We start from the raw sequence: 144,179 nt of genomic DNA on the forward strand, positions 1-144,179 counted from the left end.
CAAGTTAATTGAATGACTTGCGTCATTGTTTGGGCGGGCTGGTGGGAGGGCAGCATCAAAGTCACCTTATGTATCAAATAATTTTAGTTAGGTTTGACATAAAGAGACCAAACTTGATATTATTACATCGTTATTGTTTTCTAAGTCAAAGCTCCGTAGTCGAGCGCGCTGTCTTACGACGGCTCTTGTTAAAATGTTGAAGTTTTTTGTTCATAACTGTCAATTGATGACACTAAAGTGATAACGATGAATAACATAAAATAGTCTAAATAACAACCTAACAACGATATAAAACCTGTATAGACTCCATTTAATATTCATTAACAAGCATATAATGTTTTCAAATGTTGTATTTTAATGAAATAGTCAAATTCTTACTAAACTTAACACCTGTAATACAATTTGTACGGTTTGTACAACTACTATTTCTTAAATATGGACATTTAAAACGACATCTGTAATGATTACTAATTTTGGCCAGAAAAGCCTTCCACATTGACTGGACAGTGAGAAGCAGATGAGTAGCATATTCGTTGGTCACTTCGCCACGTGTTTTGGCACCAGCCATATGTTTACGGCAAATTACACCAATTCGAAAGTAACTACTCAGTAAAACAGGTAAACACATAGGATATTTTTAAGTAACGCATGGTAGTGCACCAAAGAATGGTTAAACCATATCAGATAATGTGCTAGTTTAAATCTTGGTTGATTTCGAGTGTCTGACCTAACTAATGAAAGCTCTATTTGAATCTTGAAATCGAATATTGTGTGTCTTACTGCCTCTATAACGCTGTGTTGGTTTGACACAGTCATAAAAATTAATTACAACAGAACAGATTTAAACTGCTCAAAACCTCTGAAAAATGCAATTTTCTTAAAGCATTAATAACGCTTTTTGCCATAAAAGATTAATGTTTGATCATTAGTAAGTGAAACTCCGATCTTATCTTTACTTAGCCTTAATATATCTCTGGTTTCCACACTTTTACGCAAAAATTGGCGCATTGCAATTCAAATGAAGTTGTAAATAAGATCAATTTTGGATTGCCTTCTTATATCACTGGTTTCCACACATTTACGCAAAATTTGGCGTTAGCCAACATAAAAAGAAGTCAAAACGGTCAATCTGTGAGAGTGCAGCTGTAAAATATGCTAACTAAATTTCTCAAAGATGCTTCTTGTAAAGTGTATGGCGAAGAAACATTGATATTTCATATAACATTATTTTCAAAATGCAACCATACGCGAAATGGTTCGTTCCTTGGCTTAAATGATACAATACAAACTACAATGACAAGCCCAGAAGAAAAACATAATGTAAACCCTTCTTCTATGCATACGGCAAATCCACAAAAAACACTGAACATACAAACGACAAACAGACCACACACGCATCAAAATAGCTTGATCAGTGAAGCCAAACTTCATCAGTTACCGCTAATGCAAAGAAAGGCATGCTTATCTCTGAACATATCATGCACAACGAGTTAAACATCAATTAAAAGCGATACAGAGACTTTGAATATGCACATAAGAAATGAACATACAATAAAGATTTTCACTATGTCATCAAAAATAATCCAAACGTGTTGATGTGGTGCAATATACGCACTGGAAAATGTCTTCTGTTTTATATTACATTGTCCATTTGCTTAGATTGGCAATCAATGACACAAGGCAATAGATCACGTGTTGCTGTCTCTTTTAGCAACAACATTAATGATACATTCCTGTTTCATCACTATATGACTGACCCGACCACATCTATCACTTCATACTGCTTATGCAGTGTTTAATATCAGAACCACCCTGTCAGTGTTGAGTTATTACACTGCTCGCAATATAGCAGGTTTCAATAGCTAAATCTGTTTGATTGGTTGACGCCTCTGCCAAATTTACAATAAATCACTCGTTTACACTGGCTATTCAGAGCGTATGTTCTTCCGACCAAACTCTAGACGTTTCATCGATTAAACTTCGCATACGCATTTACCTGCATTTTCGTCAAATTCTACAGGCCAGGAAATAAAACATCATTTTAAAATATTGATATTTCTTTTCGGCCATTAGGTATGAATGTTTAATGATGCAGTTCTTTATACGGATAATTACACACCCTTAACTTAATAGACGATTATCGTTTTACTCTTTAACATTTTAATTGTCAATAAAAAAAACCTATGTCAAATGAATTAGCTTTATCTTATAATAACACTAATATTTTAACAACGTATGATATGTTAATAGATGAAATAGACAATTCCTATCTTTAGGTTTTTGATAACTATTTCAGAGGCGTAGCCAGGCTTTACTGAATGTTACGCATGAAAGGGGGCGGGTGTGGCTGGGGGAATATCCCCGTAGCAGGTTTGGGGTTCGGGGGGCCTCCCCCAGGGAAAAATGGACTTGAAATGGAACTTCCATGTTGAGCTCTGAGGTGTATTTGGAGGGATTTAAAGATTCGAGGCCTTCGATTTGTAGTAATCAAGTGATTGATTAAGCCTCAGTAAGCTATCTAGTACAGAGAAGCAATGCTTACTTTAGCTGATCTTCCTTTCATTCTGAAAAAAATGGTTAGTAAGAGCGAGGAACACGTAAACTATGCATTGGCAAAGTTTCGAACATCATTGCATCAACTGTCTGTTGAATCGGGAAGACATACCAGCACACCACAAAATGTATGAAATAGATTTATGTTTTTATATATTAAAAATGCACTCTTACTCCCAGATAAGATTTACCTCAATTATTAATAATGTGTTAATATTCCAAAATGGATGGATGAATGTCGAAAACAATGGTTCTTATGAAGGATACCGAGTTTAATTTGAAAGAAATAAGCATAAAACACGGTATTTCTACCTTATGAGACCATAGTAGATCACTGTAAATCTTTTAGCATTCACCAGTCATTTAACATTTTTGCGTTTTCAGCTATTAAATACACGGTTATAAACTTGTTATCAGTAATTCATATTTTCCATAAATGAATTATTTAGTAAGTAGTTAAAGGTTTATCAGTCGAAATTGATGTGTGTTATACATGTGTATGTATTGATTTTGAATAAGAGTGTCACTTTTAGCAAATTGTAACTCGAATATTATAAATGTGATATCTTCGAACCAACATTTTAATATCAATTCACCAATCGTATACCCTTGTTAATTCATGCCTTATCCAATTTGTATTGTATAAATTGGGTTTTTTTTTAGAAAAAACATATTGTATTGTTTTATGCAATAAAAGTATGGAATGGAATGTTGTATATTATTGTGTTATGTTTTCGTTGATTTAACAATGAATGAAAAAAAGGATAAGGCCACACCAAATTAATAACTTGTTCATCGGATTTCCCGCACCTATTTTTTCAGAAAAGCCAAAAAAAGTATTTTTATTTTTTTATCACTTGCGCCCGCCCAATCCAAAAAAAAAGTTATTTTTTTTACGAGCGCTAATTTGTTTAGTAGAATGTATCCTTTTCCCTTATAACCGCGTTTTTCGCTCGTAACAATTATCAAAGCACCGGTGCAATCATGCAACCGCTCTAATTAGAGTCAATGAACGATATAGACCCGGATACAAGCGTCTAGATGATCGAGACTAAATTGGCAACATACATTTATTTCACTTCCTGATTCTTGAAAATTACGTCAACAAATGACAATTCTACCACCATTTAAAGTTTGATTAGATTTTGGACAAATGTGTGTGTTTTAATTTGGCTCCCGCTAAAAGTGGACGTTTATATACTGGACAAGAATTGCTGAATTTTATCGTGAATAACAGTGATTATCCAAAGTTTGAATTTGGTTCGGAAATGTCTGACGGGAATTCGGATGACCGTTACAGTGAAAAGATAGTTTCCAATCGGTCATCTATACCTACTACACCTGTCCAGGTAAAAATTCAGGTGTGTATTTGAACTTATTTGTTGTTTTGCTGTTAATATAGCAAATATGATGTATTTTTTTGTATTATTTGTTTCCTTCAAAAATATACATTTTATGATTTATGTATGTTTGTTTTTATTTTGCTACAGATCAGAGTATAGTGTTTATTTAATTCATATGCAATGCATGTACAGTAATAGAAAAATAAAGTTTAGCCAAGAAACGAGCACCACCTTTCTTGCCTTTCTTGTGTTATCATCAAACTGTTTCAGTAATGCAAACTACATTATACTACAATGAACATTTATGTATAATATTGCTTATTAAAATTTCAGATTCCTCCGTCGCAGCGGATCATGAAATTCCTGTCCCCATGAGGCAACGAGGGCGTGCTTGTGGTGGAGGCCTTGGTAGCCGATGAGTCAATGTTCGTGGACAGTAGGATGACGCTAAAATTAACCTGACTGACATTCATATGTGCTTCATGCAATTCCATGAGTTTTACCATTCACACAAAAACATCAAGAAAGCCGTATTGTGTATATTTTGTAAATATTAGTCTAAAAGGATAAAAATGGTGTCAGACTGTGTGATTGGAAAAAGGTATTAATCACACTTTGTGTTGCGAACAAATGTTTGTAGATTTTTTAGATGTTCATGACGTGTATATTTAAACTATATATGAAAATCATTCAAGTGTTAAATATTTATGCTATTTGGTTTTTGTCTATGTAAACATATTGCATATTCTTGTATTTTCTTGAAATATTTTTTGCTATATATGAAAATTGACACAATCAGTATTTGCAGTACAACAGAAGTAAAAGTGTCTTTTGTATATATGTTTATGTTTTCTATTACTTGTCTAAATTTGAACAAGATATCTAAAAAAAAAATAGGGAAAATCTGCAAGTTTAAAAAAGATAGGCGTTAAATTCTGAGAAAGCCTAAAATCAATCTGGCGCTGGCTGGAATTTTCTGTGACATATTTTCAGCTAAAATGGTTTACAATACGGTGTAGGTTTTTTGTAAATTCTCTTCCAGAACTTAGATGGCTACCAAGGCCAATCGCGTAGTCAAATCAGGAGTGATAGCTGTAGTTTACATTTGATTGCAAATGCCATATTTATTTTGTGAGTTATTTATCAAGTCACCATGTCTAGTCATTTCCATGGCATTGGATGTGATATGACAATGTATTTTAATAGAGAACTATTTTTAACCAAGTTTTCCTAAGGAAAAGTGGAAAACCTAGTTAATGGATTTAGATATGCCATTGGGCAGGCAGGTAGCTGTGACCATTGGCACTTGTGTCGAGGCTTTAACTTAGCCATGCATAGGGTATTTTGAATAAGACTTTTCAAAAAGGTTTAAAAAACTGGAAAATTGTGGTTTTGAGTTCTCTCATTTATGAAATAGTTAAAAGAAATACATTTGCTTGATCACAAATAGCATTTGTTTGATCTCAAAACTAATATTTGTATAAAATTATCTTTCAGTGTTATCATTCTTTCACTGGATGTTATCCTTGTACTGTTTGCAATATCATTGTTTAGTTAATAAGTGATTAATATGTGAGCAAAAGTGAGTAAAATGACTATATATATTTGTTCGCTCTTCGCTCGCTCCTCTTTTTTGCTAAATGCAAAACAAAAATGTTTATTATTATTTCGCTCGCTCGCCCCATTATTTTTTGAAAAAAAATCCGATGAACAAGTTATCAATTTGATATGGCCTTATTCTCAATTTCCAACTTAACCGTGCCATTTTTTGATAGTTCAATAGTTATTGTGTTGCAAAATGTTACATTGTTCGTTAAATTCTTGATTTAATTTATCAACCAATTAAACACAACATCAAAGAAATCCGCTTTGTTAATGCAACACTAAATGTGATAACATGATATTCAAGAAAAAAAATGCAAATTATGATATTTATCTTTATAGCAAAATTCAATGAGGAAGAAAAAATGTCAGAAAGAATCTAATGATAACGCACAGGTTGAATATAGATGCAATTGCGTTTGAAGTTTAATTAACCATGAAAGGTGAAAAAATGGCAAATGATATCAATATTCATTTCTTGGTTACAACTAGTCCGTCGTCAGCAGTTTGATTCAAGATATTCCACCATTGGCAATGTTTAAGGTTTTGGTAAACCTCCGCAAATTTTCAAATAAATACCAAAATCCCTAAATTCATTTTGCTTCGCTTATTTAAAACCGCCGAGGGATAACAGTGCTTTTTACGGCTTAATTCAAGAAACATCATTATAAAATCTCCTTGGTTAAAATCATGCTTCATATTACTCTGACAGGCAGATTGCTTAGCTTACCGCTATCATAAATATTACTTATTCAGAAGACGTATTTGGCAAACATATGACAATTGCCCGCATTAGAAATTCTGAATGTTTTTTTTATCTCGTTGTTTGTTTCTTGTCTTTTCTCTAAACATACTTAAAATTCTACATAGTGACAGTGACTTGCCTTTTTTGTTGTGTTTTAATGTAATAAACCAATTTAATTAATACCTACAAAAATATTCTAGCTCAGACAAAAATATCCATTGTAATCGTTCAGTGTAGGTTATTTTTTCTAGTTAAATTGCTGTGAAGACAGTAAACTTCGTCTACAACCTGTTGCTTCTAAGATTCAAAGGTCGTTTGTATGTATACCAGATGATTTAATACGACGCAGTCACAAAACATGATTGTCAAGATTAAATTGAATATACTGACAAGCCTCTGTTTAGATATACCCATTCAGCTGATTAAAGTCAATAACGGCTGACTGCTGATTTGCGAAAATAAACGTAAGATTTGTCCTAAACACCAAATTCGGTCAAAATTGGCAAAAAGTTTAAATAATCAATTCGATTAAACAGAATGTCAATTTTTAAACTTTTTTAAATTTAACCTCATGTGTAAAAAAGATTTTTCATTTTAAGGGCAAAATTAAGAACATATTGGGGAGATTGGGATTGTCTTATTTTTTTTTAATTTGTCTTACTCAAGTCATAATATTAGACTATGATTACGACCCATCGTCATTTTCATGTTCCAGTTAGGACTCATTGTTGGACAATGACTGGTCAACTTTTAAATACTCTAAATTGCTGAAATAATGTAATTCTGTGAGAGAAGTTGTTGTCCTTTCTTCATTCATTTATTTATAGAAATAGTTTTCATCTACATTTTCTTCAAAGGGACTGTACACCAGATTGTCACCAATACGTTTTTTTCTAAAAACGAATCTCAGGACAATTATTTCATAAAATGTTTTACTATTTGATATCATAATAAAATTAACTAAAATGTAAATAAAATCGAGTCAGAGACCGGGTTCGAACCAGTGTCGCCAAAATTGACGTGAGGTTTCCACTGTGCCACGAAGGCTCTACCAAAACGGTTGAATATTTAAGCCATATACCTAACTTAGCAATATCACGTGATAACATCGATTAGCCAATCACGCATAAGGAATGAATTCTACTTGGTAGACTAACCTAGTAATATTTTAGGATTTAGGAAAAATACGAAAAAAATGCGAAAAAAATAATATTTGTAAAGTTGTACTTCAGTTAGTAAGTTGCAATGCATTGTACACATCGATATCAAGTTAATGTCAGTTTCGACAATTTTCTACTTTTTTCGCTATTTCATTATGAAATTGTAACTGCACTGTAAAACGACCAGCAGCTTGTCTCATATTATCAATGCTAGGACAACATAGGATTCCTTGGTAATCCCAAAGCCCCAAAGTCGTAAAACAAATAGGCCCGGATTGTCAAATAATTGGACTCGTACAGACGCTTCTCAGTAATTATATTAATTGTAGAAAGTAGATTTTTCACTCGGAATCTATCGAATGTGCTAATATTATGACAGTGGTAAATAAAATATGCCTATTCGAATTATGGGTCGTCATGTGTATATTTGATATCATATAACACACACCATGAGCATTCCCCATTTAGTGCTTTGTTTTGGGGTAAACAGTATTTATTCATATGTTGTTAATATATCAGCATGTTACAAGTATACAGGGTAAAGGATTGAATATATAGCTTATAGCTAAATATATATTAAAACTTTTCTCCTTATCTTTATCATTAATACATCGATATGGTATAAACAACTTATAGCTAAAATTAAGACTTCTCTCCTTATTTATATCATTAATACATCGATATAGTATAAACAACTTATAGCAATATAGAAAAATACATGTGGTAAGGTTGTCGGAAGTCACAAATGTATCGTTTTGTACAAAAAAAATAGCGTAGACAGTAAAGTATTTTTTTATTCATAAGTGAAAATAACTTAAATAGGAAAGAATCGGTAGAAAAGATAAAAGGGAGAATAAGAGTAGGTATAAAGATTCTTTATGCGGAGTTTTGATCGGTTGTGGCAGACAAAGGATATGTCAGGAGTGAAAGAGGTAGTAAGAAGTAGGGTATATGAACTGGTTTGGGCTCGTGTTTCGGGGACACTCCCGAGTAAGCCTTTATAATAGATTACGAAAACCTTTTCGAGGCTGAGATGAACTTATGAACATCGCGAAATAAGTTACGTTTTGTTGTGTCATCAGAATGAGGACTACCAAATAAGAGGGTTTGTAAATTAACAGGTTGAGGTGATTGGTAATTTTGAAAGAGAATCTGTCTCTGGTTGGGAGTGAATGAAGTAGTGTTCGGTCGTTTCTATCTGGCCACACTGACAGTAGGTGTCTGGAATTATGTTCTTCGAAAACAAGTGCTCCTTTAAAATACTACAATGGGTCCTTATCCTACAGTGCATTATGGAGTCGAAACGATTGCCTTCATAGTAATAGGTTGGAAGGTTTGATTTTTGATAAAGTGTGGATAGTCGTGATTTAAAAATCGACACAGTTTCAGACTCTCGGAGATAAGAAGGAAGAGAGTTCCATAAGGCAATAGTGGTTGGGTGAATGACTTTGCGAAAACCTGTGTATTACAAATGTAATTTCTTGTAGAAGCAGAATTCCGTAGATTATAGGACGTAACAATCTGTACTAAGTTCGGGCCGAGAGTTGAAAGGTAAGTTGGTGTCATTGAATTTATCATCTTATAGAACAGTGTGAATCTGTGTTGCTCTAGGCGTTTCCTAAGTGGTTTAAATCCAGCCTCTTTATAAAGCTTATCAGTATTAACAAGCTTAGTGGCACCAGTGATAATTCTGAGTGCTTCTAACTGAGCTTGTTCGAGTAGATTTTCATATCGAAGGGTGAGGTTTCCCCTACAGTGTCACCATATTCAAGAGTCGGCCTAATAAACGTCTTGTACATTATTTCAAGGGACTTCCTGTCTAGGGCGTGACATGAGCAGTCATTTGAGAAAGCGAGCCCAAGATGTTTGTGTGAGGTAACCTCTTGTTTGTGATTTCCATTCATTAAGACAGGATTCAGAGATACAGAAGCAGTAACAAGGTCATCAACAGCCAAGTATAAGCTTGTATCGTCGGCGAATTAACGTATCCCTGATTGAATTTGATCAACAATGTCATTCATAAAGACAATTAATAGTAATTGCCCAAGTATGGACCCTTGCAGAACACCAGTTTGAAGGGACTTCAGGAGTTTTGACTCCGATCCATTGATAACAACTCTCTGAGAGAGGTCTAAGATATAGTTCGAGAACCAGCGGAGAAGAGGGCCTGCAATTCCGTTTGATTCAAGTTTACGTAATAGTCCCTTATGCCAAAACCTATTGAAAGTTTTTGAAATATAACAAAAAAATACTCGAACTTCTTTGTCGGTATCTAGGGCCTGACAAAATGTATGATAGAGGGAGGCTAATTGATTAACTGTTGAGTCATTGGGTACAAAGCCAGACTGAAGAGATGATATTGCATTTGTTGAAAATTTAAACAAGTGTTTCTGAATTATTTTTATGATTAAATTGCACAGATAGAGAGTGGTTAAATAAATTACAGAGTGGACCGCTGATCTCAGTGGTGATTTCTTTCAGAATTCTGCTGTTAACTTTGTCAGGACATGTCGCCTTACCAGTGGCTAGAGTCTTAAGAACTGATGAAACTTCATCCGGTTAAAATATCGATTGAGGATAGCTGTTGAGGAATAGAAGGTTGGTCGATGGGAGGTTGATCTTTGTCGGCGTATTCAAGTTTTGCTTGGGGCTGAAAAAAGTTATTTAAGAGGTTGGCCTTATCTGTGTCGTCTGAGATGTAAGAATCATTGTGTCTGAGTGGTGATATTGATGTAGATGTCGAATTTGTGTTACTAAATTTGATCAGTATTTTCCAAAAGTATGTAATATTTGGTTCTCTGAGTTTGTTTTCTAATTTATCTGTGTGCTGTGATCGTGCTTTTCTTATTGTATGTAGAGTTAGATTTCTTAAGTGTTTGTAATAGACCCAGTCTGTTGAATGTTTGTAGTCTTTGCTTTGTCATATGCTTGTTTACGTCTACGAATGAGTGCTCTAAGGTTGTTATGCATCCAAGGACGCTGAGATTTCTTATAGTTACCATTTTAGTTGGTATCGTTTCCTTACAGAAGGACAGTATTTGGGATGCAAATTCGGTCGCGTAATTGTTAATGTCATCATGCTGTACTAAATTCCAGTCAAAATCTTTACTTTTTGACGGAGGAGATCATAGTTTCCTAATTCGAAGTTCCAAATAAGACGTTTGAAAGTAAGGTGGATTGGCTTAGATATGTAAAGTGAACAGAACACCGGGCAATGATAACGCATGGGTTGTTCCAGGATATACTCCCCCAAGCCACTTACTGTTAAAATATTTTTATTTGAGGTCATAAATAGGTCGATAGAAGGCGAGGATGCTTCCGTGAAATGAGTTGGGGACGAGATGAGTTGCTCTAGTCCGTACTGGGACGTGATATTCTCATTAACAATTTAATTGTCGTTAATTTGGAGATCACGATGGAATAACAAGGTCATGATTTCATTTGGTGACGTAATATTACACAATTTTTACCTGGCAGAGTTAACGCTGCATTACTTATACATGTATTAAGCAACTCGGAGTTCCAGCAGTTCATATATCAAAGTAAATATTTTCTTTGCAGTGAAAAAACAAAACGTTTTATGAAGTAACAGTAAAATGATATTTTACCAAAAAAGCATCAAAGAAATACCTTTCACTTATGTTTGAAAGTATTGCAGAAATTGTTCAATTTGACAAAAGAGGTAATTGTATGGACAATCGAATGTTTTAAGGCTAAATTAACAAAAGAATGTTCAAATGAGTATGTGGTCGTTATTATTTGGTGGTTGTCTTAAAAATGTAACATATAAATGGTAATTATATTTTAACAAATGTTTAAGAATGTTCACCAACATTACATTTTTAAGATATTCTCTTTAAAGAGACGGAAATACACACTATTTTTAATCAACCATTACGTATTTGACGGGATACGGAGACAGTCGCGAAACCAATACCAAACAATTGAACACAATATATGCCAAAACTCGGTCAACATCGACCAAACTCGGCCAATATCAACCTTACTCAGCCAATATAAGTTTTCTCCGTCTTATTTGGCTACAAAACTCAGCAAATATAGAATTTGAGAATTGGACCAAATTGGCTGTCGAAACCCTCCTAATCTGAGAAATATGCTGGAATTTCTTTCAAAAGGTAGCCATTTTGTTTTCTTTCTTTTTTTGTACGGTTTGATATTACAGTTGTATTTAACCTATTGGTGATTTTTACGACTATTATATTTTTGTATTCCGACAAAAAGAGGACGAAGGTGAAAACAATCGTTTTGACAAACGATTTCCGAAATAAGGACGTCAAGGCATGCTTCCTTAGACTACACAGTACTTTATTCATAAGTATGTGCTATGTCACTAAACCTATGCATTTCAAAACCAGCAAAATCAAGTCTAGAAAAGTAGACACCATAAATGAATAAGGGAATGTAAGTTATTTGAATTGTTTTAACCAAAATGTCGTACCATACGTAATCGTCTGACGTGTGACAATTATAAGGATCATAATTAGAATAAATATCATTCATGAATTGTATTTGATACTTTGAGGATTTGCTATGAAAGATTTGAATGAATGGTGTGTGTGTTGTGTTTTAAAATTCTCGAATCAACACGAAATTCGAAGTCTTTTGATAATTATGAATGGTATGAAAAAGAGATGTGAGACAATTGATAACAACTTGGCACAAATATGATCTGGTGTTTGTTAATGTTATTACTGAACTTGTAATTGCCTAATAAAGAAACGGTCATTAGTTTACAGCAATTAGCACTTAAAAATGCCAACTACTATGTTACACTCCCGGGATTATTTTTGAAATGTAAAATAAATCAGATCTCCGGACTGGCTTATAAAGGGGGTTCAGATTGCGACGTCAAGTATGTAATTGACGTTAATTTTTACAAAAATGGACTTTTATTTTTGTTCACTGCAAACGATTGCCTTACATTTTCATGATATATTTTACATTTCCACACAAAGTAAGATTTTTACTATATAAATTTTAAATAAACTAACTTAGATTTTACAAACAACGTCTTGTAAAGCAATGTTACTACTTGCCGTTTCCCGAAGGCCGATTTAAACGGTCACGAAATTCACGCGTCTGACGATAGGTGGCTCAACACCACAGTTATCTGCCCCCCGTTGACCGGGTGATCCGGATGTGAATACAGAAAAAACCGCACTTGTGTTCAAGTATCAATATTTTATGAAAGTTGAATGAAAGAGAAGACACAGGTGGCCTTTTTGCATAGAGTTTAGCACAATTTGACACTGTATTGCAAACACTGATAGTTTTCAGTGTAAAAATTGGAAAAATCATTCCCTGTGGAACTATGTAAATTGGTTGTTTGTAGCCTTATTCCGTCTTGACCTCAGGGTCATGTATTACTTCTCAATTTTGTGAGACACCGCATTGGTCAACCCTATGTTTTCCTGTGATTAAATTGTGTGTCTTTGATTGTTCTACAGCAGCCAGTTACTTATTTTTCAATTGGAACTGTTTTAAAGTGAAAAGCCAGGTTAGTGTCTATATGAAACATATAGTAAAAATAACTGTGGTCTCACGCCAGGTAGGGTACCTGCTCATCATTTCCGGATGTTTCCGATTTCCATCATTATTGATGTTTGCTGAAAACGAAAGTAATAAAACGAAAGTACAAATCCAGCCTTTAAAAGGGTGTTTGAACCGAAATACAATGTTCACGCATGTGCCTTACATAAAAAGAGTGTTTCATTTTACTGTATTTTTGTTTCTAGACAAACAGCAATGAGACCATTTATATGAATCGATCTTTGCAATATTGTGCCAGTTATCGCTCACCATGTCAAAAGCATTCAGACCTTCTTGAATATTAGCTAGATGGATATTCGACTGTTTAGATTAATGTACACTTTGTATGCGTCTTGTGTATCACCTTCGTTTTTTGGGAATCTGATAGTTTAGACACATTGGTGTCATACAACTGCACTTGTTTATGCTATATAAAGTATATGTCACGAGTCGTCATAATTTTATTATAATACACTACTTTATTCAATCTGATCTCCTTTATTCAAATAAACCTTTACAAACAGAATTAAAACTAAATGTAGAACTGTTGGAATATTACCAATTAAGCAATTATTGTTTCTAATTGACTTGTATACAAACATTCGGGATGATTTTGTTGTCTACGGACATGAAACGCAGTGGCTAGATGGGAATAATACGTAATACTATGTTTCCGGGTTCTGGCGAACATTGACGTCAATGTACAAGAAGAGCAAATTGCCCCAATAACGTTGTCGATGCTAGAATAAAACCTCTACTGTTTTCTTACGGGTTATGAAATAAAAACAAACAACATACGGAGTTGCTAGCTAGCTATTCAAGCTAGCATTAGTCGCTTCAGAAAAATCATTTTTATAAACATCAGAGTGTTCATATGCTAGTGAAGGTAGAAAATCACCCATCACTTATAATGTAGCTATAAACTTGTCAAACATAATTATGCAGAATCTGCTCTTGGAGATGGAAAATAATTTTCTGTGGCACGTTTGTAACCAAGATCTATATGGTTAGGTAACTACAAAATTGGCTACAAAATGCCATGTTTGTCATTGTACTCAATCAGGGCATTCGTCTCTGTAATAATCGATCATCTAAAACAACACAGACTGGGTAATCTAAGTGACAATTTGCCGGATGATGGATTAAATGAAGCAGTCAGCTTTACAAAATGTAGGAGCAGGATGCGATGCATTTTCAATGAATTACTTTAATATAAACGATCGATGTACTGACCGGATGTAATGCAAAGGCTGCTCGACATGTCACTTCCGATAGCATTGTTTGAGGAACAAAATCGTATCACTATGGACGGTTATGTATTCATAATTGTCATTAAATGGCACTAATACGGAACCTCGGCCTAGCAATAGCTTGTTTAAACAAAATATCAAACATAGTCCCGCTTCAGTTCTTCTAGTATAGTCACGCATGAGGATTTAAAATTGCCACGAAATAAGATCATGTCTTAGTAATCGTAAGATTTGTTTTCCCCGATACACCGTCTATATATCAGTGTTGTTCGGAGTCTGTAAAACTCAAACAAGGGACCAATATATGTCCTTGAAATAAAATACCGTTTGACTGCTGTGCAGGGGACGGTATGGGTGGACGGAGGGAACTCACCCATTCCTTTCAAGAAATTGGCTCAATTTAACAAAAACGTTTACGTATCTGAATACACGTGCATATGGTTGTACGTGTTTTGACAAAAGATATCTCCTCCAGTATTCATGTATTGAAGAGATGAGAAAAAAAGTATATTTTTAAGTTTTATTTATTTTGACCTTATCTGTCTTGATTGATGATTTTTTTAAAGATTCAATTTTATTCAAAGTAAAAAAAAAACAATCATCAAGTTCTAATTATAAATTAGTTTTACAAATCTCTTTACTCAAATAGAGATCGACCTAATGTAGCCGATTCTCCATTGAACAATGCCCCGTGCAAGAGAGTCGTTTTAAATGTGTATGCACGCACTTCCAGTTTTAATTTTGAACCGATCGATATTTTCGAGTCGTTGTGTACAACTCTTCAGCCACTGAGAACCTGTGTTATTAAGTTTATTAAAGATAATACTAGTAATCTTCTGACTTATCTCGGCAACAAATTTAAATTCATAAAAAAAATTCGAAGCTATATTTTGTGAACATTATGAATTGATTTTACAATCAAAAAAAGCTTAGTCTTTACACTGATAAATAGGTTTGAACAATTGTTATTACTAAGATGACATGAAATCTGAATGATAAAATATCAGCAGAGGTATTGTAGCAAATTCAAACATTTATTGCATGAAGGCCTCCAGCCCATATACACATATGCATACAGTCAATTATAAACAACGAGAGTGTTGACACATAAGGCAAATATGCCCTTCTTAGTAATTTAGGTTTTACTTCAGGTCAATTTACTGACATTAAATGCAACCTCATTGGCAGAAACATTGTCAAAGCAGAATCAAACACAGAGAGTGTACCTGATGACCGGCAGTAATCAGCCGTGTAAAAGCGAAAGTTGAAATTCTTAATGGTGAAACCTAGGACTTAATGAGTGTCTATTTACTATTTCACTGGATGAAAATGTAGATTGTATTCTAAGCTCAATTAAGAATTACATTCGTGCTTATAGAAACTTGGATGTAAGTTGATACCCTCAAAGTCAAAATCACTGCTATAGTGCCCTCAAAATCAAAATCACTGCTTGTTACCCTCAACGTCGAAATCACTGCTTTGGTTCCCTCAAAGTCGAGACCACTGCTGTGGTGCCCCCAAGTCGAAACCACTGCTTTGGTGCCCGCAAAGTCGAAACCACTGCTTTGGTTCCCTCAAAGTCGAGACCACTGCTGTGGTGCCCCAAAGTCGAAACCACTGCTTTGGTGCCCTCAAAGTAGAAACCACTGCTTTTGTACCATCAAAGTCGAAATCACTGCTTTGGTTCCCTCAAAGTCGAAACCACTGCTGTGGTGCCCCAAAGTCGAAACCACTGCTTTTGTACCATCAAAGTCAAAATCACTGCTTTGGTACCCTCAACGTCGAAACAACTGCTTTGGTGCCCTCAAAGTCAAAACCACTGCTTTCGCACCCTCAAAGTCAAACCATTTCTTTCGTACCCTCAAAGACGAAATCACTAATAGTGTACCCTCAAAGTCGAAACCACTGCTTTGTTACCCTCAAAGTCGAAACCACTGCTTTGTTACCCTCAAAGTCGAAAACACTGATTTGTTACCCTCAAAGTCGAAAACACTGATTTGGTACCCTCAAAGTCGAAACCACTGCTTTGTTACCCTCAAAGTCGAAAACACTGATTTGGTACCCTCAAAGTCGAAAACACTGATTTGTTACCCTCAAAGTCGAAAACACTGATTTGGTACCATCAAAGTCGGAACCACTGCTTTGGTTCCCTCAAAGACAAAACCACTGTTTTCTTACCCCCAAAGACGAAATCGCTAATATAAGTAATAGTGTACCCTCAAAGTCGAAAGCACTGCTTTGTTACCATCAAAGTCGAAACCACTGCTTCGGTACCCTCAAAGTCGAAACCACTGCTTTGGTACCCTCAAAGTCGAAACCACTGCTTTGGTACCATCAAAGTCGAAACCACTGCTTTGGTGCCCTCAAAGTCGAAACCACTGCTTTGGTACCCTCAAAGTCGAAACCACTACTTTGGTGCCCTCAAAGTCCAAACCACTGATTTGGTACCATCAAAGTCGAAACCAATGCTTAGGTTCCCTCAAAGACAAAACCACTGCTTTGGTACCATCAAAGTCAAAACCTCTGCTTTGGTACCATCAAAGTCAAAACCACTGCTTTGGTACCATCAAAGTCAAAACCACTGATTTGGTACCATCAAAGTCGAAACCAATGCTTTGGTTCCCTCAAAGACAAAACCACTGCTTTGGTACAATCAAAGTCAAAACCCCTGCTTTGGTACCATCAAAGTCAAAACCACTGCTTTGGTACCATCAAAGTCAAAACCACTGCTTTGGTACCATCAAAGACAAAACCACTGCTTTGGTTCCCTCAAAGACAAAACCACTGTTTTGGTACCATCAAAGTCAAAACCACTGCTTTGGTACCCTCAAAGACAAAACCACTGCTTTGGTACCATCAAAGTCGAAACCACTGCTTTGGTACCCTCAAAGTCGAAATCACTGCTTTGGTACCATCAAAGTCAAAATCACTGCTTTGGTACCATCAAAGTCGAAATCACTGCTTTGGTACCATCAAAGTCAAAATCACTGCTTTGGTACCATCAAAGTCGAAATCACTGCTTTGGTACCCTCAAAGTAGAAACCACTGCTTTGGTATCATCAAAGTCAAAACAACTGCTTTGGTACCATCAAAGTCGAAATCACTGCTTTGGTACCCTCAAAGCCAAAACCACTGCTTTGGTACCATCAAAGTCAAAACCACTGATTTGGTACCATCAAAGTCGAAACCAATGCTTTGGTGTCCTCAAAGACAAAACTACTACTTTGGTACCATCAAAGTCAAAATCACTGCTTTGGTACCATCAAAGTCGAAACCACTGCTTTGGTACCATCAAAGTCAAAACAACTGCTTTGGTACCATCAAAGTCGAAATCACTGCTTTGGTACCCTCAAAGTCAAAGCCACTGCTTTGGTACCATCAAAGTCAAAATCACTGCTTTGGTACCATCAAAGACAAAACAACTGCTTTGGTACCCTATAAGTCAAAATCGCGATCTATATCGAGCTTGTATTATATCTGACAAGCGTCTACGGGACGATAACCATGACCAATACATATTAGATTGTATGCCGTTATCAGTCCCTGACCCAGCCAAAAAGATGATGTTTATTGAAGACACGAGAATCTAATTCGTCTCTATATAAACGTCTGGAAAAACAACCTGTAGCCTGGAATGCCGTTTCTTCTTCAGAAATATCGATGTAGGGAAATAATGAATGTATGATTACACTGGCTTTTTTGCCAAAGTTTGTAGTTTGCAAAATATATGGCATTTCACCATTCAGACTGAACGTTCTCTGGCATAATAAATGGTTTATTCAACAACGAGACCCTTTGGCGGAACTGCAATTTTTGAAAGGTTTTGTTTCTTTGTATCCAGTTGTTTCGTCTTTTTTCATAATGTCATTCTTTAATTTCATCGGTAAAGATTGAGCAAACTTATCCAGAATTAATCGTTAAGTAAACATGTAGACGGGATCCTCGATCTATGTTTATACTAATACCGCTCTTTGATTCTTCTTATCAAATATATATTTAAGAAATATAACACACCACTGAGGGTCATATGACATTTTAAGGACCGGTCAGTCAGCCAACGAAGGTGTATATGGACCGAGGCGTTAGCCGAGGTCCATTCACCTTCGGAGGCTGACTGGCCGGTCCTTATAATGCCATATAGCCCGAAATGGTGTGTTATATTTCTTATATTATACCAAACACTTTTTTACCATTTAATAATTTTAAAGCGGCTTTGATGTGTTTTATTGAACAAATCTAATAATGTTTAATTGCAAAAAGAATGTCCTTGTGAAAACTGCAAGCAGCACTCACCGGTTTTATGACATCAGCGGTCCATATTATATGACGTCATCGGTCCATATTATATTTTTGGCGAGGTCCGGACCGGCCAAAAACATGATATGGACCGCTGACTTCATAAAAACTGGATTTTTATTAAAATACATTGATATACGGACCGATCAACTTTATATACGCAAAGAAGGGACACATTTATGTAAGGTATAATATTATACAAGTATTGCACTAGAGTGAAATCGATATGGTGATTTATCAACCTGAGAAAGGGATATCGACCGAGGGCGTAATTCAACTATCGTTTTATCATTTTATCTGTAGTCTAAGATTAATAGCATAAATCCAGAGTGAATCTTAAAATTTTGATGATGGATTTCACTTTTTCAGTATAAACTTAGAACTACAACAGATATATCACGATCAATCTTTGCTGATCAATGCATAAAACAATTATCACAAATATGCAAATTATTATAAAACTATTCACAGCATCATTGTTTATTAATATTTGCCATGTTTGTTTACACCGGAAGATCAGTTTATGACGTAACCGTTTCGTACCCAGGCGATTCGTACGGGAGATGATTCGCTCAGGTCAATACGTCTTTTAGGCTCCGCCTACGAGTCAACACAGCAATTTATCGTCAGTCATGTGACCACGTTCAAGTGTTGTCACTAGCGTGTCAATTTTACGTTATTAATCAACTATAAAGCTGTTAATTTTGTCATACGTTGTTATGACGTCATATGGCAAACTGTTTCCGGCTACGGTCGGTCGTTCTATTTGCAGAATGGATGAGAAAGAATTACTGAAAGATTTTCTTAAATGGAATTAAGTATTTTTTTAACAATTGTGGAAATAGATAAGAACTATTGGTGTAAATATAAGTAATAAAATGAGTGGTTGATGTTATTATCGGGGATAAAACGCAGTTGGGCTGGTTAAAGTTCGCGTTGAGTCCACACACTTTAACCTACTTTCATACCCTGATAGTGATATCAACCACGCAGTTCATTCCTTAAATGAATTAGTCCCATATACATTATATAAGCAGAAAAAGGTTTAATAATCGCCTGATGCTCATGCATTCTTCGACAATAGATGTGCCACAATATCCTCAGGAAATTAATAAAATCTAAACAAATGTAATTTTGCGTGATATGATTCATCATTTGCTTCATTCTTCACGGTAAAGTTATTCTCTTGTCGAATATAATCAAATATTTTTCAGGAAACTCGCCCAAGAGGCTCGTAGCAAAATGATTTATCCCATTTCCCATTTGCTTCTTTTACAATGTAATTGATGAATAAATGAAACTTGATATGTTCATATCCGTTTGAGATGCGTTTTGCCTCCAATTCAATTTAAATTTAATTGTTATTTTACATTTAATAGCGTGTATTTGTTGTTAAAGTAATTTGAATGGCATAATGGATTATTATTTTTCTGAAGTGATTTGCATTTATCAAACGTTTGTGTTAAATTAGAATCACTAAATGGATACAATTTTGGCCATGGAACATGTTTAAAAAACCCGTATAATATATATATATATATATATATATATATATATATATATATATATATATATATATATATATATATATATATATATATATATATATATATATATATAAACAGGTAGAAACAATTCGAAAGCAATACAGACCACTCGACCGAACAGTCACACCGGATGTACTACTACGTCATCGGCTTAAGATCGCTGAGCTTAGTGTAAACATGTTTGTGGCGACTGATATACGTGAGGCAATACGTAAAGACAATTGCGTTTTTGTGAAGGCTATATGGTAGCCTTATGTTTGACACCCAACGTTTTCATCAAAGCCAAAACCACTGCTTTGGTACCATCAAAGTCAAAATCACTGATATGGTACCCTCAAAGACAAAATCACTGCTTTGGTACCCTCAAAGTCAAACGTTTTTCTCCCAACCCAGATAAGTAGAAAAAAAAATATTAAGCCATGCTGACCACAGTTAAGATAAAAATAGTACCCATATGTAAAAAAATATATTAAAACACATTTTTATATATTTTTACATGAGATGGGAGAAAAAGCATATACCATGGCCGCTCGTGTAAGATAGGTTCATTCAAACCCTCGCGCAACGTATACTGCGGAAACACGGTAGATATCTAAGACTCCTTACGCTCGGGTTTTGATTAACCTATCTAACACTCTCGGCAATGTGAGATATTTAAAATCTTCAAAAGAAAGTTTACAAAGATAAGAATTAATAAATTTATATTTTAATTAATGGTATGTCTTATGTCAGACTTTTCTGTGTTGTATAAATTGGAATTTTAATTGTACTAAATCACATCATAATATAGTTTTGTTAAAGGGAAATCACTGTAATGAGCAAATACTCATTGCGGTTCCGCATTTGTCTATCGTAGCAGCGTAGCAAGATTGATAGTTTAACCTAAATACATTCGCACTAGTATTGACCCGAGATATGTCAAGTGTATTTACACAGTTAAAAAGGTTATCCCATCAAGTTTCAAGGTTCATGAAAGCAAGTTAAATAAAGTGAAATACATTCGCACCCCTCAAACTATTGCTTAAGCGTCTGAAGCTTTCCAAATCTTTAAAGCAGAATAGCACACATTTGAAGTGCTATAATAATGCTCGCGTTTGAATAAAAATGTATTAACTATCATTGAAATATAAATGTCCGATCAAAATCCCCAATTCTTAAGGTTAAACTAACTTCTTTTATTTAAGGTAAAAAAGGTATAAGATGGAGGGTTGTAATATATTGTTTCGCCAATGATCCAAATACCTTAGTTTACGCATATAGATGACAAAGCATTTGTTCTGCGTTATGCTAAGTACTCAACATTCCCAATATCTGTATTTAACAATCATATTGTTATTTAAAAAAAAACAGCAAACAAAAAATTAATATATGCATATTTGAGGCGACATTGTTATGCAAGTTCTCGAATTCTGCTGTTTATATTGAAGATTTAAGATCTCCTTATCACAAGATTTTCATGCTACTGTTCTAAGCATATCGATTTGGATCCTGTAAACATCGTAAACAGGTTTTTGTGCGATAATGTAATGTTTCTTAATGTATAAAGGTACATAGTTTGTTGTATTTTTGTGCCTTCCATGTAATTAATTGCCTCTAAAAACTGTCTAAAATCGTAAAGAATGGCCGCTTTTCATGAGGCATAATACATTTATTTACATTTCACTTCTTTCTCACATTTGTTCGATTTGATGTCGCCTTCACTTCAATCCGCTAGCGGATTCAGCTCGGAGCATCCGGCCCTCGCCCCTCCCCCCCCCCCCCCCCCCAACACACACCCGACACTCTCTAATCGTCCAGATTTACTTTTGATGTAAATATCGGAGAAAAAATGTGTAATAAAATGCGCTCAAAATGCAGGCTTGTTGAACACACAGACATTGTTAATATCAAGGCTGGGGTTTGATGTCTAAGTTTGTTGAATACCACCTGACGTTTATTTTGTCCATTTATGAAGTCTGGCCAGAGCGCATCTTCTGAAATGGTTCCAGGATTGTCGTCACAGGAGGCGTATCTTAGGGGAGTTAACCTTTTGACCTGCGCAAAATTTAATTGGTTGAAAGTGTTTGCAGGGAGGTTTGGGGGGTACTCCATCACGATTTATTTTACAATTTCTTGTCCAAAATGGTGCATTTTGGAGGTACATGTATTGAATTACTTCTTTTCTACTATATTGAAATTATAAGTAATAAACTTGGACGATTTTATGGGGTCTGGCGCGCGTTATGTTAATGTTTATTATTATACATATATTACGAAATTATCCTTACAATACAATCTTATAGCATAATACATAGAAGTTCTGTTTTTTTTAATTGTATATACATATTATGTTACAGAAATATATATATATATATATATATAATGTATACATGCATGCTATATCCGCATTTTTACATTTAAATTTATTTCATTTTATTGTATTTTAGTATGTAAAACAGTTTTTTTTCACAAAAGCAGCCATTGATAAGCGTTAAAACTTGGTGACTTGCAGATCCATGGGGCCAACTATATTTATATTGCGAGGCTAAAATTTTGTTGTGATAATATTTGAATAAAGTTCATATAACGTTAATAAATGTATACTTACTGATACCTGATAGCCCCGATAAAGGATAAACAATCTTGAAAATGTATTGATACATGTATAATATTCTCTTTCGTTTGTCTAGGCCCGTTTCAGTCAAGTTTTAAGTACTGTACTTAAAACTGTACTTTAAAATTATTTGCATATTTTCGTTTTTTGGGAGGAAAATTCTACTTAAGCCAGCATTAACGGAATTTAGAAAATGTCAATAAAAATCAAACTGCTGCCTACTGCGTCCATCATTTTATGGCAGTTTGCTTTTTATTTTAATTTATTGTAAAGCACCAGCTTGAAAATACAATGAAAGGAATCTTAACATGACAAAAGTATTGATATATTGACGGGGTAAATGAAATTACAGCGCGTGAATCGTAGTATTTTAATGTACTCTACATTTAGCTTTTCCTATCTTCGCTGTAACGAGCTATTCTATTTGTTAATACGGAGGTCAATGAACGGTTATCACGAACGGGTCGGGTTACATCGAGCGATATACAATTGTGAGCAAATAAACTTGAATGACTTAATAGTGCATAGGCTTTAGTGAAATACAGCGAGGTAAGCTGACTTAATGTACTTTAAATAACATTTAAATTGTGCAAACGAGGCACATTGAGTTTCGCATGCATGTTAGTAAATCTTAAGAAGAAGTTCATTTGCGCTTAAGTTGTTTTATTGTGAATATGATTATAATATGATTTTGAAGATTAAATTTTTTGGATGTTTTGAGGATTTTACTCCACTTTATGTTGTAATGTTTAAGCCTTTTTCTTTTGCATTATGAATCTCATTAAACACACTGTATTATGCATTTATGACGAAAGCATACATCTTAACGTTAAATTAAATGTAAATATTAACATGTCTGTGTATTAACGCTAGAGGCGATAAACGAAACCATGTATGAACTTTAAACGGTCGATCTTGACCTCCTTGACCACTTTTAACAAGTAGAACCTTGAATGTTTTCGCTATTAAACGCAAAGGGCATTATCTCTATGCATCTGCGCTATCTAATGGCAGAGCAATTCTACAAAGTAGACACAAATAATTACCTTAAGAGCATCATGTCAAGTTAAGAAAGAAAACACGTTAATTTACCTAATAGTATTTCAAATTATTATCCGTAATAAGTACATGTCATTCAAGGGTTGTCAGTGCAAGGTTTTTTTCATGCTATGACCCCCTTATGTCGACGTTTTTAAAGCAGCATTCCATCAATGGAATTTAATATTTCGCCTATGTTTACCTTGGCTTTATGGGAGTAAAAGGTTTAGCACGGTAACAGTTGCATTTATCTTTTCATTGTTAATACAATTTTAATTAACGAAAATGTTGAGTGAAGCGGGCCCTGACAGAAGAAATCAAATGTTTTCAGATATTCATAAATGTTCCCAGTTGATTAACACCAATTGTTGCTTTATATATGAACATTAAAACTGTATGAACTATTCTGAAATAAATACAATGACTATTTCGTATCTCGTAGTAACTTAAGGCTTATTACTGAAAGGAAAACAGGACACATTAATATCCCTATGTTTTATGAAATAAGCACTCATATATTTAAGGGCCGAAAATGGCGAATGCGCGATCAACAAACCGGATGCCAGGCTGGATGGTGGTGTGGTTCTACATTACGGCCATCATCTGTACAATCGACGCCAGCTTTGTAGTGTTCCGGCCACATACACTGCCCGGCGGCTGGCTGCACAAGTTCTTCTTCCCCTGTAAGAAGACTATTGGTATTTTTGAGTCATTCAGCATTGTATAAACTTTCTTGGTTCAAAATTCGATTCACAGTTAAAGGATCTTTGTGTTACATTCTCTTGAAGAAGAAAACGTTCGAAAACCCATAGAGTTGCTGCATTTCCATTTCATTTAAAAGAAAATAAACTAAGGCAATGATTCATTTTTATTCAATTCTGCTGGCCAGGTGATAAGTAGGCTCAAGTAAAGAATGAATACTTCTTTTCTAGGTTGTAAGACCATTATGGTCGTCATTTCAAACTATGATCAGCTTGATAATTTCTTAATGTGTATCATTTCCTTAATCCAAAAACAAAAGTTAACAAAAAATTACCGACAAATAACAATTTTATTTAATCTTAAAATGCTCTACCCCCATTTCAGAATTTTTCATTTAAACGAGAGACATTTTTTTCCAACATTTTGTTATAAAAGAAACAAAAAAAACTTGCTTATAGAAATAATACATCATTCATCATATCATCGACAAATACATTCAAACTGTTCTGCAATATCCATATGGTATTACACTTTTAACATTCTATTTTGACCGCGAATTAAATAATGGATTTTTTTAAGTCAAAATCAACAAGTTCTATAAATACTCACGAACTATTCTTTGCTGATAATAACTTTAACATTTTGGGAACATTATGCTGAAAAAGGCCGTGCCTGCAAGTATGGAAACTTCAAAGAAGTTAATATTAACGTGTATAAACGTTTTCAATTACTTTTTATTGAAAATACATCATAAACTTCTGCAAAAAAATGTAAGCTAATAAAACAAAGAAGAGAAAAATATGCTTCAGGATTGATTTGAACCCTCAAAATATGTATTGTACAAAGGCTAAAGCATTCAATTGAAGAGTTTCAATTTGAAATTTTTATTAGATGTATGTTATCTTTACCAGTTTTGACATTTATACACAAAATTGTTTACCAAACTCACCACATGGTAAAGTCCATTTGTTATGCCCCCGAAGGTGGGCATGTTAAAATCGTACTGTCCGACCGTCCGTCCGTCCGTGGGTCCGGCTCAATAACTCGTGTCCGGGCTGTAACTTTATCTTGTATGGACAAATTTTAAAATAACTTGTATTCGACATACCAAGACGACGTGTCGTGTGCAAGACTCGTGTCCCTACCCTTAAGGTCAAAGGTCAAACTTAGTGATCATTCACAACAAAATGCTGCATTTAAGGGAATAGAATATAGGTTGTCGTGTCCGGGCTGTAACTTTTCCTTGTACGAACAGATTTTAGAATAACTTGCCACATGTGGTCGACATACAAAGATGACATGTCGCGTGCAAGACCCGTGGGCCTACCTCTAAGGTCAAGGTCACACTTAGGTCTTTAGTCACAATTAAATGCTGCATATAAGGACATAGAGTATAGGTTATCGTGTCCGGGCTGCAACTCTCACTATTATGGACATATTTTAAAATTACTTGCCACATGCGTTCGACATACCAAGACGACCTGTCGCGTGCAAGACCCGTGTCCCTCCCTCTAAGGTCAAGGTCACACTTAGGTGTTTATTCTCAATGGAATGCTGCATATAAGGATATAGAGTATAGGTTGTCGTGTCCGGGCTGTAACTTTCTCTTGTATGGACATATTTTAAAATAACTTGCCACATGTGTTCGACATATCAAGAGGACGTGTCGCGTTCATGACCCGTGTCCCTCCCTCTAAGGTCAAGGTCACACATAGGTGTAATTCACAATGGAATATGTGTTTGGCATATAAAGATTTTGTTTCGTATGCAAGATCCGCATGCATACATCAAAGGTCATTGTTTGATCTTTAACTTTCCATGTACTGACCTTGTTCATAGTCCAATGTCACAGTCGGGGGCATTTGTCACGTACTGTGACAGATCTTGTTTGTACTGCTATGTATGCTATAGGCATGATTGCCTGAATGCATTAAAAGTTGTTGTTGTTGTTGTTGTTGTTGTTGTTAGTGTTGTTGTTGTTGTTGTAACGTTTTTTATGTTTTTCAGATAGATACTACATTTACACGGATCAGAGATACGGGGACGTGACTGATTCCTACGTCTTCACGCAAAGTTTGTACGAAGCACATGTGAATTTCTTAAATAATTATTGTATTAAAATGTATCAATTATAAAATAGGACATACTATAAATAATTTGTATATCTTTTTAAAAAAAATGTGGAAATTTAACAGCAAATTTTTGAAAACTTGAAGTTTACAAACTAATACTATTACTGATATACTGTATGCTTTTCGTTTCAGAATGAATTATGCAGAAGTTATATTGAACATCATTACTCTGTTTTACGTAAGTTTTATGATTGACAATGTAAGAACTATGGTACTAAATAATTTTCAAATTAGTTTGCGTATAAATGAAGCATCGAAACGAATACATGTCGCCTTTTAATACTAAGAACACAATGTACCTATCACAATTATACTGTCCCTTTTCAGCATTACCAACGTGCAAGAGCAACACAGTTGTTGGCTTTCACCGTGTCCGTTATGACCTTCTGGAAGACTGTCCTTTACATTGCTATGTTTTACGAACTGGCGGGTGGCAAAGATTACCGAGGTGGGAATACGCTACTTGAAGAAGTTTTGCTCGTACTCATTCCAAACGGCATTTGGATTATTATTCCTGGCATGTGTATGGCCGCGCTGTGGTCGGACCTCATGATTGGACAAAGTTCGAGTCATGTTAAAAGGCGCTAATCTTTTTGGGAAGAATTCTTGCTTCCTGAAGTTTAAAGACAAACTTGTTTTAGTCTATGTTGTAATAGACATTTAGTATTAAATGTACTCAGACGTCTAACCTTAACTTCAATAAGCCCATACGTAAATTGTTCAACCATAATATTCCATATGTGTTTACTTAGAATGTTCTTCATAGACATTAAACTATTGTCGATATGTACAGAAAAATATAATGGACTGATTGCATTTCGAAATCATTTTGTTCAATCAATCTGCAGAATATTCACATATGAGAATTGTAAGTCGTCGTTTTCAGTTGAGAACAGCATTGTGAACGACAAACGGATACTGTGAAACTCGGTTCACAGTTTTATGTTCAGGTGTTTAGGACACCGCATGAAGCTCGACCAGATGTGCGGAAGACTTGTTAGTTAATCAATAGCAGCTTCTCTTCAAACACAAACCTTGCTAACTTTACAATTTCCATGGGAAATCTGGAAATGAAATGACATGAAAATGCACAATAATTCATCAGACTATGAACATTTATACATGAAGAACACACGTTAAGGTTTGGAAACATTAAGATAATAACACGATATGAAGGAAATAAAAAGTGGAGTACATTCGGGTTATCGTTGCGAATGATTTTGACTTCATTTTACTTGTTTAAACTGTACAAATGCGATAACATTGATAAGTTCAAATCATTCTCATATTTTGATAAAGATATTATACTCAAGGTTGGATATCTAAATAAGGTAGACAAACGCAAATTCACAAGAAGTATTGGCTCTTGACAATGACTTCCCCTTTAAAGGCTAAGTATGGGGAATATACCTGTATAAAGAATTGACCGATTTGCCCGCTAAATAAAACGGATTTTAGTGTTTCACGACCCCAACCCTTTAGATGTGATTGAAATTCCACTTTTGAACTAAACATTAAAAAAACATTAGAAGAAAAACCGTTCCTTATAACAAAACATTGGTTGAATGTAACCATAACGTATTCGATAACATGACACAGCCCTGCACAAAAGTAAATTCGTGTTGTGAAAATGTTAATACAAATAAGTTGATCCGGTTTGTTCAGTAAGTTGTTTAAATCAGTTGTTGAAAAATACGTTTAGGAACACACATGTGGCGAAGGTTTGATTATTCGCCGTACGACTAAAAAGGGCTTATCGTGGTGCGGGAGGGACGTGAAATCGGAGTTCCGTGTGACAGTGCAATACTCTGTTGTTCGTTATAGAACCAGGGTAGCTCTAACCAACGTGAAATTATGTATGTGCACTATCCTACAAAAACCTTAATTGACTAACACTCTTAACAGAGCACTCGCCGGATGGGCCTTGCCCGAGTGCGAGAATAAACAAGCTAACAAACCCACTTACCACACAATACCGCACACAAGTACCAAATGACCGAATAATGACCGAGGCTATTATGTCTAACAAACATGTTATTATGTATAATAACTGTTATGCCATTATGTCTTACTTACATGTTATTATGTTGAAATGAAATGCTTACCTATCATATTGTCATATCTAGCCGACATGTTAAAAAGACGTCATGTTGTTGTTCTATCAAGTCAGATTACAATGTTGACTTGCTGATACGTAAATTTGTCTAATGGTTCTTATTGTCCAATTGACAAGGTATAATGTCCAACCGACATACTTAGCAATCAAGCTCTAAACATTGCTTAAAATAATACTTAGTAATACATGAATATAACATACAAACAATGCAGCTTGAACTATATATGCGAATAACATTTTTTAAAACATTTTTAAAATCTGAGTAGTTTATGTGCAGTATAGCTCAAAACAATCACATGCCGCAAAAAACATCTCAAATATAAAAGTTTTATATAAACTGTATAATTTGAACATTGAACTACTTTCGCTTTCATATATTTTTTGTACTTATGGGACAAAAACATTAATTCCAATCACAATAATTAGGATTACGGCTCCCCGTCACCTGTTAATAGCTGCATCATCTGTCTTTCACAAGTCAACAATAAGTTAGTTTAAACATTATATATATATTACAACGATTGTGAAGAAAGCTATGACAGCTTATACTAAGTCACTCTCGTTGGCACAATGTTGCGCGAGAGTGTGGTCATGTGTTGTGTGGGGAAACCGGGCCCCGGAGAAAACCCACTTGTCCGGCTTGGTGACCACTAACCAAACTCACATGCGCCCAGGCCAGGAATCGAACCGGGGTCGCCTTGGTGAGAAGCGAGTGCGCTAACCACTGCGCTAACCGGACAACAATAAGTTGAGTGCCACCTTCGCGTGACATACCGATCACGAAAAATTGATAACGTCACTAATGTTTCCTTTCTGAAATTCTCTCAAAGGGTTAAACATTGAATCCTCTTTTAATAATTCAAGCATCGAAACATTTTCAAAACCTGCGCAGTAGAGCTCAAAACCACTATGATATATTACAAATATAAGATCTATATCGAATATAAAGGCTTTAAGTAAATTGCAAAATTTGAACAATAAACTTTCTATATAGTTTTATAACGCTTTGATGAATCTATATCGTTTTAAATTAAGAGATAAAGCATTAACTTCAAGAAAATTAACAAATATTAAATCACATGTATCATACATGTACACTGTATAAAGAGTGTACAGTCGAACCTCGTTGGCTCGAACTCCACCGGCGAAAATAACTCGTGCCTCGGAAAATTCGAGCATGCGGGAATGCTTACCTTTATTATATAGAAATCGGCCCTTCACATCCAGTTCGAGCCAACGAGGAATTCGAGCTAAGCGAGTTCGAGCAAACGGGGTTCGACTGTATTGATATGGCCAAATTATATATTAAGCTTCTCGGGCACTGCCGCATCTACTCATTTTAATGATGATGGAACTAATAATTCATTTTCTTAGCCAACATAGGATATTCTGGGTTTGAAATTAATTCATGAACTTTTTGGAGATAAGTCGCAGCATTTATTAATATGGCATTATGTAAAGATGAGTTTTTTTAAAACTGAAATGTATGTGTCGTGATTGGTTTTAGTTTTAATTATTTTTTTTTTGTTAAAATCAAAACTTTAAGCGCTGCAGACCCTCCATCTTTGTTAAAAATCAGGTCTTGGAACCTAATTAGCCTAAAAAATGATCACACATAGGGGTCAACATTATATTTTGTCCACTGGGTAGGCAGCTTATCTCAAGTTTTCAGATACATTTATTTAATTAAATCAGCAGTCAGCCTTTATTGATTTTGATCAAGTAAAGCGGTCAATATAAAAAGTGACTGGTCCATCAAGTGGTTAGTTTACACAATGTAATGTAGTCTGCGGGAATTACAATCACTTGTAGATTAAGTGTTGCATATCAAGCAATAAGACTTAAGGGGGAGGAGATGACGAGCATTGACCAGACATGAGTCTGACGAGTATGATGAGTCTGTGTGGGTTTTGAATATTATCTTAGAACGGTGAACTGACTGCTCTGGGACCGACGGCTTAGGCGCGGCATGTAACATGCAAGATCTGTTTCAAATGAACAGCACAATGGGTCAAATTGGTAGATTTAAAGGATATGAGTTAGTTTTGTGTTAGTAGCTGTATACATTTAGGCCCCTAGTCTTTCCGCTTAAAGATGAGTATGTGGTATGAAAATTAGGGCCTAGTCGAAATACTTTTAACAAAGTTTGTGATTTCACGCAAGATATGACAGAAGTTCCGCCTGGCACCCCGAAGCGGACCAGATTACTGAGGTTTTACCGGCGGAATTCCTCACCCTTATGTACTCGCCGTAGCTGAAAGACTCTTTAAATCGGCTATAGCCCAAAACACCATGTCATCGTGTGGCAAAGGTATGTCCAAGTTTTCGGAGTTTCATTAGACTCACAACCTAGAATAATCATGACCCCCACCTGTTGATAACATAGTACTCATAATTTTTTTAGTCACTTCATTAATGCGCCCTGGCCACTGCATGATTATGCAATAAAGTAATTTTTGTAAGTATATACTTACAATCTTGAACCAGGGGCGGATCCAGGAACTGAAGTCAGGGTGGGGAGGGGGCTAACTTAGGGGCCAAATCATTTGAACCGAAAGTATATAGCACAAACTGTTTGCATGGGGATTTGGGGTTACTCCCTTAATAAAAAACTTAACAATTTGTAATCGGAAATGGTGCATTATGAGCATATTTTATAACTTTACTTCTCCCATATCGAAGAAGTAAAAGTAGACGAGTTTAAAGGGGGCGCGCGCCGGATGCGTCCCCTTCTACATCCGCTAGAGTGCACAATAACACGAAGATCGATTTGTTTTCAAAACTTTCTTTTTTATAGCTCAAGGGAGCAAGAGATATTAATACGGAGCGTTTAATTTATCGCTTCTCAAACAAAGATTTCTAAGTTTGATTTTTTAGCATTGTGCATGCCCTAAAGTTGAATGAAATGGAGATTTTATTCATTGAGCCATGAATAAAATACATGACCGTTTTGAAGTATAAACTTTCGTATGCGTTTGGGAGCGATTAAACCGGTGTAATGTAGAAAGTAATCTTTACGGTTCATAAAGTCTAAGCTAATATTTACATAAAACGACGAAATAAGTTCGCCTCTAGGTAGGTTTTAACGTCATTCACTGTGCGCGATTCATGGAATTAATTTACTTCCTTGTTGAGTATGGCCACACAGGTAAATATCTGTTCTTTTTTTGTATTAATACTGAACTTATCGGCTTCAACTTATTAAAACAATGATTGGTATTTGCTTGCAATTGTCGGAAATAAAATAAACATATGTATTAGTTTGCACAAGTGTTTGGTTGAACACGAATTATAATTTACTTTCGATTTGCATTCATTTTCATGATCATCTTACGAAAGGAATGCTGACATAGATCATGGGAAATCAGTGTTGTGGCAATGAACATAAAGAATATCAAAGTGGTGATGAAAAATCCCACAAGTCAAAAGGTGCTTCTACATCCACTAGCAGTAAAGCCGCAAGTTCGAATAATGAACAGGCTCGAGTAAATGTTCAAACAAGACAGCCAATGCCAATAAAACATAGTGATTGGCAGAATGAGGTTAATGAAAACCCCAGACAAGAAAGCTACCAGCGTCCTCAGTCACGAGATCAACATGCTCCGATGAAAACTGAAAAACCCAAACAGGAACAGACGAAAGGGCTGGAAAAATATAAGAAAAAGAGCAAAAAAGCACCTAAGCAACCCTTAACCGAGGGAGGTAATGGCATTATACATGAGAGGTAATATGATTCATACTACTTTATTTGAACATTTGGATCAATATTATATTTTGTGTATGGATTTCATAGTGTTGAACTTAAATCTAAACATCTAATATGAGGCTCAGTGGTAGGAATATACATATGTGTCTTGTTCCTGTTATTAATACATTCGGATTACATATACTGCAATAATACATTGTAATACATTGTTCGCAGTTGGTACTTATTGGCACTAATATGTTATCCTGTACACATGAACCAATTTCATGCTGATATGGTTCGCCCACCGGCAGATCTGACAGAAAGGGATGATACAATACAAAGGTAGAATACCTAAAGGTGGTCTAGTGCACGGTATAGGTGTCCTCCTTTCAATACCAAGAACACAATAAATAAGTATAAGCATAAATACAGTATAGGCCAATTCGGCGAAGGACGACGTGTGGTCATACGTGTTCTACTGACAACTGCAAAAAAAATAGTCAATAGGATGTCCAATACTGATTTTAATAAAACCGGTCAACAATATTATACATTTGCAAAACAGTGGCCTTTCAACTGAAAGATTACCATAATAACATAATTATTCAGATGCAGATAATGCCAAAAGTATACAGTGCCTTCTCGTTTCCTTCCCCACTTCCAAACTACAACACTAACTGTTGCCTTCTACTTTAAGTGTTGTATTGCATAGAAAAGCGACTGCTGATTCCTATTTGATGCATGGTATACTGCATTGTGTGCTTTCCTGTGCAGATTGCAAAGAGAAATAGATGATCTAAGGAAACACAATGAAGAAAGCAAACATGCGGCCGATGCTGAAAAGACAAACAGGTACACGTTTTCATCTTATTGTTTCTTAGACAATTTTCATTTACAGTTCCAAAACGCGTCTGGTTTTGTTATTTTCATTTATTTAGATAACCATTATTTAGGTTCAATCATTGCATTTTTACATTGAATACTAACGGCAACACTTTTTAGCAAACTTGAGCATGAAGCGATTACGCTGTGCCCATCGCCCGTAGTGCGTTATTAATCAAGACACATGTTAGTATTGGTACTGCTAATTTATTGTTCGAATACGGTTGCGCATTAGTGGCCACATAGCTGAAATACACTTGACAAAATGTTCTTATTATGAACCTATAACTGAGATCATTGGTATTTAGCACTGTTATGTGGGCCCCTACAAATCGTGTCTAAATGGTGACCCTCGGGTTAAAACTAACCCCACCATAGGGGACAGGTGTTTTATATTAACATAGGAAAGCACGTCTCATACACTTCAATGGCCAGAGGTAACATTTTTGGTTTACATCATTATTGTAAAGCGGTCCTTTATGAAGTTTGTTTAACTGTTGACATTGTGGTTAACACCAAGTCTGCCATTGGAGTTACTTTATATTAAAGCCTTATATTAAGGAAAAGCTTCTCATGAACTGCACTGGTTAAAGTTGACATATATTTGGTATATAAAATAGTGGTTATCTACGAATATTCTTTAACTGGTATTTTGTGTTCAAAATCGATTATCGTTAATGATTGTAATTAGCTATTTAGTGATATCATGGTAAGTTTTATATATGAGGAGTGCTTGAAACTACGTTTATTCCTGGCTGTAGCTGAAGTAATTAGAGGACACTGAATATTCAGTACAGATTGGAGTCTTAAAATCTTCAATTGTATTGACATTTGCGTAATACTCCTTTCAGGTTGTATATATTAATTCACTGTCATTTTTATAGATACATGTATGATACTGTCACTTGATACACAAGCTAATTCATGCTGTCGGCCCACCTCTGCATGGATGACGTAGGAATCAAAACCTTTAACTCATCAACAATATACAAGAAGTGTTGCAACATCCCACGTGCTACTATTCACATATGGCTATGCTTCGTTTAATAAATATTTCAATGACTGATCAGCAATTTTTACAGGATCAAAGTCGAAGAAGAACTCGATCAAAAGAAAAAGGAATTGGACAGTCAGACAAGGGAATTGCAAACGTAGGTTTCCTTTTCATTTATGTAAATGTTTTCTTTTGTCGCGATTAAGGATTATGTCCATCATGATGTAAATGTTTTTTTCACCTTTAGTTTTAATATTCTTGTACGTGATAATCTTTCTTTTTCAAGTCAAGTGCGATTTTTAATTTGTTTAATGAAACAGTTTATAACAGGAACCATAGCAATAAAGAAGCCATAAGATAAATGATACTGTTAAGAATAAAACCAACAGACAATAAAATAAGATTAATAACAACATACGGGACGGATAATTCAAAAAATGACCTCCAGTGTCTTCTATTATCCGTTTTACGAAACTACCACACTGTTTCAGTTGCCTACTATGTTAATTGTTATATCTGATATTTAACTGCGTGTGTTTCTGTACAGATTGCAAAAACAATCAGATGGATTAAAGAAAGAAATAGACGATTTAAAGAAAGAAAAGTCACATGAGGCCGATAAAGAAAAGGAAAACAAGTACACGTTTTCATCTTATTATTTCTTATTTCTTAGACAATTTTGATACACAGTTTTTAACATGTTTGTTTTTGTTTGTTTCATTGAATAACCATTACGAACATTATTATGTACATATTGGTACATTAATTGCACTTAAACAATTAATGCTAAAGGTGAGCTAAGGGGTTGACAATGTGTCCGTCGTCCGTAGTGCGTCGTCTATGCAGAAACATGGCGGCATTGATCCTTTTCATCATTGGTAACAAAGTTCCATTCCATTGCGCTAAAATAGCAAAATCACTTTGAAAATGTTATTTTGTATCAGACTTGAGAGCTGAGAGCGTTGGCATATAGCATTGTCTAGTTATTCTCTACCAATCTTTTCTAAAGAAAAATTATCGCACAAACTGCAATGGTTGGAAGAAATATATTTGATAGCAAGCATTGAGTAGCGGGCTTCTAGAAAGTTTGCTCAACCGTTGAACATTTGGTTAAAATCAACACCGCCATCGAGGTAACTTGTTTATTCTAAAGTTTAGGTCATCATATTATATTTTATGTATATGAAATGCTTGCAGCAACTTGAACCCCGTGCTGTGGGAGAAGTAAGAGAACATGAACATTCAGTACAGTTCGCTTAACATTCATTTCTAAATACGTTATATTATTTCAATGTCATTTGATATATATATATATATACTTGACACACGAGCCTTTTCATGCTGTCGGCTCTCCTCGGCATGGATGACGTAAAAATCGAAATATATCATTAAAATATACTAGAACTGAAGTTGTGTCGCATCATCGCATGTGTAATAATTTTAATGAAACTTATCTTATATGTTAATAGATATTCAGCAATCTTTACAGTAGCATTGTCAAAGACGAACTTAAACGAACGAAAGAGAAGTTGGATAGTACCACAAAACAATTACAAAGGTATGTTTCCTTTTTTATTTGTGTAAATTCAATTGTTTCTTTATACCGCAGTTAATGATGATGTCCAAAATGTTGAAATTCTACTTCCAACGTTAGTGAGAATATATTTGTACGTGATAATTGTTATTTTTTCAAATAATATGGGATTTTCATTTGTTTATTGAAACAGCTTACAACAGGAAGGACAAGACATGAGCACACACTATAAGGAAATACAAAGGTTGCTGATGCTTATTGTTAATGTTAATCCATTCAAATATCAGTAAATTAAAAACAGAAATAAATACCATTGAATGGAATATCCTTTTAAATGTTAAATTAACTAGTTCTCATCCTATTCAGGTAAAATGTCATTTCATACAACTTATAACATACAGTGTCCTATTTCAAGTCATCTATTTTTAAGAAAACTGAACGATGCAGAAAAGGTTAACACTACGTTCAAATCAAAACTGGAAGACCTTGAGAGAGAAAAACAAAACTTACTTACAAGGTACGAACACGAAGGTTTGATGTTTACCCTTACAACATTGAGTTACAATTACGTGTGGGATATTGTTAAACATCAGTGTACATGAGTCTCAGTATGTCAACTTAGAAGAAAAGACTCCTTACTACACATAATTTATTACGCTTCGAAATGGTAGCTTGTACAAAACGCAACATGTTTCAACCTTTCTTAGGCTGAGCGCTGCTATGTCGGCAAAGCTGACGGACAATAACCCCGACATCGCAGATTTGAGCGACTCCAATAGGCCGACGAAACTGGCTGAGTTTTACTCGGAGCTTTATGACAACGAGTGGACTAACGCATTTGAAGTGATTAAGAACAAGCACTCAGAAGACGAGACAATACGAATGTTACTGGATGTATTGGTTGTGAGTGTTTTGTTCTTTTTTACACTAGAGCAGCATATATCTGTTTAACAACCATGAACGCTTGAAATAAGTTAATCACTATTTATACCTATGTATAATATTATCAGAATGAGTATGTTTTAGCTTTGGTATATCCTACTTGAGTTAAGCCTGTAGTTTTCAACTTTATACCATTAATTGCAATATCAGTTTAAAGGCATTTAAAACTACAGAGACACGTGAATTAACAAATCTTGTTCAGTGTCTCGGGGGATCCAATCTAAAGGCCGACATTATAGCCTTGTCTTCGTTTCTGTCAATTCATCGTTTATATAAAGGTCCTAGCTACAGCGTTTGAACAGACAGATAAAACACAGTTTTGGAGTAAATCGGTTTATTGGACTTATTCGAAAAGTCACAAACGACGGCGTATGAGTTTAACGTTTACATGTATACTATTTCAGAATGTGTATACATTTTGCAAGAAAAAGGCGGAAAACGACTTGAAGGGTCTGAGAGTTTCAATTGAAAAGTTTAGCTTGGTACGTTACTTTAGATGTTAAGCTAAATGGTTATAAGCATATAGACATTTTAATTTCAGAGTATTATTGCAGTTTTAGAAAACTAAGAATATATATTATTTATATTGTTAACCTTCATTCTATTCCAATTTTTGATATTTAAGATAAAAAACACATTTTCATATCTCTTTGATCATAGAACAAGCAGTCTTCGTTACAAATCGTGAAAAAAATGAAAGATGAAAGAAAGAAAGAGTATTCAAGTCACCTGGAAGAAGTCTTAAAAGTAAGGAAACGTGAAGTGATTTTCAAATGTTGTGATCTACTATTTTCATTTCATTAGTTTTACCTGTTTATTATAAATTTAGTTCTTCATCATGTTTCCACAATTTATTATAGGAAGTACAACCCGTCATACAAAGAACCTTCAATAAAGAAGAACGGAATCATGCGAATATAGTACAATATGTGGAGCGATGTGTGAAAATATGCTGGCTCATGGTAGTGCAAGACCCGCCATTATATATTGATAGTAACGTAAACACAGGTGGTGAGAGGTTTCAGACGAACGTCTATAAAGCATACATGGTTAATGGACAGTACGTGGATTTTGTAGTATGGCCTGTGTTATACCTGCACGAAAAGGGAAACATTCTGTGTAAAGGCGTGGCACAAGGCAGAGCAACTTCAACGGATTCAGAACCGAAACCTACGAACATTGACAAGCATGTTGAAGCTAAACCTGATACACGAAAACAGCCTGAGAAACCCGGAGGTCTTGAGAAGAACAAGCCATCATTTAAAAAAGAGTCTAACAAGAGCTATGTTCCAGAACAATCTGGCACGCATACAACGAGAATGACATCGCAAACTCCAATACATACAGGACAGACTGGTGAAAAGGACACAATCCATAAGTCACACAAAACTGTAATTCTGACGAAATCAAACTCAATCACAGGCAAATCCAAGTCATCATCTGAACGCATGTCACGGGCTGTAAAATCTGGAACATCATCGAATGGTAACGCTTCCGAAGTATCTGCCAAACAACGTACTTCTCTCACATCTACGGGGACACTGTACAAATTATAGTTTTGTATATATATCATCATGCATTAAATACGGAGTTGAGTTGAGTTTTAAAGCAAATCTATTGCGTTGAAGCCCTTTTGATGACAATGAGCAAGCCCTTTTGATGACAATGAGCTATATACTTTTTCAATATTTAGTATATATCAGCGTTATAGAATATGACACTTATTTGGTTTTCATTTCAATGTAGACAAAAAGGGACAGTAGTACATGGCTTTTCATAAGCATCTTTAGTCATTTCCTAACTTGTATTTTTCCTTATTGCTTAATAGTTTCTGAAATACTTTATTTTGCTGTTCTTTATTGAAAAACCAAATTTATGTTGAAACTCTTTAAGTTGTAGAAATCGACTTCAGTAAGGAATATACTTAAAATTACTTATAAATACTAGCCTAAGCCTACTTGGTTGTACATAGACGTGCTTTTTGTATGTTTCACCACTCATTTCATATGATGTTATGTATCATACACGATTAAACTATATACTTTGAGAATACGTTACAAAGCGTAGACTAATAGGTGCGATCATGTAGGTGTCTGTTTTGCTTAGAGGACATATTTGCTTTGTTGTTATGTTTGATTTGTACTACCTCTATATTCAGAAGGATAAATAATATTTTGTATATGCTTATATAAAACATTATTACATATTATTTCAAATGTTTCAAAGGTTTATCATAATCAGAAAGTACTTCGTTTACCTACATAAAACATGTATTGTGTTCACGGTCCATACAAATCAAAGAGAAATTAAATGCAAGTCGATTGAAATACGTGTCTCAATCTTTAAGACCTATTCAGTAAATAACAATTGTAAAATGCCAACAATAAGTGGGTATGAAGTCTTAGAAATATAGTCATAAAAATACATTAAGAAACAGGAAGTGAAAGTTAGAGAATATCAATTAGTTATTAGTAATTGAATTTTAAACATAAATACAATAAATAGAAGTTTAGTAAGTCAAGTCACGTCGCATTGTACCTATATGATGTGTTTATATATTAAGGAATTTATACAGTTTATAAAGGTGATATTGTATATCTGTTTCAAATAAATTCTTGCCTTGTGTAAGCCTTTTTAAATAATTTTCCCTCCCTAATTTGGATTAATGAACGTCAAATCATCGTACAGGAGTCATATGTGCTATATGTTGCCTACAACTGATTTGAAACAACGGATTTTTGTAGAACGAAGCAATGCTGAATTTTTGGCCAAGGATTGCATAATTAAAATACAAGCACATCTCAAATATTTCACAAGTGCAGAAACAGAAAATAGGATAGTCTAAGATTTTTTTCATATGCTTTCTGTCAAAGATGTTTTTTAGAAATTCACGTCACTTAATGTGTTTGTTTACATTTCATTAAGACCCGTGGACCCATGTGGGAACCCCCTAAAGTCACGTGATTCCTCACCCTAAAATACATTATAATGAACAGTTTGATTATGTTACAGGGATGAAAATCAACGTATTTGACGGTTTCCCGCGTTAGCGGCCATGTTTAACCATTGTTTGAAATCCAAGACAAAGGGTCATTGTTTAACTGGGTCTCCATTGATTAACAGTATTCATTTCAATAGAAGGGATATAAACAATAGCATTGTCACACTAATCACATCAGTGTATTGTATGTCAAAGGACAACTCATCCAACGTTTCTAACATAGGGTCATCGACCTAGGATCTATTTAATGGTCTTGTTTTCCCTCATCAGACGATGGACTTATCATAACCTCCACCATCTTTTTATGTGATCAAACGGATTCTTTTATATGTAAGATAACAGGTCATTGACAAACAAAAGTTCATCAGAACCCAGCCATCGCGTGATCGAAAGTGATTTCAAGAAATTGACTAAAGCCTGACCGTTTAGTGTCAATTCGTACAACAACACCATATCTAATAGCCACCCAATTACTCTCCAACGTACCCATTGTAATAACTTAAAAGTGAAGACAGTTAAATGAGCTGCTGATGGCTCAAAAGACGAGATTGTCGTTATCATATATCTAGTTTATCATTCAGGGTGACTAAAGCTCTTCCATTGTGGTGAGCTATCACAATAAATCACTTATTAAACCATTGTCAAATGCCAGCGCTCGATTCACTGGACTCTGTTTATCATTATGGACACCTCCGTTGAACCTTACAATGACATGAAAGTTTTTCAAACAACTTGCTAAATAATCTTTTATTTTGACCACCAAAAGTAGGTTTTGAAGATATAACAGTTTTGTCCTCTCTTAGCTTCTTTTGAGTTTCACTATTTTTATGAAATCGGTAAAGGATTCACACAATTTCTTTATCAAATAACCTCATACCTTAAAGGTATGATGTATCGTTAACATTTCATTAAATCAACCCTACAGAAATGTTAAGATGTGTTCGATCTTATTGTAATGAAAACGTGAATGTTTTTTATTATTTATTTTTGTGTATAACTATTTCATTCCATTAATACAATACTTTAAAATTTAAAAAGACCAAATTGAGAATTATAAGTTGAGGACATGTCTGACGAGCTATTTTATACCATTCCGGTATGTTGTATCAATAAATAAAATATCAGACAAGATTTTAATATTTATTTTCTTATAAGTACAATACAATGCAAATACAAATAAAGTTGATTATAATTGAATTCAAACAATTTGTTTAACAAAGATCATACATTTTTATTTATTTTTTTATTTATTTTAGGTTACATTTCAACAGTAGAGCAGTAGATAACATCACATGAAATTAGATGTAATTTGGTATAAAACATAGAAATTATATGTCTTGTATCTTATAATGTCCATAAGCATATGATTTAATTCCATCTTCTAATAAAAATCTTTTGTCATCAAAACTAGATAATCCTACTTTGCTGATTGTTTCCAGATAAATTTTATGGTTATGACTTCTTAATGAATGCATTGTTGAGTGCATTTGAGAATTATTAAATAATACATGTTTATAATCATTAAGAGTCAATGATTTTTTAACAACCGCTTTTGATATCCCTTTGGCTCTTTTCTCATCTATATCATCACACTTAAATGCATACATTTTCGATCGCAAACCGCAATATTCACTAATACATTTCTCATTTGTTTCACTTTTCATTTTTCCCATTACTTTTTTGTTGAAGTCACTATATAATGATCTTTAGGGAAATCTGAAGTGTCAAACAAATGTGAATAGGCCAACATATCTTGGAAAATGTCCGGTGTTGTACATGATACTAAAAATGAATCTGTGTCCGTTAATTCTAGCTCAACGTTGCTACCATACACATTTTTCAAATGATTATAATAAAAATCGTACATGGTATATTTTGACAAATCAAGGATACTCATTCCAACAAAAATTGGTTTATTTAATTTAATTTTTTTGCGACTTAGTTCAACACCAACAAGGTCTTCAGAAAAAATCCGGTGCATCTTATAAGTGGGTTTGGATGACACCTTCTGTAGTCGTTTTTCTGTATGAACAAGTTCTACGGACCGATGCTTCCGAAGATTTTCCATGGTTTTTCCTGAAAGTAAACAAAATTTTTGGTAAGTAACTTTTCATCATGTTAATCTTTACTCTGAACTCCTCAATATATGTTTTTATGATGGTATCCGTCGTTATCTTAGATACCTGTGTTTTGGATGAGGGATATGAAAATGGGACCGAAAAATACACTTTTTACTTGCCGGTAGTTAGTTTTGGCCAGTTTTACTTTAGGTTCCTAATTGTACATGAGCACTTGTAAGCGTCTGATTGAAGATGAAGGAAATACCAAAAAGTGAAACTACGCCTGACAATTATTGAACAGTTGTTTTTGTAGATAAGTATTAGTGGTATGGAAGTGACAATAAATCTATTGTATAAATTACATACGGGCAGATCATACAAAAATGATAACAACGCAATAATTAACATGAACCCAAAAAAAAACAACCTTACCGAAGACCGAGTTGTTCATGAGTTTGAAGAAGTTCTTCTCGAAAGCAGTCTTGGCTTGTTGTCGCATTTTGGTGTTGAACTCAACGTAGGGTTTCATGAAAGCCTCTTGTTGGAACTCTAATACTTTATGTATTTTTTTCAACTTTAGACCGAGTTGGAGATGCAGTTGCAGGTTGCGATAGTGCCTTTGATTTTACAAATGCCACGACTACTTTGTTTGGTTTTTGTCCTTGAAACAAATTATCCCATGTAAACATTGTACTTCCAGCAGCAAGACTTTGCGATCGACACTCTGTCAAATGGATATTTAGCTGTGCTGTTTTTCAACAACTCTGCATGAGCTACAATAAGAGCTGGATTGACTCTTAACTTCTTTGCTAGTAAGTAAATGTCTATAATCTTTATTTTATAGTTGGGAGATGCATCCCCTGCTGATAAACAAAATGCTGGAGAGCTTCGGTATATTTTCAATTTGACATCAACTTGATTTAGTAAATAGCGTTTAATAGTAAATAAACTGTGGTATATTGGTCCTTGAAGCTCCAGAATCTTGGAGCCTTTAATGTATTCTGATCTTAAAAAGAGACCATTATTACCAGCGCTGGCATCCGTAATAACTGCTCCAGTACTGTCATTATCATCTTTAATATATAATTGAGATAATAATTGCGAATGGCTGGCATCATGACCGCTCTGTAACAAAGTCTGAATCATTGCATTATATGGATTGTAATTTGAAGAAATTACAGCTTTGTTTTGTAATGAGACTTCAGTGGCTGAAAATAATGCTTGTAAGAATAAATTTACAGGTCCCACTTTAACACTTGTAATATCACTACCATCTGGATTAGTAACTTTTAATTTCACACATATTTGTGTTCCTCGAGGATCGAGATAGTCCATTGAATTTTGTCCACTTATTTGGAACTCGATAGGAGTATCATCTGACACTTGTGATAAAGGTCGAATTTCTTGGTAAAGCACATCACTGACAGCAACTTGTGTAGGTGGTAAATCAAATAATAATAATTCATTTGGAACACCCTCAGAAAATCCATCTTGTAAAAAGTATGACATTTTTAATAAGTGGATATGTCCTGGACTGGTCTTGAAGTTTTTCTGTTCACTTTTGTAGCACCGTTTTTAAAGTTTTTTTCTGTAGTTTTTGATGTCTTTTTCACGGATTTTGATGCTTTTTTCAATCCTTTTTTAACGTTTATTTTGGTGGTATTTTGATCTATTTTCGCTGTCTTTCCGTGTTGTTTTACCTTTTTGATTGAACCCTTAACGTTTGGATGATTTGATGATGTATGCGAAAAAGATGATACTTCAGGTGTTTTTATACCTTCTCGTTTCAGTTCGCTTTTCGCTTGATTTACAATTTGCTGTGTGGGGGAAGTTCAATGTCAAGTCACTGCTCTCTGCGGAAGCCTTATGAGGTATGGCAAATCCTTTTCCAACCTGTGATTTATTTTGTTTAAAGTAATTAATCCATTTTTCTGGGTTTGGTACATACAACATAGAGCGATTCATAATTAGGGTAAAATGAGTAACGTTTGAAGTGAAGTGTGAGGTAGACCGGTGAATCAACAAATGTTGCAAAATTGTTGTCTACTGTCTTTATATCAAATTCCATTTCCCGAAACTCTGTTTTATTTAATGGTAAATAAAATGGAGTATCAAACACATAACTCCATTTTTTATCGTAATTTTTTTCCACTCTTCTCAGTAATGCGTGTTCACTGCCATTTACAATGCTTTCTTTAGATATATTCGAATAAATAAATATGGTGTCAGTTAAATCCTTCTTTTTAACTTTATAGTCTGTTTGTAAACAGATTTCTTTTAAAGCTACTTTCCAATATCCATCAAAATGAAGTGGTAACTTCAACTGCACTTTAAAGCTATACGGTTTATTATCAATAAAAATATCATTGCTCTCATTGTCTCTCACAAACACATAACGTTCCATTATTATTGTTCTTGAACTTGATCTGCATCAATCCAGCTATCAAATGATTTTGGAAATCATTCCCATCGAACAAAATACTCTAATTTCCCTTTGACTTTTCTCTTTTTTAAAACTTTATCAACATACCAAAGACTGTCTGCATCTTTATCAACAGGAATTATTTCATTATTTCATTGATTCACATAACCTGATATTGGTTCTTTATTCAAGTCTATGATCTTATACACTGGAAAACCTTGTTTGAAAATCTTGCTCTTTATTTTAAAAACTTCTGTAGTATATTGTTGTTGATAAGCTCTTCTAAAGGGATGTTTCGTGTAACTTAATCTAACCAAATCACCAATTTTATATTTAAAGCGAGGAGGCGTTTTGGGGAATTTTTTAGGTTTTAGATACATTTTACTCCAAAGTTGTGTCTCTAATCCATCCAAACTCCGATGAGGGGAATTATTGTAACTATTTACAATATCTTAAAGGTGATCTATATATCTATAATTTCGCTGATATCTTAACATTCTAAATATCATACCACGAAGGGTACGAATGACTCGCTCTGCATAGTTTGCTTTAGCGGTGCTTTGTGTATTAAACAAGTAAACTCTCTTCTTTTGCATAAACGCTTTTAATTCACGATTGATAAATTCAGAACCTCGGTCCGTTCTTAACTTTTTAAACTTATGAACTCTAAGAATATCCTTGATTGCTAACAATACCGTGTTAGATTTTTTATTAACTAAGGGTCGAACGGATAGAAAACGTGAAAATATATCTATAACAATGAGTAGGTATTTTACTCCATCATTGTATTTAGCAATGTTATCAACTGCCATTAAATCCATATCACTCTGATCGTTCATACCCGCCACTTCAACACGTGGTCTTTTATATGTATGTCTCGCCTGACGTTGAATGGCATACGAATCTTGATTGTTGAGCCATTTCTGTATGAAATAAGTAGTAAATATCTTTGATAGTTTGGGTTTAATATCCTGTGTAACTTTTTTGCACCCAAAAAGCTGCCTGCGTTTTTAGAATCGAAATAATATTGTGATAGGATATGTTCCTTCTGCGTTTTATCCATGATTAAACATGATCATCGTTGTAAGTAGTTTATATTATGGGACACATGGGTTGTTAATTAAACTAAAGCAAGGAAATGAAAACATATATAGATATAAATACATTTATTTGAAACTAAACATGTATAAAATAAGTCAGCATATGATCATACAAGCATATACATACAATGACATACATGTACATAAAGTGAATTAAATATTTATTTGAAACATGCAAAAAGGAAATTCGTGAAGTAATAAATATAACAAATCATTTTACGCCACACAATGCCAGAGTTCTTAATTTCTCATGAATTCTTTTTTTGAAGAAAAAATCAGTAAAACACATACAACATTGCATAATATGTCCATTTTGTTGTGTTGTAAATATTCTTTTGCTCAACGTGATGGACAAAACAGTCGATCTTCAATGCGATTGATTGTCAACACCATTCTTTTCATTTTTTCACACCACCGCTCGGTTTTCATTATCTGCAGATAGTCATTGTTCTCTAGCAAATGTTTGTGTAAATCAATCATTTCAGAGGAAATGTTTGAAATGCGCACAATTTCTTCCCAACTTTGTAGTATATTTTTTTCATTAACTGCGTTTAGCATGTCACTAAAGTAACGTTCTATTTTATACTCATCATCATCAGGGTCTGTATCCATGATACAATCGTGATCTTTTTGAGATGGGAGATCCATCTGGCAACCATAGCAAAGTTGTCTAGTCACCATACCCATAACCTCACACAGTGCCTTCGCATATACAAAGTCAAAGTACGAATTCATTAGCGCGACACTTGTAGAAACTGGAGTATAAATCTCTGTAGTGTCCATAACATTCGTTTTGGAGTCACAATGTTCATTTTCATAAATATCTTGAGATAGTTCACTGCAATCCATGTTAAGTTTTTCTGCTGCGATATGATCACATCAAATGTCGATGAAAACTGAATGTTTGTACTGTGTTGTATGTCTTTTATAGTTACATATGGTAACGGATAAATTCAAATTTGAATTTTCAGATCATCCGGGGATATCGCCATATTGAAAACCCGCCAGAGGTTCGGTCCACGTCCATGGTGCTCGGGATGAGTCATTGGAGGACGAAGATCGGGTGTCCTTATGCTGCCATGAAATGTCGTTTTTATGATGTCCAATTATGTTCAAAAATAAACAACTTGGAGAATGTGTTTTATGTTCTAACAACGACTCGTCTCCTTTCTGCCACTGATGTAATCGCAAACCGCAAGAAAAACACTCTACTGTGTCATTTCTGCCAGTATAATAAAATCCTGCTGAAGATAATTGGAACTTGTTTGGTTCTATTTGAGGTGCCACATGTCGAACGTTTTAAGTCTGTCTTGATAGAATAGCATGCTTGGAGAACTATATTCAAACTCTAATAGTTTTGAAGTTGTCATTTCGACTGTCCGTGTAAGAATGAAGCCAATAACTGAACACTTTTCTTCATATCACAGAGAGTTTCAAAAATATCAAATGGTAACTGAAGTCTTTGGTGACCCTTTTTAAATATTATTTTAATGCGTTGCTGTCTCTCTTTCACAACTATGACAAATTTATCACCAAGTGTGCATGTAATTTCCCTTCTTATTGGTGACCAAGAGACATTTTCAAAACCAAAACCTCTCAAATATGTCTGCAACTGGTTAGAAAAACGTATCTGAGCTTGAGCCATTTTTTTGTATTTTTTAAACACTTTAGACAACTGTTTAAGCACAGACTTACAATATCCAATTTGTTCGGTTTACTATATACCACTATTGACAATAAAAAAAAAATGTCTTGGACGTTGATTATTCTCGTACTATGGGCTCGTCTTTAAGTCCTTTATAAGCGGTTAAAAAGGGAATGAATTTACATCTATTCGGATATTCTTCAATCTCTTGATGGCTATTGTACTGATCAACTATGGTTTGAAAATTGTTAGTTTGTCTTAAAAGTGTTACCATTTTCTGATGACTCTCCTTAACCCACAAATATATACAACGAGCTTCACTATCTCTTGTCCAGGGTAACATATTACCATTCTCATCCCAAAAGGAATCAAACATTCTCCTGTTTGAGTCATATGGTATCAAATTATAACTCATATTAGCCGGTAAAACAATGGCTGCCAACTTCAATCGCAAAAAGATTAATACTGATAATCAATGGAGATCCAGTCAAACAATGACCCTTTGTCTTGGATTTTAAACAATGGTTAAACATAACCGCTAAGAGCGGGAAATCGCCAAATATGACCGCTATCGCGCGAAATCGCTAAATATGGCCGCTAACGCGGGAAACCGTCAAAGATGGCCGCGAGAGTCCCCTGATCGTTAACGCGGGAAATCGCCAAAGATGGCCGCTAACGCGGGAAACCGCCAAAGATGGCCGCGAGAGTCCCCTTTTTACCCTACTGTTAGGATGTAATTAGGTCACCGGTGTTAGGCGTTCCCGCCTTACGTTATGCGTACGTAACTGTAATTTCCCGTTGCGATATCCATTAATAAGAAGTATCGGACTGGTCCTTTCGCAAAATTGATCGAGTATTAAGGACAGGTAAATGCTTTTGAACAAAATCAGTAAGATCCCTTCTCGGGCGCATGCCCGGAAAACGGTCATCAAACCGCCAGTGTTTAGACATACAGAAAGGCACGGACACTGAAACCGGTGACCAAATTGTGTTTCGGTCTCATCAACGGTTGCCTACCCTTTGCAATGGAACAACTCGCAAATGAAACCTCTCTTGGCCCTACCAGATGCTCGAACACGAAGAAAATTGCGCACCGAAATGATTTTATAAACACAAATGGGAAGAAGTCGATGCTTAAAATCGATGACATTATTACTTCCAAAGTCAATCAAAAGTTGCCTTCACCCAGACCGAAAAGGAACCTGTTCGGGTCCTCCTTGGTGCACGCCCGCTCAGAAAGATGTTTATACACATGAAGACGCGGACACTGAAAACAGACAACCTTATAATTGAAATATCCGAAACTAAGCTTGTCTGGGCTTGTCTAACTAGATCAGATAAGGAACCTATCCAGGCCCCAATTTCTCGAAACTTCTTAAGCTTAACAGACTTAAGTCACTTATTTCAATTAACCAAAATACATACTGAAAATGGATTTTAATAAATGAAAAATGGTTTATTCTGATAATCATACAGATTATTCCTACATTATTTTTAAAATTCTTGAAGAAGTAAATATAACACATTTTATAGAACAACAAAAATAGTGAGATTAACTTAATCCTGTTATAAGGGACTTAAGAAGTTTCGAGAAATTGGGGCCTGGCAAGAGTTGCGCAGAAATACGCTAATTAAATTGGCAACATGTACACAAAAAGGAAGGCAAACTGTTGGCCTTATAACGTTTCAGTCCAATGTTAGCATTACCTTAAAACGCGATATTGCTTGCAAAACGGAACAAGTCCCATGGTCACCTACATGCATTCACTGGACGCTGACACTGCATATCGGATATATAATTACGTTCTTGGCATTAGATCAATTCCAACATCGAAACCAGTCTGGGCGCGCCTGAATGCACTCCTAAGCCACCATATACGCAATAATATCCCTTTATTTATGTATTTATGGAGGACAAAGCGAACGCAAAACGAATGTAAACTATTTACGGTCCAGGTTAAACAAAGATGGCCTAACCTTGACACGCAAGATATTTTGCAAACGGAACAAGTACGGACTTTCCCGACTGAGTGCCTTCGCAGAAATGTGTGCACCAATATTACTTAATGTACAAAAAAGCAAGGCGTGGACACGAAACCGGTTGCATATTAACGTCACAGGTCAAATTTAGGTTAAAAGAATTTGAAATGGAATCAATTAGGATATTTCTGACTGCACCTTTACGCAGAATAAGCCAATAGAAATACCCTTTTTACTACTTTTCATGTCAGGGCTTCTTTTTACGTTTTTGAAACTAGATAATTTAAATATAAAAAGAACGTCGACCGCTCTATCATTTGTAAGTCCAATAGAAGTTTTTAAAAGTCGCCCTTTTCTCATAAAAAAACAACACTTGTTTTGTTCTCGCAACATTTGCATGTAGTTTGTCATCTGTCACAGTATCGCGATAACTCGTTGATGTGGGTTTTGAGCCCTTGCAGAGTCTAACTTCGTTGACCGATACACCAGATTCTTAAAAAGAAAGTTCATAATCATGAAATTGCATGAAGGTATTTCCCCACGGTTCAGGCCAATATTATATGCGAATAGTTCGTAGACATGCATGCTTACAGCAATCCACAGACACAACGTCATTATACATATCATGGACCGCATGGTCCTTCTAGCAACGAGCCATGGGTTTTTCGAAAGTCAACAAAAGCAATATAGAACGGTTTCGTGTCATTCATAGACATGTAAAACAAAAACTGCGTCGGATGTCACACGTTTTGATTTAAATCTAAATTGAACGTCTGAATGTTTAACCTTAGCATTAGCATTTTCTGTACAACGCTCGTTCAAAACTGAGGTGAATTACATCCGCAGAAAGCATATCAGCGATTTACGGTGTAATTTGTAAGGTTTACTGCAGGTCCTTTCATTGGTAGTTGAATTATGACTCCGATTGGCCAGTTTTCTGGATAAACATATTTATGACTATTGTCCAAACGGATTATCAATCCATGTTGCTTTATTGCATTTTCGCTCCGAACTTTCCGAAGTGTTTTTCGGGATTTTAGTTCATTTTAGAGGTGCAATGATTTCACTTTCATTAAATTCGTCTAAAAATCCTTTTATATCAGCTTCATCATTAATTAATCCTGTAAAGTTGTTTAGAATGTTGTAAATTTATTTTTATTACCGCATTTCATTCGTCAACTTTTCTATTCCTGCTTTTTTTGCTTTTCTTGACTAGAAATTTATATTGACTTTTGTATTGTTGAAATTCACATTTAGAATTGCCATTTATCTTGAATTATATCTTTCCACTGTCTGCTTATATACGGTTCGTGTACTCCGAAAACCCCGACAGTCCGCCTCAAAACAGTGTTTGTGCTCGGTTCCTCATCACTAAAGACTTGCAGTAGGTTATATTTCGTTTAAAGCACTCGTATTATTGTTCTTGATGCGATTATAACACTCAAGCTGTATAATTTGTCGTCGAAACTGATGTTATCATCGCTCAATAATTATTATTTTGTTTAGCTCACCTGCGACGTCACCGCGGAAACAAACGAGTTCCATTTTCCTAATTACCATCTAGTAACTACACTACTAACAGGTCTATTTCACTTTGCGCATTATGCGTTCTATGTAAATTTGTTCGTTATCGTCTTGGGCACTTGATATACCATTCGTAATGTAAACTATGATGAATCGAAGTTCAGAAGTGTCATGCGATAACTCAGGTTTCAAATAAATCACATGTATCAACCTGCGTTCTTTATGATATTGGTTTCGGCTTCACGGCGTGACAGTGATATGCAGAACTCACGTGGTTTTGAATCAGGAAGTAAATTCTACAAACTATCATACAACTAATATTATTGTTAAAATGTATTATTATCAGTATTACTCATCCTCATGCGATATATCACGTGTCTTTTAGAAGATAAATTTAGAGATGATAATGTGTTTTATTAAGTGAGTGTGTTTGAAACTACGGGCCTCGACGACTAATAGTAAGTAGAAATTAAAGCACATTAATTTTAATAACAATAAGTGTACCTTCTGTTTTAATAAGCCTTTTGTGTCTTAATATTTGTGGTCAACATATTTTGGTCGATGTTGATATATATTATAGATCCCAGTTGTAGGGTATTTTAGACACTTGTATCAATGTTTATAATCTTTTACTTGTTGTGTTTAATCTTTTACCAACTCCATGTGGAAATATGAGCACTAAATGATAACCTGACGCGAAAAAAAAGAACATTTTATTACGTGTTTTGTCCTTTTTTGCAGACCTAAGTACTTCATTGAATACGCCACGGACTGCTCCTAAATACTTTGAGTAAAATTAATCAATCTCGGCGACACATTGTGAATTTCAATCCACTTTAATTCGCAGTTGTAATCTCTTAAAATTCCTTAATACTATCTTACATAGATTTGAGTTCAGATCTCAAAATAAAACGAACACAATTCAGTCATATCATTTTACTCCGAACAACAGACTGCTCAATCATGAGGAAATATTTGACAAGACATACTCTCCGACTGGTTTTAAGTTTAAACAATGACACACTTGAAAATAAAATTGAACAGTTGGCAGAAGAATTGAAAGCTATGAAAGGGCAGTTTCAGGGACACGATGAAAGAAATTCCCGATGTCCGTGTAATGATAGGATAGTGTTGCTTGAGACATATCCGGCAGCTTACAAAACTAGGGGTGAAAAGGATCCAACTGAATTGGATATTTTGGATGTGGAATGTGGTCTTGAAAACCAAAACGGGTTTGAGGTACACCATGTGAAACAAACCAATAGTGAAAATTCAAACATTGAAAAATTAATGCTTGAACTCAGTCAACTAAAAACAGTACTAAAATGTTTGATGGAACAAAATGATACCTATAAACAAGAGATAAAAGAACTGAAAACTCATGTCGAACAAGAAGGGCTTAAAAAGCGTACCCGAACTGAAATGCAGGAGCGGAAAATAGAACAATCGGAAAGAAGACAACCCTTCCATATATCAGATGGAATCTTTCAGAAAAAGCTACAAGATGCAAACCTTGAGTTACTAGATTTGAAACAGGAGTTGGAGGACACGAAAACGAGGTAATGAATAGGGTTAAAATGTGTATACCTGTTAACATAAACGTTTAACGTTAAAACAGTAAAAGTGTTTACGGGGGGGGGGGGGGGGGGTCAGAATATAAAAAAGGATAGTTTATGTCATTTGTATTCCACCCTAATGAATTTGTATTACATTTCATAATAATACACATAGGAAATTACGGGGACAAGCCCATTTATCAAATTGTTAAGGCAACAACCCTGTTTAGAGGTACCCTGACAGATTTGAAGAAACTCGGAACGAGAGACACACGCGTACAAACAACGAAAACAACACTCACTACATGCATTAAATTGGTGGGGTTAACGCTTTTAAACGGTCATTGAAAGAAATCAAGTGCGAGGTTATAGCCATACAAACTAGATCATGCCCCTATAGACTCGTGATCCAGTGATCTGACAGAACCAAGGTGGTAATCCAATCATTTAACAGTATAGCAATTTTGATGCGTCATGTGAAGTATGATTTTGGTGTTTGTGTTTGTGTATGTGATATTTATACGTTTGTGTCTCTAGTTCATTGCCGTTTGGATCTTTGTCATGTGCCTATAAACAGGGTATCTTTTTGAATTTTCGACTAATGGGCGTTCCCTGTTTTTCATTGTATTATATAAAAATGTCAGGTATTGCAGATATTGGAGACATGGGACCATCACTCTTATATTATGTTTTAGACTAAGTAAGCTGATGGGAGAAAAACTGACAGACAAAAATCCAAACATTGCTGATCTTAGTGACAAAAACCGTCCAACAAAACTTGCTGAGAGATATTCGGAACTTTATGACAGTCAGTGGACAGATGCATTTGATTGTCTCAACAACTGGCATGATGAGGCAACGACCATTAAACACCTCTCTGATATTCTGAAGGTAATCTGTAAATCTGCTTTATTTCAAACAAAAACATAAAAAAATGTATATTTAAAGAAAAATATATACATTGGTATTTATTTTTTAATATATAGTGTGTTGGCCTAAACTCAACATATTTTAAATGATTATTTTCAGAATGCAATGAGGTTTTGCTCGTTAGAGGCTCAGAATCAGATGAAAACGCTACAAAAACAGCTCATGTTTTCAGCAAGTGTTGTATGTAAATGTATAGTTCAAAGGAATTTAAATTTGTCGAGATGTTGTTTGTAGAAAAAGATGAAATGTGCTGTTTGTACCGTTGACAAATTAAAGATGTGTTTAACAATTTTAAAACATGTCATATAAAATCATTTTATCTGTTTGTAGCCAGACTGCAAGATGCCCAGGACAATTATCAAAAGTCTCCAGGACTGTCGCAAGTCACTTGGAGAACAAACTGGACGTGCCGTGTTTCAGGTAGGGAAGACGAGAATATGACACTAAGCTCTATTTTGTAAAACGCATTCAGAATCAGAAAAAATACACAAACTGAGATGGGGGGTTTTCACCATGAGTTATGTTCTTTTCAACGATGGATATGTAATAATGACTGTCTGAGTTGCCTTGCGGGTCTCTGTTGCCGATGTGGCATTTAAGAAGATCACAATATTCATTTTGTCCGTTTCCTTGTCTTTTTAGTTCCCATTGTATTTTGAAATTCGACTCGATAACTTGACATAAATTGTAGTCCGGACAAATGCTCATACTCAAATATATTTTCCATACGCATGTGATTTACCTCCAGAAATACGTGGAAAGTTTACAAAACGGAGCACCAACTTGCATGGAACTCAAAGTGCTGCCCTATCTGCAAGAGTGCATTCAATTGAGTTGGTTGATGTGTATCCAGGATCCTCCGGTCGTTTTAAGCCCTGATGTCACACATGGGGCAAATTTCGACACTGACTTCTACAAGGCATACACCAAGAGTGGTCCCCTCGTTGACTATGTGGTCTGGCCAGCCCTGTGTCTCCATGAGAAAGGTCCACTGCTCTGCAAGGGCATTGCACAGGGATCTGGCGGGAAGAAAGAGGTGTGATAAATGCATACTACAAATGTGGCATATTATGGTTACTGCAAACCGATAATTCCACGTGTAAAAACTGTGTGACGTGGAATGGAATTAGTTTCAATACAGTATTTGTTTTATCACAATAAATTGAATTATCCATTTTAAATGATAAATCTTTATGACGTCCAAAATGCATGTTACCATTCGCTGGGTAAAGATAATATCCGGTTAAGTTCATACTTGTAATAAATATGATAGCAGGGTTTGCTTTCATGACATAAAAAGATGATTACATGTCCTTGTCCAAGATTTTATATAAGCATTATGTCGTTAGTCAATGTGAAATGCAATAAATTAAATTTAAAAGAATAAGGACAAATTCCCCATTTTGGTTCTCGGTTTTCAGGGGCCTCTTAAGGAACATAAACTTCATTCTTAATGCCAACATTGGTGTATGTCACTTCATCCTTAATGCCAACAAGAGTGTATGTCACTTCATCCTTAATGCCGACAAGGGTGTATGTCACTTCATTCTTAATGCCAACAAGGGTGTATGTCACTTCATCCTTAATGCCAACAAGGGTGTACGTCACTTCATCCTTAAAGCCAACAAGGGTGTTTGTCACTTCAACCTTAATGCCAACAATGGAGTATCTTACTTCAGCCTTAATGCCAACAAGGGTGTTTTTCACTTCAACATTAATGCCAACAAGCGTGTTTTTCACTTCAACATTAATGCCAACAAGGGTGTTTGTCACTTCATCCTTAATGCCAACAAGTGTGTTTGTCACTTTAACCTTAATGCAAACAATGGAGTATCTTACTTCAGCCTTAATGCCAAAGAGGGTGTATGTGATTGTCACTTCAGCCTTAATGCCAACAAGAGTGTTTTTCACTTCAAGATTAATGCCAACAAGGGTGTATGTCAATTCAGCTTTAATGCCAATATGGGTGTTTGTTACTTCATCCTTAATACCATCAAGGGTGTATGTCACTTTAACCTGAATGCCAGCAAGGGTGTTTGTCACTCCAGCCTTAATGCCAAAAAGTGTGTATGTCACTTCAGCCTTAATGCCAACAAGGTAGAATGTCTAAAGTAAGCGAAAATGTCAAAAATAATACGGCGTTATTTTGCTTATGCAATTCATTGATCCAATAAGTAAGACAAATGGTGATTTTAGTATTCGTCGAACCGAATACAACTATGTAGCAGGATTTGGTCTGGTCACGATGCCGAAATATACACTGAAACAACAATCTCTAATAATGATTATGTTTTGATGTCTGTGTAGTGTTGTGTCTTGTAATGAAATGCGTCTTTTATAAAGAGGTTGTTGACATGGCTACTTGTGACCTAAAAACGTATATTGGTTTAAGTGTACGCTACTGGGCTTGTCTCTGGAGTTTTCATTGTTTAATTATTGTTCATATAAAGTCAAACCACGCTATATCGAAGTCGTTTGGACCTTCGGAAATACTTCGGGAAAACGAATATTCGATATAACTGAAATACAGAAAGTGTATAACTTAACCTAAAAAAAAATCAAAAATGTATAATGCGATATTAAACGAATGTATTCACATGGAGCGACAGAAGACATGGAATATAACGACTAAGTTTTTTGCTAGATCTCATTAATAAGATATCACAGTCCAATATATGTACCGATTTTGTCACTTAGGCTTATATAATAATTACAGTGCTTGGTCTCTTTTGTTCTAATTGGCGTGTTTGAAGCTATACATAATTTATCCGTACGCTACTTATCCCACGCTAACAGTCCTGCCTCCTCGTCACCGTTTGATATAAGAATGAATAGATAAGCAAAATCAAAGAAACTTCTTCATGTGATAGACAGGTATCTCTCTTATTAGGCGTTTCTTGTTGTTGTTTTTCCTTATGCGAAATATGTAAATGAAATTATGAAATTCATCAATTCAGAACGGAGTTATCTTAAAACCTGTATTATACAAAAGATAAAAACAAAACATAAATATAAGAATGCAACTACAAAATTGCCTACTGTTGTAATTATAACTGATAGAAGTGCGTTTCTTCACTCTTTAGAAATGTTGTAAAACACTTCTTATCTTGTATGTGTATGTTCCTGGTGTGTAGCAGCACGATTAAGCATATTGTCGTACCACAGGATCTCCTTTTTTATTTTTCAATCTTGTACATGAAAATATGAGCTTTCAGTCTTGACAGGTTAAACATCCGTCTTTGTATTCTGTATTACATGACGCCTGTGGTGGAGGGGGATTGTCGACGAGCCAAGTCGACTCCAGTCAAAACTCCAGTCTTCGCTCTGCCTCGATAATAATAAAAAGATGTACGCCGATGTCACTATATATTTACGAGAACTTCTCCTGAGCTTTACAGTTCAGCAGTTGCATTCATATCATTTTGTTCTAAATTATCAGACGAGTATTAAACAAGAGTTCGATGATTGTCCCTGAACGCTCACATAATTTTGACCCCCAGCGTCACCATTTTAACAAAAACAGAAAAGTTTTTGTGCAGTCACAACTATTTACAGATTGATTTAGTATTTCAGGGGTGGCGGCCGGGGGGGGTGGCGGCCGGGGGGGGTAAATCTTAATTGATTAAGGTGATCTGAACTTCCGGACTGTGCATAAACAAAAAAAATAGTTTTATGGAACTGCTTCCATTATTATTGACATTACAAAACAGGCATTTCTCCGAATGCCAAAGCTGCGCGTTTCTATCAGACGCTACTTCAAACTGGGTTAATTTTTTCTAGTGTTGGTATGATATAAAAAATAGTCATCGGTAAAATATTGCAATGTGAACGTTACTTGTTTAACTGATAAACAAGCAGGTACATCTTAGTTTATTTGCAAACATTAGAATTAATCAAATTATTATATAGTTTCGAATACAAGTAGCTTTTAAAGGGACCCCACTGTGAAAAGCAAATACTCCTTGCGATTTTGGGTTTGTTTACCTTTGTATGTATACTAGTATACATGTATATGAAGCGAAAATCATTCGTACTCAACTTTGTTTTGATTCGTACCATAATCCTGGGAGTGTCATTGGCTCCAGCATAAACACATTAGTCCGTAATTAACATGACGAACTAAATAAAGTAAACATAACTTACGAGGCATAAGGTATGATCCTCAATGCAAATATAGTTTGATTAATAGTTGGGTCATTTGTAATTCCATTTAGTTAAGATTGCCTCTGTTAACGTTTGTAGACTTATCAAATGTACGACAAACGAGAAATTATTCTATGTCGGACGGCGATATACCATTTTCCCCTTTATGTTTTGTATTCAGTTTGCATTTTATAATGTATGCTTCAAAAAACATTTCGATGTAGCTTCTTATTAATTAATCGATTCATATTTCTTCACTTACCGACTACGGCGATGTTCATTAAATATGCAAAAAGGTAAAAATGCTTCAGTGACAAATCGGCTTCATGACCTATTATTTATGTGCTTTATCAGATATTATGACTGAACGGTTTCATGGCCTATTATATATGTGCTTAATCAGATAATATGAATGATCGGCTACTTGACCAATTACCTATGTGCTTAATCTGATATTATGACTGAACGGCTCCATGACCTATTGTCTAAATCCTTAATCAGATAATATGAATGATCGGCTCCTTGGCCAATGATCTATGTGCTTAATCAGATAATATGAATGATCGGCTCCTTGACCAATGATCTATGTGCTTAATCTGATATTATGAATGATCGGCTCCTTGACCAATGATCTATGTGCTTAATCAGATAATGTGAATGATCGGCTCCTTGACCAATGATATATGTGCTTTATCAGATAATGTGAATGATCGGCTCCTTGACCAATGATCTATTTGCTTAATCAGATAATGTGAATGATCGGCTCCTTGACCAATGATCTATGTGCTTTATCAGATAATGTGAATGATCGGCTCCTTGACCAATGATCTATTTGCTTAATCAGATAATGTGAATGATCGGCTCCTTGACCAATGATCTATGTATGTAACTAGTGTTAATGAAGGGAAAATAATTCGTACTCAACCTTGTTTTCATTCGTACCATAAACCCGTGAGTTTAATTGGTTCGGTATTTTATTATGTATGACAACCTTAACGAAGTAAACATGATGACGTGGCCTACGGTATGATCCTTAATGCAAATATAGTTTGATTTATAGTTAGGCTATTTGTAATTACATTTAGTGAAGATTGCCTCCAGTAGTAGTAGTAGTAGTAGTTTTAGTGGTGGTGGTGGTGGTGGTGGTGGTGGTGGTAGTGGTAGTAGTGGTAATAGTGGTAGTAGTGGTAGTAGTGGTAGTAGTACTGGTAGTACTGGTAGTAGTGGTAGTAGTGGTAGTAGTGGTAGTAGTGGTAGTAGTAGTGGTGGTGATGGTGGTGGTGGTGGTGGTGGTGGTGGTAGTAGTAGTAGAAGTAGTAGTAGTGGTGGTGGTAGTGGTAGTTGTAGTGGTAGTGGTAGAGGTGGTGGTGGTGATAGTGGTAGTGGTGGTGGTGATGGTGGTGGTAGTAGTAGTAGTGGTGGTGGTGGTGGTGGTGGTGATAGTGGTAGTGGTGGTGGTGGTGGTGGTGGTGATAGTGGTAGTGGTGGTGGTGGTGGTGGTGGTAGTAGTGGTAGTGGTAGTGGAAGTGGTAGTAGTAAAAGTAGTGGTAGTGGTAGTAGTAATAGTAGTAGTAGTTGTAGTTGTAGTTGTAGTGGTAGTGGTGGTGGTGATAGTGGTAGTGGTGGTGGTGATGTTGGTGGTAGTAGTGGTAGTGGTAGTGGTAGTAGTAATAGTAGTAGTAGTAGTAGTAGTAGTAGTAGTAGTAGTAGTAGTAGTAGTAGTAGTAGTGGTAGTGGTAGTGGTAGTGGTAGTGGTGGTGGTGGTGGTGGTGGTGGTGGTAGTGGTAGTAGTGGTAGTAGTGGTAGTACTGGTAGTAGTGGTAGTAGTGGTAGTAGTGGTAGTAGTAGTGGTGGTGATGGTGGTGGTGGTGGTGGTGGTAGTAGTAGTAAAAGTAGTAGTAGTGGTGGTGGTAGTGGTAGTTGTAGTGGTAATGGTAGTGGTGGTGGAGATAGTGGTAGTGGTGGTGGTGGTGGTGGTGATAGTAGTAGTGGTGGTGGTGGTGGTGGTGATAGTGGTAGTGGTGGTGGTGGTGGTGGTGGTGGTGGTGGTGGTGGTAGTAGTGGTAGTGGTAGTGGTAGTAGTAATAGTAGTGGTAGTGGTAGTAGTAATAGTTGTAGTAGTTGTAGTCGTAGTGGTAGTGGTAGTGATGGTGATGGTGATGGTAGTAGTAATAATTTAATTTATTTTTATTATGATTATTATTATGATTATTATTATTATTATTATTATTATTATTATTATTATTATTATTATTATTATTATTATTATTAATATTATTATTAGTAGTAGTATTAGTATTAGTATTATTATTAAAATTCAATACACAAAATTGTTACAACCAGATCACGACGTCTATGTACTTAAAGGCAAACTAAGATCAACAGTTTGTTTTAAATAAATAACTTACGTTTCGCGTCTGGAGCCAGTTAGATAATAATTATATACTTTTGTATTTTAGCTTGATTATGCAGACAGAAGAAAGCTGATATTCACCGTCGAGTCCGTTTCCTGGGCCTAAACCAGTTTTGCCCTATATTTTATAGGTCATGAGAAAGTACCCCTGGTAGGGATCGACCCCACAACATCTTTGGTGTGAGGCTCTCTCTCACTTTGTCCACTCAGCGTATTAGTTCCTATTTTCATTCGGTATTTTGCAAAGAAAGTAATCGGAACTTAGCCAGAACAAACATTTTGGAATATTAATGGGATATATATTTGGACAATAATTATGAGCTGGGACAAACCCAAACCCGTCAACATGACATATATTTTCCTTCGCGAAATCGCAGTCTTCACCAATGAAAAACTATATATATATATAATTATATATATATATATATATATAGAGAGAGAGAGAGAGAGAGAGAGAGAGAGAGAGAGAGAGAGAGAGAGAGAGAGAGAGAAATGCCTTATAGAAATAAGGCAATGTACGCCTTTACTTTGCCTTGAGATAACAAATCTTCAAATTGGATTAGTATAATTAAAGGACATGAACTTTCACAATAGAATTTAACTTCAATATTAATCATTTTAACAATAAGTTTATATTATATATATATATTTCCAAGATTGATATTAAATGTGGCAATTTTATCAACGCACGTAGCATACGATCGGTTTTTCGAATTAAAGATTCCCAATCGGAACATCTCGGTCATTATACAACAGAATTGACGACTATCCTGAAAGCTTGCCGGAGATGGCCGAAACTTTACGATTGAATACGCCCGAGTGTTTTTACTATCTATTGAGAAAAAGAGTTTTATATGCAGTTCAGGCAAAATGTTTGTTTTTGCAAGTAAAACTTTTAATTCAAATATTCACGCACACTTAATAACTAACTGAAATTCTTGATTATACATAATATTATGTCGTTCTATTGCATTTTGTTCTGATGAAGTTGGGTAATTGTAAATTTTTGATGTTATAAATGATTAAATCTGAAAAACTTATAATATTGTAGTCAGAATCGAATACTGGTTTACCACAGACGACCTGCTTCGTTCTTAAACGGGTGCCGTCATGTATGAACTACATAATAGATATATATATCCGGTGTAAAGAATCATTTTTTGTACCAAAGGTAGTAAACTGAAGACAAAACTACAGCCTTTACTTTAAGAATTGTGCTTATTTTAATGATATGCAGTATTAAATATCCGCACCGCACTGAACGTATCAAATAAATATCATATAACGTTATCATCACGCGTGTATCGTGTGTTATTCCTTTCATGTATTCCGTGTTGTAATTATTTACAGATACGTTTGGTTTCACCGAGGTTTATGGTCAAATAGCTGATTCAGAACGTGTGTATATGCACACACAGGAACGATATCGTAAAGGATCTTAAATAGGGACATTAAATGTGGACATTTAGTTAACAATGAGATGTGGCAAATAATTAATAACAGGAAGTAAATCATTGCAAATATCCACGAAACACTCAGATACTGGATAATTTGATTGTTTCTGTTTCATGACAGTCTTGTTTAACTATTCCTAGTATTGCTTGCAGTATTAGGTCCTTACGTACGATAACAGCTGTTGAATCATTGAGTCTTATAAAGGAAATTTTACGATTTGTAATGACTATAATATCTGATAATCACATGATTTGGTCGACGTGTATTTTTATCAAGGGTATGACGTTATAAACAAATATAGTTATTATTCACTTGAGTGACTCAAACATTTGTTCGACAGTGAATATAAAGGATTAGATCACGAAAGAAGGTACTGTAAATATACATATACTGTAAAACTTGCCTTGTCATTTAAATGGTATAAAAATTAAAAAAAAAAATTTGCTGTTTGTAGCAAACATTTATAATTAAAGCTTATAGTTACTAGTTCATTTTTCGTAAAATTTCCTTATATCTTTAAACAGACAAATGGAATTTAATAAAATACCAGTTGCTATTTACAACAGGTTAGATTTTATTCAACTCAGACTGCACATCAATCCCCTGAAATAACATGTGTATTTTAAACAAGTTATCGTTTAAATGACATGCAGTGGATGACCAAAATCACCGTAGTAGAATAAGAATTAAATATATTAACTGTTTTGTTGCGTTTAATTTTTCAGATCAATACTATTCCTCAGTCAGTCAATATTAAAGGAAGACAAAGACGAGTAACAGAAAGAAATTCATATTTGTTATAACAATTGTGTTAGAAAAAACCCTTGAACCATGAGGAGATACTGCTTAAGATTAAAGCCTAGGCCAGAATCAAATAGTGATTCAGACATAGACACGGACTCAGATGAGTATGGAATTTGCTGTTCTCACGAAAGAGAACTCCAAAGGAGTCGAGAAGAAATCAAAGAACTAGAACATAAGCTTAAACATCTTGAGACGGTAAACATACTGGAAGTGGAACTTGGCAAGAAAAATGCTGATAAGCGTTGTTCCAAATTGTCCTGTCAAGGGGTCGGGAAGTTTCAGAAAGAAAAAACATATGTTGTGGATACCAAGAAAGGGACAATTGAGTGTATGAATAACTCGCAAAATAATGGTTTGAGCTATAAAGTTGCTGTCCGGGACATTCTAAGTGTAGCATTACAAATGCCTGATAATCATAATGAAGACTTTGATATAACACATTCAGACGCGGACCATCAAAATGAAGCGTTAACTGAAACAGAAAATACAACCGTGCTGGAGCAGAAAGCAGAAATAAACAGGTTGATAAAAGAAAATGATCTTTATAAACAAAATATACAAAAACTGAACGGTCAGATTGAAGAGGAAAAGCTTGAACAGCATAACTTAATTCGAGTGTATGAGGGGATGATTGAGGAATTGAAATCAAAACCATTCAACAATTCAGATAATATCTCGCAAGAAAAGATCTTAAAAGGACAGCTAGAAGATGCAGAACACGAAATACGAGAAATAAAACTGGAGTTGGACGAGACAAAAACCAGGTAATATAATATGTCGAAAAAACGTGTGCAGTCAAATGAGATTTGTAGTGAAAAAAATGAGATAATAGTTAAGCCATTCAATTGAATGACCCATGGTTTAATGATATGATTAACAGACGTATCATAGTTCAATTTCGCAGATAGTGCAATAATAATGATTGAATACATTTTCCTGTATTTAAACATTTCTAGACTAAGTAAGCTGTTGGGTCAGAAACTAACAGACAAAAATCCAAACATTGCTGATCTTAGTGACAAAAACCGTCCAACAAACCTTGCTGAGAGATATTCGGAACTGTATGACAATCAGTGGACAGATGCATTTGATTGTCTCAACAAATGGCATGATGAGGCAACGACCATTAAACAACTTTCGGATATTCTGAAGGTATTATTTAAATCAGCTAAACTTTTTACCAATCAAATCATAAAAAGTATATATTTCAGATGTTAAGATTGGTAAAAAATGAATTCGTTGGCCGATCATTAAAGGATATGGAATAACCTTATTTATTTTTTATTTTTTTAGAATGCCATGGATTTTTGCTCGTTCGAGTCCAAGATTCAGATGAAACAGCTACAGGAATGTCTGTCGTTTTCAACGAAAAGTGTATGTGTTTGAAAGCAATTCAAATAAAAATGTCAACATGAAAAAAGAATCACGTGTATAAACTTCTTTCAAGTTAGATATATAATTAATCCAAATTTTGTGAAAAGAAAAGAGAGAAGTTGTATTGTTCTCGTTTGTAAGATACGTTTATCAGTTGCAAAATGTGTCATATAATATATTTTCTTCTGTATTTGTAGTCAGACTGTCAGATACCTGGGACAATAATCAAAAGCCTCAAGGACTGTCGCAAGTCACTTGGAGAACCAACTGGCCATGCTGTGTATCAGGTAGGAGGGGTGTGATACTCAGCTCAATCTGTGAAAGCGAACTATGAAAGAGAACACAACATTAACTCACACTAGTTTTTTCTTCGCGTTTATTATGCCTTTTTAAAAAGATGTACCTAGATATTTAAATTGTGTTTGTTTAAGTTTCTCTTTTTGATAGTCCTCTGTCTGAAGCGATTTCAAAATTAGCTATTAATCAAGGAACGGTTTGCTTTGGCTGCTGGTTTGTCCATGAAGTTTCTTTTGCATTTTGAATAATTCGATCTGATGAAATAATCTGTTATTAGTAGTCCGGATAACAAAGAGAACAAGAATGGTTCTAATCAATTAGATTTTCAAATCACATGTAATTTACATTCAGAAATACGTGGAACATTTGCAACAATCAGCACCAGAATGCATGGATCTCCAAGTTCTGCCCTATCTACAAGAATGCATTCAATTGAGTTGGTTGATGTGTATCCAGGATCCGCCTGTCGTTTTAAGCCCTGTTGGTACACATGGCTCAAGGTTCGACACTGATGTTTACAAGGCGTACACCAAATGTGGTCCCATCGTTGACTATGTCGTCTGGCCAGCTCTTTGTCTCCATGAGAGAGGTCCATTGCTTTGCAAAGGAATCGCACAGGGATATGGCGGGAAGAAAACAGCGATATAAATGCAGTTAGCGATTGGTTCACTGCCTTTGACATCCTCTTATAATGTTTGAACTATAACAATTACTTTGGTATTTTTGGTTATAAATTTAATTATACCAATATTATAGCCTGCAAAATCATTGCATATGAACTTGATTTTTATTTAGTTATTAGTTTATCAGAATGAATGTTCGTGTGGAAACCATTTTCTCCCACCCCAGATAAGTAGATCCATTAATTTAACCATGCTACGGGCGAAGATAAAATGCCCGTCTGGAACTTCTTTTAGTGGTCACCACATTGTAATTACCTCCCTTGTTGAAGACTGTCGTCTGTAGAGCATCATGGAAATCTTGTCTTGTGGCAATATTTAGAACGCTAGTTTATTATTTCTCGCTTCAAATGTCACCAGAAAACAGTTTTTACGCACCTTTCAAGAAATAATGCTTCACTCTTCTTAGAACTATTTAAAGACCGATCAGACCATTAACACACTCTGGATCACTGCGCGAATATCCATGACAACCACGAATTATCGCATATCCGTACGCAATTATTTTCACTCGGTAAACCTCGTTTCCGCAAAACACTCTATGCTCGGGTCGGAATGAACCTATCTTACACTCTCGACCATGGAAGATACTTATAATCTTCTCATGTCCTAATTTTACTGATCAAAGAAAACTTATGCTAAACTTTGTGGAAGATTTGACTGACAGAATGCCTCACGATTTATTATAAGGTAAAACTACATTGGCAGAGGAAACAAAATAAGACCATGTTCGATGCAGTTTACCTGTTTATTCAAACGTCAACAAGATTTGGTGTGTAAGCTTATTTATACTCGCACTCGGGCCTTGCTCATTCGGCGAGTGCTCCGTTAAGATTGTTAATCATTTTAGGCTTTTTTGGAGCATAGTGCACAGACAGAATGTAACCCTGGTTAGAGCTACCCTAGTTCTTTAGCGTGTACCAGTGTAAAGCACTGTCTCACGGGACCCCCATTTTACGTCCCTTCCGGAAGAAGATTAGTATGTTTTAGTGATGCGACGGGGAATCGAACCTGCGACCCCTGGATTGATGGTCAAGTGTGTTACCACTAGACCACGGATCCACCACCAACAAGATTCGATAGCCAGTGATTAGCCACATTCAGCCACATTCAAATTATAATAAATATCTCCCACACCCATAATTGTCTCTCTTAATCTCAAAGCTCAGTGGAAGATTTGGCACTGGAAGTATATTAATTTTACCTTCTTCCTCTTAAGATTTCTCAATCAATTCTCGAACAGAATCAACGATTTTTGTATTCGATTATTTGATTTATTAAAGTAAACTAAGTTCACTTCAATTTTTAATAAACCAAATTTGTTCAACTGTAAACTGTTAACTTTTTAAGATATATATGTTTCTCTCTGATCTTCTGTAGGTTGTACACATTTCTGTGTATATGTTTGTCTTTATGTCATACACTGATGAATACAATTATATGAAAGTTCGCCCAGTGTAATTAAATAAGCATGGAAATGCATACAATGCCTAAACAAAGTGTACTGGTATTGTATAAGAGTTTCTACAGTGTGTTTAAATATATTCTCATTTTGTTGTTACAAGTTGGCTAGCTATTGATTTAAATATTGTTTAAATTTGATTTGAAAACACGAATATTTTCTTTCTTTTATCACTGCAGAATAAATTGGTGTTTACGTTTGTAAAATTTTCAGCTTTATGGGTTAGTCGCATATATACTATCTAACATGATCATGTAACGATCCGAGCATTGCTTGTTTTACGACTTTGATATATTGATAAATTGTCGACTTTAAATACTAGGACTTTCAAAAATTCAACTTTCAAGTTTAAATGAGTAAATAATGCTGATACGTGTTTAAATTTAAAAGAAAAGCGAACAGGTTGAATATGGCCTCTTAAACACGTCCCCTTTACCAAACTGAATGTTATCTAAAAACCATTTTGACCCTATGTCTCCAATGGACAATACATTCGCTGAAGTACCGAGTTAGAATCTTGCTGATTACAATCGTGTATATTACATATCGTATAGCACTTTGCATGCGGACGAGTGCACACTTTAGGTTGATGCAAATAATAATAATATTATAATAATGCATTATCATCTTTAACTCATTTGACTTTAAATGACCAAAACTAAAACAAACATATGATTTGTGCACCGATAAAAAAGGCAATATTTTTTAATTAATAGCTACGTGGCCATATATTAAAAAGGGCCAAAATATCGCTATTTTTCTGAACACAAATCATATACTTTTTGGTATTGAGTTTAACAAAATAATGCATTAAGAAATGCTATATAGTGCGCCTTTAAATGTTAAATAAATATTCCATGGGCGTTTAGCGTAAAGACACTGAAAATTAATTGCAGTTGTTGACCTGTATGTAATGCGACACAGCAGAACAAATCTACCTGCTTTACCTTGGAGGGAATGACACTCAATACCACGAAACCATTAAACGTTTCAAGACCAGAAAGTAATATATATAATAAAAATTAATTTATAAGTTTTCAAGACGTTTACAATGAATATAAACATTCAATGAGCAAAGATGCTATGCTAAGTTCTAAATCGTCGTTCAAGCTGTTTTTAAATGTAACGTTTTCATGCACAAACCAGTCAAATAGAGCTGAAACGTCTTCGTATATTTGCAAGTGACATTGGTTTTGGCTCGGGAGACTCCCAAAATAAATCTCAATATCTTTTTTTCTACATACAAAGCACATGCTTACATATCAATATGCCTAAAGGATTAGGATTAAATCCTCCCTTTTGAGTACGCGGTTTTCGGAGACGTAATAACGATTATGGACGTAGGCTCAAAGCCGACGAGGATGAATGTTTATATTAAGTGAGTACGTAAAGATTGATACGGTTCAATGTATATAGGTCCTATAAGAAAGACAACTGAAGTTTTAGTATCCAGAAGTCCAAATACAGTTATCGAACCAGAATTCAATTTAACATGACATCGTGATTAAAACAGTCATTTCCTGATCAAAATAGACAAATAAACCAGACACCGTAGGCCTTACACGTACTTCAACACATAACAAAACATACACCAATTATAAGTATTATAGGCTTGTAATTGGCAGTAAATATCAAACAGTTAAATGCAAAATATATGCTTAGTAAATTGTTCCGGATGGTAGTCAACGCCATCATCACAGGTAGGGGCCATAATCCAGATTAAGAAAATAATCCAGAATAATACCGTCATGGAGACATTCACCTGAAAAACGACACAGATCTTATGATGTAGTAGCGCAAGGATATGGGTCAGTATCACCAAAGACTTCTTACTGAAGCGAAACGACACACTTAAAAAGGAATTGTTTTAATATAAGACCAAAAGGGGAATTTTCCACTTTCCCAAAATAAACTCACCTTCATGTGAAGGAAAACAATACAATACAATAAAATTTAACGCTGGTCACGACCCTGTAAACCTATGACGGGAGGACGGCTTGGAAGGACTTCAAAATTCTCAACAAAACGCTGGCAAACTTGAAACCTCGAACGGCGCAAACACACCACCGACAGACATTTATACCCGTGTACAGGCACCCATTACCTTCCCGCCAATATTAATACGTCACTAACTTTTTACTCACGAGCAGACGACAGTTCGTCCATTTTGAAACGGAAATAATATATGTATTGAAACATGCTTGTCTTAGTTCAAGCGATTTGAAAAAAAAACCTTGTCGATAAATGCTAAAAGAAATGTGAGGTTGAGCGTTCTCAAACAGGTTAAAGCTGCACACTCACAGATACAACAGTTTTACAACGTTTTTTTTTTAATTTTTCTTGGAAAGAGCATTTTTTTGCGTAAATATCTGCTAACCAATGATAAAAGATTGCTGACAAAAAATCAGATCGCAGATTGCCATATTTCCATTCAAAATTAATGTTTTATGGCTTAAACCTTATATCTAAGATATTTAAGAAAATTTCATGAAATATCAATAATGGAACTTAGATATAAAAATCTGCGAATTTTTTTTATCAACAGTCTTATATAACTGGTTTCCATGGATTTTTTTTTTAAAAGTTGTCAAAACCTTTAATCTGTGAGAGTGCAGTTTTAACACCAAAAGTGAGATCTTAGATTTCACTGGGCACGCCAAAGCCGTTACCCCAGCCAGTACTCATGACGAATGTTTGACATATGTGTAGTGTTCTTTGTCTTGTAGTGTGTCTTTCGTTTAGAGTTTGTTTGTCATTGATTCCGGCGACTTTAAAACAAATATTGGTCAAAGTTACTGGGCTTGTCGCTGGAGTTTTCATTGCCTTATTCTAGTTAAGGTATAAAAATAAGTTATCTGAACGTATTTCTAGGAAGCGGCAGCGTATATATACAAATGTATCGCTTGATTCCTGGTAAGTAGATCTATCGGAAAGACTTCGCAATATAATATATTAACCGATTTTGAAGCCATGTGCTATAAATACGACTCTGTTTCCGAAATGAGGTTTACGCATACTACTAGACAATAAAATGATATTAAATAATGGCGGTGTTGTGCTATTCACCTCTAAACTATCGCATCCTGTTCCATTGTTTCTGTATCTTTTAACAACAATGTGCACACGCCATGATTTCGAACCACATGAAGTTCAAGGTCTACAATGGCTTCGATGATGAGTAACTGCAGAAAGAAATGCACTCTGTTGGTGGAATTGATATGGGTTTGTTTATGAACTTTAAAACTACGCTCTCACAGATTTACCGTTTTGACAACTTGTTTTTCTTAGAATGAGCCAATATTTCCTTAAATATCTGCAAACCAGTGAAATAAGACTGCTAACAAAATATCAGATGGTAGTATTACGGTATACAATAGGTTCTATAGTGACTGACTGCAGAACCAAATGCACACAGTTTGTAGAAATGTGATGTTTGTAGGAATGCGATGTTTGTAGAAATGCGATGCTTGTAGGAATGATATGGGTGTACAAACGCGATGTTTGTAGAAATGCGTATTTGTAGAAATGCGATGTTTGTAGGAATGCAATGTTTGTAGGAATGTGATGTTTGTAATAATGCAATGGTTGAAGTAATGCGATGTTTATAGGAATGATATGTTTGTAGAAATTTGATGCTAGTAGAAATTTGATGTTTGTAGCAATGCGATGTTTGTATAAATGAGATGCTGGTAGGAATAAGATGTTTGGAGAAATGAGCTGTTGTAAGATGTGATGTTTTAAGGAATGCAATATCTGTAGGAATGATGAGATGTGTGTAGGAATACGATTTTTATAAAATTGACTACCTTATGATAAAGGTTCATTTGGTAAAACCCTGGAAACAATCTGAACTAATAACCATTTGAACTACAGGGACGATCTCACTTACGATTACGAACTAAGCGGTTTTCACTCAGGTATGGTTTTAAGGTCGTGGAACCGTAGTATTACAAAATAAGCATCCACGCAAGACAACATATTTATACCAATACCAATATACAATAAATCAGCCACCAATTATTAGAATCACCCTGAAACAGAAAAAAGACAATAATATCAGTTCGCAATACTTAATGTTCAGCCTTACATTTGGCATGGTTGCGCACCAACATAAATCATTTTACCTCACATTGATTTATATCTTATGTTAAACATATACATATACAATGGATAAACCCAGCTTTCAGTTTAATTCAGTTTCATTAAACTAACAGTTACCAATATTATAGACGAATAATAACATAAGGATGATCTAGATTGCTTGTGTTAGGTATTTGATATGAAGTACATCACTGTATTTGTGGTACATTGGAATGGGTTTCCAAATATTATTTCAAATGACTATTTCACGTTCATTTTTTTATATATGCAAATTACATGAAAACGAAACTAATGACAACGTCTATGTTCATAAGAGACCACTTCAGAAGTGGAACACTCATGGTTTACATTTCACAGTTGGTAATTGATTGATTGTTGTTGTTGTTGTTGTTGTTGTTGTTTATCAGATCTTTCGGTTGAATTAAAATTAAACTCGACCACAACTTAAGTAATATCAAATTGAAAACACTTCCAAGTATACACATAAATGTTGGCCTTTAATTTGTATTTACGTTACGATAAAACTTACGGAAATCGAAAGAGGAAGTAAATTAACATGTGATTTTAAATTTAAACCAATGAAATTTATGGCGGTTAACTTGTTTTGGCTTGACTGACCGAAACTTATTAAGTATAAAACAATGGCCTCGTATTGACAAGACGTTATGCGGAAAAAGAAAGAGTTTTATAGCTACCATGAGGTTGGGATAAACTAAACTATGGACGATTATTTTCGACGGACGCCGAGAGAGGTAAATTACAATGTTTTGCTTTTGCTTTTTACTTGTATTCTATGTGTAACTTAGGTAGCTGATTTAGTTTCGGTGCTGGTGCGGGAACGAAAAGTACTTATTTGGCGATTTTATCTTCTTTTGAAGTATTAAGATTAGTCAACTTATTGAAAGGTCACGATGGTACGATAGGACACTAATGTGTTGATTAAGATGACGGTTATTATCAATAGTGTATTAATGTATGCATTTAGTTTATGTATTGTAAAAGGGACAGTAAGTGTAATTGTTTGGAAGACTGTTTAATTAGGTCAAGTTCATTTGTACTAGATACACTGTGATTGTCGAATGTTTAAGATCAATAATTAGTATGACAGCCGATATTGATTAATGAAAGCCAATGAAGAATTGACTAATTTTGGGCGTCGTGTTTGCTTTTAACCAAAATGAAAGTCAAGTAAAATTGTAATAGAAGTTTTATATTCATTAAAAAAAACTGCCCTGCAACAAAACAAACAAATATTGTATGATGCGTACAAACTCGTTAGAATATATTATATCCTTGTAGTTTCGGGAAATTCTTCACACAGAAGTATTTTGATTACACATACTATAGTCATCTTACAAGGTTCAAAATGCACCCCTACTGAGTATTATACCTTCTGGCGTTGTGGCTATGATGCCAAAACAGACAATACTACATTTGGCGTGTTAATTTATCTTGATCTTGTGCAGTACTATGGGCGACAAAAAAGAACAACCTTATTGAATGATATAATCAACGCGCTGATAACGCTGCGTATCAATCGTATTGTTTTGTCATGTTGCCTTGTGAGTTGTTATAATGTTTCATGTGAATTGAACTTTTTATTGCTGGCTTTCATTGCAAAACGTAAAGACGAAATTGAAATAAATCAGCCACCATACATAACACGTATTCTGTATAAAATGAATTACATGGCCGCCATGACGTTCATACTGTCTCTATAATTTTGATTATTAACAATGCTCGTAATATATTTGGAGACGATAATTTTAAGTTCGGCCATAATATCGTGTTCGCCTCATTTATTTTACACAACCATGTTACTTTGACGCAAAGGAATTACATACATAATATGAAGAAATGTTCCCAAAAGGTTTTTAACCCTTGCGAGATTAACTTGAGTTTTACGAGTAATATTATTAAAGATGAAGAAGCACTTTCATGCATTTAAGCTCTTTAAGTCTATTGAAGGTGTATGCACATTATTTCATTATTTGAAAACTTTCATAAATGTTTAGGACAAGGTGCGAAAATAGTCTTAAATTCTGACTGATTCTGCGACCTATCATATTAAAATGGCATCCATGACTATACTTAAATCATGGCACCGTCTAAAAATGTTTCTCAAACTGAAGTTATTTAACAACCAGTATGTTTAACAATGAACTCGAACTCGAGTATACTTGAGTATTTGACCTGGAACTTAATGTCCTAGGCAATAACTATATTTTATTGGAGTTGTATTGTTATTTCTTTCAGATTGTAAGCTTTTTAGTCTGTATTCAAGTGATTTGTAAAACTAGCACCCTGTAAAATAGGTCATAATCGAATGTAAGCTATTGTTATAATTTAGTAAAGAGCATTAGAATACAAGTCCACAGGCTGTTTTCTACATTTTCAATTCGCATCAATCGTGTCATAGTGCTCATCTGGAAAAGCATATTAATGTTAAAAGTAGTTTCTACGTTACGCATTTTTAAACCCTCAGTTAATCGACCTCAAAAATACGTAATAAGTAACTAAAGATCATTGAAATAGAACAAACGAATTAACTATTTGTATGCAAACTAATCAACGAAACAAACTTTGCGTTAAAGGGCAGAGACAGAAGGGAAAGCATCATGAAACAGACGCTAATGGACAACGAAAAAATGATGGATAATTGGCTAAACGAAAATCAATGTTGCAACGAGGAATATATTCCTGAAGAGGGATCTGGATACTTTGATCGTTATCAGGATGAAATATATAAAATACAACAAGAAAACAGTAAACTTCGAACAGACAATCATCATGTAAAACAAACATGTAAACGTATATTGTATGAAAAGGAAACACAAATAAAGCAAATGAATCAACATCACAAAAGAACAATCGATGTCTTGGAAAGAAAGAATGACGAACTTTGGACTATAAATGCTGATTTGGTTGAAGACACAAAAACTCTAGAAATAGAACTAGATGAATACGAACAGGATTTAGAAGATCAAAGGAAGAAGATAGATAAACTAGTGCAACGTATTAACGACGAGGTCAGTAGAACAGAACATATAGAGGTTTTGTTGACTACGGAACAAACACAGAACATATCACTAAAAAACGAAATTTCTCGGTTAAATACATTAGTTGATCAGACCATGAGTTATGAACGTCATGTTACAAATCAGAAAAAAAGTGTAGAAGAAGAGAATCAAACATTAAAGCATGAGATTTACAATTTAAGGATAGAAGCGGCCGTTTTTCGCAATAAGCTGATCGCACTACAACAACAATGTGACTGCTTGACTAAAGGTAGAGAAAGGAATGAGCGTGATGAGTGGAAACAAAAGATTGAACAGTTTCAAGCAAAAATTAAAGAGTTAAAAATTCAGATGTCGTCACTCAGTCGAGAGAAATACTCTCTCCAAGACGAGTTAAATAGAAAAGGCGCTGAGCTATCCCGCAGTTTTGAGAAGGAAATTCAGGCCCTACAACAAAAAATAACAACGTATCAACATAACGAAATATCAAGTTTAAAACAAAACCAAGAGAATGAATTGGCTCTTTCTCAATTAAAGCGGCAGCTTATTTCATGTGAGCAAGAAAATAGATTAGCACTAGAAAAAATACAAAAACAAGAAGAGGAGATCAGATTGTTGAAAGAAGAAAAAGAAAAACTGATACAAGACAACCGATGTCAACGCACTTACCACAAGGAAACGACAATATATTCCCACAATGAAACTGAGAGACGGGAGCTGGTAATACAGAGGCACAAACAAGCATTGGAAAGTGCTCAACAAACGCAGCTTGTGATGAAATTAGAGCAACGTTCCAAGCTAGCCGAAGACAAACTTTCCGTGGTTAACGAACAACTTCATAGTGAAAGGTCAAGAAACGATAAGTTATCTAAGGAAAGAACCCAAAATGCGGAGACATCTGAGAAGCTTCGCGCATTAAAAAACGAACTTGAAAGCGAAAAATCTAGAAACACCATCTTATCAAAGAAAATAATCCAGTACGAAAAGAATTCTGAACATCAAAGCGAGTTGAACAGCGAAATGAAAAATGAACTATCAAGAAACACAATGATATCAATAGAAAGAACCAAATACGAAGATACAGCAGAAACTCTTCAGGAAGTGACTAAAGAACTGGAAAGTGAAAAAACTAGAAACGCCATGTTATTAAAAGAAAGTAACCAGTACAAGAAACAAATTGAAAAACTGAAAAAAACACAATTTGATTTGTCACAAAGTCATAACCTGCTCAACAAAGAAAATAAACAAGGGCAAGATATCAGAATTGCGACTGAATACAATCAGCAATTAAAACGAAACCTGTCTGATCTTGATAGGTCAAAACAAAACATGATTGGAGAAATTGGTTCCTTAAAAGATGAAGTCAAAAAATTAACAGATGCACTCGAAGAAAAGGATAGAGATATCAGTATGCTAAAAAATGAACTTCAGATGAATTATAATGAGATTGAAGATAAGCAGGGTGAATTAGACTTCATAAAAGAGACAAATGTAAAGAGTGAACGGTTGGTATCTGATCTACAAACCGAAATAAACCAGTATAAAAGAATACTGAAAGGAACCAGTCCCGACTCAGATAAGTTCACCAATACGATTTCACAACTAGAACGTGAAGTGGAAGGGTATAAAAACGAACTGAAAAAAGCTCGCGAGGAAATTAAACATGCGACTGACAAAAACCAACAGATGAATCAAAATATTTCTGACCTTCAACTATCTGAACACGCATGGAATGAGAAAATGGATTCTCTAAACGATCAATTCAAAGATTTGACGAAGGGAAAAGATAATGATATAAGTAGGCTTGAAATTAAACTTCAACGGAAATGTCAAAAGATTGAAAATGCAATGGCTGAAGTCGCCTTGGTAAAAGAACAAAATGAAAAGAACGAACAACTGGTCGCTGATTTACAAATCGAACGCGACCAATATAAAGCTAACTTGGAAGACCAAGACTCGAATTCAGCGGAAATTAACAATATTATTACAACTTTAAGACATAAAGTGGAGATATATGAGAGAGAACTCAAACAGGTACGGGAAGAAAAAGAAATGCGACTGATAAATCTCGACAGATGGATCAAAAGATTTCAGCTATTAAGAATTCTGAACAATCGTTGATTGATGAACGAGATTATTTTAAAGATAAAGTCATAGAGTTAACAACTATTCTCAAAACAAGAGACAGGGAAATGCGGGAGCTGGAAACTAAAATGGCTGAATTTTCCTCGATTAAAGAGAAAAATATAAAGTTAGAAAATGACAAAAGTTGCCATTCAGCTGAAATGTCCAGAACAATTTCAAACTTAAAACGTGAGATGGAAAATATTCAGAGAGAACTCAAACAGGCCCGTGAGGAAACAAGAAAGTCTGCATTACAGTTGAAATCTGTAAATGACGAGCATGGAAATTGCCAAAATCGGATTGCGTCTCTACGTAAAGAAAATGAAAGATTGCGAAGCATGCCTATGTACAAAAGCGACCAGACAAAACGTTCCGAAGCGGTACTTAGTCAGAGAGAACAGGAACTAAGCATTGCTTTGGAAAAATCACAACGCGAGCTCCGTGAAGTTCAGCATGAGCTTGATGATACAAAGACAAGGTAAATATCATAAATTGACAAAAATATCACAATGAAGGTTCTTATTATATGCCTTCCGATTATGATAGTGTTTCATCAGAGAAATATAACTTGGTTGCAATTTGATAACTTTTACTGTTTCTAAAATGTTTGCCTTTTTTCGTCCTAATCGATAGAGCCTTGACAAGGTGTTCTTTATTTTGAATAATGAATCTACAGGTTAAGCAAGGTGATGGGTCAGAAACTGACGGACAACAATCCTAATATTGCCGACCTCAGCGATAAGAATCGACCTACAAAACTGGCTGAGCGCTACTCGGAGTTGTATGACAACCAATGGACAGACGCCTTCGAAGTCGTTAACAAACAGTTACAAGACGAGAAGTCTACAATAGACTCACTTATTGATATTTTAATGGTATAGTTTTATTAAATTATGAACAAAATGTTCATGGCACCGATTTAACTATTTAAAAAGCTGCGTATTCATTTGCTCATATATTAATTTAGATATTATAGAATTACAACTAAAATATTAACATGCGTTTTGGTGTATTTTCATTCAAGAATGCTGCCAAATTTTGTCGAGGAGAAGCTATGAAACAACTGGAGGAAATACAAGGAATTCTGCTACCAAAAAAGGTGATCCTTAATGATATTTTTACAAGTTTGATATCATATTGAAATTTCCAAATAATTAAGAATTCAAGCAATGCTCTTAATGTATTTATTTTCAGGTTGGATTGGCGTTACCGTCACTTGTTTACAAAAACCTTAAGGATTGTCGAAAGGCATTGGGAGATCTAACTGGTTCAGCTGTTTATGAGGTAGGAAAAATGCATAAACTGCATAACATTGTATTACCTACTAAAAAAGGGACTCGTTCGAGATCTTCAAGGTCAGCCATAAGTGTATGTGTGTGTTAAATGGGAACAAAATGCTTGTTTCAATGATAAAACATCATCAAGAGTTTAAAGAAGAACTATATGTTTTTATTACTTTTTTAAAACAAAATATAATTGAAATGCTCTGTTTTGCCGAAAGATGTTGGTAACGCTACTGCAATGTGAATGATTTTAGGCCTAAATTTACAAAGGATCCTTTAAGTTCGAACAAGTATGCCTGTGGCTGTTTGGTGTGTGTTCATAAAAGTTTAGATAAATCATTACGGACACAAAATCTGAACGAATCCTTTAGAATGCAATCTGATGTTGATATATATTTTAATTTCCTTATATTGCTTTTTAAATATCATTTAGTTGTAGGCAATGTGTACTGTAGTTGTGTTGTGATTACACAGTTTCGGAATGCAGGGACAACGACAAATAAACTACAGAGCAATATTTATGCAGTCTAGTTGCACTACAATCGTACTGATGTTCAACAAAATTAAACCTATTGATACTTTCAGAGCACAAAACACAGTTGATAATCACCATACCTTTTTCCTTTTTAATTCGTTTTAGAAATATATGGAAGAAAATGCAAGACTCCGTCTGAGGTCTCTACAACAAGATGTAAAACCCTTCGCCAAAGAGTGCATTGAACTGTGTTGGCTGATGAGCATCCAAGATCCACCCGTTACTATTGAGCCCGTGGTACAACGCGGCACAAAATTCGACACGGACTTCTACAAGGCGTACACAAGTAGTGGTCCTCTCGTTGATTACGTGGTCTGGCCCGCCCTGTGTCTCCACGAGAAAGGTCCACTTCTCTGCAAAGGCATTGCTCAGGGATACGGTGGGAAGAAGACAAAGTACTAGCAAATCATCATGGTTTTTTCGCTTTTACATTCATAAGTATTTCTGTGTAGTACTTTGTTATGCGTAATGAAGAGTTGTGGTGCAATGGTCTTCCAGATAGAAGGAACATTGTTGCGTTTTTGACGGTTTTAATTCGTACACGCTTGTCAATTTTCAAATTTACAAGACGTATTACATTCACATGCATACTAAAAAAGTAAACATGCGATTTTATTCTGAACATTAAAATAGAGTTCTTTTTAGATACTCATAAAAGTAACAGAGAAAGGACTTATACTAGACTATATTTTGATAAATAAGGAAATGGTATTTTTGTTATTTAAGCACCGCCTATACGTTTTATATTGGAGTTAAAAATGTAAATCCCATGTTTGCAGTGCCATTTGTATTAAACATTTGTTGACATTGTGCATAAGTACTCTGCTATTATAATAGAGATATCAAACGACTACTACATGTATGCTTTTTATGTGATGCTATCTTTTCGACTTTATATTAGTGTGGTTGTGTGATAAAAATATGCCCATTTACAAATACTTGACCATTGCATTATACAACTATATGTATGGTCATTATAATGTTAACTTACGTAAGTTTCGTTTCGATTAAAAGTACATTTAAGTTAACAGTACGGTTTGATTAATGGGATTTTGTTTTTTGTTTTATTTTTTGTGTTTTGTGCAACGAATGGTGACAACAAAAAGATAATTGGTTAGGATGAGATGACATCACGTCCTATCACAATCGAACAAAATATCTGTGTAAAATGATATTGTATTTTAATAGTTGGCATTGTTTTTGGCAAACGTCTCACTGTATGCTATTTGATATGAACGATGTTTGTGTAGTAGTAAGCGATGTGACTAAGCTAGTTTGAATACGATAGTTTTCCACTCATTGTGGAATTGCGAATGCCCATTCACATAAAGTGGCGGATATGAATGTGGTGTTAGGTTTCGTCAACCTTAAAACCAAGCACTGTTATTATTGTAAATGTTGTAGTAATTGTTATTGATGCATTTTTAAGTTAGTGTAATAAGCAGCATTAAATAGCCAGGAATATATGGGTTGCAAATATTACAAAAACGGTTTTATATTAAGAGTGTTTTTTTTAAATAGCATCAATGTATATTGTTGTCGATCTGTTACCATTGGAATACAAACTTTAAATCTTAACTTCTACTTTGAATGTATATGTAATTTTCAATAAACGGATTATACATTCACAGTATTTTCTTTCCGTACGCATCATGTGGTGAAACTGAGAATATAAACACTTGTTCTGTAAATCATGAAAATAGCAGACCACCGAAGCTTGTCCTCGGAGGGCTTGAATATTACTTTTTGACGTCGTTGCATGAATTAAACAAAACATCATAAAACCAGGCCCTTCTCTTTGTAACAAACGGGTCAGATCTTGACAAGTTACTCTTGAAATTACCATTCCCAATGACATGATTTACGCGTTTAATTTTCCTAAATATAGTAATTCTGGTTTCCTAGAAAAAGTGGCACACACACAGGCATGCACACACGCACGGAGACAGTTGGCTATCGGGTCTGGCACTACCCCGAATTTCTACAAGAAAGATCCATTATTCTGCAAATGCATTGCTAAGGGATACGGCGGGCATAAAACAGCATACAATGGCCATACAATAAAGATTGGCCAGTAAAGTAACTGTAAATTGATAAGCATTAGGCGCATAGCTGACTGTATGCAAATACGCAGTTCCAAAATGACAGGTTGAAGTTTTGTCAAACCCCAAAAAAAACGAATTTGAAATAAAAACCGAAGGGGGTTAGGTGGTGAAGGGGTAAATATAATGTCCATTTTCTAATGGGTAAATATATTGCATATAAAGGAGAAATATAATGCAGAAAGGGTGGAACTACTCTCTTTTAATGCCAATAAAATTAGAATATTGGCAAAAATAAACATGTTTTTCAAACTTGAACGACAGATTACAGATTTACAAATTGAATTCAACCAAGTCAACCAATAAAAAAGCGACAACAGTTCTGCCACCGCTGAATTGACTAATACTATTTCAAACTTAATGCGTGAAGTGGACACGTTTCAGAGCGAGTTCAATCAGGCAAGGGATGAACTGAGAAATGCGACTGAGAACACTCAACAGATGAAACGACAGAGTTCCGTTCTAAAAAGGTCTGAACAAGCCTTTAATAATGAAAGATGTTCTTTAAACGATAATGTCAGAGAGTAAACCAATAGTCTCAAAGGAAACGACAGTGATATACGGAATATTGAATCAAATTGGCTGAATTTTCCTTGATAAAAGAGGAAAATGTAAAACATGAACGACAGATCAAAAATTTACAATTTGAAATAAAGCAATAAAAAAGTGAATTGAACGACAAAGGTGTTACTTTGACGAAACTGACCAATATAACTTCAGTCATGAATCGGAGAGTTGTCAAAGTGAACTCAAAGAGGCCCATGAGAAAATAAGAAAGTTTTCTCTTCAAGTAAAACTGTAAATGACGAGCATGAAAAATGCACACTTCGCATTTCTTCTCTACGTAAAGAGAATGAAAAGTTAAAGAGTATGTCTATATACTAAGTTGACAAGGCACGACGTTCATAATCAACGCTTAGTGAAAGAGATAACGAACTTAACCTTGCTTTGGAAAAATCTCGGCACGAGCTCCGTGAATTTAACTTTAACTTTGGCAGTGAGGAAATGTTTCATAACTACTATATTTAGTTAAACTATTTATAAGTGAGTTGCGTATAACAAATGCTTCTTGAACAGCTTGAATAAGGCCTCTTGAGCACGTTCCCATCAAACTCAATGTTATCTAAAAAACAATTTGACTTTATGTCCCGAATGGCGCAGTCAATACATTCGCTGAGATACCGAGTTAGAATAGTGCTGATTACAATCGCGTATAAAGCATATCGTATTGTACTTTGCATGCGGACAAGTGGGGTGATGCAAATAATAATTATTTTATTTTAATGCATTATCATGTTTTATAACTCATTTGAATTTTAATGATCGAAACCAAAACAAGCGTATGATATATGTTCAATGAAAATAAACAATATAATACTATGTTTTTAATTTATGGCTACGTGGCCATAAATTCCCCAGTTGTAAAGAGCCAGATATCGCTATTTTGTCCTTAAAACAAATCATATTCTTTTTGGTCTTGATCATTTAAGTCAAATGAGTTAAACAAAATAAATTATCTAAATAAAAAAAAATGTTATATGTCGCGCTTTTAAATTTCAAGCAAAAACTGTCATAGGAGTTTATCGTATAAACGCTGAATTGATTGCAGTTTATGATCTGCATGTAATGCTATAATGCAGAGCAGATCTACCTGCTTTACCTGAGATTGAATAAGTTTCAATACCACGAAATAAGAATACGTTTCAACACAAGTAAGTACAAAGAATGAAAGTTAATTTATAAATTCTCAAGACGTTTTCAATGTATATAAACATCCAATGGACAAAATTGCTATCCAGTAAAGTTTGTAAATTTAAAGCAAATTTACTTCTATGTTCAAATTTGTCGTTCTATCTGTATTTAAATGCAACCCAATCGTGCAGAACCCGATCAAATAGATCTGATATTTATTCTTTTATAAAAGTGACACTGTGTTGGGCTTGGGAGACTCCAAAATCAATCAGAATATCTGCTTTTTACATACAGACAGCATGCTTATATACCAATGTGCCGATGAAATCCCCCTTTTGAATACCCGGTTTTCAGGGACATAATAACGAATATAAACATAGGTTTCATGCCAACGAGGGTGAATGTTTATATTTAGTGAGTAAGTAAATGATGATACGGCCTAGTTAATGTAGGTCCAATAAGAAAGACAACTGGAGTTTCTGTATCCATAAGACCAGATAAAGTTTTAGCACCTGAATTCGATCTGTCAAAACCTGACTTTACTCTTTCGACTCGTGCGTGAAACAATTATTTCTTAATCGAAATTAGTCAAATAAACAAGGCACTGTAGATTGTTATGAGTACTTCTAAAAATATGACAACAATAATTAGGATACTAGGCTTTTATGAAACAGTACAATTTTAAAATATATGTCTAGTAGATTGTTCTGGGTGGTAGTCAATGCCTTTGTTATGCTGTAAAATTTCGAGTACATTTGTGTAATGAAGTTTTACGAAATGTCATTAGTACTTTTCATGTTTCATAATTTTAGAATATTTTCTCTGTTAGAAACGTACATTTTTGGTGCTTATGAAAAGTAAAACAGAATTTTTGATAATAGCCAAATTATTTCATGACATTTATTACTCTATTCAAACATAGTTGGCAAACTTTATATTGTAGTAAACACAGCGTATAGCATTTTTATTATCAATTGGTCTGTGGAATTATTTTTCTTGACAACCTATCACTAAGTCTAAAGATTGTTGCGAACCTTTAGATTGTAATATAAACAGAATGCCCGGCTTAACTGATAATTGAGATTAGGCCGGCAATGACATTTTTAGGGCCCAGCCCCTAGTGTCCCCTGCGTCTGGATTAATTGTCTCAATTTCATTGGCCATGTATTGGCATGACTTTTTGTAACATCCTTTGTCATTGGATGATGATAGTTTCGGCAATTCTTTAAAAGTTGTGTCTTTCCTCGCTCGAGTCACTTTTACTGTTGACTTCGAAGTGTTTCATCTCATAATAAAACGAGGAAATAGACACATTGCTTGATCCTTTTTAGATCTCGGGAAGGAGTCATTAAGAGTCGTCCACACGGCACAAAACCTTCATCCCAGGTAGCGGTCATGACGTAGTGACGCAAGGATGTGGGTCAGTATCACCGAAGACTTCTAACTGAAACGAAATTGAACCCCAATTTAAGAATTGTGGCGATATGTCCAGAAATAGCACCTGTCTACTTCCCAAAGATATAGCTAACTGTCCTGTGAGGAAAAACTAAACAATAGAATTTAACAATAATACGTAAGGACCCTCAAAAAACCTAAGACTGCAGGACAGCTGGGAGGGACACCGACATTCTCAACAAAACGCAATTTGCTGCCAAAGTTAAAACCTCTAATGGTTCAAACACGCCACTGACAACCTTATTGTCCCTTACACGAGAACCTATTACAAGCAGACAAAAATTCGTCAATTTTGAAACGTAAATGTGCATTTCGTTAGAGTTTGTTTGACATTACTTCATAATTTGGAAACACATATAAGTGTAAGCTTCTGGGCGTGTCGCTTGAGTTCCTATTCTTTTATTATATTTTAGGTATAATTAAAACTAAATACGGAAGGGCTAGCGTACTTGAACATCATGTATCGTTGGATCCCTGGTAGTTAGATCATTTAGCAAGACTTCGCAATCTTAGTTTCATCCGATTTAATCACATAGATTAATATAAGAAATACAGTTGGCGGTCTGCTTGGCTCTGTTTGGCATATTAATACCAATGAGCTATAAATACGATATATGAATTCCGGAATGAGATTTGAAAAAGAGACTATTCAAAAGAACGATATGAAATGAATTGGCGGTGGTGCGTTATCTATCTTTTAATGATCGTTTTCTTGTGATTGAATGTTTTTGTATCTCCCAAAGTTAAACTTTCGAACCAGATGAAGTTCAAGGCCTACATTGGTTTCGATCGTGAGTTACTGCAAAAAATGTACACTGTTTGTAGGAATGAGATGCTTATTCAAAATAGTCTTCCTTATTATAAACCACGGTTATTTCGTAAATGCTAGGAAACAATCTAAATGATTAATCATTTGAACTATAGGTACGAGCTCAGTAACAAACGGTTTCTGTTTATGTAAAGTTTTAAAGCTTCGGAACCATAGTGCTACAAGACAAGGACCCACACAGGATAACATATTCCTACCAATACAATCACAAGATTCTTTTTAAAACAGACCATGGCCAACGAAAGCTGTTCGCAACATTTAAAGTGACACACGTATTAAAGAAAAAAAAATATAATCAATTTAACGAAACATTTATTTTGACTGATGAATTTCAACGACTCATTTAATAATGCGTTTATGAAAAATATCAATTACTGATAACTACATTTTAACCATGTATTTAATAGCTGAAAACGCATAAATATTAAATGACTGGTGGGTCCTAAACAATTTACGGAGATTAACAAAAGACTGTCTCATTGTGTAGAAATAATGTGTTTTCTGCACCTTTCTTTCAAATAAAACACGGCATCCTTCAATAGAACCATTTTTTTCGATATTTATTTATTCTTTTTAGTAAATTAAAAAAACAATTGATTTAAGGTGGAACGCGACTATAAACGAATTTTCGAGTTACTGTCTGAAAATTAGTATACGAATAGAAGAAAACATGCCCAGTTAGGGACTGTTTTTACTTTTTCAATATTCGGAACAGTTTTGAAACTACGACTCTTCAAAGTATACGTCTGACGTCAATTTTGAGACGTCTGTCATATTTTTGCGTTCCAGCTACAATAACCGATATTTTCATCAATTCTTCTTTTACCGCTATGAAATTTCAACCTCAAATGCGTCTTGTGAAAACGTTCACGCACATATATTTTTTTCTCTTGTTTTACGTTGTTTTGTTTTTTAAAATTCGTCTATAACGTCATTTTTCGCGGGAAAAACGGCCTCTGGTTCGCTGAAAAAAGTGCGCCTTTCTTTAATTCTTGAAAAAACTGCTCGTTTAATTTTTGATTTTTTTAAATACATGTATTCAATGTTTAATTACAAATCGCCTGATATCGAGAAAAGTGTACCTTACCGCCTTCGTTTTAGCGCAGTATCAAAAAATCTAACCCCTATACCTTTTCTTTTTCAATACGTAGTGTATTAAAACGTTTAGCATGACGTAAACCGAACTATTATTTACGTTAATAAGAGCTTATTTTTTAATAAACCACGGACCAATAATATATAACAGTTATTGTTAATTTTAGTTAAATTTATAATTTAACATTGTTTTCTCCTGTTGAATTACGAATAATAAACATTATTAAATCATTAAAGCACTGATTATAAATGAACTATAATTAAAGTGACACGCTTATTCAAAATCAATACATAAACGTGTATAACAAGATCAATTTTGTCTTATAAAACTTTAACTTCTTACTCAATTATGCATTTATGGAAAATATTAATTACAAGATTTTAACCGCGTGTTTAATAACAGAAAGCGCAAAAATATTAAATGATTGGTGAATGCTAAAATATTTAATGCGATCTACTCTAATCTCATAACGTAAAAATACCATGTTTTGTGCTAATTTCTTTCAAATCAACTCGGTATTCTTGATAAGAACCATTGTTTTCGACAAGATTTATGCATCCAAGCGGCAGATTACATACGACCTTACTATCATGGAAGTCAAATAGACTAATCTTATTTGCATGTAGAATATAAGCTTTTTATTTATACTTAGATATGAAGCTATATCCTACAATATTAGTATAAATATTTTGACACCAATATTCTATAATTTTAAACTGTACTATTATTGTATATATACAATATTATTTATGTTCTATGTCTATCAATGTTTGTATATATTATGAATATCACCAGCCATGGGGAAAAAAGATATTGAGTTGAGTTGGGGGAGTACGAGTGCATCTTTAAATTGTTACTTTAAGCTCATTTTGTTAAGGGTGGTTATAGCTTACATACAAACACACGCACATAACGTACAATAAAGTCACGCACTTAAGCACGCGTAAAAACGCACCCTACACACCATTTCACACTCAATCACGCGTGCACACGCATGCTTGTATGTGCATGCCACGCACACACACACACACACACACACACACACACACACACACACACACACGTGCACAGCCATTGTACGCACGGCAGAGACCTTGAGGTTACCAGGATAATATAGCTATGTTGGCTTCTGTATCATGGGCATTGAATGCATCGCCGAAAGTTGTTTCATGAAGTTGTTTATACGCACAAGAACCTTTGATTGCGTGGTAAAGTCAGGAAAACAGAATAACTCGTTATGGATTAAAACAAACAATGCGCTGATTTACAAAATTAAACATTTTACTGCACTATAAAACATTAACTTTAAGATTATCATTTGAGTCATTTGGAACATATATTTTATCGTAGTGCATGTACGAGTATGTGGGCGTATACGTGCGTGCATGTGAGTGCATTTGTGTAAACCATAACAACCCTTAATAAGATGAGGTAATAGATCAATTCAATGTGATCATTTATAATCAGTGCAAACGCAAGTATTAAACGCAAATACGATTTACCACAACTAATAGTATTGTTTTAATATGCCTTAAGAATGAATAAATATCGAAAACAATGGTTCTTATGAAGGATGCCGAGTTAAATTTCAGAGAAATGTGCATAAAACACGGTATTTCTACCTTTTGAGACGATAGTAAATCCTTCAGCATTCACCAAAAAAAAAAGAATCATTTTTGCGCTTTCTACTATTAAATAAACAGTTACAATCTTGTAATCAGTGAATAATATTTTGCATAAATTTATTATTTAGTAAGAAGTAAGGGTTTATCAGTCAGAATTGATGTTTGTTATACATGTGAAATATTGATTTTGAATAAGAGTTTCACTTTAAAATTTTAGTGTGTTTTAAATTAACGCCGATGTAACATTCAATTTAGACCCCGTTATATATTGACCACATGAGTCATTTTCTTTCTGTTCAAAGAATGACCGATCATTTTTTAACGTCAAGAACTGAACAGCGATAACCGATTGACTACATCAAACTTAGATCCAAAACACTGACCTCTATAGTCGCGTATTTTATAGATCTGTATATTATTACATTTTTCTCCAGTAGTGACATACAAAAGTAAACTTGGATGACTTTAAGGGGGGGGGGGAGAGGTTACACTGCCCGGATCCGTTTGTGCTTATTACAATGAAGATTTCTGTCGATTATCATTTTTTGGTTTTTAAGTTATATTCTGTGTATGAAATGAGTGTCACACACTGGATTTACTATGCTTTTGCTTAGTTTAGAGCCTTATAACTGCAGATCTCTACTGATACTAATAAAAGAAATTTTTAACTAATTAAGTAGTAGAACTGTTTATTGTTGTGTTATTAACTTATTACAGTAGATGAATATATACAAAGCAAAGCACTAATCAGCATAGTATCATTACTTGAACGAGTATTGATGTGTATTATCAAAATATTATAATTCGGCAAATGAAATTGCTTAATAATTTAGAAAGCCTCTCATTAAAATAGCCGCCAGATTTAAGTCATCCGTTGATTTATTAAGGTGGTAATTCAGCGCCCGTCTTGTGTGAAATCAGATATTTTGTACATCAACAGTAACAAATATCCCTAACATAAAACTGATCAGACACTCTAAGATTTCTAATCTTTTCATTTAATTAACAAAAACAATAGTTCGATTAACGTCATGCTAAACGTTTTAATACAATACGTATTGAAAAAGAAACAGGTATAGAGGCTAGATTATTTGATACTGCGCGAAAACGAAAAGTCGGTAAGGTACACTTTTCTTGATATCAGGCGATTTATAATAAAACATTGAATAAATGTATTTTAAAAATTCAAAAATTAAACGAGCAGTTGTTGTTTTTTTAATTAAAGAAATGCGCACTTTTTTCAGCGAAACACGACGCCATTTTTCCCGCGAAAAATTACGTTATAGACGAATTTAAAATGCATAACGTAAAACAAGAGAAAGAGAAATATATGTGCGTGAACGTTTTCACAAGACGCACTTGGGGTTAAAATTTCATAGCGGTAAACGAAGAATTGATGAAAATGTCGGTTATTGCAGCTGGAACGTAAAAATATGACAGACGTTTTAAAAAAAAATGACGTCAGTTACATATTTTGAAGACTCGTACATTAAAAACTGTTCCGAATATTGAAAAAGTAAAAACAGTCCCTAACTGGGCATATGCTCTTCTATTCGTATATCAATTTTCAGACATTAAATCGAAAATTCGTTCATAGTCGCGTTCCACCTTATGTGAGAAACTGCTTATTTTGGAGTAAGAATGCATTACTTCGCGGTCGTGTTACCGAATCTATAACCATCATTGCCTGCACTAAGTTTCAGGTTTTCGGGCTCACAGTAGGCTTTGTTGCGTACCACAATACTTCATTTTACTTCACATCGATTCATAGTTTATATTAAACAATACATACTATGGATATACCCTACTTTCCGTAATTAAACTTACACTCTAAAGGCACATCGAGTGTACATATGAGTTACGATATTTACCCATATTTAAGAGGAATAATTACATAGTGATCTAATGTTCTTGTGTCAGGTATTCGATAAGAAGTATATCAAGTGTATTCCAATCTATCTGTGTCTGGTACATTGAAATGGGTTTACAAGAATTATTATAACGTGTCACTCTTATTCAAAATCAATACATACACATAGATAACAAGCGTGAATTTTGAGCGATTTACCTTTAACAACTTACTAAATAACGCATTTATGGAAAATATTATTTACTGATAACAAGATTGCAACCGCGTTTTTAATAGCTGAAAGTGCAACTCCATTAGATGATTGGTGAGTGCTAAAAGATTTAGCGCGATATACTATCGTCTCTAAGGTAGAAATACCGTGTTTTCTGCACCTTTCTTTCAAATTAAACTCGGTATCCTTCGTAAAAACCATTGTTTTCGACATTTGTTCATCATTTTTGGTATATAAAAACAATTGAATCGATTGTGGTAAATCTTTTTTGGGAGTAAGAGTGCATCTCTAAATGGCTATTTCACGTTCTTTTTCCATATATGCACATCAGATGTAAACGAAAAAAGTGACCAAGATTATGTACATGAGATACCGCACGAAAAGTGGAACACTTAAAGTTTACATTTCACCTTTGGTAGTTTAAGATTATCAGATCGCTCGGTTGAATTAAAATATATAAATCGACCAAACGTTAAGTATCAACACTCCCCAAGTATACAAATATTTATCGACCTATTATTGATATTTAATTTACGATATAACCGTACGGAAATCGAAAGAGGAAGTAAATTCAAATTTAAACCTTTGGGCTTTATGGCGCTTAACATGTTTTGGCTTGAACCAAACTGATAATGGACCGAACCATACTAAGTATAAAACAATGACCTCGTATTGACAAGACGTTATGTGGAAAAGAAAAGTTGTTTAGCCACAATGAAATTTAAATAAAGTAAATAATGGATGATTATCTTCGATGGATGACGAGAAAGGTAAATTGTAATGTTTTGATTTTGCTTTTAATTGTATTCAACCTATTACTAAGGTGGCTGATTTAAATTCGTTCCGTTGCTGGCGCGGGAACGAAATGTACACATTTAGCGTTTTATCTAATTTAAAAATATAAAGATTGGTCTACTCAATGAAAGGTCACGATGGTACAATAGCAATTGAAAGTAATGTGTTGATTAAGATCCACAATAATTATCAATTGACGATAGCAAGCTGACCCTTAATTTTCATTAAAGTATTAATACATGCATATAGTTTTTAGTCTTGCTAGAGGGGCAGTTAGTGTTTTTGTTTGTAATATTTTTTGTTAGGTCAAGTTCATTTGTACTAGATACACTGTAATTGTCGAATGCTGAAGATCAATGATCAGAATGGCAGACGATATTGGACCTTGTGATATTGATAAATGACAGCCAATTGAGAAATTTTGGCGTCCTGTCTGTTCTTAACTTAAATGAAAGGTCAAGTATAATTATTTTTGACGTTGTGCATTCATGATAAATCTGCCCTACAAAAAGGACAATACTGAAAGATGCATACATGTAAAATATGTTGGAATACATTTCATAATAATTATATGGTTCCTGTAGTATCAAGACAGTCACCCACAAATTTTAATATCATTTTGATTATAGATAATTTAGTAATTTAAAAAGCTGCAAAATGCAACTATATTTTACCGTAACGCATTCTGGCAAGGACGCAAAAAAATCACTACGTTATTTGGCGTGTTTTTGCTCACCTGAACACAAAGTGCTCAGCGTGAACTACTGTGACAGAGAGATTGTCCGTCGTCCGCCGGTGTCCGTTGTCCGTCAATCACCGTCAACATTTTTCCTTCAAACAACTTGGTCGCACGGGACTGGGCTTCTTTTCACTTCATGTTTATATTGAAAAATATTCTCGGCAGTAACTATTTTAAAATCATTTCACAGAAATGTTCCTCTGTTACATTCCTTCACCAAATGTTAATTCATAATAAATCATGGTTATAGATATTTGTCTGAATCAAAAACTTTTGAAAAAAATTCTCTTCAGAACCGACAGGCTCGATTTTGAAATAAGTTCACTGAAATGTTCCTAATGTTACCCATTCATTAACATTGTTAGTTATATTTTAAAAAGTTATGGCCCCATGTAACATTTCAAATGAGAGCATGTTGTCCGATTAAAACAAAAACTTTAAAACCCTTTTCCAATCAGATGGGCGATATAGGGCCATCTTCGCCCTCTTTTTTATCTTCTTCTGGTGCTGTGTATGGTATAAGAGCAAAAGGAATAACTCTTTAATGACATTTTTAACGCGGTGTCAACGCTGCGTTTCAGATCCTATTGTTGTCTTGTTGCCTTTAATTGTTTATGATGTTTCATGCGAAATGTCAATGTTTTGTGCTGGCCTTTTTGGCAAAAAATTAAGACGAAATTGAAAGAAATCAGCCACCATACATAACATGTATACTGTATCAGTATATTATATTGATTGATTCTCATACTATTCTAATAAGTTTTTAATAATAACAATACTCGTTAAATACTAGCTGATAGTAGAAACTGTTTATTATCAGAAATTTGGCTACAATGATATTAAAAAGTTCGATCATAACAAATGTTCTTATATTTTAGCATAACCATGTCTTTATGATAAAAAAGCAAAGACTACTTTATTATATAAGTACATACTTAATACGAAGGTATCCAAAACGGTTTTCATTCTTAGCGCAATGAGCCTAAATGTTCCAAGTATTGACCATAATTATCCCTTTTACAGACTATTACATCATGGAAAATGCTGTGATTACCAGAGTTATTAAACTACCAGTGTGTTTTTAAATGTACATAGTCTGTAAAGGTCGAGCATTTTGGAGTGCTTTGCATAAATGAAACTAAATGCGCTAAGCAAACACTTTCCGACCATCTGATCGGAGTTTAAGTGTTATTAAGATTTTTTAAGATTTTGAGTTTGTTTTCATCTGTGGTCGAAATATACTAATAAACAGTTTCTACGTTAATATTCCGCAATTTTAAAGCTTCATATATTCATCCTTAAAAGTAAGTAATAGCTAACAAAAGATCATTTTTAATTAATTATAACTTCTTTTTTTTAATTAAACTATTTAATGAAACCTAACTTGCGTTAAAGGACAGCGACAGAAGGGCTGTCATCCTGAAACAAACGCTAATAGATAACGATATCACGATGGACAAATGGCTAAAACAAAACCAGCATTGCAACGATAAAGATATTCTTGCAAAGAGATCTGAATACTTTGATCTGAATCAGGATGAGATATATCAACTACAGCAAAAACAACAAGAAAACAAAAGAAATATTGAATACTTGAAAAAGCGGAATGACGAACTTTGGACTAAAAATGATGAATTGGTTAACGAGAATAGATTCCAAGAAAAAAAACTAGATGGGTATGATCTGGATTTAAAACATCAATTGAAAAAAGTAGATAAATTAGAGCAACATATTAACGACAACGCCAGTTATACAGAACATATAGAGTATCTGCTGACTCAGCAACAAGCACGGAACAAATCTCTAAAAAATGAAGTTTCTCGGTTAAATGCATTAGTAGGTAAGCTCGTTAACCGTGAACATCTGGGTACAAATAGGATACAAAGAGAAAAAGAAGAAAATCAAACGCTACGTCGTGAGATCATTGATTTAGAGCTTGAAGCGGCTGCTTTGCGCAAGGAGCTTATAACACTTCAAGGACGTTATGACCGCATGAGTAAATGTAGAGAAGGGTCTGCTACTAGTGTAAACAGACATGAAAGAAGTGGCATTTGTTCACAAAAAACGACACATAAGAAATCACCAAAGCCAGGACGTTCGCTAATAAGAGAGAATGCAATGTCATTCAAAGCAGTTGACACGTTGAATAGATATGATGTAAATTCTCTTGAAAGGGAGCGTGAACTCTTTCATGCAAAAATTAATGAGTTAGAAAATCAACTCCACTCACTCCGTCGGGAAAGAGACTCGCTCTATGACGAGTTAAATAAAACAGTTTTGCCAGGCTCAGAGCACTCAAACCATTTTTGGAGGGAGATTCAGGTCGTACAACCTAACACAACATATCAACATAACGAAGTATCCAGTTCAAAACACAACCCAGATGATAAATTAGCTCGATCACAATTAAATCGACAGCTTATTTCATGTCGGCAAGAAAAAAGATTAGCAAATGACAAAATACAAGAACAAGAATATATAATAAGGCGGTTAAGGGAAGAAAAAGAGAAACTGATACAGGAGAACCGAAAACAACGTTCTTATTACAAGGAAATGGCTATGCATTTCCAACAAGATACAGAGAAACGGGAGCAAAAAACACAGAGCGTGTTGAACGAGGAATTGGAAAACGACAGATCTAAAACCGCAGTGCTTTCAATTGAAATAAACAAATCAGCAGAAATCCTACACGAAGTGACTAAAGAACTGGAAAGCGAAAAATCTAGAAACGCCATATTGCTTACAAAAAGTAACCAATACAGGGAAAAGATGAAACAAGCTTATGTTGATTTGTCGAACTATCATGCACCTCTCATGCAAGAAAATAGACAATCAACAGAGAGGACTGCGACTGAAAACAATCAGCAGTTAGAGCGAAGCCTTTTTGATCTGTTTAGGTTAAACGAAGATATGAAAGGAGAAGTTGGTTCATTAAACGATAAAGCCACAAAGTTAACAGATACCATTGAAGAAAAAGATAAAAATATAAGTAAGCTACAAAGTGAACTTCAGAGGAAGTATCAAGAGATTGCAGATAGACAGGGTGATCTCGTCTTGCTAAAAGAGACAAATGTCAAGAATGAACGATTGATTTCTGATCTACAAACCGAAATGAAACAGTTTCAAATGAAGTTTAAAGAAACAAGTCCTGACTCAGAAAGAATCACAGATACTATCATACACCTAGAACGTGAAGTGGAAGAATATAAAAATGAAATGAAAAAGACTCGCGAGGAAATTGAACATGCGACTGACAAAAACCTACAGATGAATCGAAATATTTCTGACCTTAAAATATCTGAGCTCGCATGGAGTGAGAAAATGGATTCTCTAAACGATCAAATCAAAGAGTTGACAAAGAGAAAAGACAATGAAATAAGTAGGCTTGAAATAAAACTTCAACGAAAGTGTCAAGAGATTGAAAATGCAATGGTTGATGTCGCGTTGATAAAAGGACGAAATGAAAAGAATGAACAACTGGTCACTGATTTACAAATTGAACTAGACCAATATAAAGCTAACTTGAAAGACAAAGACTCTAATTCAGAGGAAATTAACTTTATAGCTACAACTTTACGACGCAAGGTGGAGACATATGAGAGCGAACTCAAACAGGCACGGGAAGAAATAAGAAATGCGACTGAGAAATCTCAACAGATGGATCGAACGATTTCAGCTTTTAAGAATTCTGAACAATCGTTGGTTGATGAAAGAGATTCTTTTAAAGATAAAATCATAGAGTTAACAACTATTCTCAAAAGGAGAGACAGCGAAATACGGGAGATGGAAACTAAAATGGCTGAATTTTCCTCGATTAAAGAGAAAATTATAAAGTTAGAAAATGACAAAAGTTGTCATTTAGCTGAAATGTCCAGAACTATTTCAAACTTAAAACGTGAGATGGAAAATATTCAGAGTGAACTCAACCAGGCCCGTGAGGAAACAAGAAAGTCTGCTTTACAGTTGAAATTTGTAAATGACGAACATGGAAATTGCCAAAATCGGATTGCGTCTCTACGTAAAGAAAATGAAAAATTGAGAAGCATGCCTATGTACAAAGACGACCAGACAAGATGTTCAGAAGCAGTAATTAGTAAGAGAGAACAGGAACTAAGCCTTGCTTTGAAAAAAGCACAACGCGAGCTTCGTGAAGTTCAGCATGAGCTTGATGATACAAAGACAAGGTAAATATCATAAATTTTATTAACAATGAAGGTTCTTTATTATACGCATTCCGATTGTGATAGTGATTCATCAGTGAAATATAATTTGCTCGCGATCTGATAACTTTTACTGTTTTAAAATGTTAATCGACAGCACAGATAGAGCTTTGGCAATGTGTTTTTTTAATTATGAGTTTTTCTACAGGTTAAGTAAAGTGATGGGTCAGAAACTGACGGACAACAATCCTAATATTGCCGACCTCAGCGATAAGAATCGACCTACAAAACTGGCCGAGCGTTACTCGGAGTTGTATGACAACCAATGGACAGACGCCTTCGAAGTCGTTAACAAACAGTTACAAGACGACAAGATTACAATTGACTCACTTATTGATATTTTAATGGTATAGTTTTATTAAATTATGAACAAAATGTTCACGGCACCGATTTAACTATTTAAAAAGCTGCGTATTTATTTGCTCATATATTAATTTAGATATTATAGAATTACAACTAAACTATTAACATGCGTTTTGGTGTATTTTCATTCAAGAATGCTGCCAAATTCTGTCGAGGAGAATCTATGAAACAACTGGAGGAAATACAAGGAATTCTGCTACCAAAAAAGGTGATCCTTAATGATATTTTTACAATTTTGATATCATATTGAAATTTCCAAATAATTAAGAATTCAAGCAATGCTCTTAATGTATTTATTTTCAGGTTGGATTGGCGTTACCGTCACTTGTTTACAAAAACCTTAAGGATTGTCGAAAGGCATTAGGAGATCTAACTGGTGCAGCTGTTTATGAGGTAGGAAAAATGCATAAACTGCATAACATTGTATTACCTACTAAAAAAGGGACTCGTTCGAGATCTTCAAGGTCAGCCATAAATGTATGTGTGTGTGAAATGGGAACAAAATGCTTGTTTCAATGATAAAACATCATCATGAGTTTAAAAAAGAACTATATGTTTTTATTACTTTTTTAAAACAGAATATAATTGAAATGCTCTGGTTTGCCGAAAGATGTTGGTAACGCTACTGCAATGTGAATGATTTTAGGCCTAAATTTACAAAGGGTCCTTTAAGTTCGAACAAGTATGCCAGTGGCTGTTTGGTGTTTGTTCATAAAAGCTTAGATAAATCATTGCCGACAAAAAATCTGAACGAATCCTTTAGAATGCAATCTGATGTTGATATATATTTTAATTTCCTTATATTGCTTACTAAATATCATTTAGTTGTAGGCAATGTGTACTGTAGTTGTGTTGTGATTACACAGTTTCGGAATGCAGGGACAGCGACAAATAAACTACAGAGCAATATTTGTGCAGTCTAGTTGCACTACAATCGTACTGATGTTCAACAAAATTAAACCTATTGATACTTTCAGAGCACAAAACACAGTTGATAATCAACATATCTTTTTCCTTCCTAATTCGCTTTAGAAATATATGGAAGAAAATGCAAGACTCCGTCTGGGGTCTCTACAACAAGATGTAAAACCCTTCGTCAAAGAGTGCATTGAACTGTGTTGGCTGATGAGCATCCAAGATCCACCCGTTACTATTGAGCCCGTGGTACAACGCGGCACAAAATTCGACACGGACTTCTACAAGGCGTACACAAGTAGTGGTCCTCTCGTTGATTACGTGGTCTGGCCCGCCCTGTGTCTCCACGAGAAAGGTCCACTTCTTTGCAAAGGCATTGCTCAGGGATACGGTGGAAAGAAGACAAAGTACTAGCAAATCATCATGGTGTTTTCGCTTTTACATTCACAAGTATTTCTGTGTAGTACTTTGTTATGCGTAATGAAGAGTTGTAGTGCAATGGTCTTCCAGATAGAAGGAACATTGTTGCGTATTTGAGGGTTTTAATTCGTACACCCTTGTCAATTTTCAAATTTACAAGACGTATTACATTCACATGCATACTAAAAAAGTAAACATGCGATTTTATTCTGAACATTAAAATAGAGTTCTTTTTAGATACTCATAAAAGTAACAGAGAAAGTACTTATACTAGACTATATTTTGATAAATAAGGAAATGGTATTTTTGTTATTTTAGCACCGCCTATACGTTTTACATTGGAGTTAAAAACCGAAATCCCATGGTTTGCAGTGTCATTTGTATCAAACAATTGTTGACATTGTGTATAAGTACTCTGCTATTATAATAGAGATATCAAACGACTACTACATGTATGCTTTTTATGTGCTGCTATCTTTTCGACTTTATATTAGTGTGGTTGTGTGATAAAAATATGCCCATTTACAAATACTTGACCATTGCATTATACAACTATATGTATGGTTATTATAATGTTAACTTACGTAAGTTTCGTTTCGATTAAAAGTACATTTAAGTTAACAGTACTGTTTGATTAATGGGATTTTGTTTTTTGTTTTATTTTTTGTGTTTTGTGCAACGATTGGTGACAACAAAAAGATAATTGGTTAGGATGAGATGACATCACGTCCTATCACAATCGAACAAAATATTTGTGTAAAATGATATTGTATTTTAATAGTTGGCGTTCTTCTTGGTAAACGTCTAACTGTATTATATTTGGAATAAACGATGTTTGTGTAATCGTTTGTGCAGTGACTAAGCTATAGTTTGCTGACGATAGTTTTCCACTCATTGAGGAAATGAGAATGCGCATCAAATAAAATGACGGATATGAATGTGGTGTTAGGTTTCGTCTACCTTAAAATCAAGCACTGTTATTATTGTAAATGTTGTAGTAATTGTTTTAATGGATTGTTTAGTGAGTGTAATAAGCAGCATTAAATCACAAGGAATTTATAGGTTGCAATTATTACAAAAACGGTTTTATATTAAGTGTTTTTTTTAAATAGCATGATGTATATTGTTGTAACGGTCTGTTTTTAAATCTTTACTTCTACTTTGAATGTATATGTAATTTTAAATAAACGGATTTTACATTTACCGTAGTGTCTTTTCGTACGCGTCATGTGGTGAAACAGAGAATATAAGCACTTGTACTGTAAATCATGTACCCTATCATACCAAACGCCTAATTGCAAACAGCGTGAACATTTCCTTTTGAGCAGTGCATACTATATTTCTTAAAGTATGACAGCGACTGACAAACTGCATTAGTCAATTGTAACCACGCCCCCCTCCCCCCCCCCCAAGGTCCGGGGGTATACCGGGGATAGCCGGGGAAATGGGCCGTGTTTTTACCTTTCAGTTGGCCGGGTGAATATGGTGGTTTTGTCTTCGCGCAAAATATAGCGGGTAATGGGCCTTACCTAGGGTCCCTGGGGTGCGGGGGCATTTGGCGGGGATTTTACCATCAGTTCGTGCCCCCAGGACGGGGATTTAACACGTGGTTGGCTGGACTGAAAGTCAAAGTCCCCGCTATTCCCAGGACTTGGGGTGGGGGGCGTGGTTACAAATTGACTGATGCACAATAAACTCTTATGTAAACTACATAGACAAGCCAACTGACATGCACTGGAAACACAAACGATACCATTATACCACCGGATATATAACAATAAACACTATTTACACGATAAATTACAATTTTTAATAATCTTATTCATCTCAGAGATAAATATAACACATTGCTAAACAGCGTCAACAGTCTTTTCAACTAGACGTAAAACCATACGTCAATGAGTGCGTTGAACTGTATTCGCTAATGAGCATACAGGACCCACCCGTTGTCGTTGCACCAATGTTACGACACGGCCCAAATTTCCATATGGCGTACAACTTAAAGTACTATTTGCATTATGATGCCGTGTCCTAAAAGTGATGAACTGTTGTCATAAAAACTGCGACATTTAATATACTAGAGTCGTTAATTGACAAAATAAACCGCGACAGTTGTAAAAAAAAACTTCTTTAACTTTTTGCATGTAAACATCACAATCCTATAATTTTATATTTACTATAACTTCTCATTTGGATAATAAAGTGTACAAACACGTACGGATATCATAATAGCATTAAACATATGTGATTTGACTAATGTCTGATAAATTATGATGTTACCTACCATTTTTGATCAATCTTTGTTTGTTTGCCCAAATTCGGCAGTAATCTCAGTTTCTATATACAGGCGTCCGTAACACAAACTGGCCATTTTTTTATTATGTTATAGAGTTGGAACCCCGTGTATTTAGTAAAGGCCACTCTTTGGACAAGGCTGCGAGGTAATGCAGAAGTTTGAAAATCAGATAACCCCCTAGGCGAGTATTGTTAGTATTGTGGATCGTCCTACGTATTTTAAAGACCCTCAGTTTGTGCATGACGTCAGTCAACCGGTAATTTTAAATCTTCGCCGATCTTTTTAAGCTTTGTTTACAAGTAAGAACGCAGTGGAAAAGAGTGTTTTTGGTTTATTAAAAAAAAGATTGTTTTCTTTGCGGAATCATTTCTAAAAACGGAAATTTTCTAAGACTATTTTGGGAAATAACAGGGTGCGTCGCTAGAGGAAGTAGCCGGGTACCGGCCTTAAAGGCTCTAGCTATTTTGTAAGCGAATAACAATAATTTTCTTCAATTTTCAAAAGATTCATTTTTGATAATACGCATACGGATTTTCGATCTCAAAATCCTCAATATTCAAATTCCCATGTTGCCATTCGTTTGCATCCAAAATTGTTTGATTGAAGTGGCACAACTCAACATTCACCAAGGCCAAGTTTATCGGCCCGTGGCAACACGTTGAAAAACATTTTACTGGAAACTTGTGTACCTCTACATATAATATATTGATCCGTGGTACAGATATGGCTCAGATTAAGGTCTTGAGCGGACTATATTATATCCTTGCTACAAATGTTTGTAATTTCAGTTGTAACGTGCTTACCCAGATTAAAGTTAATAGCTTAAACGGTTTATGGGTTAAAGTTAAAGGACACGAAGGCAATTTCAAATGTTGTACATCAAAAGTATTTTCCAGACGAGTTTTAATGATTACAGCTGAGTCGTACAGCAGTGTCATGTTCAGATTTTTTCATCAGGGTCATCATTTGAACAAATGAAGAAACTGGTAGAGGACTACTGGACAATGATGCCAAAGACCTAACAGCTGTTTTTGTTTAATTGTTTGCGTTGTTGTGTTGGCTATATGGTACTCTTATGCCGGAATATATTTGGCGTTACCATGTCAGATATGTTAAAATAAACGTTTTGAACAAAGCTTTTCATAAAAAAAATGATATGAGTATATAGTCCTATGTGAATCTTTTTTATTTGTGTTTAACGATTGTTTGCAAATGGATTGATCATTTGGAGGTCTTAGGTCTTTCCCAATTCACAAGTATTTGTTGAATAATTAAAGGTAAACCAGGCACAAGTGAAGTGCCGGACAGCGCTTGAACACACTTTTCTGGTTATTTTGAGGTGCTACACAAATGGTTGCCAGTCCAAAACAGACACAACTACGAATACCAAAACGGTGCCGTATCATCAAACAAGACAGGAAATCCGTCTGACTGTTCTAGTGTTGGCGATAAAGTATAACATTGCCATCGGTTCAGTATTTCAATGTAAACGCGCTTTGTTGTTCAGGTTAACAAACATTTTCTGCAAACAGAAGAATTATTCACATTATTATATCATAGATAATAATATACGTAGCATTTAAAGGGATGCCACTGTGGAAAGCTAAATACTCATTGCAATTTTGGGTTTGTCTTCCCTATAAGCAAAATATTTTTGGTATTTAATTTAAATAAATGTTTGCATCTAAACTTATATAACTGTTTAACAGGAGTCAGACATAGCGAATCTTTGCTAGCTTAATGTGGGTTTTATGGTTTATCAAGATTATTTAATTAGAAATAGATTTCATGACAGTCAAATGAAGTGAAATTCAGTCGCACTCAAGTTTTTTTCCTTCATACCATACACACATTATTCCGTATTTGAGCTCGTATAAAGGCAAATACCACACTAAGTAAACATGCCGTACGAAGTTTAAGGTATAACCCTAGATGTATTCATATTCGATTATTTATATCAGTTTTGAAATTTTATTCAGTTCGAATTGCCTCTGTTAGCTGTTTGTAAACTTCGCAAACTGTACGACAATCTGGATTATCTTTTGTCGGACGGCAGTATTCCACTGTCACCTTTATATTGCGCAAATAATTTGTTTATTGTTATACTTGCAAGTGCATATTTGGACGTGGATGCATTTTGTTTCCTTAATAACTTTTAATGACTGCAGCTGATAAAGCACGGATAAAGTTACCATAAATTTAGTAGAAAGTTATTACGACATCAATTCTCCTTATTAATAAATCCCTGATAATTGCTTAAATTACTGTTTTTGATGTTAATGTTCTTGAAGATTACGACAACTAAAATGCACCTTCAGATTGTATGATAGATCGGCTCAATGACCAATTATATATTAGCTTAATCAAGTGAATACACGTCCGGTTTATAATCTAAATCATCAAATAATCATTTAATCACTTAGGATGTAGTTGTATAGATTTCAGCTGCAGACATTGAGAAATAAAACAAAAAGTTCAATTCATGTTTGAAGGTATGTTCAGGGTTTGAAGCCATTTTTTCAAATTTATTTAAGTTCGAATGAGCAGACAGGGTCCGTTTCCTCGGCCGAACCTAGAACTGTGCCCTCTTTCAGAGGTCATGAGAAATTATCCCTGGATGTGAGCGAACCCACAATCCCTAGGGTGAGATTTTCACTCTCACTTTGTCAACAGGAACCGTCATGTTTTCATTCGCGAACGCATAATGTTGCAAAGAAAAGAAGGAGCCTGGCTGGAAAATATTCAACGTTATGAAATGAATTTTATAAATAGACGACCATATTTATAAGCAGGAAAAAAACAAAACCCATCTATATTACTTTTTGTTTTCATCGCCGATCCCTTTTGGACCAATGGGAAAATATATATTTATAGGTCATAATATAGAAACGTTTAGTGTCGATTACTTTTTTTCAACAATAAATGTTAATACAATCGTCAGCTGCAAAATAATTTACTGATTTTAACCATGGTGAAAAATTGTGTAATATGTGAAAAAAATAATTCATAACATGTGTCCATAATGGGCATGCTTGCAATTTCCGCAAAAAGCGCTGACCATATTCGTATACATTGCTGCTACGAATCATGCTGATAAGCACAGGATAGAGTCGCTAAAAAGCTTTTTGCATTTATCTACTAATCGTAATAATAAATAATTTAAAACAAAAATGAGTGGTGAATTGAATGACGTCGCGCTAGCTAACGATGAGTTATAATGTAGATTTGTCGTACATCACAAATTATAATAAGCGATAAGAAAGTAGTGTATTAAATCGTTGCTAGTAAGTCATATGAACGTTAATTGCCAATTAGTAAACAAGTTATCTTTACTGCAATTGAAACAAATTGTAAGAAAGATGGACTTCGGATCCAAGTTACTGTTACTGAGACAAGTAAGTAAATAATTACTGATTTGCTTTGCACATGCGGATAACATGAGAACAATATTTATCAAAATATGGTTCCTAACAGACGGCCTGCATCTGTTCAGCAAATTACTAAAACGGATGCGTTCATGAATAACATATACAAATGTAAATACAATTCTTAATACAGACATGTCGTTGTTATTACAAATGCCGTAGTTAATAGCCAGTATACATTGTGGCTTTTTCAGATTTCTCTTACCGTGTCATATTCATAAGACAATGAAAAGTAATACAGAATATTGGCAATCCAACCAATACTTTGTTGTTATTGTTTTCCTGCAAACATAGGGCCGAATTCAGAACATCCACTCTCACTCCCACTCCAGCCACATTCCCGTAAGGGACACTCAAGTGACCACTTGAGTGAAATAAGGGGAGTGACACTCAATTGATCTGTTCGTATTCACACGCCTCGATAACACTCCACTTCATCAAGTGACCAATACAGTACAAATACATTTATGTTTTCATGATCATAGCGGATTATTTGTTTGACTATATAGTGATGTTTACAGTAAACATATGTTTATTTGCGATTTGAGTACCTTGCTGGTAGATATGGCAACAAACAAATGACAATAATTGTTATTCTGAAACTTAACATTTTAAAACATTTGGTTAATAAAAATAACTCTTGTAAATAACTGTTGCAAAATGCGTTTTAATGCATGTTTTTTGTTATCGTTGTTGTTTTAAATATGTAGCCGTTTTCCATTGTATCACATGATTTAAAAATGTACTGGTATATAATCTTGCTTTTGTAGTCTGCATAAAGCGGTCTTTCACGTTTGGAAATAATATGAAAGTTGAAAACACTTTATAAAAAAATAGCACCTGGATAAAATTAGCGAATGAATCTTCCTCTTATGGGGAAATTACACCTCGGAGTGAAAAACAACTTATGAAATGTATGGGTAATAATAATAATAATAATAATAGTGTTGTTGTTGGTGGTGGTGGTGATGGTGATGATGATGATGATGATGATGATGATCCAACTGAATATAGGCTGGAAAATACATATCAATTCTCCGACCACACTCTGAAATGAACATGAACATTGCGTAAATAAAGTCTACCGGCCTATCGGCGTAGAGATAGCGGCCGGGCGGCCTAGCGGCCTAAAATTGTTGCCTATTTTAAAACATTTTTATGAGTTATTTTCCAAAACTATGATAAATTAAATGTTATATTCATAAATCCACATCCTTTAGCGAATATCAGCATTTCCCCCTTTTGGGAGGCTGCTGGATTGAGGTTTTGGGAAATTTTGGCCACTATGCCGCTAACTACACGCCACTAGGCCGCAGGAATGCTTGATCGACTTTTTGAAGAAAAAATCGCTCCAGCGTTATAAATTTTGCATAGAAAAACATTATTTTAGCAACGTATTAGAGGAAAACTCAAATGTGAAAAACAATTTAAGACCGCTATGATTATGTACGAATGTATTTCCCAATTAAACGCATGAACAATAACTTTGAAATAGAGAACAAATTAAGGCCGCTAGTCCGCCAAGTTCACGCCGCTAGGCCGCTACTTTCATGCCGCTAGGCTGCTTACTTTGCGTACATTTAGCTGCATGTTCTTGCAGCCATCGATGAAACGCAACCATCAAGTTTGCTTGGCGTTCAAGATCATTACGAAACAAAACAAATATACGTTTGGCGCATCATTTTGAAAATTAGATTTTTGTAGAAGGCAACGTTTTTGATGCACACGTACTTTAATGGATTAACCCGGTCTCTTAATTATGTTCTTGGAACGAGGATGTCCCTTATTTCTTCCAAAATCTGATATATTTCACCTGTTCTACTTGTCATGTACATTTATCACTCACACTCATTCAATTCGTATTCACAACCAGTCCTCGAGGGCTGTTCAAGTGGCCTAGCCGAGCACTCACTAATGTCCCACTCACGCAAAACACTTGAGTCTCACTCACACCTGTGAATACGAATATACTTTTCACTCGAAAATATCTGGACCGTTATGTGATTACAGCGGATGAACTTATTGAGTGTGAGTAAGAGTGGTTGTTCTGAATTCGGCCCATAGTGCTTAGATCGTGTGTTGAATGTTATTACAGTAATGTGCCTTTCTCTAGCAAACATTTTATCATGTTTATTGACACTGATACCGCACTATGTTTGCCCGACGGCCAGATACCCGTGACATTTGTCAGAGGTCTTAAGGACTGCAAAAAGGTTTTTGGAGACCAATCTTGGCATGCTATTTATCAGGTGGTAAGTGGTCCTCAACAAAATGTTCGTACACTTCATTTAGAAACAGTTCACACTAATACAACTTAATATTTAGGTTTTTAAGAATTGTTCAACGAGTCTTTAAATATTTATGTAGACTGTGTAATCTGTGTGTGTTTTGTCTATCTGAATTGCCCATTGACCCATTGCCATAGTAAGTCTTTTGGTTGATGGTCTTTTTCCTAAAGTTTTTAAAGGCCTAGTTTAAGCCTTCTATAAGTGACTCCTCCCCCCCCCCCCAAAAAAAAAAAACAACAAAACAGCAACAAAAAACAACAAACAAAAAACGTGTGTTTGTACACAGCCTCTGTTAATTGATCTTAATCTTATTGCCTAATTGGCTTATCATATCTCCAATCAGAGTACCCTGCTGTGCAGTTTCGATGTTTTATTATAAAAATGGACCCTTAATGACCCTGAGCCAATAAACGAATATTGGTCCCAACTGTGACACCAGTGCAATTAGCAGGAGATGCACAGCAGGGGATTATCATGCCAAACATTACTTAAACTAGGCCTTTAATGATTTTTTTTATTTTAACTCAATAATGTTAATCAGCAAAACAAATAGCAACAAAAAGTAATACAAGTATTAAATAATAGTTCCAGATTATTGCTGTTTGATGTCAGAAATACAGAAAACATTTACAGCAATCATCCTCCAAGTGTATGAGCTATAAGTTGTACGTTAAAGAGTGCATTCAATTGTTTTGGATGATTTGCATCCAGGATCCACCTACTGATATTGGACTCGATGTTGCACAGGGATAATGATGAATAAAACAGAATGAAACAAACCTTTTCTGGTTACTGTAAGCTATTGATATGATTGTTTGATGTTAAAAACATCGCAATAAAATGGGTAGTGTTGGTGTTGAATTATAGCCTAAGCCGCACATACATGTACTAGTAGTGGTATTGCTTTTATCAATACATAGAGGAAATATTGTGTCAAACATTCCACCGAGCGAGCACTTAAAGCTTTATTTCACAAGTGGCGTAGCCAAGAAGGAAATATTTACTTTTGGTGATAATAAGGTGATGTTTTGCATTTTTGTTCGAACCTAGATGTCTCAAATGGCATACGAACTAGAAATGGACCGATAAGAGAACTCGCAGTTATAAAAAGTTATAGCCAAGCAGAATCGCATACTTACATGCCTTGATATACTCAAGTAACCTCCAAAAACTCAAATATTGTCTCATTTTATATTTCTACCATATATCTAGGAAGGATGTGTATTAATACAACACGTGTCCTGTAGCAGTATGTACTTATCCCGTACACATTGTGAAGTCCTCATACACGTACTAACACAACTGAGATGAGTTTACTAAAAGACAACTTAAAGAAACATTTTCATTTTATGAAAATATTACAAACTGGCCTTTGATGTTTAACAATCAGTGGAAGTTTGTCACCGCCGTCCATCTGCGCATACGGTAACAGTCAGGCGTTCGTCGGTTATTTTCCGCCATTATTATTTTTTAAAGCATCCGGTCAGGGAGAGCGCGATGATTGACAGAATAATGTCAATGCTTGAAAATGGGGTACAAAGGTGCAAAAAAGGCATTTGCAGTTTTTGGTACTTATTTATAGAGTACATCATTAGAAACATTTTGGCGAAAATTTGAGGTCAAAATCTTAAGTAATTTTGTTGTAATGACGATTTAAAAAAGCACAGAGGTCGATAAATTGTTCGATGAAAGTGTCAAAAAGTGGCATATTTTTTTAGATATAGAAATAAAACAAAACCTGTTTTTTCATGTCTTTATATAATTTGTAGTAATATTTCATACAAAAAATAACATATTATTGAACTGGTGACAAAATTCTTGTAAAATCATGATAACAGTTTTAAATGGCAATCAAAATGTTACCATGACAACCACAATACAATGCAATTTAATATAAAACATAAAAGGGATCACACATGCATCTCTTAAAAAGTACTTAAATTACCTAAGTATGGGCAGTCACTTTACAATATATTTATAAAAAAAGTCAGAATGATAAAAACTTTCGTTGCTATGGTGATTTAAGACCAAGGGGGATCAGTGTCCAAAAACTCTTCTATTATCGAAATATTCAGAAAATATACATCAATAAATAGGTATTGTTATGTATCTATGCATTTTGTAGCTATGCTCATTATACACAATATAATTTCACTAATGGACAAATCTTGTAAAAAAAACAATAAATGTAACAAATATATACAGAAATGTTGCCATGGCGACAACAAATACAAACTAGTGTATATATTGTCTCTGTTGAAATATTAACCTATGTGTGCTTGCACACAAAATCTTAACCAGAATTTCTAAGTCCAATAATAAAGGCCTATTTTTTGCATTAAATGCAAACTAGAGTTATCCAACTTGGTTAATTAAGTAGGTTGGATGGTTGAGTACCACTGTATCAAGTCTCAATGCAATACCTCTAGTAGTTGATGAGATATTAGCCTATGTGTGCTTGCATGCAAAACCTTAACCAAGGTGTGCACCGACGCTTGGGTGAGTAGTATAGCTCTCCATATTTTTCGAATAGTCGAGCTAAATATTGATGATATAAGCATAAGAAAATTATCACTGCATCATTTGTTAATAGTCAATGTTACTGTAATTTGATGAAAAAAATTATATAAGGGTATTAGCTAAAGAGTTATGGAAGGTTGCTGCACCCGTTCTTTTTTTGGAAGCACCCGTCATGAAGAGCAAGATTGGCAACCTCCTGCCTTCATAGAATTAAAAGCTTAAGACTGTCAAATATTGATTTTGTTTTGATAACAACTTTTTATTAACAAGATTATAAATACACACAGGCTTTACATAATTGGCACTTGAAACCTAATAGTACTTCAATTAAACACATTACCTAACATTTTCAGTCACATTCAAAATGTTAAAATTCTACACAGCTAAATGAAGGGTGCCCTCTTGACACATGGAAACCGGTCTCTTTTCGGTGACTCCATGTCTTTCTTAAATCTGGCTAAACCCAAGTTTGTTTCCATAGTTACAGTTAAATATCAGTTTCTAATTCCTACAGTTTTCTTAGACTGAGAAATAATGTTATTACTTATTTCTGAATGGCAAACACTAGTCCAAACAAAAAAAGTTAATTAACAGGACTGACAGACAGACAGAAATATTTATTATGACGTGTACATAGTACATTGTCAATAAACATAGGTTATACAGTTTGTTCAATGCTTTGGTTGAGACTGTCTAGGGCGCACTGTCTTTATCAATGTCAAATCTGCTGTATTTTTTGATCTTGTCATTTTAATACCACTGCCATTCAAGATCCATCCCCTTAATGCAGATTTTGGAACGAATTCAGGTTAAACAACTGCTCTGGTTTTTATCAAGGTAAACTACACCATATCTGATGCAGCAAAGCCAGGCCTGAAATGTAATACAGAAATTACATACTTATCAAAGTTCACATATACATACATCCTCTGGCAACATGCATGTAAAGTTATGTTTTATCAATTTCAACAGTTATTGAGTTATGGCCAAGGTTATTTTTTTTTACATGTAACTGACAACAGCAAAAAGGCTAACACTTAAGTGAATACTCTTGAAAATCTAAGGCTCAATTCTGCTATGTAAGTATTTTTAACTTTAAAGTACTCTACTATAGTGTTTAATATGAACATTTTATAATTTACCTGCTTTTTCATGGACAAAAGTGCTATTTCGGCCTTTCTTCTCCAGACCATGGTACTTGAAGTAGTGATCATCATGCTCACAACAGTGTCTGCTCCCTTCCTCGGCAATTCAGTCTCATCAAACAAATAAACTGCTTGTTGTCCTGCAACATTTGATATACATCTTTATTATATACCCATCATAAATCCACACACAGTACATATCGCAAAATATGGTAGTCAGTATTCCACTCCAGTACAATACGGCCGTATTCCACTCTTGTGATGTCACCTCACGACAAGTATCGTTGAGCAATGTTAAAATGACGTCATCAAACAAAATAGTGCATCGTTAAAATGTCATTTATTATAAAAATATGTGGCTTTTAAGTGATCTAACCAGCATATAATATATGTATATAATATAAGGGTTATTAGTAATGCGTTTTGATCTGGAATGTCAAATTCGACTCTGGTGGTTTTTTGAAGATTTTTTGAAAATACCCTTGAGTCGAATACAACCTCCCGGATCCAAACGCAGTACTAATAACCCTATTTTATTTCATACATGCTATTTTGTTTATCTAAATTTTAAAATATTGCATGATTTCAAAATAAAATATGGAAACCAGTAAATTATTCTGTATTACACAATATGTCTTCTGATAACGTATCATAAGGTTGTGTGCAACTATAAATATTCTCCTTGCTTGGAAAAACAGTCAATTAACAACCGTTTATTCATTTGTGAACTTAAGTTATAAATAACTGAAATGTACCCGAGTGCTCTGCACATACTCCAAACTACGATGACACCGCATTTTTGTCAAAGTTTTGAACAGTACTGGACCAGTCTGGTTGGCATGATGGGTGAAGAAGCCTGGCAGGGCAAAGTCCCAACTGTAATGGAGGGCGGCGGCAGGGAACATGGATACTGTCCTGAAATCAGATAGCATTATGATGCATATAAATAAATTATGTAGTGCACTGTGATCTGTTTTCAATTTATCATTGTTGTTATCAAAACTCATAAACATATCACAATTATCTACAGTGTTGTCATGGTCAGGTTAAGTGTTTCTAGTAAATAAAGGTCAGTCATAAGTTACACAAATCCTTATCAAAATGACATCAGTGTTGTTGACAAGTCCATCGGCAGTGCCGTAGCCAGACTTAAAAAAACACTGAGGCAGAACGGTCTATGGGTGTCCGGGGGCATGCCCCCCCCCCCCGGGATTTTTTATTGCAAGAAGCGATTTCCTGTATTCTGGAGTATCTTTAGTCGATGATTTGTGTACATAGAGGCAAATGTAGTTAGTAGAAAAAGTTATTTTTAGAGCTATAGAAATTGTTATATGCCCCCAAAAAACACCGAGGTAGGTGCCTCGGTTAGTCCACCTAAATGGCCGTCAACCAGTCTTTTGACGATTTTTAGACTATGGCAGACTGGTGACAGGGATACACATGAAATGTCAAAATAATAAAAAAGTATCCCTGATCGCTCATTATTGTAGCTAGTGCCTCGGTGTGCCTCAGTGTAGCTACAGCACTGATCGGGAACACTGAACGCCCCTGACTACAAAAACAAATAACTCGATATGATGAGAAATTTATATAATTACAGAAATTCATTCTTATTATGGACAATGTTGTATGGAAATAAAAAAAATCGCCAGTTCAAGCCATTTGTTTACTTCCTCAATGACATTTAACGATTATTTAATGCTTTTTCTACATCATTTAAACATTACAAAGCTTAATATTAAATTTATACAACTGCAATGATATTTACCTGTCAAAAGTAGACAGAAGCATCCTCGAAAAGCAGTAAATGTAAACAAAAAATGTAATTGTTTCAAAATTTCTCGTTTGTCAATTACCTAGTCTAAAATAATAGACGTGTTATACGGGATTCTTCCAATCCCTAACGTCTAAACGGGAATGTGCAAAAAACGGGGGTGTTTTAAAAATATTGAAATTGTTTTAAGTGAAGTATTTTATGGTTGAAATTGATCATAAAGAGTTATTTTCATATTTTGCTATGTAAGTGAAATGTTATTTTGCAATAAACAAGCATTTAATGCATTAAAACAAGTTGTTTACCTTTCCAATAAAACGAAAGTTGACTGACACAGATAACAATTATGCGAAGTGGAACAACTCGATACAATCGTAATAACTCGGCCTCCTCCGACAAAGCTTCGAGATAGACCTCGTTATACAATCGTAACAACTCGGCCATGGCCGAAATGTTCCGAGCGATTTAAAACTGTGCCCTGAAGCCTTGCAGGTGCCCTTCATGTATATATCGTTATGTTTTGACAGAATGAAATGAAGAAAAGCCGTCAAATTCATAATTATAAGTTGGATAAAAAAAAATTGTGTACGGAACTAATATAAAATAACATTATCTGGTAATATTTCTTGTTTTTATGATATTTTATAGACGCTATATGCTTTAACCCGGAATCCTGATCGGAACAACTACCCACTTTTGATACTAAACAATTTGTACGTGAAGGATTTGCCATATCAAAAATCTAAAAAAAATCCGTCAACGTACAATTATTTGGACTAGTCAATTACCAACCGGAAATTACGTTTTTATGCTGAAGGGAGATAACTCGGTTGTTATTATAACTCGTCGCTTTCGGTAACATCGTTGTCGGAGAATATGGATATTTTATAAATGCGATTTAAACATTTGTTTTACGTTAAATTTAATAAATCTAACAAAGAAATGCTGACTTATAACAATTAAAGTCAGTGAAATAAATTAACAAAACTTTAAACACGTTTTTCTCGAAATTGAAATTGCCGACTTTGTACCCCTTTCTACAGGCGTCGTCACATGACAACGTCCCGTGTCTCCTACGAAGATATAATCGCCTAAGGGCACTCTGCCATAACTGATATGCATCAGTTGTTGTGATAACAGAATAAGCCGACCCGCTGACCATTTTCCACACAATGGCAACTATTGTTTTGAACCCATTTAACAAGCCGACTGAGCTTAAAAACTCCCGTGCCGAGTTCTATCTCATGGGCATTGACCTTGCATTCAAGTTGTCCCCATCGTCTACAGAGTTTGTAGAATGTACATTTATTTTACGATGCCAACGGAAAATTCATCCATCTGCGACGGATTAGACTTGTAAGGTCGTCGGCTGTAGTGCACAGTAAGAGTGTAATCCTGGTTAAAGAAGCTTATCTGCTCCATTAACGTGCACCAATGTATAGTGCTTTCATTAGGGGAGATCGCCCCCCCCCCCCTCCCCCCATTAACGCCCCTGCTGGAAAACGTCTGTTTGTTAGTGTCGAGGCCTATGATCAATGGATTTACAAGTGTGTGTATATATATATATATAGTCAAAGTATATTCTATAAATCTCACCCTAAAACATTTCTCACAATGTCACAAATGCATTTATATGATTTCGCATTATGTGGATATAAGTAGATCCTAATTCCCATTTATATTATATTATGAAAGAGATAAACAACGATTTAGATGCCAGATGTATTACATCCAACATGTTTATGTGACTATACGAGTATTGCATTTATTACATCTTTAATAAGAGAATTTCGAATTTTCAGATTGATATAGTTACGAGGACAAGCCGAATATTCAAACCTTAATGACAATATGACTAAAGTCACGCAATAAAAGGATTGTGTGTGCAACGTAAACATTGAATTGATTGTAACTGGTTTATGAATGTAGAGCGAAGACAGAATTCACACGCTCAATGTGGAAGCTATTTCATATCAGTGTCATGCCTTTTTCGAGTGCCTCGGTTTGATCGAAATAAGAATGCATCCTATTTTAACTAGTACAGTCAGAGAAGTTTATACTATTTAATAAGATAAAAAAAACATTGATAAACAGGTTGTATATTTGATTTGGAATATCTTCGCAGTGCTATATCAGGTTTATAGGGTTAACAAAAGATGTCAGAAATCAATACATATCTTATTCACCGAGAAGATCAAGAGCAATTAATACAAATAAACATTAAAACAATACTTAATGGCAGTGGCGGATTTTTCAATACCAAACGTTTATCAGGTGTATAACTGACTATGATAAACGATACAACACTGAAATCGAACGAGGAAGTAAATTAAAACAAAACTCCCATTTAAATCTACGAAAGCATAGAGCGGCAAACGTGTGTTGGCTCGATTCAAACTTTAAACAAGGGAAGCGCAGTGTTATTTGGGGGAAATATGATTACCCTACAGCTTTGTTTTACAATGGATATTTTGGAATAAAGTTAACGATGGGATTTTTCGGGGAAGCAGGTTGTCGGTGGAGCTCGAAACAGGTATTTTTATTGTTTTTACGGGGAGTTTTGAGTTTATCTAAACTATTGTTTATGCAGAAATGATAATGGTTAAACGAAACGTATTGTGGTAAAAACAGAAGTAAAATTGTATCCATTTGCCTTACACTAATGCAATGATGACAACAAGTTCTTAATCTTTATTGAAACTTGCCGACTTTAGGATTCTTATGTACAAATACGTGAATTATGGATGCTTATTATCTTGATATCATTTCATATTCGTATATAGTTAAAATAAAACAAACAAAAAAACAATAATTAAACTGCAATCACTTTATCTTACTTATAATATACATATTATTAATCAGCGAGCAATACCCGTTCAATATTTATGATACTAATATTTTATTGCCTCACCAGGCATCAAGATTTAACGTAATTGCAAATGCAATGACATGTATATTTGCTTGTAGGCCAATATACCCCTTTCCTTTGATGGCACAGATCAATGAGCACGATTTGTTGATCAAGCAGTTTACGACTGAGCTGCAAGTTCCATACGTTGTGCATCTCGCTCATATTTCATAGAATACATGCGTGTATGTTCTTATTGCTCCTTCGAAACACGCTTTGTCTGAATAATAAACTCGTATTAGTGATTCTTAGCAGTGTGTGGCAGAACTATATTTATTGAGATTAATACATTTTGATGAAAAATATCATCTACTTATACTGTACGAAACCACAACGACGACGACGATTGTTATGATGAGTATTTAATAGAAGTGGTAGCGGTCATAACACTCTTAAGATCAAGTACAGATAATGTAATACGATGATGATCGATTAACATACTTAACTTGTTTGTGCTTGATCTTTGACTTAACATATGTATCCGACCGAGTTACGAAACAGACAACAAGAAATCTTTTCGATCAAAATCGTAATAAGACATTCATCTGATACTTTATTTGTTTGACAGACCATATGCCTCTGCAAATGGAATATATTTTAAACACATTTATATGAATTTTCTGTCAAAGAGTTGATGAACTAAGAAATATAATTATGTACATACAATTATCACTTTTTTTGTTCAATTGCAAAACCCACTGAACTTTTTACTCATTTCAATTTATGGTCATGCCTGAATGCTGATCTGTAGTACAAGCTATAACATACGGTTACTGTAAGAAATAATATGCTCTTAACAAATCATCAAAAGGTACAATTTGTGCTTTAAGATAAATATCAACACAACTTACATTGTTAAACAAACCATTTTCATCCATTAAAAGTCTCACTCAAAACGCTGTAGATATTGTTTGCTCTTCCGAAGTATTTTAAAACGAAATATATTATTTTTTGTTATATCCTTTCTAGGATTGCTTCTGCATATAAAGGTATACAAGATTAGCTCGTCAGATACTTTTGGAGAACGGTACAAATATGTATGCATGGTTTAAAGTTTAAACAGTGAAACCATGGACCGTTTTCTGGAAGAGTTGTATGACAAAAATGCACTTCGAAAAGAAAATTGTAGACTACAATTGGATAATGAAAACTTATTACATGAAAACGTTTATCTCAAAGAACGATTTAATCTTATGCAACATGAAAACAGTACATTAAGCAGTGATGACGACAGCTTTGAACAAGAATATGACGAAGACGGTTTATACGACCGAGATCACATGCTGTATGAAAACAAAGTACTTCGCAGTCAAATTGATGTCTTAAAACGGGTTTCAGCTAATAAGCGAGGCAACAGCGATTTGAAAAGTTTATTGGATGAAGAAAAAAAGAAGAACAAACTTCTTGAAAGAGAAAATTCAAAACTTACAAGAGTCCAACGACATGATACTTGCAAACGTCAAGCCAGCGTTAATAGTAAAAAAGCTTCCATTGCAAAAAGAAATATTCAAAGTGTACAAGAAGAGAACATCAATTTAAAGCAAAAATTAGCCGAAGTTCGCCGACATCTGATTGGTCAACAAGCAAAATGTGACCGACTGCATAAAAAGAAGACTTTTATCAAAAACGACAATGTAAAAAGTCCTGAGGAAGTCATCGACAATTCGTTACCAAAATTGAAAGGACGAAGCAGGTCCACTTGCTCTAAAAGATCGTTAACAACGACAATTGAAAACGATAGTGATTTGAAGGTTTGTTTTGATTATCGTCGACAAGAATGTGATGACTGTAAACACTTACAAACAAAAATTGAAGAATTAGAAAATGAAAATACGTCCCTACAGCAAGAGATGCACTCATTCCGTGCCGATTTTGAAACGAAAATACAAATACAACAAGATCAAATGCAAATTTACAAAGATTCCATTTCAAAACTTGAAAGACAAAACGAAGTTGTTCAATCCAAGTATGAGCGATACCTTAGTTCAACACAGCAGGAACTTAGCTCATTACGTAAAACAATTAGAAAACATGAAGAACATGTGAAATTGTTAGAAAATAAAAACGACAAACTGGAGCAAGACAGCAAAACCGATATATATGAATTGACGAAACGTTCCAAGAAGGAAGAAGAATATCATTATCTTGAAATTCAGAGGCATAAAAAGGCTTTGGAAAATGCTAAACAAGCACGGAATGATTCCCACCTAAATATAGAGAAACTAGAACTACGAATCAAGCAAACCGAAAGTGAACTTCAAAGGGCCAACGAAACAATCAAAAGCGAAAGATCTAGAAATGCAGCGCTGGCTAAAGAAAGAACGCAATACAACGAATCTTCTGAAAATCTTCGGATATTGACTAAAGAACTGGATAGCGAACGGTTAGCAAAATCATTATTATTAAAAGAAAGAAACCATGACAAAGGGCAAGTTGAACAGATGAAAGTATTGCAGTTAGATCTCGAACATTGCAGAGCTCTCCTCAAACAAGAACACAACAACTCGGAAGAATTACGAAATACAACTGAAAAAAGTCAGCAGTTGGAAGGACAACTTTCTGATCTCAAAACGTCTAGACAAGTTTTGGTTGTGAAAAATGATTATCTTAACAATGAAGTCAAACAGTTATCAAATGTTCTCGAAGGTAAAGATGGAGATATAAGTAAGCTAAAAATTGAACTTTTGGTGAAAGATCAAGAGATTGAAGAAAGAGTGAATGAAATTGTCGTGTTAAAAGAGAAGCATGTAGAGAATCAAGAACTGGTATCTGCTCTACAAACTGAAATCAACCAATACAAAAGTAACTTGAAAGCCATTAATAATTCAAACCTACAACGCGAACGGGAGAAATATCAACAGAAACTTATCAAGGCTAGTTCGGAATTAGAAAACGCGGCTGAAAACAAACTGGTGGAACGGATGTGTTCTGATCTTAAAACGTCTAAACAAGCGTTAAGCGAGACTGTCAATTCTCTTAACAAACAAATGAGAGAGTTAACAATGAGAAAGGATAGCGAAATAAACAACCTAAATTATGAATGTCAACGGAAAGGTGAAGAGATTGAAAATACAATGACTGAACTCTTTTTGATAAAAGAACAAAATAAAACAAATGAACAACTGGTCACTGATTTAGAAATTGAACTCGAGCAATATACAAGTAACTTAAAAGAAAAAGACTCTGACTCAGCAAAGATGTGTAACACTATTTTAAACCTAAAACGTGAAGTGGAGACATATAAGATCGAACTAAATCAGACACGGGACGAACTCAGACATGTGACTCAGAATATTTTTGAAAAGTGTGAACAAGCGTTTATTGATGAAAGAGATTCCTTAAACGATAAAGTCAGAGAATTAACAAATGAACTCAAAAGAAAAGACATCGATGTAGGCAAGATGGAAGCGAAAGTCACTGAGTTTTCCTCAACAGAAGAGAAAAATATTAAACTTGAACAACTGGTCACAGATTTACAAATTAAAGTTAACCAATATAAAAGTGCCTTGAACGACAAAAGTTCTGCCACCGCTAATTTGACTAAGACTATTTCAAACTTAAGGCGTGAAGCGGAAACGTACCAGAGCGTGCTCAATCAGGCACGGGATGAATTGAGAAATGCGAATGAGAAAACTCAAAAGATGGAACGACAGTTTTCCGATCTAAAAAAGAGTGATCAAGTGTTTATTGATGAAACAGGTGTTTTAAATGATAAAATCCAAGAGTTAACAAATCTTCTCAAAAGAAAAGACATCGATGTACGGAAAATGGAAACGAAAATGGCTGAATTGTCCTCAGTAGATGAGAAAAATATCAAGCTTGAACGACAAATCACAGATTTACAAATTGAAGTCAACCAATTTAAAAGTGACTTCAACGACAACAGTTCTGCCTCCGCTAAATTGACTAATACTATTTCAAGCTTAAGGCGTGAAGTGGAAACGTATCAGAGCGAACTTAGTCAGGCACGGGATGAACTGAGAAATGCGACAGAGAAAACTCAAAAGATGGAACGACAGATTTCCGATCTAAAAACGTCTGAACAAGCCTTAATTGATGAAAGAGGTTCTTTAAACGATAATGTCAGAGAGTTAACAAATATTCTCAAAGGAAAAGACAGTGATATACGGAAGATGAAAACAAAATTGGCTGAATTTTCCTTTGTAAAAGAGGAAAATGTTAAAGCTGAACTACAGATGACAGACTTGGAGAGATGTAAGAGTGAACTCAAAGAGGCCCATGAAAAAATAAGAAAGTTTGAGCTACTATTGAAAACTGTAAGTGACGAGCATGGAAATTGCAAACATCTCATTACTTCTCTACGTAAAGAGAATGAAAAGCTGTCTATGCCCAAAGTTGATCAGACAAGACGTTCAGAAGCAACGCTTAGTCAAAGAGAACACGAACTTAGCCTTGCTTTGGATAAATCACGGCGCGAGCTACGTGAAGTTCAGCATGAACTAGATGACACAAAAACAAGGTAAATTCCAAAATTGTATTGTATGTTTCATGATCCGTCTGATTTCGCTTTGTTCCCAATTTTTGCTATTTATTCAAAACTAAAAGGCATCGAACCAAACTTCATTTATTCTGATATGTGAGTATATATCTCAGGCTAAGTAAAGTTATGGGACAGAAACTGACTGACAATAATCCAAATATTGCCGACCTGAGCGATAAAAATCGACCAACAAAACTTGCTGAGCGTTACTCCGAATTGTATGACAACCAATGGACAGATGCATTTGAGGTCATTTGCAAGCAGTTACACGACGAGCAATCTACAATCAAATCACTCATGGAGATATTGATGGTATGATATCGTTTAATATTTTGTTTAGAAACGATGGCGTCAATAATTATTTATAATAAGTTTGGTATCTATCGACGAGTCTGCTATGCTCGAACTCTACAGAAGAAGAATGTAAATATGATGAAGTTATAAAACCTGCTCGCTAAAAACCAACATCAATTACATCAGTGGCGAATAATTTTTGCATTTTAATATGAATTAAAGGCGTAGGTATACGTTATTTTGAAATAATATGAACATTTCATGCACTGTATCAAATACGTTAAAAGAATTCAATATATGTATCATGTTAAATATCTTTGCATTTGCATTTGTTTGTATGTTTTGTACTATACATTTGAAGAATGCTGCTAAATATTGTCGCGAAGAAGCCATGACACAGTTGGAAGCAATACAAGGAATACTGCTACCCCGAAAGGTAGGAGTTATATTTTATCATTTACGATGATTGTGGTATCTAATATTTAAAGGACCATATACAGTGTAAATGTTAAGCATCTAATCATATATCTATATTCAGACTGGATCCACCTTTCCGTCACTTGTTCACAAGAATTTGAAGGATTGTCGAAAAGCACTGGGAGAACAAACAGGAGTCGCCATTTACAAGGTAGGAGTAAATCATTAAAACAAAATTTAATTTAAAGTTCACTAACCCCATGTGCTCTATCATACACATCGCTTAATTGTAAACAGCGTGAACATTACATGCTTAGCAATACATACTATATTTCTTAAAGTAGGACAGCGATAGACACACTGCATTATCCATACGTCGTAGTTAGTCTAATAAACTCTAATGTAAACTATATTGACAAGCCAGATGACACGCACTGGAAACACATGTGCGATCATTACAGCACCGGATATGTGTCATATATATGAACATTACATGAACAATAAATAACCATTATTAATATTTTTATTCATTTTAGAAATACTTACAAGACATTGCAAAACAGCGTCAGCAGTCTTTGCAACTAGACGTAAAACCATACGTCAAGGAGTGCGTTGAACTGTGTTGGCTAATGAGCATACAGGACCCACCCGTTGTCGTTGCCCCAGAGTTACAACACGGTGCAAATTTCGACACGGACTTCTACAAGGCGTATACCAAGAGTGGTCCTCTCGTTGACTACGTCGTCTGGCCCGCCCTTTGCCTCCACGAGAAAGGGCCTCTGCTTTGCAAAGGCATCGCACAGGGATATGGCGGGAAGAAAACAAAATACTAGTGATCTATGGGTGTGTTTCTTTGACATTAATAGTTACTACTTTAAATGTGCTAAATTTTGCATATTGATAAGATACAAGTGTCATAATAGAAGTCACACTTTATGTTTGAGTGACTTTACTTGTATAAAGAGCAAAGTCAATTGTGATATGTAAATAAGATATTCCGTCCTGTGATTTCCAATCCATTTTAAATGCAGCTACGTATTTACTTTTTACATATTATTTCTCATTTATTTGATACATTCATTCTTTAAAATGAGATTTATTTCCGAACATTTAAGATCAACCTTTTCCTATCGATCGAGTGGAAGCAATGTAAAATGTGTTATTTTAATAACAATTTCACATCATTGCTACATGCGCTGGAATGTAGATGTATTTTTGCGTACAACAGTTTTCATTTACTCAACATCTTTTTTGCCAAGAACACAATATAAATAAAAAATATACGTTCAGCTAAATATTTTGTGTAATATGTTATTTGTTGTTGTTGTGTTATTTTTTTTTCTTTAAACGCACTATAGTTACGTATATGAAGAAACACATGTAAATAGATGTTTTTGATTTTATTTCTGAGTTAACAATGTGAGCATAATTGATATTATTACTGTAACTATTAATAGTTATTATTGATGTTATATGAAAGCAGTGTACCAAACATAAGTATATAGTATCAGTACGTATTTCATACAAACATTCGTGCATCAAATAACCTATGCGAATTTCTCAATGGAATTAAGATCTTTAGCAACAGTTTTATAATTATATTGTAGTTATTAAGATTTGTTTACATAGATGGAAGGTTTGATAATGATTAATGACATGAAGTGCATTGATTTGCTACTCTTCCACAACCGGGTGCATATATAAACAATGTTTCAATTGTTTTTAACTCAATTTGTTTGGAAGACTGCAGACGTTTTATATTTAAATAAATTTTCTTTATAGCCTTTGTAGTATTTATCTTACTCAACGTTTAAGTGAAAAAGAAACGAACATAGTAATTATTGGAAAGATATTTCCACTTTAAGGGCGTTCGGACAAGCAAGATAAGACAACAATACGGCTAATTGTAGGGTCGGGAGGAAATCATAGGTTCGGAAAGAAACAGTTTTTATTTTACGCCTTCTGTATTTAAATGGCTACTATTGATAAATGGCTAAGAGACTGTGATGTATATAAATAAATACCTTGATATACAAAGGGTTGATTTATACCAGCCCAGCAGAACGGAGTGATTACATATTATGTGAAAACGTGTAAAATAATAAGGTAAAGCTAGAAAATTTAACGATGGCGCAATTTAAAAGATAATAGAATTAAATCAGATACCATTATGTTTGTATTCAAATAAATTTTAACCTTCGTACAGTCGCCGTCGATTCTAAGTAGGGTTTCAATCCTAAACTAAAACTCTGTGAATTTAATATGTCGCCTGCTGAGAAACTCATGTTTTATATCCCCCAAAGGATGTGAATACACTAATCGCAGTTTCCATTCATTCGACCGTCCGTCCGTTCGCTTGTTCGTTTGTCTCCGTTTCTGTCCGGTACAATAAACCTTATCTTAGCAAAATCTTGCTATCAATGATTGGATTTCATTTAAAAGTCACATAATTGAAGAGTACCGTGGGAAGCTGAGTTATGCAAAATATATTTTCTCAAAAATCAAGGTCACAGGTTGAGGTCAGTATTGAACTGTATTGATTTCTTTGCAAGAAAGTGTATCTTATAAATTTGTTTTTGGCTAAAAATGAGGATGTTGTCAATGGCCACACAGTGCAAGGGCTCTTTTTGAAGTTGTGTCGCGTTTAAAATATGTGTTATTATCTGAAATGTCAAGGTCACGGTTGGAGGTCAATGTTATACAATGTGCATATGCTATTCATAGTAATAATTCGTCCGTCATCTGTATTACCAACTTGAACGTCTCCATGAAGAGAGTTTCTTTGAAATTAGCAACAAGTTTAACTCTTTTATAGAAAAGATCGTTGGCTTGAGTGAAGATGCGAATGAAGCATATATAATCATTTACAAAGTGAAAGCCACAAAAATATACAAGGCATGGCAAGTATACAAGCCAAATACCAAAAGAAGATCACTTACCTGAAAGACGTCAACTCAAATCTTCGACGTGTCGCTTCCAAGGTTCCAATCGGCAAAGTGAATGTTGCTATCTGGCAAGCTATTAAATTTTGTCAATTTATAATGCCGATTATTTTTATAACGTTTGGTACAGATTTCATAAGAAATGATTGTGTAATGGTTATGGACATACTGAATATGGTCAGGTTCGGTTGCTCAATGGCCATTACTTGAGGTTTATTAGCACTAACAGGCTGGTTATTGAACTCGTCGTGACATGATGCTTTACAAACTTTGAACCAAATGTTGGTACAAACTGGATAACATAACATATGTTTAAGAAAGACAGCGGAAATAAAAGTATGAAGTCGTGGATGAGAACGACGACGCCGATAACGACGACGTCACAGGTACACAAGTAGTTGTAGTAGTAGAAGTAGTAGTAGTAGTAGTAGTAGTAGTAGTAGTAGTAGTAGTAGTAGTAGTAGTAGTAGTAGTAGTAGTAGTAGTAGTAGTAGGAGTAGTAGTAGTGTGTAATATGTGACGTTCAATCGTTTTACACACTAAATCAGAAACGTTAAACTCCAACGCTTTTAAAACAGCTTTTACTAAGATATTTAAATATTAGTCCTATTCTACTCTTGTTCGGGGACTGTCATTATTTTTATTTGTATTGAACTATTGTTTGCAAATGGATTAAGCATAATATTTAAGCGGTTGTAGGTCCGTCCCAATTATTAATAGATTGCAGAACGATTTAAGATTAATAAGTAAACTACACAAAATTTGAAGTGCAGAATTGCCTTTCAAACACAAAATTCTAATAAATGGGTGTGTAACAAATATCATTGACAGACCACAATAGGCTCAAACTCGAATGTCAAGCAGTGCGGTACCAACACGACTTATTACCTGTCTTAATGTTCTAGTGTTATGTTTTGGCATCACCATCGGTGCAATATTGCAATCTGAACGTCATTTATTTGACTAGTTTACAAACCTTTTACACAAAAATGCAAGCAGCAGACTTTATCATATCATATTACAGTTTCCAATACACATAGCTTTAAAAGGGTTGCCACTGTAGAAAGCCAGATCTTCCTTGAAATTTGGGGGTTGTCTTTCCTTGTAGCAAACTATTTTGGTATTTGAACAAGCAAAGTTTACATCTTAAGTAACTATTGTTTAAAAGGTATCATACGAATCGTCACTATCATAATGCGGTTTGTATGTTTTATCAAGGTTATCTAATCAGAAGTTCATTTAAAACAGTCAAACAAAGCTAAGATACGAAGATACCATAAACACATTATTCCGTATGCGAGTATGTATAAAGGCAAATACTAAATTATGTAAACATGCCTTTCGAGGCTTAAGGCATGTTCCTTAATGCTTACATATTCGGTTTTCATATTCGGTATATTTCGGAATTTATTGTATTCATTCATTTAAACCCCTTTACTTTTTCGTATGAAAACATATATGCATCGTGCTTATATTGGTCACATTACAGTCGGATCTCCTTAAATAGTTTAGATAGTTTTGACTTCTCTTAAATGTTAGCTGTTTTCATAGCAGTAACTATCGGGTGTGGTAATTATGAAGTGTTTACTGAAATATTTATAACATTTGCTTAAATTATTCAGATTACTTATACCATTTTTACATTTTGACTACTGTTAAAACATATTGGGGGGGGGGGGGGGGGGTATGCAAATTGTAAGCAATTGCTGTTGCTGTTTATGCCGTTGTTTCTTTCCCAATGGATGTTAGAAGTTTCCATCTAAAATAAAGTATTATTCGTTTGTTGTGTTGTGTTATACAAATGCTCAGTATGGTATTCGATATTACGTGTATACCTAATGTTTCAGTATCAATGTATCAATGTTCACTGATAAGTTGAGTCCTGATACTGAATTTTAACCTTTTTACTTAAAACATATGTGCATCTTTTACAATCGAGGCACTATGTACAACGTATCCGGTGATTATTGATCTTGTTTCCTATTCAGCATCGAGCGTATGTTTTAAATTATCAAGAAATATTGTTTCAAATGTCTAATTGTGCTGGGTCCCGAATCGCAATTATATTTATCTAATACAAGAAGTAATACTACTGAAATTGAAGTTTGTTCCATAATTAAAAACAAACATTTGAGCATATAGTACTATGTATAAATCTGATGAATTTACATGTTCTCTATCTTGCAGAATAATCAGGTATATAAAGCATAGCATGCGTGCAAATACTGTACTTTATATATACCCTAGTATACTGATTTACCTTAAGTTAGTAAAATTCAGTAGGCGATTCAAATATGTATGGTAGATAATGACACGCATAAAATTCTATAAATCAAAGCAAAATAAATACGGGTATATATCGATTCGTTGGCTGGGTGCCAGCTAGTATTTTCAATACCACGAAAACAATACATGTTTAATCACAAGGAAGCAAACTTAATGACATTCACTGAATAGATCAAGAATATTAATAATATAGTTGAACGGACTTAAACAATAGTTCATCATACTTCAACATAATTTGAAATATATAATTTTCAATTGAATTAATGTTATATTTTTTTTATAATTGACAAAACGTATCAAACATACATACTACAACACAAAATGTTATGTAGAACATCAAGATACATGAAGTTCTTGTACAATCTATATTTAGATATATCCCAGCTTTTGCATAACCCAATGACATAGAGCTAAATCATCCTACTGATTTTGAAAACAGTGACATTCAATTTAGACCTGAAGCTTTCAAAGACAATCCTAATGTGGGTGCATGTATGTCAAGGTGGAATGCAATAAAGCATGAGTGTGAAATCTTTCGTTTTGGTACACGGTATACTAAGGCGCAGTTTAACAATGATGAACCTTAGGATTCGTACCAACAAGTATTTATGTCTATAGAAAATAACTGAGTAAAGTATTGTCATAGAAATCAATTTGTCAACTACTACGGCCATAGTTAACTATATACTGGGAAACTTTCCATTCGTAATTATCCGAGAGCCATTTTACCTTGGACCATTAAACCTTAATGGCAGGTATTCCTTGACTAGCTGACGATCCCTATTGTTTATTAGTTTAGTAGGTGAAATGTCAATGTGACTTAAAGCAGACTTTGGAAAACTTTATTTTCAACATAATTTGAGAACAATGTGACGTAGGACAATAATACTTCAGTAGTAGATTAGATCCCCCTTTTACTAAAATGACCTATATTTGTGGCAGCTTTGTGAGTTGGTATTGCATATAGTATACCTACTTTTAATTGATAATGAAACGGTGTGTCAAGTAAGAAAGGGTGAGATATATTTGCTGGATATATAGTACCCCGAATGTATATGTATGTATCAGAATATTACATCTCGATTGATATACAAGGACAATTTAATCCAATAATTCAGCTGGCAATTCTATGTACATTTGATTCATAAATGACATCACGACCATTCGGCGGATTCGAAGCTTAATTTCAGCGTATTAAAAAGCCAAACACATAGTTTAACAATTTTCCTTAAAATGTGAACACATTTTCTTTCCCAGTCTGTGTCATACATGGAAGAAAAAGTGACAAAATATACTTCATTTTGACCAAAAAAAGTTTATAAACTCTGATAGGAAATGATTTTTAGGCCTGATTTTTAGGTCATATGAGTGTGCCTGATTCGCATTAGTTCAATTAAATAGATAAAATAACTTGAATACGACAGTTGAACAACTTGTTCATAATTTATGTAGGCAAATCCCTTAATTCGGTTTTTCCCAAATGTTTTGAATATATTTACATATATATGTGTGTGTGTGTGTGTGTGTGCGTGTGCGTGCGTGTGTGCGTTTGTGCGTGCGTGCTAGCGTGCGTGCGTGCGCGCGCGCGCGCGTGCGTGTGTGTCTGTGTGTGTTTATAATTTCTAAAAGCATAAGGAATAACGACAATTATAAACACTCTTAATCTTTAAGTCTCTTTTGTTTTTTGTTCTTTTTTATCGTACTTGCAAATATGGTAAAGATATATTTTAAAGTGTCTGCGCATTACAATTGGAAAAAGTGTTTTATAAACAGGTCGAAATTAGAATTAAACAAAAGCATGATCATATATCAATATATAATTTAAAATACTTCTATGAATACAAATAAACACTGAGCTCTACTTGAGATTTAACCCAAATTTGAAATTCAATAAGTTTATCAGATAAACAGCATACTAATTTTAACGCTGTTTAACCTGAATCCGAAAGAAGAAGTAAATTAAGACGGTTTTTCAAATACATATCTACGAAAACATAGAGCGGCAAACGTGTGTTAACTTGTTATAAAAATGATAAAACGGCAGCTTCGCACATTTAAAAACAATAAACATACACAGATAAAAATGATGTGAGGGTAAAGAACTGTTTGTTTTATAATGGATAATTGTGAAAAAGGGAAACAATGGCAGAAGGTTTTGGATTAAGTTTGGAAAAGGTACATTTTCATGTTTTTAGTTGCGATAAAAGTTATACTGAATTTTGAATAAAACGACTGCAAATATAATATTAGAAATTTAAATGTTAGGAGTATTGATTCATCTCTAAAGAATTGTCAACAAATTTGTAGAGTAAACTGACGCTTCTGCGATGTTCATATAATCATTATTTATAAGATATAACCGATTGTATCTATAAAAACTGAAATAAATTAAATATCGTTAACTTTTCGTACACGGAACAAAATTTTAAAAAAACAGTAACTAGCGTGCTCAAAGTCAAATAACATCGCTTATACGTTCATGTATTTGTTTTCATAAAAGGGCACTGAACGAACACACGTTCTAAAACAGACACCTATGGAACCCGTTGATAAGTCGAATAGATGGTTGAAATCAAATCATCTTAACAAAGACGAAATCATCAACCCTTTTCAGGATGAGGTGTATAAATTGTCACAAAATAATCATTCGATTCAAAAAAATAACGAGTATCTAGAAATACAACATGAACAAGATTTATGTCATGCTGAATCTTTGAAAAAACAACTTCATCAGCTGCAGTATGATTACATTCTTCTTTACGACGTGATCGAACGGCAGAAACGTGAATTATTGTCTGACAATGATAAACTGATTAAAGAAAATAAAACATTAATTGTCGAACGAGACAATCTCCGCAAGCAACGTGACGAATTAGCAAAGAAATTAAATGGTGAAGCTAACTATGCATACAAGTCAAAACCATTCCTGGGAGATGAACAAACGAAGAACAACTATTTAAAAACGAAAACAACATGTGTCGTTGGGCATACAAATTGTGAACGACGGGTCACATTTTATAAAAATAAAGCCACTATTGTTGATAAACAATGTCAATTTTTGGTAAATGAGAATAGTCAATTAAAGAATCAAACAGCCGAACTACGTAAAGAAAGAAATGTTATACAAACACGCTATGAGAAAAGGTTCAGTAGAGACGTGCCGCTCACATTTACTAACAGAGGTAAAAATGGCTCCACACACTCTCTTAAACTGACAGGTAAGGGAAGTCCACCCAAGCAAAGTGAAAAAACAACGACATCTGAAGATGATGATTCATCGATTGAGTATATCCAATTCCATCACAAAGAATGTGATAAATGGAAACTGAAGAATGAGCACTTGAATACAAGAATAGAGCAATTAGAAAATAAACTACTGACATACAATCACCAATTAAGTAGTTCTGAGAACGAAGTGCAAACACAGCGGGAACTGCATGCACTACGTGACACTATTGGAAAACAACAAAAACGTATCGAATTGTTAGGCGATGAAAAAGATAAACTGGAACAGGAAAGGAAAATGATTACGAGACATTCAATTGAGGAAAAAGAATGTCAGGAATTAGAAATGCAAAAACATAAAAAGACTTCGAAAACTGTTCATGAAGAACATTATGATTTTCAGCTGAAAATTAAAAAATTAGAACAGCGTATCGAACAGAGCGCAGATCAACTTCGTGTGGCCGAAGAACAACTTAACATCGAAAAATCAAGAAACATCAAATTGTTAAAGGAAAGGACTTCATACGAAAAGACAGTCGAGAAACTTCGTGTCATGACCGAAGCATACGAAAGCGAAAGATCTAGAAAACACATGTTATTTAATGAAAAAGCAAAATGCGAAAAAACAGTCGACACACTTCGAGAAGTAAACCAAGAACTCGAAAGCCGATTATCAATGTCGGTGAAAAAAGATAAATTTGAAGAAATAGTTGGAAAACTTCGTGTATTGAATGAAACACTGGAATACGAAATGTCACAAAACGACATGCTATCCAAGGAAAGAAACAAATACAAAGAACAGGTTGAACATATGGCAGATTACCATGCACTTCTTAGACAAGAAGATAAAAAAACAATGGCTGAAATTTCCTCAATAGAAGTTGATCAGGCAAGATGTTCAGAAGCAACGCTTAGTCAAAGGGAACACGAACTTAGTCTTGCTTTGGAAAAATCACGGCGCGAGCTCCGCGAAGTTCAGCATGAACTAGATGATACAAAAACAAGGTAAGTTCCACAGTTTTATTGTATATTTCATGATCATTTTGATTCAGGTTTGTTTCCACTTTTTTATGCTTGTTCACAAAAAACTAAAACGCATCGAATCAAACTATTCTGATATATAAGTACGTTATCCAGGCTGAGTAAGGTGATTGAACAGAAACGGACTGACAACAACCCAAATATCGCCGAACTAAGCGATATAAATCGACCAACAAAACTTGCTGAGCGTTACTCCGAATTGTATGACAACCAATGGACACTTGCATTTGAGGTTATTTGCAAGCAGTTACACGACGAACAATCTACAATCAAATCACTCATTGAGATATTGATGGTATGGTATCAATTAATATTCTGTTTAGAAGCGAACGCCTCTATTATTAGTAATAATCATGTTGGCATTTATAGACGACTCTGCCATGCTTGAAGTATAACAGTAACAGAATGTAAACAGCAGAATTTTATAACAGAAACTGTTGCGTGCTCGCTAATTTGGACCAACCTGAAGTTTAATCAATACAACACATCACAATATTAGTTAAATCAGTGGCGTATGCATTTTGCTTTTTAACATGGATTAAAGCGTACCTGTTACCTTGATTTGAGATAGAATGAACATCTCATAAACTGTAATCAAATATGTTAAAAGTATAAAAGTCATGTCTTATGTAAATTATATTTGCATTATGCATTTACAATTTGTTTGTATTTTGTACTATATATTTGAAGAATGTTGCCAAATATTGTCGCGAAGAAGCCATGACACAGTTGGAAGCAATACAAGGAATTTTGCTACCCCGGAAGGTAGGATTTATAATTTATATTTTATATCTTTTACGATGATTGTTGTATTTAACATTGAAAGCCCATATACAGTGTAAAGCGTTAGGGCAACTATTTACGAATCTATATTCAGACTGGATCCACTTTTCCGTCACTTGTTCATAAGAACTTAAATGATGTTCGAAAAGCACTGGGAGAACAAACAGGAGCCGCCATGTATGAGGTATGAGGAAATCATTAATATTAAGTTCACTTAAACCCAGATACCCTACCTATCACTCAAAAGGAAACAGCGTGAACATTACACTTTTAGGCAATACATACTATATTTATTAAAGTAGGACAGCGACTGACACACTTCATTATCCATACGTCGTAGTGACTCTAATAAACTCTGACTACAATTGAAACTACATGGACAAGCCAGATGAAACGCACTGGTAACACAAGTGCGATCATTAAAGCACCGAATATGTATCAATAAACATTATATGAACAATAAATAAACATTACATGGACAATGTATTACCTTTGTTAATATTCATATATATTTTAGAAATACATACAAGACATTGCTAAACAGCGTAAGCAGTCTTTGCAACTAGACGTCATACCATACGTCAAGGAGTGCGTTGAACTCTGTTGGCTAATGAGCATACAAGACCCACCCGTTGTAGTTGCCCCAGAGTTACAACACGGCGCAAATTTCGACACGGACTTTTACAAGGCGTACACCAAGAGTGGTCCTCTCGTTGACTACATCGTCTGGCCCGCCCTTTGCCTCCACAAGAAAGGTCCACTGCTTTGCAATGGCATCGCACAGGGATATGACGGGAAGAACACAAAGTACTAGTGATATATGGGTGTGTTTCTTTGACGTTAAAAGTTATTACTTTGTTTGGTATAGATTTGCTTATTTTTGCATAATAGTAAGATGCATGTGCAATAAAGAAGTCGCATTTTATTTTTGAGTGACTTTACTTGTATAAAGAGCAATGTCAGTTGTTATATGTAAATAAGATATTCCGTCCTGTTGCTTCCAATTTATTTTAAATGCAGCCACTATTTTTACCTTTTACATATTATTTCACATTTATCCAATTCATTCTTTAAAATGTGATTACTTTTCCGAACATTTAAGATCAACCGTTTTCTCGAAAAGTCAACAAGTAAAACAAGTGTGTTGATATTTGTTGATGAATCAGATTGAATGAAATAGTATTGATTCCTTTGCAAGACATAAGGAAGTTAAAATAGTGTCTTTAATGGTCAAAATATGTTATTATAATAACAACTCCACGTCAATGCTACATGCGCTTGAATTTAAATGTAGTTTTGCGTTCAACAGTTCTCATTTACTCAACATCTTTTTTTTTGCAAGAGCACAGTATAAATAGTATATATACGTTAAGCTAAATATCTTGTATAACAGGTTTTTGTTGTTGTGCTATTGGCTTTTTTTCTTGTTAACATTTACCTTTAGTCTACTCGTGTTTCTCCGTGTGTGTGTAATTTCTGACATAAAGAATCTTTCACACATAAACATTACTAAACTATTTTGTTTCGACTGATTCCCGTCCATGTTATTATATTCTATTTATGTAAGTGAACAATTCGAGTGTAATTGTTGTATTACGGTTATTATTTTTTAATTATTGATGTTATATATAATGTCAGTGTACCAAACATAAATACATGTTATAAATACGTATTTCATAAATAGACATGCGTAAACCAAAAAATCTTTTTGAGAACCTTGAATTTCAAATTGTGTTTTAAAGAAGTAAATGTCTGAAATGGAATTAAGATATTTAGCAAAATAGTTTTATAATTATAGTTATTCAGTAAATGACTATTTTGCACAGATGTATGCTTCATTGTAATCAGAAAGCATTATGATCAGTGGTGTTAAATGTATTGATTTGCTACTCTTCCACAAAGGTCTGAAATAGTGGAGACGTCTTTTAATAAACTTTCTTTATAACCTCTGTGGTATTTGTCCAACTCAACGTTAAATTGAAAAAGAAACGATAGTTATTTTTGGAAAGATATTTCCACATTAATGGCGTTCGGACAAGCAAGAGATCTTCAGCGGGATTATTCATATAGAAAGTATATTTTTACAGTTCAGATATACCTTTAACGTTTTTTTTTCATTATCCTACAAGTCATTTATTCTTTCTAAGGTCCGTACTGCCTTAAACTTGAGTAGTATATAAACATGACGAGAGTCATTTTTGGCAAAGGAATTTGGCCCTCTCTTTCTTTTAATATTTAAAATGAGACGAAATGGCCCTAAAATTTAACTTTCTTTTTTCATAGATTTTATCATGGATAAGCATGCCCTTATTAATTTGTCCTATTAAAAGATATGAGATGAACTGAGTTATGTGATTAAATCAATAGAATTTGCATTGAGTATATATTAATTTAATACCAATTTTTATTATTAAAAATGGTCAGAGTGGCAAACCCACTCATAAATATCAGCAAGATACATTTGTTTGTACGCAGATCAAGTGTCCGAATCCGAAAATGTATCAGTTATACGACCAACTTTGGTAATTGATTATAAGTTAAAACATGCTTAATCGAAGCAAATGCTCTTTTATGTTCTGGTTTAATTGTGAACACATAGTATTTACAATTGGAATTAACCATATGAAAACATAAGATCTTGATAAATTGCAACCAGGAAGGTAACCAAATGGCATGCACGGTTTATGTACCAAACATATTTGTATCAGGGTATCATTGTTGTAGAAAATTTAAAATATGAGATTGTCATATTTAAAGGTGAACACATACAAAATGCTCATTTTAGGCAATTACGAAAAAGACAACACTACGGCAAAAAAATATCTACTGATATTTGGCTAAAAAAGTGTGATGAATATGAATTAATACCTCGATATACAAAGGGTTAATTTATACCAGCCCAGCGGAACGTAGGGATTACATATTATATGTACACACGTAAAATAAAAAGGTAAAGCTAGACAATTTAATGATGGCGCGATTAGAACGTAAATGAAATTAAATCAGGTACCATTATGTTTGTATTCAAATAGATTTTAACTTTCGCACAGTCGCTTTTGATTCTAAGATAGGGTTTCAATCCTAAACTAGAACTCTATGAATTAAATATGTCGACTGCCGAGAAACTCATGTTTTATATCGCCTAAAGGATGTGAAAACACTAATTGTAGTTTCCCTTCATTCGATCGTCCGTCCGTTCGCTTGTTCGTTTGTTTCCGATTCTGTCCGATACAATATACCTCATCTCAGCAAAATCTTGCTATCAATAATGGGATTTCATTTAAAAGTCACAGAATTGAAGAGCACCGAGGGAAGCTGAGTTGTGCAAAATATATTTTCTCAAAACTCAAGGTCACAGGTTGAGGTCAGTATTGAACTGTATTGATTTCGTTGCATTAAATTGTGTCTTAGCAATATGTTTTGGACTATAAATGGAAATTTAGTCAACGGCCACACAGTGCAAGGGCTCTATTGACAGGTAAGTCGCGTATAGAATATGTGCTCTTATCCGAAATGTCAAGGTCACGGTTGGAGGTCAATGTTATACAATGTGCATATGCTATTCATAATAATAATTCGTCCGTCATCTGTATTACCAACTTAGACGTCTCCATGAAGAGAGTTTCTTTAAAAATAGCAAAAGGTTTGATTTTTTTATAGAAAAGAACGTTGTCTTGAGTGAGGATGCGAATGAAGCATATATAATCATTTACAAAGTGAAAGCCACAAAAGTATACAAGGCATGGCAAGTATACAAGCCAAATACCAAAAGAATATCACTTACCTTAAAGACGTCAATGCAAATCTTCGACGTGTTGCTTCCATTGTTCCAGCCGGCAAAGTAAATGTTGCAATCTGGCAAGCTATTAAATTTTGTCAATTAATAATGCCGATTATTTTAATAACGTTTGGTACAGATTTAATCAGAAATGAGTGTGTAATGGTTATGGACATACTGAATATAGTCAGGTTCGGCAGCTCAATGGTCATTACTTGAGGCTTATTAGCACTAACAGGCTGGTTATTGAACTCAGTCGTGACATGATGGTAACAAACTTTTAACCCAATGTTGGTACAAACTGCATAACATATGTTTAAGAAAGACAGCGGAAATAAAAGTATGAAGTCGTGGATGAGAACGACGACGCCGATTACGACGACTTCTCAGGTACACAAGTAGTAGTAGTAGTAGTAGTAGTAGTAGTAGTAGTAGTAGTGGTGGTGGTGGTGGTGGTGGTGGGGGTGGTGGGGGTGGTGGTGGTGGTGGTGGTGGTAGTAGTAGTAGTAGTAGTAGTAGTAGTAGTAGTAGTAGTAGTAGTAGTGTGTAATATGTGACGTTTATTCGTTTTACACACTAAATCAGAAACGTTAAACTCCGACGCTTTTAAAACAGCTTTTACTAAGATATTTGAATATCAGTCCTATTCTACTCTTGTTCGGGGACTGTCATTATTTTTTATTTGTATTGTACGACTGTTTACAAAAGGATTAAGCATTCGGAGGTATTGGAGAAATATATTTAAGCGGTTGTAGGTCCGTCCCAATTAACAATAAATTGCTGAACGATTTAAGATATATAAGTAAACTACGCAAAATTTAAAGTGCAGAATTACCTTTCAAACAATATTTTAATAATTGGGTGTGTAGCAAATATCATTGACAGACCACAATAGGCTCAAACACGAATGTCAAGCAGTGCGGTACCAACACGACTTATTACCTGTCTTAATGTTCTAGTGTTATATTTTGGCATCACCATCGGCGCAATATTGCAATGTGAACGTCATTTGTTTGACTAGTTTACAAACCCTTTACACAAAAATGCAAGCAGCAGATTTAATCATATCATATTACTGTTTCCAATACACATAGCTTTAAAAGGGTCGCCACTGTAGAAAGCCAGATCTTCCTTGCTATTTGGGGGTTGTCTTTCCTTGTAGCAAACTATTTTGGTATTTGAACAAGCAAAGTTTACATCTTAAGTAACTATTGTTTTAATGGTATCATACCTAGCGAATCGTCACTATCTTAATGCGGTTTGTATGTTTTATCAAGGTTATCTAATTAGAAGTTCATTTAAAACAGTCAAACAAAGCTAAGATAAGAAGATACCATACTTTCGAGGCTTAAGGCATGTTCCTTAATGTTTACATATTCGGTTTTCATATTCGGTATATATTCATTCATTTAAACCCCTTTACTTTTTCGTATGAAAACATATATGCATCGTGCTTATATTGGTCACATTACAGTCGGATCTCCTTAAATATTTTAGATAGTTTTGACTTCTCTTAAATGTTAGCTGTTTTCATAGCAGTAACTATCGGGTGTGGTAATTATATAGTGTTTACTGAAATATTTATAATATTTGCTTAAATTATTCAGATTACTTATACCATTTTTACATTTTGACTACTGTTAAAATATTGGGGGTTTTATGCAAATTGTAAGCAATTGCTGTTGCTGTTTATGCCGTTGTTTTTTTCCCAATGGATGTTAGAAGTGTCCATCTAAAATGAAGTATTATTCGTTTGTTGTGTTGTGTTATACAAATGCTCAGTATGGTATTCGATATTACGTGTATACCTAATGTTTCAGTATCAATGTATCAATGTTCACTGATAAGTTGAGTCCTGATACTGAATTTTAACCTTTTTACTTAAAACAGATGTGCATCTTTTACAATCGAGGCACTATGTACAACGTATTCGGTGATTATTGATCTTGTTTCGTATTCAGCATCGAGCGTATGTTTTAAATTATCAAGAAATATTGTTTCAAATGTCTAATTGTGCTGGGTCCCGAATCGCAATTATATTTATCTAATACAAGAAGTAATACTACTGAAATTGAAGTTTGTTCCATAATTAAAAACAAACATTTGAGCATATAGTACTATGTATAAATCTGATGAATTAACATGTTCTCTATCTGGCAGAATAATCAGGTATATAAAGCATAGCATGTGTGCAAATACTGTACTTTAAATATACCCTAGTATACTGATTTACCTTAAGTTAGTAAAATTCAGTAGGCGATTCAAATATGTATGGTAGATAATGACACGCATACAATTCTATAAATCAAAGCAAAATAAATACGGGTATATATCAATTCGTTGGCTGGGTGCCAGCTAGATTTTCAATACCACGAAAACAATACATGTTTAATCACAAGGAAGCAAACTTAAAGACATTCACTACATGGATCAAGAATATTAATAATATAGTTGAACGGACTTAAACAATAGTTCATCATACTTCAACATAATTTGAAATATATAATTTTCAATTGAATTAATGTTATAATTTTTTTATAATTGACAAAACGTATCAAACATACATACTACAACACAAAATGTTATGGAGAACATCAAGATACATGAAGTTCTTGTACAATCTATATTTAGATATATCCCAGCTTTTGCATAACCCAATGACATACAGCTAAATCATCCTACTGATTTTGAAAACAGTGACATTCAATTTAGACCTGAAGCTTCCAAAGACAATCCTAATGTGGGTGCATGTATGTCAAGGTGGAATGCAATAAAGCATGAGTGTGAAATCTTCCGTTTTGGTACACGGTATACTAAGGCGCAGTTTAACAATGATGAACCTTAGGCATCGTACCAACAAGTATTTATGTCTATAGAAAGTAACTGAATAAAGTATTGTCATAGAAATCAATTTGTCAACTACTACGGCCATAGTTAACTATATACTGGAAACTTTCCATTCGTAATTATCCGAGAGCCATCTAACCTTGGACCATTAAACCTTAATGGCAGGTATCCCTTGACTAGCTGACGATCCCTATTGTTTATTAGTTAAGTAGGTGAAATGTCAATGTGAGTTAAAGCAGACTTTGGAAAACTTTATTTTCAACATAATTTGAGAACAATCTGATGTAGGACAATAATACTTTAGTAGTAGATTAGATTCCCCTTTTACTAGAATGACCTATATTTGTGGCAGAATGTCAATTGATCAAAGGCCGAGGTCACAATCACCAGTCTTATGACTACATGGAAGAAAAAGTGACAAAATATACTTCATTTTGACCAAAAAAAGTTTATAAACTCTGATAAAAAATGATTTTTAGGCCTGATTTTTAGGTCATATGAGTGTGGCTGATTCACATTAGTTCAATTAAATAGATAAAATAATTTGAATACGACAGTTCAACAACTTGTTCATAATTTATGAAGGCAAATCCCTTCATTCGCTTTTTCCCTAATGTTTTGAATATATTTACATATATGTGTGTGTGTGTGTGTGTGTGTGCGTGCGTGCGTGCGTGCTTGCGTGCGTGCCTGCTTGCGTGCGTGCGTGCGTGCGTGCGTGCGTGCGTGCGTGCGTGCGTGTGTGTCTGTGTGTGTTTATAATTAGGAATAAGGAATAACGACATTTATAAACACTCTTAATCTAAAAGTCTCTTTTGTTGTTTGTTCTTTTTTATCGTACTTGTAAATGTTTGCAAATATGGTAAAGGTATATTTTAAAGTGTCTGCGCATTACAATTTGAAAATTTGCGAAGTGTTTTATAAACAAGTCGAAATTAAAATTAAACAAAAGCATGACCATATATCAATATATAATTTAAAAAACTTCTATGAATACAAATAAACACTGAGCTCTACTTGAGATTTAACCCAGATTTGAAATTCAATAAGTTTATCAGATAAACAACATACAAAGGACAACGTACGTTAATGGGCATATACGGCCTCTATATTTCAAAAATATTAAGTTATTAACTGCTGTTACTGACATATTATTGATATTTCTTTAAAACTTCGGAAATACGAGCTACACATGTTCATTATTCCGTGGTGTATTTTTAAAAAAAATCTGGATGAGGCCGATTTCGGCCCAAAACGTACGTTGTCCTTTTAACGATGTTTAACCTGAAATCGAAAGAGGAAGTAAATTAAGACGGTTTTTCAAATTCATATCTATGAAAACATAGAGCGGCAAACATGTGTTAACTTGTTATAAACTTGATAAAACGGCAGCTTAGCACATTAAAAACAATAAACATACACAGATAAAAATGTTGTGAGGGTAAAGGACTATTTGTTCTACAATGGATAATTGTGAAAAAGGGAAACAATGGCGGAAGGTTTTGGATTAAGTTTGAAAAAGGTACATTTTCATATTTTAGTTGCGATAAAGTTATACTGAATTTGAATAAAGCGACTGCAAATATGATATTACAAATTTAAATGTTAGGAGTATTGATTCATCTCTAAAGAATTGTCAACAAATTTGTAGAGTACACGGACACTTCTGGGATGTTCGTAAAATCATAATTTAAAAGATATAACCGATTTTATCTATAAAAACTGAAATAAATTAAATATCGTTAACTTTTCGTACACGGAACAAAATGTAAAATAAACAGTAACTAGCGTGCTCAAAGTCAAATAACATCGCTTATATGTATTTGTTTTCATAAATGGGCACTGAACGAACACATGTTCTAAAACAGACACCTATGGAACCCGTTGATATGTCGAATAGATGGTTGAACTCAAATCAACTTAACAAAGACGAAATCATCAACCCTTTTCAGGATGAGGTGTATAAATTGGTACAAAATAATCATTCGATGCAAAGAAATAACGAGTGTCTAGAAACACAATTTCAACAAGATTTATGTCATGCTGAATCTTTGAAAAAACAACTTCATCAGCTGCAGTATGATAACAATCTTCTTTACGACGTGATCGAACGACAAAAACGTGATTTTTTGTCTGGCAAGGATAAACTGATTCAAGAAAATAAAACATTAATTTTCGAACGAGATGATCTACGCAAGCAACGTGACGAATTAACAAAGAAATTAAATGGTGAAGCTAACTATGCATACAAGTCAAAACCTTTCCTGAGTGATAAACAAACGAAGAATAACTATCTAAAAACGAAAACAACATGTGTCGTTGGGCATACAAATTGTGAACGACGGGTCACATTTTATAAAAATAAAGCCAATATTGTTGATAAACAATGTCGACATTTGCTAGAAGAGAATAGTCAATTAAAGAATCAAACGGTCGAACTACGTAAAGAAAAAAATGCAATACAAACACGCTATGAGAAAAAGTTCAGTAGAGACGTGCCCGTCACATCTACTAACAGAGGTAAAAATGGCTCCACACACTCTCCAAAACTGACAGGTAAGGGAAGGCCACCAACGCAAAGTGAAAAAACAACGACATCTGAAGATGATAATTCAACGATTGCATATATCCAATTCCTTCAGAAAGAATGTGATAAATGGAAACTGAACAATGATCACTTGAATACAAGAATAGAGGAATTAGAAAATAAACTACTGACAAACAATCACCAATTAAGAAGTTTTGAGAACGAAGTACAAAACCTACAATATACAGTTACGAATAATGAGACAGCGAATTCCAAACTTAAAAACGAAATCAAACTTATTCAATCCGAGTTTGAGCTATACCATAATTCAACACAGCGGGAACTGCATGCACTACGTGACACTATTAGAAAACAACAAAAACGTATCGAATTGTTAGACGATGAAAAAGATTACGAGAAATTCAACTGAGGTAAAAGAATGTCAGGAATTAGAAATACAAAGACATAAAAAGGCTTTGAAAACATTTCAAGAAGCACATTATGATTTTCAGCTGAAAATTCAAAACTTAGAACAGCGTATCGAACAAAGCGCAGATCAACTTCGTGTGGCCGAAGAACAACTTAACATCGAAAGATCAAGAAACATCAAGTTGTTAAAGAAAATGGTTCCATACGAAAGGACAGTCGAGAAACTTCGTGTGATGACCGAAACATACGAAAGCGAAAGATCTAGAAACCACATGCTATCTAATGAAAAAGCTAAATGCGAAAGGACAGTCGACAAATTTCGAGAAGTAAACCAAGAACTCGAAAGCCAAATATCAATGTCGGTGAAGAAAGATAAATTCGAAGAAATAGTTGAAAAACTTCGCGTATTGAATGGAAATCTGGAATGCGAAATGTCACAAAACGACATGCTATCCAAGGAAATAAACAAATACAAAGAACAGATTGAACATATGGCAGATTACCATGCACTTCTTAGACAAGAAGATAAAAATTCGAAATATTTACAAATCACGACTGAAAAAAATCAGCTGTTGAAGCGACAACTCTCTAGTATTAATCGGTCTGAGCAGGTCTTGGATGAGGAAATTGATTCTCGAAACAATGAAATCAGAGAGTTAAGAAATGATCTTGAATGTAAAGACAGAGATATAAGTAAACTTCAAATTGAACTTCAGCGGCAGTATCAAGAAATTGACAAAACAGTGAGTGAACTTGCCGTGATAAAAGAGACAAATGTAAAATATAAACGACTGGTATCTTATCTACAAACAGAAATCAACCAATATAAAAGTAACTTGGTATGCACAACCCCTGACTCATCCAAACGGACAAATAGTGTTTCAAAGCTAAAATGCGAAGTGGAAAATGCAAAAACTGAACTCTCTTTAATAAAAGAACAAAACAAAACAAATGAACAATTGGTCACTGATTTACAAATTGAACTTGGCCAATATAAAAGAAACTTGAAGGCAAAAGACTTTTACACTGAAAAAATGAGCAATACTATTACAAACTTAAGACTTGAGATTGAGACGTATCAGAGCGAACTTAATCAAACACGGGACGAACTGAGAAATGCGACTGAAATTAGTCTTAAAAAAACTGAAAAAGCGTTTATTGATGAAAGAGGTTCTTTAAACAACAAAGTTAGAGAGTTAACAGATATGCTCAAAAGAAAAGACAGCGATCTGCGGACGACGGAAACGAAATGGCTGAAATTTCCTCAATAGAAGAGAAAAATATCAAACTTGAACGACAGGTCGCAGATTTACAAATTGAAGTCAACCAGTACAGAAGTAACTTGAACGAAAACAGTTCTGCCTCCACTAAATTGACCAATTCTATTTCAAACTTAAGACGTGAAGCGGAGTCTTATCAGAGCGAGCTCAATCAGGCACGGGATGAACTAAGAAATGCGACTGAGAAAATTCAACAGATAGAACGAAAGTTTTCTGATACAAAAAAGACTGATCAAAAGTTAATTGATACAACAGGTTTTTTAAACGATAAAATTCTAAATTTAACAAATATTCTTGAAAGTAAAGAAAGCGATGTACGGAAGATGGAAACGAAAATGGCTGAATTTTCTTCAATAGAAGAGAAAAATAATAAACTAGAACGACAGATCACAGATTTGCAAACTGAAATCAACAGATATGAACGTGACTTTAACGACAAAAGTTCTGCTTCCGCTAAATTGACCAATACTATTTCAAACTTAAGACGTGAAGTGGAGACGTATCAGCGCGAACTCAATCAGGCACGGGATAAACTGAAAAATGCGACTGAGAACAATCAACAGATGGAACGACGAATTTCCGATCTTAAAAAGAGTGATCAAGCGTTCATTAATGAAAGAGGTTGTTTAAACGATAAAATCCAAGAGTTTACAAATATTCTCAAAAGGAAAGACAGCGATGTACGGAAGATGGAAACGAAATTGGCTGAAATTTCCTCAATAGAAGAGAAAAATATCAAACTTGAACGACAGGTCGCAGATTTACAAATTGAAGTCAACCAGTATAGAAGTAACTTGAATGAAAACAGTTCTGCCTCCACTAAATTGATCAATACTATTTCAAACTTAAGACGTGAAGCGGAGACGTATCAGAGCGAACTCATTCAGGCACGGGACGAACTGAGAAATGCGACTGAGAAAATTCAACTGATAGAACGACAGTTTTCTGATACAAAAAAGACTGATCAAAAGTTAATTGATACAACAGGTTTTTTAAACGATAAAATCCTAACTTTAACAAATATTCTTGAAAGAAAAGAAAGCGATGTAAGGAAGATGGAAACGCAAATGGCTGAATTTTCCTCAATAGAAGAGAAAAATAATAAACTAGAACGACAGGTCACAGATTTGCAAACTGAAGTGAACAGATATAAAAGTGACTTGAACGACAAAAGTTCTGCTTCCGCTAAATTGACCAATACTATTTCAAACTTAAGATGTGAAGTGGAAACGTATCAGAGCGAACTCAATCAAGAACGTGATGAACTGAAAAATGCGACTGAGAACAATCAACAGATGGAACGACAGATTTCCAATCTTAAAAAGAGTGATCAAACGTTCGTTAATGAAAGAGGTTGTTTAAACGATAAAATCCAAGAGTTAACCAATATTCTCAAAAGGAGAGACAGCGATGTACGGAAGATGGAAACGAAAATGGCTGAAATTTCCTCAATAGAAGAGAAAAATATCAAACTTGAACGACAGGTCGCAGATTTACAAATTGAAGTCAACCAGTACAGAAGTGACTTGAACGAAAACAGTTCTGCTTCCGCTAAATTGATCAATACTATTTCAAACTTAAGACGTGAAGCGGAGACGTATCAGAGCGAACTCATTCAGGCACGGGATGAACTAAGAAATGCGACAGAGAAAATTCAACAGATAGAACGAAAGTTTTCTGATACAAAAAAGACTTATCAAAAGGTAATTGATGAAACAGGTTTTTTAAACGATAAAATCCTAAATTCAACAAATATTCTTCAAAGAAAAGAAAGCGATGTACGAAAGATGGAAACGAAAATGGCTGAATGTTCCTCAATAGAAGAGAAAAATAATAAACTAGAACGACAGGTCACAGATTTGCAAACTGAAATCAACAGATATGAACGTGACTTAAACGACAAAAGTTCTGCCTCCACTAAATTGACCAATACTATTTCAAACTTAAGACGTGAAGCGGAGACTCATCAGAGCGAGCTCAATCAGGTACGTGATGAACTGAAAAATGCGACTGAGAAAATTCAACTGATAGAACGACAAATTTCCGATCTAAAAAGGTCTGAACAAGCCTTAATTGATGAAAGAGGTTCTTTGAACGATAATATCAGACAGTTAACAGATATTCTCAAAGGAAAAGACAGTGATATACGGAAGATAGAAAAAGAATTGGCTGAATATTCCTTGATAAAAGAGGAAAATGCAAAAGCTGAACGACAGATCACAGATTTACAAATTGAAATAAAGCAGTATAAAAGTGAATTGAAAGACAAAAGTGATAATTTGACAAAACAGACCAATACATTTTCAAACTTAAGTCATGAATCGGAGAGATGTAAGAGTGAACTCAAAGAGGCCCATGAGAAAATAAGGAAGTTAAATCTACAATTGAAAACTGTAAATGATGAGCAAGAAAAGTGCAATCATCTCATTTCTTCTCTACGTAAAGAGAATGCAAAGCTGTCTATGTACAAAGACAATGACCAGACAAGACGTTCAGAAGCAACGCTTAGCCAAAGAGAACACGAACTTAGCCTTGCTTTGGAAAAATCACGACGCGAGCTCCGTGAAGCTCAGCATGAACTAGATGATACAAAAACAAGGTAAATTCTACCATGTTGACTTTTATTTCATGAGCCTCCCGATTCCGATTTGTTCCAATCTTTTAGTTAGAAGTTTTTATTTAAAATCTAAAAGGCATCAAATCAAACTCTCTGATATGTGCGTATATATTTCAGGCTGAGTAAGGTTATGGGACAGAAACTGACTGACAACAATCCAAATATCGCCGACCTGAGCGATAAAAATCGACCAACAAAACTTGCTGAGCGTTACTCCGAATTGTATGACAACCAATGGACAGATGCATTTGAGGTCATTTGCAAGCGGTTACACGACGAAAATTCTACAATCGAATCACTCATTGACATATTGATGGTATGATATAGTTTTATATTTTGTTAAGAAACGAAGGCGTCAATAATTAATATTTATCAATTGGGCATTCATCGACGACTCTGCTTTGCATGAAGTATACAGTAGAAGAATGTAAATAGCAGAATTTAATAAAAAAAATGTTGCGTGGTCGCCAAATGGGTCTTGTACAAAGTGAAGGTTTAATTAACAAAACATAATCTTATATATTAAATCAGTGGCGTATGCATTTGCAACTTTAATATGTATTAAAAGCGTAATATATACCTAATTTGAAATATCATGAGCATTTCATGCACTGAATCAAACTCGTTAAGGAAGTACTGTATTATGCAAACTATCTGTGCATTTTGCATTTATATTTTGTTTGTATTTTTGTATTGTATATTTTAAGAATGCTGCTAAATATTGTCGCGAAGAAGCCATGACACAGTTGGAAACAATACAAGGAATTTTGCTTCCCCGGAAGGTAGGATTTATATTTTAGTCATTTACGATGATTGTGGTATTTTACCATATACAGTGTAAATGTTAGGGCAACTAATTATATATCTATATTTAGACTGGATCCACTTTTCCGTCACTTGTTCACAAGAATTTGAAGGATTGTCGAAAAGCACTTGGAGAACAAACAGGAGCCGCCATTTACGAGGTAGAATTTAATCATTAATACAAAATTCAATTTGAAGTTCACTAACCCACATTTGTCCTATCATGCACGTCGCATAATTGTAAACAGCGTGAACATTACATATTTAGCAATATATACTAAATTTATTAAAGTAGGACATCAACTGACACGCTGCATTATCCATACGTTGTAGTAACTCTAAAAACTGAAATGTAAACTATATGAACAAGCCAGATGACACGCGCTGGAAACATTACATCACCGGATATGTATCAATTTACACTACATGAACAATAAATAACCGTTTTTGATATTCTTATTTATTTTAGAAATACTTACAAGACATTGCTAAACAGCGTCAGCAGTCTTTGCAACTAGAAGTAAAACCATACGTCAAGGAGTGCGTTGAACTATGTTGGCTAATGAGCATACAAGACCCACCCGTTGTCGTTGCATCAGAATTACAACACGGTGCAAATTTCGACACGGACTTCTACAAGGCGTACACCAAGAGTGGTCCCCTGATTGACTACGTCGTCTGGCCCGCCCTTTGCCTCCACGAGAAAGGTCCACTGCTTTGCAAAGGCATTGCACAGGGATATGGCGGGAAGAAAACAAAATACTAGTGATCTATGGGGGTGTTTCTTTGACGTTAATAGTTACTTCTTTGTTTGGTATAAACGTGCTTAAATTTGCATTATAGATGCATGTGTCATAAAGAAGACGCATTTTATGTTTGAGTGACTTTACTTGTGTAAACAGCAATGTCAATTGTAACATGTAAATAAGATATTCCGTCCTATGATTTCCAATCCACTTCAAATGCACCTACTAGTTTTACATTTAATATTTTATTTCACGTTTATCTGATGCATTCTTTAAAAATCTGAAACATTTCCGAACATTTAAGATCAACCTTTTTTCTCGAAAAGTTCAGGAATTAAACACGCTTGTTGATTTATAGTTTGAATAAGAGTGAATATAACAGTATTGATCCCTTTGCAAGATATTAAAGCAGGAACTTAAAATAGTAACTGAAACTGTCAACAGCATAATTGTCGATATCAAACCAGTGGAAGCAATGTAAAATGTGTTATTATAGTTACAACTCCGCGTCATTGTTCATGCGCTGAAATACTTTTTTGCGTTCAACAGTCAAACACTTAAACTCGTTTTGGCAAGAGCTCAGTATAAATAGTTAGCATTATGCTTAAGGTCATTTGAAAAAAAAAATGTTATGAAACAAATACGCGTTAAGCTGAATATTTTGTGTGTTTTGTTGTTGTTGTTCTTGTTGTTGTTGTGTTTTTATGTTTTTTTAAACGCACTTTTTAACCTACATTGGCCTACGGTCTACTCGAACGTCTCATTATGTGTGTAAAGTCTGACATAAGGTATCTTTCAGAAATAAATACTAAACTAGTTTGTTTCGACAGATTCCTGTCGTTCCATATATGAAGAAACACGTGATAATAGATGTGTAATAGATTTTATTGTATTGCTTAGTTTGAGCAGAATTGTTGTTTTTACTGTTATTTTTTTAATTATTGATATTATATATAGTCAGTGTACCAAACATACATATATGTTATTAGAGCTTAGTTCATACATAGAAATGCATGAACCAAATAATCTTGCGAACCTTGAATCTTGTTCAAATGTCTGATATTACTGCTTAAAACAATATTACTCAAGTGATTTCAAGATATGTAACAAAACAGATTATATAATATATTGTATATATATAGAAAATTACTCTTTTACACAGATGCATATTTCATTGAAATCGAAAATCATTATATATAGTGTAGTGAAGGGCATTGATTTGCTACTCGTCCACAGAAGGTTGTATACAAACAATGTTTATTTTGTTTTTATCTTAATGTGTTTGAAAAAGAACAGACGTTTTATATATATTTAAATAAACTCATCATATAGCCTCAGTAGTATTTGTCGTACTCAACGTTTTAGTGAAAATGAAACGAAAGTAATTCTTGGAAAGATATTTCCACGTTAAGGGCTTGACGACAAGCAAGAGATTATTCTCCCGTTGCATATAGTGCTTTAGGAGGATTGTTTATATAGCACGTATATTTTAACAGTTCAGATATACCTTAATCGTAGTTTTCATTGTTCTACAAGGCCATGTACTTTCTAAGGTATTCGTCCATTCTACTTATAACATTTGAGTAGTATATAAACATGATGAGAGTCATTTTCAACACAGGACTTTGGCCCTCTCTTTCATTGTTTAAAATGGCCCAGTTATGTTTCAAAAGTATTTCTATGAAATCATTTATATCATGTATATGTTCGAAATGGCCCTCCAATTTGATTTTCTCTTTTTTATACATTTTAATGATAACAAGACCTTCTTAACTTGGCCTATTAAACGTTTTGCGACGAACTAGTTTATGTGATTTAAATATACAAATAGTATTCCCATTCAGCCTATGAATACATAATATATCGATAAAGGACAAGTTAAGCAAATGACATGTGCGGAATTTGTACCAAATATATATGTATGAGGGTATATCACTGCCGTAGAAAATTTCATATATGAAATGGTTAGATTTTAACGTGTTCCCTCAAAAATGTACATCTTTAGGACATTACGAAAACAAAGATCTCACTTCGTCAAAAAGGGTATAGGGTCGAAAGGAACAAATAAAGTCGGTCGGTTTATTTACGCCTTATGTACTCAAATTGCTATCTATTGATATATGGCTAAGATACTGTGATTTATATGAATAAATACCTCGATATATAAATGGTTGAATTATTACAGTTCAACAGAAAGGACAGATAACATATTGTATGTACACATGTATACACTAAAAGACAAATGAAAAGCAAGACAATTTAATGATGGCGCAATTTAAGCCTTGATAGAGTTAAAATCAGATACAATTATGTTTGTACTCATATAGATTTGGACTTTCGCGTTAAGTAAGTGTTTCAATCTTAAACTAAAACTCCATGAATTGAATACGTCGACTGCTGA

At 34.5% G+C, this 144,179-nt stretch overlaps 9 protein-coding genes and 1 long non-coding RNA gene across 17 annotated transcripts; all 10 read left to right on the plus strand.

Annotated features, from left to right (window-relative positions):
• Positions 1 to 23,104: 23,104 nt before the first annotated feature.
• Positions 23,105 to 27,707, plus strand: LOC128229058 (uncharacterized). The gene is made up of 5 exons (XM_052940705.1): positions 23,105 to 23,188; positions 24,202 to 24,360; positions 26,387 to 26,456; positions 26,644 to 26,689; positions 26,839 to 27,707. Exons 2-5 carry the CDS (start codon positions 24,210 to 24,212, stop codon positions 27,097 to 27,099), a joined length of 528 nt encoding a protein of 175 aa, XP_052796665.1. The 5' UTR covers positions 23,105 to 23,188; positions 24,202 to 24,209; the 3' UTR covers positions 27,100 to 27,707.
• A 3,869-nt stretch (positions 27,708 to 31,576) lies between these two features.
• Positions 31,577 to 39,295, plus strand: LOC128228881 (myosin-11-like). Of its 2 annotated transcripts, none has more exons than XM_052940423.1 (12): positions 31,577 to 31,775; positions 31,967 to 32,351; positions 33,090 to 33,167; positions 34,280 to 34,348; positions 34,739 to 34,828; positions 35,684 to 35,749; positions 35,919 to 35,969; positions 36,156 to 36,242; positions 36,433 to 36,628; positions 37,072 to 37,149; positions 37,328 to 37,414; positions 37,528 to 39,295. In XM_052940423.1, the coding sequence occupies exons 2-12, from the start codon at positions 31,984 to 31,986 to the stop codon at positions 38,221 to 38,223; spliced, it is 1,866 nt and encodes a 621-aa protein (XP_052796383.1). In that variant the 5' UTR covers positions 31,577 to 31,775; positions 31,967 to 31,983; the 3' UTR covers positions 38,224 to 39,295. The 2 variants fall into 2 exon arrangements, with proteins under 2 accessions (XP_052796383.1, XP_052796382.1); XM_052940422.1 differs by having other exon boundaries at positions 31,580 to 31,775; positions 35,681 to 35,749.
• A 2,662-nt stretch (positions 39,296 to 41,957) lies between these two features.
• Positions 41,958 to 46,389, plus strand: LOC128226938 (uncharacterized). Of its 3 annotated transcripts, none has more exons than XR_008259744.1 (4): positions 41,969 to 42,054; positions 42,429 to 42,540; positions 43,519 to 43,599; positions 46,222 to 46,389. It is a non-coding gene; the product is annotated as an uncharacterized LOC128226938 (long non-coding RNA). The 3 variants fall into 3 exon arrangements; XR_008259745.1 differs by having other exon boundaries at positions 42,006 to 42,054; positions 42,432 to 42,540; XR_008259743.1 differs by having other exon boundaries at positions 41,958 to 42,540.
• A 4,310-nt stretch (positions 46,390 to 50,699) lies between these two features.
• On the plus strand, positions 50,700 to 54,229 carry LOC128227634 (uncharacterized). 2 transcript variants are annotated; one of them, XM_052938348.1, is made up of 6 exons: positions 50,700 to 50,857; positions 51,141 to 51,958; positions 52,651 to 52,846; positions 52,985 to 53,065; positions 53,216 to 53,305; positions 53,634 to 54,227. In XM_052938348.1, exons 2-6 carry the CDS (start codon positions 51,363 to 51,365, stop codon positions 53,925 to 53,927), a joined length of 1,257 nt encoding a protein of 418 aa, XP_052794308.1. In that variant the 5' UTR covers positions 50,700 to 50,857; positions 51,141 to 51,362; the 3' UTR covers positions 53,928 to 54,227. The 2 variants fall into 2 exon arrangements, with proteins under 2 accessions (XP_052794308.1, XP_052794309.1); XM_052938349.1 differs by lacking the exon at positions 52,985 to 53,065 and having other exon boundaries at positions 53,634 to 54,229.
• Positions 54,230 to 60,767: 6,538 nt separating this feature from the next.
• LOC128227639 (uncharacterized) lies at positions 60,768 to 64,155 on the plus strand. 3 transcript variants are annotated; one of them, XM_052938358.1, is made up of 6 exons: positions 60,768 to 61,266; positions 61,622 to 62,464; positions 62,657 to 62,852; positions 62,994 to 63,074; positions 63,272 to 63,361; positions 63,723 to 64,155. In XM_052938358.1, exons 2-6 carry the CDS (start codon positions 61,728 to 61,730, stop codon positions 64,017 to 64,019), a joined length of 1,401 nt encoding a protein of 466 aa, XP_052794318.1. In that variant the 5' UTR covers positions 60,768 to 61,266; positions 61,622 to 61,727; the 3' UTR covers positions 64,020 to 64,155. The 3 variants fall into 3 exon arrangements, with proteins under 3 accessions (XP_052794318.1, XP_052794320.1, XP_052794319.1); XM_052938360.1 differs by lacking the exon at positions 60,768 to 61,266 and adding an exon at positions 61,290 to 61,314; XM_052938359.1 differs by lacking the exon at positions 60,768 to 61,266 and adding an exon at positions 61,344 to 61,462.
• A 6,030-nt stretch (positions 64,156 to 70,185) lies between these two features.
• Positions 70,186 to 74,770, plus strand: LOC128227637 (hyaluronan mediated motility receptor-like). The gene is made up of 2 exons (XM_052938353.1): positions 70,186 to 70,366; positions 72,209 to 74,770. Exons 1-2 carry the CDS (start codon positions 70,334 to 70,336, stop codon positions 74,750 to 74,752), a joined length of 2,577 nt encoding a protein of 858 aa, XP_052794313.1. The 5' UTR covers positions 70,186 to 70,333; the 3' UTR covers positions 74,753 to 74,770.
• Positions 74,771 to 74,823: 53 nt separating this feature from the next.
• Positions 74,824 to 96,108, plus strand: LOC128226123 (putative autophagy-related protein 11). The gene is made up of 11 exons (XM_052936014.1): positions 74,824 to 75,233; positions 75,432 to 75,630; positions 75,780 to 75,854; positions 75,950 to 76,039; positions 76,679 to 76,974; positions 79,396 to 79,465; positions 90,383 to 93,171; positions 93,356 to 93,554; positions 93,704 to 93,778; positions 93,874 to 93,963; positions 94,603 to 96,108. Exons 1-11 carry the CDS (start codon positions 74,824 to 74,826, stop codon positions 94,897 to 94,899), a joined length of 4,590 nt encoding a protein of 1,529 aa, XP_052791974.1. The 3' UTR covers positions 94,900 to 96,108.
• Positions 96,109 to 110,290: 14,182 nt separating this feature from the next.
• LOC128226124 (interaptin-like) lies at positions 110,291 to 129,069 on the plus strand. The gene is made up of 12 exons (XM_052936015.1): positions 110,291 to 110,886; positions 112,231 to 115,741; positions 115,876 to 116,074; positions 116,418 to 116,492; positions 116,595 to 116,684; positions 117,010 to 117,305; positions 122,644 to 122,647; positions 124,202 to 125,931; positions 126,064 to 126,262; positions 126,658 to 126,732; positions 126,845 to 126,934; positions 127,268 to 129,069. The coding sequence occupies exons 2-12, from the start codon at positions 112,332 to 112,334 to the stop codon at positions 127,562 to 127,564; spliced, it is 6,465 nt and encodes a 2,154-aa protein (XP_052791975.1). The 5' UTR covers positions 110,291 to 110,886; positions 112,231 to 112,331; the 3' UTR covers positions 127,565 to 129,069.
• Positions 129,070 to 134,553: 5,484 nt separating this feature from the next.
• On the plus strand, positions 134,554 to 136,332 carry LOC128227640 (uncharacterized). The gene is made up of 2 exons (XM_052938361.1): positions 134,554 to 134,897; positions 135,328 to 136,332. The coding sequence occupies exons 1-2, from the start codon at positions 134,865 to 134,867 to the stop codon at positions 136,330 to 136,332; spliced, it is 1,038 nt and encodes a 345-aa protein (XP_052794321.1). The 5' UTR covers positions 134,554 to 134,864.
• Positions 136,333 to 137,580: 1,248 nt separating this feature from the next.
• On the plus strand, positions 137,581 to 143,115 carry LOC128227636 (putative leucine-rich repeat-containing protein DDB_G0290503). 2 transcript variants are annotated; one of them, XM_052938351.1, is made up of 5 exons: positions 137,581 to 140,210; positions 140,346 to 140,544; positions 140,936 to 141,010; positions 141,104 to 141,193; positions 141,502 to 143,115. In XM_052938351.1, exons 1-5 carry the CDS (start codon positions 137,581 to 137,583, stop codon positions 141,796 to 141,798), a joined length of 3,291 nt encoding a protein of 1,096 aa, XP_052794311.1. In that variant the 3' UTR covers positions 141,799 to 143,115. The 2 variants fall into 2 exon arrangements, with proteins under 2 accessions (XP_052794311.1, XP_052794312.1); XM_052938352.1 differs by lacking the exons at positions 140,936 to 141,010; positions 141,104 to 141,193; positions 141,502 to 143,115 and having other exon boundaries at positions 140,356 to 140,519.
• The last annotated feature ends 1,064 nt before the right edge of the window (positions 143,116 to 144,179 follow it).

Source organism: Mya arenaria, chromosome 3 (genome assembly GCF_026914265.1).
Source record: "Mya arenaria isolate MELC-2E11 chromosome 3, ASM2691426v1".
NCBI classification, from domain to species: Eukaryota; Metazoa; Mollusca; class Bivalvia; order Myida; family Myidae; genus Mya; species Mya arenaria.

Excerpts from the sequence above, each read along its gene's own strand:
- LOC128229058 (XM_052940705.1), top strand. The coding sequence starts at position 24,210 with ATGGCGAATGCGCGATCAACAAACCGGATGCCAGGCTGGATGGTGGTG. Across the intron at positions 26,457-26,643 it reads TACGTCTTCACGCAAAGTTT|AATGAATTATGCAGAAGTTA; the intron begins GTACGAAGCACA and ends TTTTCGTTTCAG. Across the intron at positions 26,690-26,838 it reads ACATCATTACTCTGTTTTAC|CATTACCAACGTGCAAGAGC; the intron begins GTAAGTTTTATG and ends GTCCCTTTTCAG.
- LOC128228881 (XM_052940422.1), top strand. The coding sequence starts at position 31,984 with ATGGGAAATCAGTGTTGTGGCAATGAACATAAAGAATATCAAAGTGGT. Across the intron at positions 35,970-36,155 it reads CACTATAAGGAAATACAAAG|AAAACTGAACGATGCAGAAA; the intron begins GTTGCTGATGCT and ends TCTATTTTTAAG. Across the intron at positions 36,629-37,071 it reads TGTTACTGGATGTATTGGTT|AATGTGTATACATTTTGCAA; the intron begins GTGAGTGTTTTG and ends ATACTATTTCAG.
- LOC128227634 (XM_052938348.1), top strand. The coding sequence starts at position 51,363 with ATGAGGAAATATTTGACAAGACATACTCTCCGACTGGTTTTAAGTTTA. Across the intron at positions 51,959-52,650 it reads TTGGAGGACACGAAAACGAG|ACTAAGTAAGCTGATGGGAG; the intron begins GTAATGAATAGG and ends ATTATGTTTTAG. Across the intron at positions 53,306-53,633 it reads CTGGACGTGCCGTGTTTCAG|AAATACGTGGAAAGTTTACA; the intron begins GTAGGGAAGACG and ends ATTTACCTCCAG.
- LOC128227639 (XM_052938358.1), top strand. The coding sequence starts at position 61,728 with ATGAGGAGATACTGCTTAAGATTAAAGCCTAGGCCAGAATCAAATAGT. Across the intron at positions 62,465-62,656 it reads TTGGACGAGACAAAAACCAG|ACTAAGTAAGCTGTTGGGTC; the intron begins GTAATATAATAT and ends AAACATTTCTAG. Across the intron at positions 63,075-63,271 it reads TGTCGTTTTCAACGAAAAGT|TCAGACTGTCAGATACCTGG; the intron begins GTATGTGTTTGA and ends CTGTATTTGTAG.
- LOC128227637 (XM_052938353.1), top strand. The coding sequence starts at position 70,334 with ATGGACGATTATTTTCGACGGACGCCGAGAGAG. Across the intron at positions 70,367-72,208 it reads TTCGACGGACGCCGAGAGAG|GGCAGAGACAGAAGGGAAAG; the intron begins GTAAATTACAAT and ends TTTGCGTTAAAG.
- LOC128226123 (XM_052936014.1), top strand. The coding sequence starts at position 74,824 with ATGCGGGAGCTGGAAACTAAAATGGCTGAATTTTCCTCGATTAAAGAG. Across the intron at positions 75,631-75,779 it reads CACTTATTGATATTTTAATG|AATGCTGCCAAATTTTGTCG; the intron begins GTATAGTTTTAT and ends TTTTCATTCAAG. Across the intron at positions 79,466-90,382 it reads TAAGAAAGTTTTCTCTTCAA|GACAGCGACAGAAGGGCTGT; the intron begins GTAAAACTGTAA and ends CTTGCGTTAAAG.
- LOC128226124 (XM_052936015.1), top strand. The coding sequence starts at position 112,332 with ATGGACCGTTTTCTGGAAGAGTTGTATGACAAAAATGCACTTCGAAAA. Across the intron at positions 116,075-116,417 it reads CACTCATGGAGATATTGATG|AATGCTGCTAAATATTGTCG; the intron begins GTATGATATCGT and ends ATACATTTGAAG. Across the intron at positions 116,493-116,594 it reads GAATACTGCTACCCCGAAAG|ACTGGATCCACCTTTCCGTC; the intron begins GTAGGAGTTATA and ends ATCTATATTCAG.
- LOC128227640 (XM_052938361.1), top strand. The coding sequence starts at position 134,865 with ATGGCGGAAGGTTTTGGATTAAGTTTGAAAAAG. Across the intron at positions 134,898-135,327 it reads TTGGATTAAGTTTGAAAAAG|GATGAGGTGTATAAATTGGT; the intron begins GTACATTTTCAT and ends AACCCTTTTCAG.
- LOC128227636 (XM_052938351.1), top strand. The coding sequence starts at position 137,581 with ATGGCTGAAATTTCCTCAATAGAAGAGAAAAATATCAAACTTGAACGA. Across the intron at positions 140,545-140,935 it reads CACTCATTGACATATTGATG|AATGCTGCTAAATATTGTCG; the intron begins GTATGATATAGT and ends GTATATTTTAAG. Across the intron at positions 141,194-141,501 it reads CAGGAGCCGCCATTTACGAG|AAATACTTACAAGACATTGC; the intron begins GTAGAATTTAAT and ends TATTTATTTTAG.